This window comes from Brachyistius frenatus, unplaced genomic scaffold, assembly GCF_029030835.1.
Source record: "Brachyistius frenatus isolate BFR_SWC_R1_liver_20210118 unplaced genomic scaffold, ASM2903083v1 Contig_14, whole genome shotgun sequence".
NCBI lineage: Eukaryota > Metazoa > Chordata > Actinopteri > Embiotocidae > Brachyistius > Brachyistius frenatus.
Window position 1 is genome coordinate 3,945,001 of NW_027210613.1, and position 127,500 is coordinate 4,072,500.

The 127,500-nt window shown below is 39.6% G+C and overlaps 4 protein-coding genes across 4 annotated transcripts; 3 read left to right on the plus strand and 1 right to left on the minus strand.

Moving 5' to 3' along the window:
• The first annotated feature begins 28,722 nt into the window (after positions 1 to 28,722).
• LOC138617866 (lysophosphatidylcholine acyltransferase 1) lies at positions 28,723 to 56,041 on the plus strand. Its single transcript, XM_069693193.1, has 14 exons — positions 28,723 to 29,034; positions 39,499 to 39,638; positions 41,853 to 42,067; positions 44,177 to 44,289; positions 44,732 to 44,792; positions 45,211 to 45,269; positions 46,674 to 46,708; positions 47,211 to 47,265; positions 47,404 to 47,486; positions 48,575 to 48,700; positions 50,038 to 50,191; positions 50,620 to 50,718; positions 51,239 to 51,380; positions 51,589 to 56,041. The coding sequence occupies exons 1-14, from the start codon at positions 28,897 to 28,899 to the stop codon at positions 51,819 to 51,821; spliced, it is 1,653 nt and encodes a 550-aa protein (XP_069549294.1). The 5' UTR covers positions 28,723 to 28,896; the 3' UTR covers positions 51,822 to 56,041.
• A 3,355-nt stretch (positions 56,042 to 59,396) lies between these two features.
• Positions 59,397 to 79,848, plus strand: slc6a3 (solute carrier family 6 member 3). The gene is made up of 16 exons (XM_069693194.1): positions 59,397 to 59,708; positions 60,535 to 60,636; positions 61,134 to 61,344; positions 62,479 to 62,610; positions 64,504 to 64,720; positions 69,292 to 69,430; positions 69,828 to 69,962; positions 71,783 to 71,886; positions 72,605 to 72,729; positions 73,348 to 73,460; positions 73,720 to 73,848; positions 74,077 to 74,176; positions 75,797 to 75,897; positions 77,158 to 77,325; positions 77,466 to 77,537; positions 77,737 to 79,848. The coding sequence occupies exons 2-16, from the start codon at positions 60,580 to 60,582 to the stop codon at positions 77,758 to 77,760; spliced, it is 1,827 nt and encodes a 608-aa protein (XP_069549295.1). The 5' UTR covers positions 59,397 to 59,708; positions 60,535 to 60,579; the 3' UTR covers positions 77,761 to 79,848.
• A 3,429-nt stretch (positions 79,849 to 83,277) lies between these two features.
• On the plus strand, positions 83,278 to 104,647 carry LOC138617881 (doublecortin domain-containing protein 2-like). The gene is made up of 9 exons (XM_069693220.1): positions 83,278 to 83,845; positions 84,644 to 84,698; positions 87,995 to 88,071; positions 88,365 to 88,499; positions 88,928 to 89,077; positions 90,004 to 90,058; positions 90,380 to 90,563; positions 102,487 to 102,557; positions 103,187 to 104,647. The coding sequence occupies exons 1-9, from the start codon at positions 83,559 to 83,561 to the stop codon at positions 104,006 to 104,008; spliced, it is 1,836 nt and encodes a 611-aa protein (XP_069549321.1). The 5' UTR covers positions 83,278 to 83,558; the 3' UTR covers positions 104,009 to 104,647.
• A 2,119-nt stretch (positions 104,648 to 106,766) lies between these two features.
• On the minus strand, positions 106,767 to 113,720 carry nrsn1 (neurensin 1). The gene is made up of 6 exons (XM_069693195.1): positions 113,617 to 113,720; positions 110,779 to 110,894; positions 110,502 to 110,594; positions 110,289 to 110,407; positions 109,514 to 109,701; positions 106,767 to 109,384 (listed from the first exon to the last, which is right to left on the minus strand). Exons 2-6 carry the CDS (start codon positions 110,875 to 110,877, stop codon positions 109,281 to 109,283), a joined length of 603 nt encoding a protein of 200 aa, XP_069549296.1. The 5' UTR covers positions 110,878 to 110,894; positions 113,617 to 113,720; the 3' UTR covers positions 106,767 to 109,280.
• Positions 113,721 to 127,500: the final 13,780 nt, after the last annotated feature.

The window sequence follows — 127,500 nt, forward strand, 5'->3', positions numbered from 1 at the left end:
TCCATTGTTTCCGTACGGGTATAAGTACAAGTAGCCTAATGTGTCTGTTGTTTGAGATTTCTGGCTCTCAGCGCTCATCACTTCCCAGAAGATGGGTGATCAAAGATAAAGACAACAGGATGCCAAAGACATATCACAGGGAATGTGAGGATTTGCATCTGCACTCCTCATAAAAGCAGAAGCTTTTACAATGGAGCTCCAATGGGCCTGCAAGCGTGTGTGTGTGTGTGTGTGTGTGTGTGTGTGTGTGTGTGTGTGTGTGTGTGTGTGTGTGTGTGTGTGTGTGTGTGTGTGTGTGTGTGTGTGTGTGTGTGTGTCTGTCTGTCTGTACAATGGATTTCCACCTCGGTCTCATGTTATATTCTGCAGTGTGAGAAACACCTGTGGGAACCTCAGCAACAGAAAAGGCAATATCAACAATTTCACACAAAGGACCAAATAACAGAATTATGCTTTCAGAAATCTCTCTGCTGGATTGAAACAAATGCATATGCACAATCCCACATGAGTGCACATACACAAACTTGCACAAACACACAGTAAGATACAGGCACAGGCACATGTGCAATCACACAGCACGGAAGGGATTACAATATTTCCCCCCTCAGCCAGATTAGACAAGATCAAATTATTTCCCTTCTGTGATGCCAGCATTCTGCTGTCTAATGCCGGCTTTTCAAACAACACAAGGTTTATTGTGGGCAGCGCATAATGCACCACATTTCCAATTCCTGTCAAATGCGGTGTGACAGAATACAGTAGCTCTTCTCGCATTCAGCAGGAGGAGGCCCACGCAGGCCACTTACACTGGCTGCAGCTAAGCTGTTTATGTCCCCCATTCAGCAGTTACACAGGCCGGCGAGTGTAAACACAACAGTATCTTTTTAATTGTGCTGTTTCAAGCCTCGCTTCTCTGTCGAATTAGAGAGCAGACCACTCTCTGTCTCTCCCATAGTCTAGCAGATTAGGGGCCTCGCTGTAAGAAAATGCCGGGGTGGCTCAGTTTGGGTTGTCACCGAATCAGCTTAAACTTCCCTCAGCGAGCATGGCGGAGAGCGATAACAACCGCACGCTTGTTTGCGGTGCAGAGATGCTGCGGCAGGGGTGGCTGGGTGAAGGCATGTGTGTGGATGCGTTCGTATGTCCGGCACACTTTTCTGCTTGTTGTCCCCTTATTTGTTAGAAAGCCGGCGATAAGGAGAGACACAATGCAAAAGAGACTGAGATACACAGGTACTTATGTGTTCACCTGTGTATGCATGAGTGTGTGGTTGACTGAGACTGAGATGTTCTTGGAGTAGGACATGAATGACAACAGTCAGCATACACAGGATAACATCTAGGATGAAGTTGTTTTCATGAAATATGTCTATCGTAGATTGTTCAGTTTTTGAATTTGATTGCATTTAAATTTAATTATATATATCAGTTAACTAAACTTAACAGTTTTTCTTTCCTGTCAGAATTTATACAGCACATGTCCCTCTATTAGCTGACTTCAAGCACAGTTCTGAATAAGCCAAACTTTAAATCTGCTCTTTGATTGTTTATAATTTACTGAAGTAAGGTGGTGTCAGTATTGAGTGGTAACGTGGGTCTACAGCAATCATGTACATGCAACACCAACTTCAAAAATGGGAAAAACTTTTTTTTAACTTTAAACCTGCAATACATTTTTGGAGTTAAAACTTAATTGTGCCTTAAACGAAGACTCCTGACCATAACCAAGTGATGCCATAGTAACCATGGCATGATCTTAGTTGATGTTATACGTAGATCTACATTAACCTTAACTAGGAGGGGTATAAGGTCAGAAAATGTTTTAGTTTGACACTTAAGCATCATCCTGTTGATAGTAGCATCAGATTAAAAAAATGCTTATGTGTCAGTCTGAAAGGCACTGAATAACGTAAAGCAAATAACTGGTACAAAATAACAGGACTACATTTCAGTTATGTTCAAAGGGAAAAAGGAGGTGGGTCAGGGGCAGTTTGAAGCATAGATGTTTAACTGACAGGCCTCCCTGTTCACAAAGACCACCCAGACATGTTACTTGACATCTTTGTTAATTTTGATAAAATTTCAAAAGTTTTCTTAGAATAAAAATCTGTTCTCTTCATTACACATTTAAACAAGATACATTTTCTTTCTGTATCTCCATCTTAACCATTAAAAATGTGGTTGCGATGCATTTTTTATTGCACCATATGGTTTTGTAGAATGATCAGCTAGAGTTAAATTGGTTAGGACGTGTAGGTTTAAAAAATTTAAATGTTGTCTTTAGAAGACAGAGGCAGGGATGTAACCCTGGTGGTTGAAATGAGGTCTTTACACTGAAGGAATTTACCTTTTCTGTACTTAAGAGCAGTAGAGGAGAGACAATGGTTTTATTTTATTTTATTTTTGACACTTATACTTTCACGTCAGGGAACCTATCAACTGGCACAAAGTGAGTACGTGGTTCCAGTGAGGTTTGTGCGAAGGAAGGCAAAAGGGTCAGTTCAGATTGTTTTCAAGTGTAAGACCTTAACAAGTACAGTAATAAAAACACGGGTATGCATGCTTGAATACATAACTTTTGAATATATCGGTGTCTGAATGACCCGCTAACTTGCTGCATGCTTTAATTTTAGATACCATTCATGTATTCCCTCGCCTTGGCTCTGGAGTGGCTGGATTGAGAGCAGGGTATGACTGCGAGTCAGATCTGACCGAAGTCTGACCTTGGTCTAAAATACAATCAACACTAAACTCTGTTCTATCACTCCTGGTTCTTCACATGCAGCAATATATATTCATGAACTTAAACTGTCATACAGGAGAACCTAAAGGAGTAAATGTTTTGATAGATGTTGATCTGACATTTAAAAAGAAACTGAGGGAAGACAATCTAGATGTATGTCTCTTTTGGAAAACTAACTTTCAGTGAGTGCATGTTTTGTCGTGCTTGTAGCATGGTTCTTTAATCCAAAGAGAAATATTGACTATTGGTAAGATTTACAAAGTTAGCTTTTTGTTTGCATATTAGCCACTTCGACGATCCACATGACTTTCCCTGTAGTGCCACCATCTGGTCAAAATATCAATCTGGCAAATACTTTAATATATGACCAAATACTTGCAAAACAAATAGCATTACTGTCTTTAGCTTGGCTTTAGCCTTAACAGCCTTAGCAAAGAGTATCAAGCTAACAGGTTAAATGTGGCCTAGTGGAAAATACAATGTTCACACTAAAGCCAGTAGATGACACTGTGCCCTCTCAGGCCGAAGTATCGGCTTGTTTTAGCGATTACTATGTGCTCAGGCACCTTTAGTTTGCCTAATACTGTAATTCTTGATAAATAATATATTTGAAAAGTCCACATCAATTTAACGCAACCCTCATATTCTGAGACCAGTCAATATAAAGAACCTTGAATATAGTCTGTGCTCTGTGGAATATACTCTTAAATTGCACCCAGCTCCACAAAGATATTAAGAATTTGACATTATACCAGCAAAACATCCGCTCGTTGGTAATGTTGATCCATGCATTGTTAACGATGGCATTGACACTGTTGAACCAATAAGTACAGCCTCAGTGTGGCTGGCGTTGCTGTAGTTCCGGGTTTCAAAACTATGTTTGAAACTACACTGCAAATACTTATTTATTTTAGGAAAAGGAAATGTCTTCACCCATGATGAATGGGATCACATGTTCTGTATTGCACAAGGCGTGTTACTCAAAAGAACGTGTTGAATTGTATCTATGTTGTGAAAAGTTTTCCAGCTTTCTTTACGAGGCTATTCGTTCTATTTAATATCATCTGGTTTAAGAAGAAGTTGGTGTATGAAGAGCAAAAAATGTGTGTGGTTCTCACCTGTGTAGATATTTCATTGCCTTGATTGTTGAATGTCACGGATATGCTGTCAGTTAGGAAAGGTCTTTTAAAATACATATATTCAGCAGAAAATTGAATTTTTATTAATAATTTCAAAGGCAAAGAAATAAAAAATCAGATTTCAGGAGCACTGAGGTGATGCCTATTAATCCCCCTTCTATCCGACAGCAGCGTTGGAAAAGGTAGAATTGTGAAATGACAAGCCCCTAAAAAAAGTGAATGAGCACACTTGAACGATTTCAACTACAGCTCCCCTCAACCATGCCTGTGGTTTTGAAAAGGAGGCGAATATGGTGAATTCTGTCTGTAGACTGACGCAAAACCAAGTGGACAGGCAGGTAATAGGAGGGTGAAGCGGGGAGAGAGAGACAGGCATGGAGCAATCATGAAAATGAATGCAAATGGAGGCGAGGGCAGCCATGGGAGGTCCCGGAGCATGGAGAAGGATGTACTTAAAAAAGATCTGTTCAAAGAGCACAGGGCCTGACCTTTACTAGATTCAAATGAATGGATTTAAAATACCAGACATCTTGGAATACGTATACAACACACACTTTGTCATTTCAAAGATATAAAGAAATATCAGATTTCTGAAAATAAAGCTTGTTCAGAGGGAGCTGAAGCCTGACCCCTTCGGTGTAGTCATAAAGCAGGTAACACATTTAATTTCCAATAAAACCCAACATTGAATTAGACTGGCTTTTATAACAGCAGAATTCTGTGAACCAGAATATGTTAATTGTATTGGAATAACTGCTATCAGTGGACACACAAATTTGCAATGCTGTATTGACAGTGCTGACCTTTGAGAGATGAGGCCAAAATCATACCACATTAGCATACCATATTATACCAAGCATTCAGAACCACATATTGCGCGAGTCGTCTGGACGAATTTTGCTGTGTCGCTCTCTGGAATAGCCAGATAAAAATAACTCAAACTTTCATACTACCGCTTCCCATTTTTTTTCAGCATATATTTATTGCAGAATTTCATCACATTCCCTTCATTTTCAGGCCGTTTTCTTTGCTTCCACCTTTCTATCCATCTTTGCTTTCTTTTTTTTTCTCTCTCTTTACATCCCTGTCTTCTTCCATAACCGCTGCTTCTCCCATATCCTCTTCTCGCCATCATCCCATCGTTGATTTCCCTTATTCTTTCACTTGGCTCTCTCCCTTCTATGCCTCCCCCATCCCCTCCCTACTTTTCCCCCTTCCACACAGAGTAGGGTAGCAGCTTTTCTGCTTAGTCGTCCCAGATTGACAAGTACCTTAAAAAAACCCTGTCAGTTTAAAAACATGACGTCCCGTGACCTTCCCGGCATCCCGCAACCATGCCGGGTAAATGAATGGAAATATACATCAAAACTGTGAGTGTGTCTATGTATGTGCATGGGTGGGTTGTTTTTCCTCAACATACAAATGAAGAAAAAAAATTATGAATATATATGACCCACTAGTGAGGAGGCTACAATACAGCATTAAAAATTACTGCTTTCTATTTGTTGAATTTTTTTATATTGCTATTATATGGATTTCATTCAGCGTTCCTGTTATTGTACCACCGGAGTGTGTGCTACTGTAGACATCTTGAGTTTGAGCTCATGTCACGTGCACAAAGGGAGGGTGTTTCACTTCCACTTCTAATACCTTTTTGATGTGAAATGAACTTTATTACACTTACACAGCTAGAATGTTAAAGAATGTATTTTACCTTTCCATCCTCCATGCAGCAATGGAGAAGAAGCTGTAAGGCAACATTGTGTGTGGTTGATTACAGTTCTTTAGAGTTTAGTGACTTTCCCGATAACTTTGAAGATAGGGATGGTAGGGGCTCCTGATGAAGCATTGGCAAACATGCATATATAATTCCTCGGTCTCCTCCTCTCACTTATTTGCCCTCTTTCCCTGCACCACAGGCTCTGGCCGACCTGCAGCTTTGAACATCTCAGCTTGTGGTTCCAGATTAATAAAACAGGGAATTAATGAATTTTGGATGAAATCTTCACAGCTGGGGGCCGGTTGTGCCTCATTAAGGCCTGTATTATTGATCAGATTGAAAACCTTCAGTTCCTCTGGAACCAAACTGTTATAACCTGGCACCCAGCTCCCCCTCCTCCATAAAGAATGCTGATTGCACAGAGGTAAAGAATTGATAGCTAATTGAGCATATTTTCAGAAAAATCATCATCATGGCTTGACACTAAAACAAATGTATTTAATATGCATGGTGCCTATCACGCATTGTTAGCCTGGTAATATTGTGGAAAAAAATGAAGAAAGGTTTGATCAAATCAAAAAGGCCTTTACTGTGGGGCCTGTAACCCTCCTGATACTGCTGAGGGAAGAGAGGAAAAATGTTGCAGGGAGAGGGTATATATGTCGCAAGATTTCAAAATTTCTAAGCACTTGAAGAATGCAGGATATGCTTATAAAACTAATATAATCTAAACTTGACATGTAAATGATAAAACTAGGTTTTTGCATTCTTATCTGGAACATCACACAGGATACTGCTACTTTTCAAGGCAGTCAGCTGTAATAAAATAAGGTGACAGTGACAGTTTTCCAGAGAAGTTCCAAAAAGAATCATCCCAATCAGACAAATCTGAAATTTACCCTCCTCTAAGTTCTATTTTAATTAGTTATAAAACGAATCTAACACAGCTGAGTTAAAAACTCACATAAGTACTGGATTCTTGCACTTTGTGCCAATATGGTCCTCTGGTTTTGTGTGACATCTATCTGTACGTCGTTGCATCATGTGGTTCCATTTTGTTGTTTTCTCTTTGGTGACCATATTTTGTTCTGCCAAGCAGCTTGCCATGAAAAATTAAATGGATGCTAAGTGACTAATGCACTTTCTCAGTTGTGTGTTGAGACAATAAAAAATTAACAATAGAAATAATTAATTTTGATTGGTGCCTACAGTACTAAAAAACTTATGTTGTGCCCTTATGAGTAATTCATATCTCATGCAAATTCTCCTCTTCACTTACATGCAAAATAATGTCACTTCCATGTTATATAAATTCTGAAAGACTTTTAACTTATGTTTCAGCATGTTGTGATTACAATATGCCCCTGTGCACTTCACCCTGGCTTTGAAATTTTATTTGTTTTTATTTTGAACTTCCACCCAGTCATCTAATATGCATTTAACCAGAGGTAAACATGCATCCTAAGCAAGATTTCATTTTGTAGCTATTAATTCTTACCTTTCTCCCTGGCATAGTTCATTGTCACACTATTGTAAACATCTCTCCTTTTGTTTTGCTGTCGACTTTTTGGCATATCGCTACCAGCACTGCATGCCTTAGATTTAACTGTCATTTAGCCTAATGCGGCATCCAGTTCCTCTTGTTTACATGATGTTAGCCTGACTACTTCCACTGTGGTTATGTTAGTTTGTCTGTTTTCTAAAGTGATTCAACAAATAGATCCGATGTTACCGGAATACCTACGATACAAGTGTGAGTTTGCATCTTTGCAAGAATAACAGGGTCCCCAAGTATCTCATCTCAAAAGTTAGGACTTTGTTATTAAAGTTGACTGAAGGGTAATGTGGTCACTATCGGAACTGTGGAATCTTCTTTCACTACCGGGTATAACACGGGAGCCAGATGGGATTTTGTGTATTTATTCGTTTTAATTATTGTCAATGTGGACACTGAGGTAGTCCCCAAGTTATTGTGCAGTATTTCAAGTACTTTAAGTTTGTTGGATTTTTTTTTTTTTTTTTTTGCAGTGTATACCACAGTTTCTAGGAGTTTTACCCATGTGCCATGAACTAAATGGTCTGCAGAGCAGTTACAAAAATTAAACTGCAAACATTTTATTTTTGCCTTAACTAAAACAATGATTGACACATCAAATAACATATATAAATAATGACAAACAAATACTTGTTGAAATAATACATGACTTACTGTTACGTTAGTAACTCCTGTACCATATCTAAATATTAGACAGGTAGGCATAAAAGAAAATATAAAGAACACAGTGAAACATACAGCAAAAACATGTAATTACAGCACAATTACATACATTTCCCTTCAGTCCCTGCCTCCACCCAAGTAACACTCACATATACAAGTAAAGTTCTCCCCACAAAAAATAGGGAGTAAGCTCTCTCTCACACACACACACACACACACACACACACACACACACACACACACACACACACACACACACACACACACACACACACACACAGATTCCTCCCTGCCCCTGATGATCCCCTTGTTATCCCCGTATGGCATCTTGCTGAATGAGTGAATCCATCCTGACAACAAATGGGATATAAGACAAAGAATATGTTTCCCTTCACTCTCCCTGTATTACTAATAGATAGACTGTTGGGTTGCATAGCATAAATACTTTAACCACGTCGCCTCCATTTGTAACTGCGTGGTCCAAACAGATTCAAACAGGAACATATGAAATATAAATTGCCATTTTATAATAGCCTTTTGTGTGTGTGTGTGTGTGTGTGTGTGTGTGTGTGTGTGTGTGTGTGTGTGTGTGTGTGTGTGTGTGTGTGTGTGTGTGTGTGTGTGTGTGTGTGTGTGTGTGTGTGTGTGTGAGTTGTGTGCACGGTAGTCATGTTCTGCTGGGACTCTACAGCCCTTGTAGACAAAGTAAATTGAGGAGGAAAAGAGAGTGAGCTTTTCTGTGGGGATTTGATTTGCGATGGCAGGCAGCTGTAGCAGGTCAGTACAGGGAAATAACAGCATTTTTTTCCCCCAATTACCCCCAAAACATATAAGAAGCAATTAAAACACATGCACTCCAAAGTTGCTGGGAGGAATGCAGTTATTTTATCTGCAGTATCAAAAGTATAAATTATAGAGATAAAGGTGCATTTTAAAAAGTAGCATATCAATATGAATGTAGTAAAATTAAAGGTTAATTAAATGCCTTTACCTTAAGCTAATGTGATGAGTGTCGGCGTAATGGAAAGAGCAAACCATACAAATAGTCAAATAATTTCATAGCACTGTGGCGATGTTCAGTTTTTGTTGAGTGTGTCAGAGAGGAGTGATTCAAAATCTGCGGTTGTTTTCGAGATTATAGTTATTCATGTCTTATATTCCAATATGATTGACAAGTTAATCTGCATATTGTCAGAAAACAGGTCAAAGGTTGACAAAGCTGACAGATGAGTATCAAATACAAGACTGAAGGAAAGAGGGATTCCAGAGAGAAAAGCACGCTGCCCAAAGGTGGAAAGTGCTGGTTGCTTACCACAAGAGAAAACCTAGTTAGCTGAGCAAATGCACAGAGCATGTAGACCAGAAGCAACATGGTTTCTTGGAGCTTGTACTACACTCCTGTTGGACATCATGTCAACCCAGGGCTGATCCATCACACACACACACACACACACACACACACACACACACACACACACACACACACACACACACACACACACACACACACACACATACTCTAGCTGTGAAACTCCGACCGCAGATCTGTCATTGTAAAGGCTGTAGAACATCTTGTCTGTCTAACACACACACTACAGCTAAAATGCTGTACTACATCTTAAATCACAGGTCCATCATTGTACTGGCTGAAGAACATCAAGTCTGTCTTGTTACAGACCTAAGACTGCAAATTGAGGCAATCATGGCTTCATGGATTTTACACTTACATACACACTAAGGAAATTTCACTTTGGCTTGATTGTATTGACGTATTTTATTTCACACTCCATTACACAGTAAGTTAATTACCAGAACATAAAAAGCTCAATATACTGTACACATGCTGTGAGCCTCCTAAACACCTCACCAGCTGTTTTCAGACGAGCATTTTTAAAAGATAAACTGACCAAAAGTACCTTGGTCTTCCAATGTATAGAAATACAAAAAGATACTATCTGCTAGAATATTAAAATATGCATGGATGCTAACACGGGAGCATCTGCAAGGTATAGGGATAGCTTTCTGAAAATTAAATTGTACTTGCATTTTTGCTCAGAATGCAGCCCTGTTGGCTCACTCTCTGTTTACTTCAGACCACGGCAATGTTTACTTCATTGGTGTGGCGCAAAGCTACACCAATGAACACTTAAGTAGCACCCATATAAAGTTCCTCAAAGCTACGGGTCAACCCTGTGGCATGACTTAATTCATGTGATGGTCAAAAAACAAATAAAGCTAATATTTTGCTTGAAAACACATAGCATACAAAAATTAAAGAAATGTACTGCCTGTACTTTAACTAATCCATACATGAGCTCTTTCACTGTCGCAAACATAATCAAGCATGCTTTGATTGATTTCATGAGCTGGTATGGATACAACTGGGGCATAATACTCCGTCATAAAAATGAGACTTGAAGTCTGAAGATCTTGGCCCTGTCCGTCGCGACATTTAAAGTAAAAGGAAAAGCTATGTCATTCGGAACGAGTGCTACACTTAACATTACACTTTTTTTTCCAAGTGCCTCTTCTTTCTTTTGCGAATTGCATCCAGGTGGAGGATTAGCACCACGGACTCTCTCAGCATGCTGGTGTTTTTGGCATACTGCATTTCATATATCATCTATTGGGAGATACTAAATGGTATGATAGTATGTGGAATGGAACACAGTGTGTCTCGTGAAATCCATTGTAATTTTTGTGTATGCAAGCTGGTAACTGCTAATGGTCCTCTGCAAAGGAGCAAGCTACAAACATCAAGCCCTTAAATGGATATTTGATAGCCAAAATAATGTTGTTGTGGAAGTATCAGTGGAGATGAGAACAATTAGTTAATTTTTTTTTTAAATGCTGTTTTCATAGGTAGCTATTAAGAGAATCAAACTGACGCAAAGCTTTGGTTCAAGTGTCAAAGTCAGATATATTGTACACTATTCTGCTCAGTGTGTTTGCACTGACTGAATTGCTCATAAATTGTCTCAAAATTAAATTATTATTATCGTTGCGTTTTTATTGTTCCTGAAGATACAGAGTTGATAGTGCTTTGCTCTGCCTATGTTGTTTCAGAGAGTAAGTGAATTCCTTTCCCGTCTCATCACTTTCCTTTGCTGATAACTTGCAAATTCTGTCTCTGATTTCTACTCAGTTCTGTCTTGTTTTTCTTTCCGCAGATTGCCTTTTATCCATAACACTGTTTAATTAATTAATTTACAACAACAAATAGTCATACAGTTCCTCTCAGCTCTCCACAAACTTACAGGTGGAACAAACTTGAACTTGATGCATTTACAAAGCCTCTTTGGGGAGGAAATACTCAATTCAAGAGGAGAAAACTGAACTGCAGCTCAAAGAATTTGGGTCTCTGGACGTGATTATTTTTGAAAAGTGACAGAACAGAGGGAGAGAAGAAAGGAAAGCAAGAGGACTGGGTGAAGAGACAAGGAGACGGGATAAAAGAGAAAGTTAAACAGAGATGAAGTATGCCAAATATTGAAGGAGGAGTATTAAAGCCTGAAATACTGAGAGATTCAGAAGGAGAGAGTGCCTGTCCATACCACTTATCCAAGTTCAGATACTGGCAACCTTTGATTTTGAGATAATCTTCTTATCCTCTGCTTTGTGATAAGTGAACACTGGGTCTATCTGGATTGACTTGCTGTTGCTCTCTGTCTGTCTGCCTGATTGCCTTGTCTGACACACGCACACGCACACACGCATGCACACACACACACACGCATGCGCGCACACACACACGTACGCAAACACACATACATACATACAGAAACACACACAGACACATACACATTAACACACATACACACACACGCAAGTTTGCACATCTATCCTTGTTAGGACATTGCATTACCGTCCATTCATTGTGGACAGCCTAACACAAGCACAAACCCAAAACAAAATCATACATGCACGCATATCCCTGTACAAGTTTTTGTTACCTACGTGGGACCTTTTCCAGTATAAACAATGCCGTTCTTGCCGAGACCTGTAGCCCTCATGAGGATCAAATCCAGGTTCTCATGAGGCAAAACCTTATTTCTGACGTTCTTGTTAAGGTTAGCGGTAAGGTGTGACTTTAGGTTAGGTTAAGGTTGTCGTAATACATAAAAGGGTTAGGGTTAGGTTGTCCTCAATGAATGGAAGTCAGCCCAATGTCCTAACAAGGATAGCTATGCAAATATGTAAAGTAAAGTTTAACCAAATGCAAATGCACAGATACATACACATATTACATACACTATCCCGGCCATTACAACCAGGTCAGACACACACACACACACACAGTCTGAGGGTGTGCTCGAGCGTCCAGGGGATGGATGGCATCACATTTAAACACTCAACAGACCAACTGGCTGTCTTAATATATCTCAGACTCTTTCTCTCCGTCCTACAGCTGCTGTGAGAGATAGACAGATACTGCAGATGTTTCTGCTAATGGATCAAAAGACAAATGGGGCTTTAAAAGGGATAGCTGCTTCACAGGAGTGTGTCCTAGGGAGATAATTATATGACATATTCTTTCTCTGGCGATTTTATCATATGACATTTTTATTAGCTCCGTTGAAAATATATTCTGCAGCTGCAGGGGTGCAATGTATCACGTTGTGTGCCACATGTTTTACGATATTTTCCATACCATGTCATCATGAACAGTTACAACAGATGGCAACAGTTTTACATTGGTACTTGTACATGTTCATTAGTTTACACTCATGGTTTGGTAAATTTGATCATTTGAATACCTGCTGTTTATTACTGTTTCAACCTTATTTCAAACCAAAGTGTGTAATACACCCATCAGTCTACTAGAGGATACTGTTTTAGTGTCATGTTATGCCTCACCTATGCATGCAAAGTAAGGTTCCTTGGGTTTAGGCACCAAAAACCATGTGGTTAGGTTTCAGAAAAGATCGTAGTTTAAGTTTGATTTGACACAGTTGTAGTTTGATTAGGTTTCTGTACTAAAATGTCTTGGTTAGGATTAGGAAACAAATCACTAGCATCATTTGGGTTAAACTACGTAATAGTACGTTACTTACGTCCCAAATGTTACTTAAAGTAAGATATGTAGTGCATTTTTTTTAAAGTAACTAATTCATGTTACTTAAAAAGCTTTATTGCAGACCTGAATGCAACTCGTCTGTTAGAAATTGATCCATCCAACCACCCCCAACACCTCTTCACTTTATCACGCTTTGTACTTTGTTATATGTCCTCTGTCACATTACCTCCTTTTGACATCCTGTGTCATATGTGTGTTTTCACGCAAATCGTGACTCTGACACACTGGTATCCTCTAGTGGATGGAAGGGTGTATTATATGCTTTTTTTTTTTTTAATTTACTGACTATTTCAGAAAATATAACTATTTGAATGTCATTCAAAGAGTGTTGAACATGTATGTGTGAATCAGCCCCAATTATGTGATTAAAACAAATTTGGATTCTCATATTTGGACATTTAAATGATGAAAAATGATTTAAATGCTGTAAAAAGATCTTATCTAATCTAAAGATGAATTGATATGATTTAAATAATGTAATTAGGCAATTCAAGGAATAAAATCTTCTTTAAAGTAAAAGTTAGACATTTTGGTGTATTTTCCATTCACTTTATTGGTGAAAGTTTGTTGAGAGGATAGATTAAATAGCAAAGCAAAAAGAAAGAAACCGCCTGGTTCTGTCCAAAGGTGACACGATCTGCCTACCAGCAACATTAAAGCTCACTAATGAACACACTCTGTTTAGTTTGTTTAATTCACACAAAAAAACAAGTGTAAAGACAATTAATTACCATTCAATGCAACTCTATGTTTGGCCAGACTGCAAACACATGCAGGGCAAGGCCTGGAAAAGGTCATGTCCGTCACTGATTGAGTGAGTAACTGAGGGAAGTTGTACAATTGTTCAGCCAAATCCCATAACATCCTGTATTCATTTTCAAATTAAACGCCCTCTAGTGTTTCAAACATAGTACTGCAGGTTTTTACTTCTACTCTTGTTATTACATTCACTGAGAGATGGAAAAAAATATATCTCTTTCTCTTATCCTTCTATTTGATTTTATTAAATATGCATTTTAGCGAAAGATGCATTTTGAAAAAACAGCTTTGGACAAATAATCAGAGAACTGAAATTTACATCTGGTTGTTGAAGGAAATGTATTCTGTTTGAAAAAATCAGGAGCTTTTCTATTTTTAAACTGAGAGTGAGAGAAAAGAGAGAGCGAGAACTAAACCATTAGTCAATTGTTATTAATGACTCGCCCGTATGCATGTGCTGGACAATTAACCATTCACAGGTGAATGTAACCGATAGGCGCCTTGCTTTCTCTGCAGCAAATCGAATGAACTTTGATAACATCAATGGCATTCATCTTTTTTTTCTGCACTCATTCATTCTCGTCTTTTTTTTTGTATTATTATTATTGTATTGTCCACTGGATGCAGTTGTCCCTGTGGTTATCAAACTATCACCAAAATTTGCTTGCCCATTTACCAAGGCGGAAAGAGGGAAGGAGCGCGGACTAGAGGGAGAGAGGGAATAGCCTAATTACTTTAGCCTGTTCCACTGTCAGGTCATTAATAAAAACCTAGTTATCTTCCAGTGACGCCCAGCCAGGAGTCTCCCTCAGCTATATCTTTTCCTTATCTACTATAAAAATATTTGGGAATTTTTCCTCTGAAAATAATTCAAGATTTTTGTCTTGGCTGGATATTAAGAAAAGGAAAAAAAAAAAAAAAAAAAAAGCATGGCCTGTGCAGGAGATATTCATGGCATAATGGAAAAGTCCCACTAAGTGTGTGTGCTTGTGTTCGTATGATTCCATGTGGATGTCTACATGCACGTGTGTGTTCCAGGTGGATAAATGTGGTAGAATTACTCTGGCCTTGGCTTCATAAGCATTGATGGATCTGGGCAACCTGCACATGCAGATAAGGACTGTGGAAAAATCACTGGCGCTGTTATTTTTTACTTCTTGGCCAATGTATATTTAAAAGGAATACACAGTATATGTTGTAGGTTACATATGCATTACTTATTCCTTTGGCCACATACATCAATGACAAGCAAGGAAAAATGAATAGTCAATAATAGCATGGCGGGGTTGTCCCGCACAGTCCAGCCGCGCATATTTTACACCCGGTTTTATCAAATAGAAATAGTAATGTGATATGGAGTTCATTTCCTGTGGTGTAACCTCTCTGGCCTGCTCGCACAGCAGTCTGGTAGATAGAAAACAGAGCGCAGAGTTTGTAAATCAGCCTGAGTACATGAGACAACACTGTTTTTTACCTGCTATCATCTGTCTAGCTACAAGCCTGAAACTAAATTCACTTTTTTTTTTCCCCCCTCCACAACCAGCAGTATCAAATACAGCAAGCTGCTCAATGTACTTGCAAGAGTGAGGGAGGTAGTTGCCTCAGTGTGGTTATTCATGCTTTTTATGCTCGCAGTTTGCCTTTTAGTTTGTTTTAATAAAGTGAGATTGTGCTAGTACAGCTGTCTGGCTTGAGCTTCCAAACCCTGTTCTTCAGGTATCATATTTAAACAGAGAATGTGCATGTGTTGAGTGCGTATGATGTTCCTAAGCTTTCAGATACAACCCCTAATACCCAGCCATTATCTTCATCTCTCCCCTCTGATGACAGATCATTTCCAACTGCTTTGAAACAGTAGCACCCTCAGCTGCGTACAGGTCTCTGATCACACAAGAGCTGTACTCAGTGGGAAACTGGATAACTGGATGTGGATTATGAAAGATGCTGTTCACTCCAAATGTCCCACGTCTCACTGCATAACTGCACTCAGCAGAAGAGGGAAGAGGAGAGCAGAGTTCAAACAAAGTGTCAGGAGAAAACATGGCCAGATGTCCCCTGGGTGAAGAGAATGAAAACTTACATTCAGGTTACTCAAAGTCATTTAGCGGTTTATATGTACAATCTTTCAAGTCCTCCAAACTGTAAAAACAAATAAGTCCTTTGTACCTACCCTCTAAACTTTGGCTTGGTTAAGGCACAAAAATATAACCAGTTAATGGAAAACTTGACTATCAGTTTGAATTTGGACAGAAACTACGCGTTGTTTAAAGAGTCAGTGGAAATTGACCTATTGTGTCGGTTCAGTAGGAGGATTTGTGGCATTTATGACATGCAACCTTTTTCAACTGATTAATGTTTTCACATTTCACACACTGTGTTTTTTGGATTCTTGGATTTTGGGGATTTTTTAAAATTTTTATAGCCACATTTGCTGTCTTCGGGAACTGTCGACCATAATCTATAACCATTTTCTTACTTTTGTTTTGTTCGTTGAACTACGGATGCGTGGATGGATAGTTTATAATGACCAACCCACTTCTTGCAACTGTTGCTCAGACATATCTTAAACATTGTATATTTGCCATGACAAAGACAAGTCACCTTGCATAAATAACATACGTGTTATTTGAAAAATTGTCAACAGTACTGTAAAATACTGTGATTTGTTCATAATCTTTTTATTTTACGCAAAAAGATATTAAACCAGAGACAACACCTCCAACTCTGTCTGCCAACACTCTTCCATCTCTGTCAAAAACTCTAAACGTTTTTAGCATGATGAAAGAACACATTTTATAAATAATAATACTATATGCTCTTTGTTTATCTCAGATGGTCGTGTAAATGAAGTCAACATCGCAGCTGGCACACTGAGTTTAATTCAATCACACTGCTTTCATCTAATATCGCCCACCACACGCACACACACATACATGTAACCTACCCCCTATGATTCAGGGTCAGCCATGCCCATCTCCTCTGCTCTGCATTTAGGACTCATGAATAAGTAATGACATCTCTCATCACCTCAGAGCGCTGACAGTCAGGCAAGAGCTTTCATCTGCTCCAGCCCATGTTCAATGTTAATGTTTTTCTTCCTTCTTGATCATGTGACAGACAAGCAGCTGACCCGAAACCACCACAAACAGTGGCACTCTGTAAGTGCATGACAATGAGGAAATGGAAATATTTAGCTCGATTATTTGATTTTGATTTCAAGTCTTACTTAGGCAGATTCAGTTGTAAATATGCAAACCTTTTCAAACCAAAGTACTGAAATGTGGGATGAATTTCAAAAATATCCTCCAACAAAAATTGAATTTGTTGTATTATGTATAAAGCTTAATTTAGTTTGAAATTATGTTTAGTTTGGGATCTTTATTAAAGCATGTTTCGGCCACAAACCAGAGTTTCACACAAAAGAGTGAAAAGAGGGTCAACAAACACAAATTCAAGGCCACAAAAGAATGAGGTAGAGTAGCTCTATGGGTGCAAAAAAGAAGAAAAGAAAACAGATACAGCTATTTCAATAAAAAAAAAAAAAAAAAAAAATGCAGCAACGCATTCATTTCATGACTATTTTGACACAGTTAATACAGTATGCAGACCCATCAAAACATCATCAGTATACAATAGCTGATTCTAGACAGGATAATCAAACAGCTTTTATTAATTAGGATTAGATAGTGTACCTCTCACTTAAACAGTAGTCGTAGCACTGTCCAGTTTGTCCTTTTAGGCCTGCCTGTAATGTTTTTAATGTTCCTTTTTCTTTTAATTCAGAATTTAGATTATTTATACCAAAACAGGTCTTCCTTTATCAAACCAGAAAATTATCGGGGGGTGCTCTGTCACAGCTGAGTCTTGTGTTAAGTTTCCACATTTTCCAACATCGTCCTCAATCACTGCAGCTCCAACTTATTTGCAGAAATGAATATAAATGTTGTACTTCTTTGTCAAGATGGTACCACAAAGCTTTCACAATTGTCATTCTTTTCTTCAGAGGAAGTGTTGCATTTCACAGCTACAGAGGGTTCTTTGTTATAAACGGACTGTACAAATGTAGAACTTTTCGGAAAAGCCATTTTAAACAGACAGAAGTAATGCATACACCAACACTCCATCCGTCTTGTTGTGAAGTTTACGGCTCCCGTAAGTTTTTGTGTTAAAAAATGTGTTTAAAAAAAACATATTAATCACCTAAATTAATCTCAGGATCTAACTGAGGTGATAAAACCCATTCTTCCCCATAATACAAAGCACTTTACACCCATTGTTGTCTTTCTTGCATTTGCCTGGCAGATTGCTGTGTTTCTTGCTGCATTACCACCACCTGTAGATCAGTGGAATAGTGTCCAGACTTTAGCAAGAATGCATATTAAGTCCATTGACATGCACACAAGAACAGATAAAACAGGGGCCAACATTGCCCTATTGGATACTAGTGCTCAAAAACTCCACTGCGTACCTTTTACCTTTAGTTAAGGTTAGTCAGTGTGACTGCATCACATCTCAATATTTCCCCAACTTATCTCCTAGTGAACCTACTTCTAAACTTGTTCTTAAGAGAAGATATTGTGGGTGTTGCTCCTACAGGTCTGTAGATTTATCTTAAATAATGTTATAGCGGTGATGTATTTTATTGTGGAACAATAAATTGTGATTTTGACTCCAGTACATCTTCTTCAGTGATGGAGTTGTCTTAAAGATGAGAGTAAGGCTCATATCAAACCCGCTTCCATCCATTACCCGTCCTCTCTCCCTCTCTTTCTCCTCTTCTTTCATCAGTGCTGAATAGGTTGCCTGATGCCCCCCCTCCCCTTCCCACAGCCTTACTTTTGCATATTCATTTCATGTTAAATTGATGGATTAAGTTATCCCTGGCTCAAAATCAATCGTGGCTTGCTATTCCTTATTCTTTTACGCTGGACCACAATCCCAGAGAGACAGGGAGAGAGAGAATGCGCGGAGACACTGATAAGGCTCAGTCCCATTATATGTCATTTTAAACAAAGAAGCAAAGCAGCCTGTGGAGACTCCCTATCAGCTATTAAACAGAGACATAGCATGCAGCCTGAGATTGATGATTAGCATTTTCTCTTGGTAGAATAAAGATGCTGGCCTGGACCAGCGATAACAAGAGACAGTACAAAGAAATGCTTTGCTTTTTCTCCCCTCTATTCCGCATTTTCTTTTAGTATTTTTTTCTCTCTCTGTTCTTGGCTCCATAAAAATAAATAATAATTTATTTTTCTTCCATTCTTCATCTCTCTTTTCCTCCCTTTTTTTTTTTTTTTATCTTCCTCCTCCATCACCTTCTAAACTCCCTTCCGTCTTTCCCCCTCTCTTTACAGAGGCAAATAAATGCATGGGCTGTGTTGCTGTCCTTTTGTCTTGCATCCTTGTGTAATCTGTAAGGAGTGGACAACATGGAATCCCTTATGTCACAGTCGGAGACTTGTAAATCCTGGCCAGATACAAGGCAGAATGACACAGAATGAAAGCGGGGTAAAAGGGGGGATTTAAGGAAGAGTTTGATAGGAGCATGTAAGGCCATTGTTTTCTTTGCTGCAAGACCAATGTCAACCATTGTGCCCAGACAGTTTTAACAGCATGTAAAGGCTGCAAGACAGCTGGATTTTAGATGTGCAGAAAGGATGTATGTGCCTGATAATCTGCCAGCTGTTGTTACTGTATTCAACCACAGTGGAAAATTGCTGTTACCCTTCTGAACTACATAAATCCTCTCAAACTTTGTATTTCTATTTTCTTTGACAAAATACTTATAAGTTTCTCAATTATAATATTTTCTCTCTTTTTGCATTATTGCAAGTTATTGAACATGTCAACCAAAGTCAGTCCAATGCACACTGACCTTTAACTGTGCACTTACCCTTTTACAGTGTTTTTCTTTGCTGTCATTCATGTAATTATTAGATGTATTTTTTTCATTACATTAATGCATGGAATGCACTGTTTGGGCTATGATTAATTGTTCTGATTTCACAATCAAAATCGCAGTGTTGGAAAATATATATTTCCAACACTGCGACATGAAAGAAAATAGCAATTCAGGGTCTCAAGTTAGTCTTTTCTTTCCCTCCTGGATTTAACTGTCTAACAAGTAGCTGTTGCTTATTATGTGAACAAAAGATTGGAAAGGTTGGTGTTGATGTTTTGCCAATAATATAGGTTAGGTAAGTGTGGTATGGCTTTAATGTTTACCTACTATTCACCTCTGCTTATGTCTATTGTGTCCCTCCATTTATTTATGATTTTGTATATTTTTTTGACTCAATTAATCCACAAAGTTGTGTGACGTTTGAATGACTTTTAAAAAAAAATAATTTATCACCATCAAATGGTGACTCCATAACAGCTACATTTGTTTTTTGAGCTATATCAAAATGTCTTTTCAATGCAATTCATGTCCAGTTCATATTCTTGACTTTTTATATTTTCTAATTTTCAAAGTCCTACAACATATTTAATCACATTTAATCTTCATGCTTGTTCTCATCACATTGTATTCGATTTAAAATACTTCCCAGTACATTTTAAATTATCAGATTTTTTTCCCCTCTTTATCCACTGTATTTTTTTCTTGTTACTGCAACTTGTGCAAATCTGGAAAGTCAAAATAAGAGCATGGTCAGCATTCTGTCAATGTGGCACTGCAGTTCTGAGGGAATCAAGAGTTCCCATGGTTCTTTGATGGTGCAACATTCTGCTTATGGTATATACGTAGTACCGTATGTTGCTGTCACTTAAAGTTGATCTTTTCTTGCTCTTAAGTCAAAGGAAATGCTTGTAATAAAATTGACATTCTACAGTCTATAATGAGTTAAACCAAACTTTCAGTTAGAATAGTTCCTTGTGATTCTGCAGAAAGCAGACAGAGCTTTTTTTAATTGTGAAAGTGCAACACCTTTACCTTTGACCAAAGCACCGGTCATACCAGTGTTTGTCACTTTACAACTGCAATATTTTCATTGCTGTACTAGAATTCACATTTTAATCCATGAATACCCAAAATACATGCACATATTCAACACGAACATGCATAACACACAAACACACCTGGCACTCATGCAGAGACGCACAAAAACAGAATCATCCACGAATGCATGTGTATATTTGTGCAGAGTATACACAAATACTGTACATGTAGTATTAACAAACACAGACATACAGTACAGTAGAGGCTTATACACAGATGTAAATGTTCGCTGATGTAGATGTGGTCCTCCCAGTGGTCTTTCCAAGTGGTCAAAGAACATCACTAGAGCTCCTCCATTTGCTCACAGGAAGTACTGCAACACAAAATTCTGCATCACATATTCCAATTTATAGCAGCTGACATCACATTCATAAATATGTATCTACATTTTTTGAGACATATAAATGTATATAATTTAAATAATATTTTGGTAGTAATTTTATTATTATGTTTAATGACACAAACACGCCTTCACCATGTCAAGAAAAGTTCACAATCATAAATTTGTTCCACCTATATAGTGTTTTCCCAGGTTTGAGGATTAAAACTGGAACATTGACAAGCATAATCTTTAACTTTTAAATTGTCACCACCAAGGAGAAGATGAGGGAAGGACCAAGGGAAACAGACAGGGAAAGCCCAATCGGAGGAGAGAGCGTGAAATCAAAATTCCATTGCTTTGATACCTTTGTCATCACCATAGATGGTCAATTAGACTAAACATGATCCCTCTCACAGAATCAAGCATGGCAAGAGAGTCTGAGAGAGAGGAAGAAAGAGAAAATAAGGACACATTTGTTGCAGTGTTGGCAGATGTGGAGACAGGGAAGGACATTTCTCCCAAAGGAAAAAATTAAAAAAAAATGACCAAGAACATTTGACACGAGAGATATGACATCACTCTTTCACTATTCTGTCGGCAAATTTGTCTACCCAAGATCCCCACGCTTCTTCCATTCCCACATTCTCTGAGCACTTGTACCTATCAAAGTAGAGTAATTTTGTTTTTGTCTAATCTTTTCAACCTGCTTGTCAAGACCAGAATTAACAATCTGTTTCTCTCTCTCCGCTCACTTGTCTCCTTGACTTTCGTTTTGTCTAATGATATAATGTTTGGTCTGGTCCTTTATTGTTTCACATATTTGAGTCAAAACTCCCTCTTGAGAGGCTGATTATTTCACACATGTTGCTGCTCTTGAATGAAAAGCGATGTACTATATATACAAATGATAATAATGTTATATTACTGCTGAGAGTCCAGTGTACAGTGTAGAAGGATATACTGTTGTGAACATTTACCTTTATTTCTGATAGTGTACAGTTAATAAAAGAGGTTTTACAAGAATCCTGGCACTCCCTTGGTAATCATACTTCTGTGGTATGGTATTGCATGTGTTAGACAAGGCTCAGTAACTTCCTGGAGTCTCTGTTTACTGTGGCCATCTGTCAACCTCACAGTGATGTTGAGAAATAATTTATCTTTACTCCACACAATATGTCATTTTTGTCATATATCACTTCTATTCTTTTATGGATCAAACAAACAATATGCACAATGTTAACTAGTCAGTATTTTGTTGCTTTTACTGGTGCTTTTTTTTTTTTTTTTACTCACCCACATGAGAGTGGCTGTATCTGTTTTCTCATGTAACTTTCAGACAGAAAGTGGAAAAACATATTTCTAAAAATGTCAAAATATTCTTCTAAATCTGTTATGTGATGCTTCTTATTCACAGGCCATGATTTATACAATGACTTTGTGGACATAAACCTGCATTTTATCATTTAAAATCCCCTACCACATCTTGCACCAAAACATGAAACATGCCATGAAACGCAGTCAACTTTCCCTCCTCAGCTCAGAGGGTTCAGCTTATGAGAAACCAAAATGAATATTTGGCAAAAAAAAAAAAAAATTACAGGACATATAAGAAGGACAAATTTCAAAGCAAATTCGATGTTAAGGTGTGGACCACTGAACCCACGGATGTGCCTTTTGGTGAGTATCACTTAAAACAAATTATATACATAATGGATTATTCCTACTGAATTATGTAGCATAACACCTGTCACACTGTGATGCTGGCAGTGTTTTATTATACTTCAGAAACCAGAGTGACAGTTTTTCTTAATTAGAGTATCATGACAGTCTCACAAGCAAATAGAAATAGAGAAAATAATGATCACAGTTTTGCCATCTAAAGCAAAGCCTTGGAATTTCACATGCATCTCACTCTTTTGCACAGACACACTGACACAGGTCACCAGTGTCCTGTCTTATCATGGTTTTAGCACGGAGGCAGACTGGTGGTTTCTGTCACCTAACACTCGACCCCTGTTGATAGCACAATAAGGTATGTGAATGCAGTGTGTGTGTTTGTGTGTGCAAGGGCAGCAGTTTATCTGTTTCCTCTTCCTGTTTTCTATCATCCAGTCGCATTCCAAAGCCATGACCTCCCATTTCATTCCCCAACAGGCCTGCGTCTCTATTTATTGTCCCTCCTCTGTTTATTCAGCGCCCGTTTACTTTCTTTCAAGAGGCCTGAGAACACCACTGAATGTGGAGCTTACAAGGAGACGATCAAAGTGTGCTGAAAATCCAAAATTCTCAGCCATTCAGTCTCTCAGCGCTCACACTGGGCATGGCCAGCTGTCTCTCAAGGTCAAAGGTCATCTCTCGAATATTCCAGCAACATTTATCTATGAGCGTTGAAGATGTGTCAGACTCGCACTCAGAGAGATCTTTTGAGTGAAAATGTCTTTATCAAACATTGCCCTTAAGAGTGGGCACTCCTCACCACTTACCGATTCTTCTAAAAGAAAATACAAACACACTCCTGTGTAATCCCTCTTTACACCTCCTTTTGTTTTTGCCTGTGTAAAATTACAGTTGTACAGGTGTCCAGCCAGCAAAGCAACGCTGACAGACAGGCATGCAAGAGGACAGCCAAGCACTTGTGTTCGCCACAAAGATCTTTCTTGTCTTACAACTGGCTGTCCTGCCCAACATGTGGCTTTGGTTACAAAACCCGCTCTTCTAGCAGAAGCTCCCCTTCATCTCTGCTAGGAACACAGAGGACGATGGAAGGTGCTTTCCAAGATGAGAGGCAAAAGTGGCTTCCTTTTTCAAAGGGCCGTGGATGTACATGGCTCATGGATTCCTGTGTTAGCTGTGAGATAGCACAGCACCTGGAGAGGCCAGACAGGAAGAAAGGACAAGAGAGGAGGGGAGAGAGATGAGGGGGGGAGGGGAACAGAGAGAAGCCTCTTAGATGCGATGCCAGAGAAGGAACCGGCAGCTCTCTCAGATTTCAAATGTCCGTTGTGTGAAATTGTGGTTTCAAACGTTACCAATCGGACTGCCTTCCTACCATCCTGCACCCATCATCAGCACATCATGAAATGTGTAGATTAGTGCTTTCACAAAAGCCTGCCGCAGAGATGACTGTTTTGAATTCCTTGCTTACCTGTAGGCTTTCCACAAAATCCCCTCTCTGGAAGAAACCTACAGCATTATACTTTTTGTTTGAGCTCTTTTTTAAATCTCCTTTTCTTTTGGTGCCAAATGTAAAACAAAACAAAAAAATGCACTTGTTTATATCACAGGCAAAGACAAATGAAACAAAGGAGAAAGTCTTTGTTCTAGAAGCTTGGGATAGGGGTAAAACAAAGGGCCTTTGGTGATTGACACATCCAGAGAGTCCCCTGCCAATCTTAGGCACAATCCATTTCCTCCAGCCAAAGTGTTCTCTTTGTGTGTTGAATATGTTTTGGAACATGCCGGCCATTGATTGACATGGGCGCAAGGGCTGGTAAAACATTTCTGTGGTGTGAAGCAAACAACGGTCCGTCTGTCACTCGGCCTCAGATGTTTGGCCTGGGGGGGTATTTTGATATAATAGTGGTACAAAAATCTGGACTCTTGTTCTCATTCTCTCTCCTGTGTTTCCCTTTCACTCATTCTTGCCGCTTTCAAATTATCATTGTCATTTGTATTTTTGCCCTTCAATTATCTTTTAACTTTCAATCTGGTGTTCTGACTGTGTGCGCTGATCTATTGTTTGTCCTCTTATACTTTGACATATTTAGTCTTCAAATTATCATAGACAATTTCTATGAGCTAGATTTGGTCAAATGTGGGAAGATACTTTAGTTTTAGATCTGGGTTGTAAAGATGGAGGTGGTAATCGCAACTAAAATGCTGGCTACCACTCGGATACGTCAGAAGTGGAAGTAAATTATCCTCAGACTCTATTACAGACACTATTTGGGAGAAAAAGAAATAAACGTAGGCCACATTTAATGATGATTACAAAGTGATATTGACAAAAAAATAGATTGATAATCGTCCCGTTGTAGGTTTTACAGCTTATACCTTCCACGTGGTTTTGGAGTGAACCCTTTGCACGATGATAGTGACATATTTATACATGTTTAGGATGTTGAAATGTCCCTTTTTTCCATTCAAACAGTTGGAAGGCATAGTACCAACAACCAGTGCGAGTCACCACCTTGCACCTTTCTGTTTCGAAATGAAAACAATAGAAAAAATGCTGTATATATAAAATGTCCTGATAGTTGTGTATTTCCAAAATGTCATATGGATTGATTCAACAGCAGCATTACAATTTTAATCAGTGGTGTAGAACCAGGTGTTAAAACGCATGCAGCAGCCCTCCAGGCCATAAGAAATTGGACAAGGCACCAGGAAATTGTCTCTCCTCTAGAAACAAGTGTTTTGTGATTGTTTACCCCATGTCTTTAAATTGCATTTCTTCCTTTTTAATTTAAGCACCTCAGCTATGGAATTGAAGGAGGTGAAGAGAGAGGGAAAGGGGTTGTTGGAGAAATGGGGGAAACCTTTTCCACAATATTTTTCCCCTCCTTTTTCTATCTCTCCATCCTCTCCAGCATTAACCCTGTCTGATGTGATTCCTGTCAAATGCAAATGTCACAACCTGATATGGTCAGCCCACAGGGCACTTTGGCTACATGCTAGTCCACACCCAAATTAAAATATGAAGTTGAACTGTGCGTGTTTGTGTTATGTGCCTGCTGTATAACGTGCTGCATGCTTGTGCACGTGTGCATATTTGACTGGCTGTCCTTGACATACATGTAATTTCAAAAACTGTAAGCAAAAAAACATGATTGCTATGAGAACAAGGAGAAATCAAGTGTCATAAATATAGTATCAGCCTCCAACATACAGCACCATTTCCCACACTGAGTACCTATGAGCAGTTTAATCAATACGTTTGCAAACGGGGAACTTTAAAAACTGCTGTGCAAACAATTCAGCTTGTAAGCAATAAAGTTCAACACAGTGGTAAAGGTAAATCCTCCTTTTTGGTTTTGTTATTGCACATTCCATTTGTTTTAGCTTCTCTTAAAAAAAAAACAACCCACACATTTCTTCAAATAAATGAAAATGATAACTTTCCTTTGGGACAACCAGGATTTTGTGGTCTCCCCCAAATTGATTCGTTAAAGGCTTTCTTCTGAAACAAAAGTGTTTTATATTCTCGAGTTTGTTTTATATGCCCTGTTAAAGTCACATGTTTATTCTCTCTTACCTCATTAATGGCCCGTTACACCACCTGCTCTGGTCTAAAAGGGAGTCTCATAATGATAACCAGGTTTCTACTGAAACTACGGCCCCATTCCACCCAGGGAGTTGGATGTTGTTGCTGGCACGTATGCATGGAATTTAATGACTTTTTGAATCTTTTTAGGTGAATATTGCTCTATAATATCTTCATGAACGGTGTTTCTATCAATACTTTGTATATGTTATGGATGGATACCCCTGCATTATGTGCCATAAAATAATACGTTTATTCCAAAGCACATACAGGTCCTCTCTGGTTGCGTCTGTGTGTCAATATGTTGTGAATCATTATTTCTATGGCTTGAAAAGTCTGCAGATGTTTTTTGTTGTTGTTGTTGTTGTTATTTCCAGGTGGAGACTTTCAATTTAGTTTAATCTTTTGATTTAAAAGTAAGAACAAAAGGATTGGTTATTATGCATCAACCTATTAGTTTCTATCTCTTTATGATGAAAAGAAGTGGGTGAACATGTACAGTAAAGTGTATGGGCCAAAACAGCTGGCTCTGGATCTGTGTGTATTAGTGTATATGCAAGTGCCTGTACAGACATATTATTGAATGGATGTGATGTTCTACTATTTATTCTGAATTAATGTAGCTCTAAAAGTAATGTAAAGTTTTTGCCACTAGAGGGAAGTATATATTCAGTTATGAACACCAGTTACAAGGCTAAATGAAAGTGTTAACACGTATCAGGTCTCTGCATGAGATGGGAACTAAATGCTGAAAGGCTCAATGCACTTTATTATATTAAATGCGAATTTACTCAAACACACACACACACACACGCGCGCGCAGATGTGCACACACGCCCACAAGCATGCTGATGATAGTTACAGCTGTTGTGCGCCATACAATACATTTTCACTCAGCCCTCCAATAATAAACAGCATTTCTTATGACTCCCACTCTTCTGCTGCATGAAGGACTGGACACCAATTGTAGTTCGCTAATAATAAGTATAACCTTTCCTTTGTTCTAAGCAAAGCTGGCACTGCATCTTTATTATAGCCACAAGGATCCTCTTGTATGGATGGATGGATGGATAAATAGATAGACACATTGATACATAGATTCTAATACTTGCATAGACGCAGGCACACTTCTGATGTTCCATCGTAGACCCATCCAGACACACATTTGAATGTGATTGAAGACACATCATCAGCTAAAACGAAAAAGTATTGATAAACAATAAATCTGATCAATAAATGGAATAAAGTAATTATTAAACAAAGTACCACGCTACACCATTTCCAGCTGGCCACTGACTATGTGCAGGTCTCTTTGCATGTATTGTGTGTTTGTGCTCTAATAATGTGCTTTTATTAAAATTCAGTTGAGACTTTTACAGTTTGACCCCACCTCTCTCTCTCCCACACACACACGCACGCACGCACGCACACACACACACACACACTGACCACACTGGAAGTGTAGCTTTGTGCTCGAGCCATATGGTCCAATCATATTTGCAGCTCCTTAAGAGAAACTGGTTATAATAACATCCTCTGTCCTTGCTGTATGTCAGAAATGAAAGGCTAAGTTAATTACACTTTATTGCAGCAACACATAATATTTCAAAAAGTCTGCAATTATCTTTTCTGTTGCGGTACAGCTGACCTATATTCTTGCATAACTTCCCTCATAATTATGTGCAACAATGTGGGGTACTTCAATTACACAATAAAAGAAATGAACAAATCTCTCAGTATTTATTGGGAATACAAATTATATTGGGAATACATATTCCATTTTAATTATTATTAGTGTCTGGTGCCCAGTCAGACTATGGGACAAACATAGCCTCAAACTAACACACGTTTCATATAACACAACACGGCAAATACAAAATGTATCCGTTTAGTTTACAGACCAGTTGGGAGTTCAATTTTGACTTAAGCAATTGGAGAAGTTGTGGTTCACCTCACACCATTGCCGGTCAACATATGTAAAAACATGTGCGTTACAAACACGTTTAGAGCCGTTTCGTTTATGTAACCCCGTCTTATAAACAACTACTGCTCCACGACGTCCGTCCGTCCGTGCCCGCGGCTCACGCAATAGCTGAAAGTATGATATGTACGATATTTGGGGTAGTTTTGAAGGCGGCATCGCATCGTGCCGGAGGGGACGACGACGCCAACGATTACGGGCACGGGAAAGATGGTCGTGCGCATGCGCTCTGCCGGAGGAGCGGAATAGTGTTGTAGCATCCAGAGCTAACCGGAGTGTCCGGGGAGCAACAACACGGCGTGAAGGAGGCGAGCTGCGACCAGACCGACATCAGACGACTCCAGATATCCCCAGATAATCCTCGAGGCTCACCATTATCCCCTCCACGCTGTCCCAAGAAAGGACGATAACCCTCCCGCTGCACCGCCACCTCAACGAGCCGCCGTCCGAGTCGGAGAAGGGAAACTGCGTGAGGAGCCTCCTCCTCCTCCTCTCCTCCTCCTCCTCCTCCTCTCCTCCTCCTCCAGTGGAATCACTTTTTTCTTGTTTTTCTTTCCTCCCCCTCCCCCTCCTCCTCCTCCTCCCCACCACCACCACCTTGTTTAAAAAAAAAAAAAAAAAAAAATCTTCCAAGAATACAGCTGCAAACCTCTCGACCGACATTTCCTCGGAGGATGAGGTTACCGAGTAACAGACAATGTGCGACGGAAGGAGACGAGAAGAAGAAGAAGAAGAAGAAGATGGACCGAGCGCCTCCGTTCAGGAACCCTTTCGTGCACGTCTTGAAATTCAGCCCTCTGGAAAAGGCAAAGGTAAATGCTCCAGTCTCTCACGTTACAGGTCGTTTTATTTATTTTGTTATTATTATTATTATTATTTTGTTTTTTATTTGAGCAGCTCGTGGGACACAAACACCTTTGCGTCGTTTCACCGGGAAGGTCTTCCCGATCCCAGCTGAGCTAGTGGAAGCTAGTCGGCTAACACGAGCTGCATACATGTTGCTTTTCCTCTGCTGAGTTACTGCCTCCTTATAACAGGGAAAACAACAACAACAACAACAGGGACTTTAAGCTGCAGCTGCAAATGTGTATCTTGCGCTTAAGAGTACGAGTCCGTCTGGACGTCTGCGGATTCTGCTGAACAAACCCTCCCCCCAAAAAAAAAAAAAAAAAAAAAAAAAATGAAGTACAGTTATTTGAGCATGGCCGCCTGTCCGAGAGGGGCCTAGCTTGTTGCTCCCCAACTGTTACCATGGCTATTAGAAGCGAGCGTGTGTTTCTGTTGGAGGGGGGAGGGGGGGGGGTGACAAGATGTCATGATGTCATGTTCACCGGGTAAACATTAACATTACACGTGCCATTTATTTTAAAGACGGTGCCGTTTTCTAGCTTCCCTTGTATTTTTTCTCCGGTTTTGTTGGTTGTCACGGTGCCGAACCAGCAACCGACACGTGTGGAGGAAGGTGGAGGAGAAGGTGGAGGAGAAGGGGACGGGGAACTGACAGTCATGCCTTTTTTTTTTTTTTCATCTGTAATATATCTTCCCCCCCCCCCCTCCCCGCCACACTCCCCCCTGCTTATAAAACTCACATTATTTTTTATTTTGTGTTGCCAGCCTCGTTTCAGATGGAGAAATCGCCTGATTAGTTTTTACAGTCTTGCAGAGTACATCCCAGCTCTCCGTTGTTGATAATTAGATTTGGTGCTTCCAGGGTTCTCTGCTGAAGGTTGTTAATTGCAGCCTACTTCAAGCTTGCAGCCGCTGGTCCTTTTTTTAGTTGTTCAGCCTCATTGTTTCAAACTGTGAAACGGCATCATCGAGGTGCCGCTTGCGCAGACATTTAAAGAGTGATTCATGTTGCACCTGTGACAGTTAGGATTGGGTCCTCTGTTCAAAGTGTTGCAACATGTTCTGTTATAACTATAATTATCATCTATATATAACTATATATATATATATATATAGTTGATGGAAACCTCACCTCATCATGCATGTGGTTGAGTATTGGATTGTCTTGTTCTTTAAAACTAGGACTGCCTATTAATTTAGAGGCACGTGGGCCCTTTGTAGTTCACCTCATATGATATCCTAAAATAGCTTATAGTCAGATAAGTGTGTGTGTGTGTGTGTGTGTGTGTGTGTGTGTGCTCTGAGCCATGAGTTAGCATTAATCAGTAACAGTGTAGCTTGTTCATTTGTTTGTATATTAACTGCAAAAATTAAGTTTGGATTAAGAATGGTACATTCTGTATAGTATCAGTGAGGAATCAGGACACCGCTGTGAACAGAGCTCCGTCGAATGGGAAAGCCAAAGTTTTATGAATGGCGCTGCCCTGCAGCAGGTTTCTTGTTACAAATAAGCAGAGTGACCTAGGGAGGTTCACGCGCACACACACACACACACACACACACCTACACACCTCTTTCCTCCTGGCTCTTTTCACTGATACTGAAGGATAAAGTTAGAATGTGAGATGGACCAAAGCCAAGGAAACAGGACGACTTTCTGGTTTCTCTAACACAACAAACTCAGTTTCTTTATCTGAACCATTCAGGAGATCTGCTGCCGTGATGCTGTTTCACTGTACTTTGTGATTATGTGCACTTTAAATTTGTAGAATGATGTTCGAGCTTAACAACTGGGCTATTGATAAATGGCTGGATGTTACACACACACACACACACACACACACACACACACACACACACACACACACACACACACACACACACACGTTACAACCTACAGAGAATTTACTCGTCACGCTCTCGGCAACATATTTTTGTTTTGTTTACATGTACATGAGTTTTAGCTTTCCATTAAAGAAATAAGAGACGCTCGGCTCTTAAAGCTGATGTCTTGTACGCATTAAGTGCAGAACCAGAAGTGGGTCATGAAATGATGGAAATGAATTTCCTCATTGTGACTGAGAACAACTGTTTTCGACTTGTTGCACTGATTTTGCTTTCACATCTTAAGCAACATGAGGAAGACCCAGTCTGAATGTAAACAATGAAGATGAGAACAAAAAAAAGTGAAAGTTGTGTTTTTAAGCTGACTGATGAACCAACAGGGTGTTTCGGGTTCAGAGAGAAAAGGGACTGCAGGTATGTTCCTGTTGTCCGTTTTAAAAAAGGAGATCGTTGTTGTTGGGTTTTTTTTTGCATCGTCACAGTCATGAAACCCATACATTGAGGGTTTCTTTTGTGTTCCATTGGTTTGCCATAGATGGACAAGATTGTCTAAAATATGTATTTTGTTAAGTAAATCATGTCTTACGAGATTATATTTGTGAAAGCATCTATTGTCCCCACACGTAGGGGTAACAGATTGTAATCGGGGCAGATGAGTTTTGTTGGATTATCCCAGCCCACGCTTGCCATGAGACCATAAAGCTGTAGCTTGTACATGCATGCTAAAGGCCCGAGAGCTAAGACCATGCAGTTGACAACAACTCAATTTCACTTGTGTGCTGAATCGTTCAGTTTGTTTTTATGAAAAGGAGGGCAGCTGTAAAGGAGGCTTACGGAATAAGGTGCATGTTTCGGACTCGTAGCAACATTGGTCAACTGCCCCGAGTCTTGACTCGACTGTAGAGGCTTGCAGGAACTCGTTAGTAGGCTGTACTGTAATTCAGTAGCCTGACCCTTCAATCCACATAAAGCTATTCATGCAGTTTTTTGTCACCTTGATGAGCGAACTAATTGATGTAGCGAGGTAGATCAATTAATTAGCCCTGATGTGTCAACATATTGCAGTGTTTTTGTGAGAGATTTCGGTCTATCAGCCAATATTGCAGACCTAAAATAGCCTGATATCCTAAAAGTAATTTCGGTGTCAGAGGGCAAGCTGCTAATGTAAATGACCAGCTCAGCTTTGACAAGCATGATCTACAGTCCTGCGTGAGTTATTGGATAAATCCATCAAAGACCTAAATCTGTTGTGATGTTGCCAAAGCAGCAATGAATCCGTAGCTTATTCCCACACTATACGCCGTAGGTCAGTGTTTCTTTGGATCGGCGTCAAAAGTGGGCATCCGACGTTTTCCTCACGGGAGAAGTCGTACACATTCATCAGACAGAGTTTGTTTGCTCCAATTAAGACCGCAGGTTGAAATGATTCAGTCGAGCCAAACGTCAATAGCCAAACATAAAGTGTTGCTTGACACTGAGCCCTTTGGGTGTGATTACAGTAAAGCCTAGAAGGCCTCCTTTATACATTTGTCTTTTTCTGTTTGTTTTTTTTCTGCAGGGCTTTACACCTAAAATTATTTTTAGTGACTGGTGCCCCTAAATGGAAAAAAAAATGAGGGGCGCAGACGATAATATATGAGCAGTATTCGTTTTTTTAAGGAATAACATAAAGGTGTATTTTTTTTTTCTTAAACAGTAAACTTTTAACATTAAACATGCAGTCTGTTTAAGAAGCAGCGGAAAAACGGACATAACTAGAAGAAGTTTGAAATATGTACCTGGGATAAAACAAACAGGAATGCATTGCTTCATTAATGCACCCCTTTTCTTACAGCAAGTAGTTAGAATTATTTTTGGGAATTTGAAATGAAGAATTTATCCTTTTATCCAACCCGAATCCAGTGTTGAATTTGATTAATGAACCTTATCAATGTTTACTGTACTAAAGTGACAATTAATAAAAACTCAAATCTGTGCAGCCCAACTGGCGTCCGCAATCGGTGACTACAACCCAGAAACAGAAAGAAAACAGGAGGCTCATTCTGGGGCTGGTGATACGGACCAAAAGTAACATCCCAATATATGTTTTGTCTGATTGGTGATATACGACATACATCTCGACATTTCCTGTGAAGTGGGTCGAATATTCATTTGCAAGTCAAAGCTACACGTGAAATGTCACAAAACCTTTTTATTAACCCAGAGTGATGAAAATAAAACGCAAACGCAGGGTTTCCTTATTGATTGAAAATATACTGCTGCAAAACATGTAAATGAAAACTGATATGAAGTAAATAGCCTCTAGTAAAAGTTTTCAACACCAAACAGACCGTCAGGTGCTGCAGGAAGTGCATCGGCTCATTTCTGGTTTTAAAGCAAAGCCGTGTCATTTCTCTCTCAGCCCAGTGAATCTGCTCCATTCTTCATCACTGCGGTTTATTACCTGCTGTGAATGTGAACGTGCGTTAGTTCTGCTCACAGCAGGTCAGATCTGTCAGCGACTTTAGCTCATTCGGTTAGCGGTGGCTTCTCTTCCTCTCGCTGTCCGGCTCTCTGCTGCTCAGTGTGTCTTGTGTTCAGTTCTTCTGCCCCCCCCCCACCCCGGGGGGAGGAACAATCCAACATGCAACGAATGGAGTTTGTTTGCTGCGATGAAGGCGAGTCTCAGTGAATTGGAAGCACGACGCCGCATCATAAAAAAACAAACAAAACGAAAACAAACGATCATTACCTTCTACAGCTCTCTGCCAAAATGTATTAGCATTTCCCAGCATGCCTCAGTTCTTCCTTTATAACTTTTGAGAGCAAAGCAACTAAATGCATTAGTAGAAATGATATTTACTTTTGATGAGACATGCAGTTTGGGAACATTTCAATGAAGACAAATAATGATACATAAAATGGGCTCTGAATCAAAACCACAAGTGTAAGAGGTAAGAACAAATAACGAAACCTATTGCACTCCTTATCTTCTCTCCTACAGTAACGAGGTCAGTGCTACGTTTGGTCAAACGGCCCTACGAGCTGCACCTCACACCAACAGTAAAACTTGATGTAAACAATGTTGTCTCTTTCCATATATCGGGAAAAGAAATATCAATATATAGTCAAAACCCAGTTTGTCGCCCGGCCTCGGCTCACGCATTTCTATGCCACCAAATAAAAAGGTTACAGTTCAAGCTTTGTCATTTGATTTGTATTTATTTATTTTGGACAGCTTCCTCTTTCAGTGTTGATTTAATCAAGGCAGGTCAACGAACCGCGAACGTAAGCAGAGTTTGTGACTCACTGCATTGTGTTTCTGTCACGGTAAATAACATGTACGCTTACAAATGTCCGAACATGGTTGACAGAGCGCCTCCATACCAGGCCACAGGTTTTGAAAAGCATTTGCTGATGAAGTAATCTCGGTTTGACAGCATGTACAGAACAAGATACGCTTGTGGGCCTACTTTGAGGTTAATGCGCTATGTAATGGTTACAGCTGGTATTTATAGTCACAAGCAAATAGTCTACTATTCTCGCCTTTTCTGCTTATTCGGGGTAAAAAAAAGAAAAGAAAAAAAAGGCAGACTGGTTTCAACCTGCAGGAGTTTTCATAAGGGCTGAGTTTCTAGGTGACTGCAACTCTTGGTTTGCATTTTGTTAGAGATGCCTACAACCTGCACCTTCACCGCCGAGTTCTGCTGTTTTAGACTAGACCAGGCCTGGCCAACCCGCGGCTCCCGAGCCGCGTGCGGCTCTTTGCCTGGTTTCATGCGGCTCTTTTACGTTCATATCAACATTTGTGTTTGTGTTTTTTTTTTTTTTTTTTGTGCGTGTTCGCTTCGCTTGAGTTCAATGTGGTATTTTCGTCAAACGCGCATGAGGTGAAATTCCGCAAAGCAGGAGGGGCAAACCCATTCGAGTAAACAATTAGTGTCAATTTCGCTCTCAAAATGGCAGGGAAAAAATGCACAGCTAAACGAAAATATGAAGATGAACACAGGACGTTTTTAACAGAGTGGGAAAGTTTATATTTTTTTGTTGAACGTAATGGCGAGCCATTCTGCCTGATATGTCAGACGTCATTAGCGCATTTCAAAGCTTCAAATCTTCAGCGCCACTTCAGCTCACTCCATGCTAACATCGATAAGGAATTTCCAAAAGGTACTGAATTTCGCAAGCACAAGTTGGGACACTTTGAAAAGTCAGGCAGAAAAGCAGGTACAGTTTTTCCAAAAAATTACGAAGCACTCAGAGACTGTCACGCTTGCATCGTATCAACTGGCTTGGAACATTGCACGGGCTAAAAAGCCATACAATGAAGGGGAGTTCGTTGAACACAGAATATCGGACATTAACACGGCTGTTGAATCACAGTTGCACTCTGACCTTCAAGCATGTGAGTATTTTAGTGTCGCATTGGATGAGAGTTGTGACATCCAAGACAAGCCTCAGCTGGCAATATTTGCACGGTCTGTGTCAAAAGATTGTGTGATCAAAGAAGAACTCCTTGATGTTGTGCCATTAAAAGACAGAACCCGTGGCATAGATGTGAAAGAAACAATGATGGCTGCATTTGCGAAAGCAAATCTGCCCATACCGAAGCTAACTGCAATAGCCACGGATGGAGCGCCGGCCGTGATCGGATCTGTGAACGGACTTGTGGGGCTGTGCAAAGCTGACCAAACATTTCCCAAGTTTTGGAATTTCCACTGCATCATCCACAGGGAGCAACTCGTGTCTAAATCATTGAATTTAGACAACGTCATGAAGCCTGTGATGGAAATCGTCAACTACATCCGCACACATGCGCTTAACCACAGGCAATTGAAGAATCTCGTCGCTGAGCTGGACCAAGGACTTCCAGGTGACCTGCCGCTGCACTGCACTGTGAGGTGGCCGTCAAAAAGCAAGGTGCTCGCTCGCTTCTTTGAGCTTTTGGATGCCGTGAAACTGTTCATGGAAGAGAAGGACAAGGACTATCCCGAGCTCTCGGACGTCGAATGGATTATGGATCTGGCCTTTTTGGTCGACACGCTGTGTCACTTGGACAGACTGAACCTGACCCTGCAGGGTAAGTTAAAAATGTTGCCTGACCTGGTGCAAAGTGTGTTTGCGTTTGCCAACAAACTGAAGCTGTTCAAGGCGCATATACAAAAGGGAGATTTAACGCATTTTCCCACTCTGCTAAAAGCCAGCGGGCAAGTCACCAGCGCCGCCCTGAATAAGCAAAGAGCCAGATATGCAACACTGGTTGAAAACCTGCACGAAAGCTTTGTCATCCGGTTCCGTGATCTACAACTGAAAAGGCCACAGATTACTACGTTCCTCGTCGACCCATTTAATGCGGAGACGGACTGTTTGAAAGCCCCGCTAGTCACAGATGAGGCCGCGGCTGAGTTGGAGATGATCGATCTTTGTGAGGAGGACCAACTGAAACCTGCTTTAAGGGAAGGGACCATTGAGTTCTGGAAAAGTGTGCCAATGGAAAAATACCCCAATGTCAAACGGGCTGCGCTTAAGATACTGTCAATGTTCTGGTCAACGTACGTCTGCGAGTCTGTGTTTTCTACCCTGAAACACGTGAAATCAAAGCATCGATCTGTTCTGACTGACACCCGTGTGAAAGAATTGCTTCGAGTGGCAACAACAGAATACAAGCCAGATTTGAAGAGGATTGTTCAAGGCAAGGAATGCCAGAAGTCGCACTAAGCAACATGCATAGTAAGTGAAAAACGCTATTGTAAATTATTATGTTTTTGTTTGTGGACTTTGTTGAACTGAGAGTTTGTGTGTGTGAGACAGTGCACACAATGTTCATTGTTGAAAATGACTGGCCTGTGGTCTTAGTACTGTAGGAGTCCATTTCTGTCATTATCATGTTGGTGTGTGACATGATAATGTCACACAATAAATTTGGCTGAGCAGAGGTGTGTGTGTGAGGAAGGGATGGGGTGATGTTCATGTGTGCCCGTGTGTATGATGTGGCTCTTTGCGGTAACACAGTAAAAAAATGTGGCTCTTAGTCTCTGACTGGTTGGCCACCCCTGGACTAGACTGTGGTTCTAATACCAAGAAGCCCCATTTCATTTTTGTCTACATTGTCGGCCTTGCGCTGGCAGCTACAGCATAATTTCCAATTTGCATCATTCCACGTGAATTTAGTTTTGTTTCTCCGCTGACTTTGAAGACTGCGATCAGTCTTTTTGCCCGAGTTTAAAGACGCATTTTTGTACAATGGTGAAATTCACTCCTAAACGACCTTTGCTTATGCAATATTGCCTTTAGTTTAATTCAAAGTGACATTCATGCATTCTCGCTCTTTGGGTCTGAATTAATCTTTTAACAAATGCATTATACAGAGGGGTCTGAAACATTCCTGCAAGGCTCCTTTTTTTTATCGTTGGAAAAAAAAATACTGGCAGTTTAAAATGTTTTTTTGCTTCATTTTTGCAAAACTGTATACTTTATGTTTGTATCAAAAGAGAGCTTATATATGGTAGACATGCATGATTAATGAATCTTAGGTGAATCTCAGGGAAATAAACCGTGTGGAGGACAACGAGAAGAGAAAACAACCAATTCACGTTTAATGTCATTTTGCACCTCCTGCACTCCAAACCAATCAAAACATGTAATGGATATAATAGAGTCATGATTGGATCAAGGTTCATTCTCTGACCAGGGATATGTTTCGAGGAAAGACTAAATGTGTAAAATGTGTCCAGGATTTCACTGAGTTGTTTTGCGATTGTTGCGATCAAAAATGCTTGATTTTGCTGTCGATTTTCTGAAAAATTACAATTTAATTTCCTGAGTTTTAAGTGAGTTTTTTGCAGAAATTTGCGGGAAGTAGACACGCTTTTTTTTTTTTTTTTTTTTTTAAAGCACCACCTGATAAAGGAATTAATATGTAATCACTTCCTTTGATAATAATCATGCAGCCCATCAGAAATATTTCGGTTCTAACCTTCTTTTTTTTTTTTTTCTTTCTACTTATTTATTGAACTTTCTAATATAAAAACAACGACCACATCAGCTGTAAAAAATAAGAGCTTTAGAAGGTGTGTAATTATTGTTAATTTAACACATAGGCCGACTGTATCCACAAAAACAAAGTGCAGTCTCTTAAAATGTGTTTAATTTGTTTGTTTTTTTAAGCATACAGCATTATGTAATCACTTCCATTGATAATAAGCATTTAATTAGAACACGTTATTGTGAAGGCCACATTTTCTGCAAATACGTCCCATTTTGTTCTGCTTGTTCTGTTTGCCTCTGGTGCCCACAGTTTGTTTTGGGTAACGAGACGAGGCGCAGCTTTGCCGATTGCAACGGGAACGAGGAATTATTTTTGTAAATATAGCGAAGAGACGTACTTCATGACGTAACACTTTCACCACAGCTTCTGCTCGACAACCCTGTTTGCGGAGAAAACCGCGTGAATTGATCAAATCGCAAGCTCCCGCAAATATTGCCGACTGCGCTCGAATTTCCTGGAGCGACTGGTTAGTTGAAGAATGACCGCTCCCCGAAAGTCTTCAACGTGCGTTCGGTGCTTGTTGTTTGTCAATAGTTTAAATAGATTTGGCTCAAATGCTGTCAGACAATAAACTCTCTTCAGATGAGGTAGTCCAAATAGACTTCATGTTCCGCAGTAGTGGTTGTTATCAAGGCAAATATTGAAAACAAAGATAAGGCACCGCTATCAGAGAGTCATAAAAAGCTGCAGAGTAAATAGCCGCCGTTGCTACCGAACAGGGAGGCGGCAGGATTGTCAGAACCTTTTTGAAAATCAGGAACACGTGATAGAATATGATCATGTTTCTGGCTGTAGAAAGCACACGTGGACAGCATGCACTCCGACTCATTTACGTTGTCTACTTTAGCACGCCGTGCTCCTCCAGGAGCTTTCGTTGGCAGCTGCTGCCCTTCCCATGTATATAGGTCAAGTACAGCAGGGAAAACGTACAGCTCAGCTTCAGCACACGCAGCACGTTTTACCAAATGCACCGTTTATTATTATTATTTTTTTCTCACACATCAGTTGCTAATAGTTCTTTGCTGTTGTTAAGATGGAGGCTTTGTTGTTTCCTGAAGTCATTTCCTTTCTTTGTGGTCAAGTTTTCTTCTTCCATACCAACAAAAAAGTGCTAACCTCTGTCTTTTTGTAAACTTTTGGTCAATTTAAACATCGGTGACTTCACCCCGAAGGCTTCACTTCGTAAAGCATTCCTTGAAAAGCGCATTAAAAAAAAGTCGTAGAGTTAGTGTCAATGGCAGCTTTCGTTTTATTTGCTGAACGCACCTGATAAAGAGAAATGGAACAGAGAAAATGACAACTTCCCCTGTGGAAAATAAGATAAATGATGCCTGTGTATTTGCAGGCATTGTAATGGCCCTGAACATTTAAATCGGTAGATAAACTGGTTCATTGTGGAGGAATTCCTGCCCAGTCTGAAGTCAAACTCAGTTTGTAACTCTACCCAGATGACTGTCAAAACATTTGTACCGAGTAGGGTCTGTTTTTGTTGTTGTTGTTGTTGTTTTTAACCCTGTTTTTTTTTTTTGGTTCTCTCTCTCTCTCTCTCTTTCAGATTGCATTAATGACAGTTACACTATTCCCCATCCGTCTACTCATGGCTGCTTTCATGATGCTGCTGGCTTGGCCTTTTGCCTTCCTTGCCTCAATAGGGCGCTCCGAGACCACCGTTGAACCCCAGTGCCTCTGGAGAAGGTGAGTGCTTTGTTACGCATATGTGGGGGTGGTGGTGGGGCGGGGGGGGGGGGGTTTAAACAAATTCTGCATTTCAGGAAGCACAGGCAAGGTATTTATTCTCGGAATTACTTGTGCAGTGTTGCACCTGTGGCTGTAACACTGCAACTATGTCAGAGGAGCAGAAGTGTGTAACATGTTACAGCATGCTTGGGCGGTATCTATTTTTACTTGCCTTAATACCGTCTCAAAGTTTGATGGTGAAAAACGATATATGGCAACATAAACTCATTATTGCCACACATGTTTGACATTGTTGTAGCCTACAGTGCTGTCTAAAAACATCTCTGCATGAGTCTTTGCATGATTTAATGCTTTTGGCTAATATTTTGTTATTGCACATTATTATTATTAGTATTATTATTATGATTATCACTATTATTATTATTGTTGTTGTTGTTAAAAACAGATGACGGGTTAAACTGACCTAACCGCCAGTCATTTCTACCTCCAAATTATTCTTCTGTTGGCTACAGTCGCTTTTGTAATCATTTCATTATTTCTTACCAAGAAAGACATAATTCAAACTTAATAACTGCAATTAGCTAACTTTCTTGCTGACAGGCATTCCCAAATATGCAATACCCAGTGCATGTAGTGAAAACAATTATAGGTTAATGGGAGGGACCCACTCTTATGGTCAGGAATATATCATGTTCAGTCAGGGATTCTTGAGGTACTTTAGGTGAATAAGAGAAAAATAGGGCTCTAGATATAATTTGAAAAAATAATAATAATCAAGTGTGAGCCAACCAAAAATCTTTGATGGAATTCTTTATTTATGCTTCTTGTATATCACTTTAGCAGAAGTACATCTATATAATGTTCTTGTAGCAAATTGTACACACACCTTTGTTCGTGTTGGTTGGCTCACCTGCATCATTTGATCCCAGATATTCCCAATCCGGGAGGCCCGTATCCCAACTCATCTTACAATCAATACAGTTTGGCTCCCTGCTTCTTCTTCTTCTTCTTCTTCTTCTGGCGGTTTCCTCTATCATCACTGTTTTCTGTCCTCTTAGAAAAATATGCTTGAAGCCTTTCTATTGACAAGAATGTCATATTTTGGGGGATTTCTAAGAACCGCAGCTTAATACGGTGATACGGCCGAAGCCTAACTTCCAGTTTTAGGTAAAACAACAAAACAAACGAAAAGACAGTGTGACTTAGTTTCCTATGACATTTAATTCGGAGTCATTCTCGAGGTGTGATGGTTCAGCTGTTCAACCCTCTGGTTCTTTTTCCCCTGTTTGTGTCGTGGTCTGTTCAAGAAACTCCCACAGAAGCTTCAGGTCTCCTCTTACTTTACACTTGTTTAAAACAAAAAAAAGTTAAAAAAAAAATACAACTGGAACAGTTAATGAATATGTAGGTGAATGATGTCAGGTTGTTTTTACAGGAGACTCATTGATAGACAATGCTTGTACCTTAAACGTGTGAGTAGGTTCATGGGAGAGGTGAAGTAAAGATCAAGTAGGTAAGAAAAAAGACAAGGAAGTGAAATCCAGACACAGGTGGGTAGCAACCAAGATAGTGATATGAATCGGAATAGTTTAGGTTACCTGCTTACAGTATGATTAATTGAATTTCCTTTTTTTTTTAACTGCATTTCACAGTTTGCAGTAACACTCTACTAATACAGCACCCGTGTTGATTTTAAAACTCGCATATAAAAGGGCTGTTTGTCAAAAATAATTTGTTCTTGCTGCTTATTTACTTCTTAATGACACTTTTATGAAAGACAAGATCCTAGCAAGTCTTCTGAATGAAGAGAGGTTTTGGACTCTTTAAGTTGTGACATCTCACCAGTCATGCGAGGGAAGAAACAATGCGCCCCGACAGGTTGGGCAAGGCAGGGTGAGGCATAACACACTCAGAGGAGCAGACTACACTCATGGCAGATTCTACACACGGTGTCTCTCAGGGTGTCGGTGTTATTTCATAGTGTCATGGTGTTGTTTCCCCCTCTCGTCACGACTCACTCGTTCATACTATTAACCTAGTTTTAATCTTCTGTGTCGCTCATGATGTTGTATATACGGATATATGCATCCGTACATCTGTCATGTAATCCAGTGCTGTGGATGTTGTTGATTATTGATGCTGCTGCTTTAACAAAGTGTGTTATATCACGCACAGTGTGTGTTGTTGTCTCACATATAGTCTTGTTTTCAGACTGGTGGACATAATTCTGAAAATCCTCATGCGGGTCATGTGGTTTGCGGGAGGTTTCCATTGGATGACTGTGAAAGGGCGAAGGGCTTTGCCAACAGAAGCACCCATCCTCACCCTGGCACCCCACTCTTCATACTTTGATGCCATCCCAGTCACAATGACAATGTGCTCAATTGTCATGAAGGCTGAGAGCAAGGATATACCTCTCTGGGGCAGTAAGTAAACCGCACATTGGATTGTCTGTGACTGTTACCTTAAGAACAGGGGAATTCAAGTTGCAAAAATGGAAATCCTACCTCAACCTGACTGTTTCTGCATTTCTATTTTTCAACCTGCATCTTAAAATCAGGACCTACCAGCCTCAACATGAGAAGTCAGGGGAGTCCTGACGGTGCAACCCCCTTCCTGCTGATTAGCGATCGCTTTAATTCTATTCACTGCCACTGATGGACCCCACTGAGCAGAGGCACCATCCAGATAGCTGTGCAGCGTTTCTGTCTGTGCACAACTTAAAGTTCAGTGCAGTGGTCAGGTAGGCCTCGTTCAGTTGCGTTCAGCACACGCGCTACTGCAACAGCAGCCGATCCTGTTAAGTAGCTTGCAAGTTCAGTTACTTCTCTGCTTGCCAGTTGAGGCATTGGTTCTTATTTTGCTGCCAGCAGGAGATACACTAAAGGTCTGTGTGTGTTATTTTAGCCTTCCTTTCTCCTCCTCCCACTAAGTCAGTAATTAGTCACATTGTTACCTCCAGGCTGAGGGAGGGTTTGCCAAGTTAAAGCAGCTTTATTCGTTGGCCCTGCAGCAGTGAAACCATATTTATGCATATTTGCTCGATGGCCAATTGTCAGCGTCAACAACATGCAGTCAGCTGAGATCATGTTTTGTCGTAAAGTACGGTATAAACAAATAAATAGATGTTACAAATTCATGATTCATTTATTGTATAGCTGTATCCTGGTGTTTCTGTTGACTCTACGTTGGAATATCCCAAAATGTTCAATGAAGCTGCACAAATGAGTCGTTCAGCCAAGCACATCAATGCACGTGGAATCCAGAATAGGCATTAAGACCTGATCAGCCACAGTGACGTGTGCAGTGTCTCTCAGGGTACCAGCTCGAGCCCTAATCCCTTCCTGTCAGCCGACAGCTCGCAGTTAGAATCAATTTCTTCTTCTAACGACCTCACCCTCTTCTTCTTTCTTCATCTTAAACGTCTGCCTCTGCCTTTTCAGCTTTTTGTCTCAGGGCCACCACAAACATTTATTTTGCAGAGTTTGCATTAGAATGTACAAGAAAATGCTTCTGACATCTTTACAACCCCTGCAAATCTTTGACCCCGTCTGTGTCTAGTCTCAGTTTCCGTATCATGTCCTTGTTCGTTTGTAGGTGTGCTATGCTGAGCAAATGTCTCCTGCAAGTGACACTTTGGATTTTAAGCGAGTTCTTCCTGTCATTATGCAACAACGTTGCTGTTGCGTAACTTTTAGTTTGATTGCTGTAAAGGGACGTCTTAGTCTGTACAATCAAGTGGCCATAGGAAGTGAGATAGGAAGTTGTAGTGTCACTACGCTGAGGAACCTTTTGAAAGGTTATGCGTTGTTTGCGTGACAAATACGCACAATGTCAAAATAGTCACAGGTGCTTGATGCAGTGAACTGCGTCTGTTCCTGTTTGGATTTACACCGGTTACAACTCCTGACACACATTATTGTAAAACAGTAACATTAATACAGTCATATCGTTTTGATATTTTCAGTGCCACTGCTCAGCTTCACAATGTAGATCAAACAGCGAAGCACAGTTGGCTGATATTGATTATTGTGGCTTTAGTCTGTTGATGCTTGGCCTTGCTGTAGAGATTCCTCCTTATCTTAATCAATCCAGCTAGCAGCTGGATCTTCACGAGATCTTTGCTTTTTGCAATGTCATTTGAAATGCTTACAATTACCCCCACGGGTCTTCAAAACCCTGACTGGATTGTTTCTAACGTAGCTGGAAATTCCTCATTCCTGGCCTGTAATCAGAGAGGAAAGCCAGACTTGTGAGATGCTCGTTGCACGAGTTAGATACGTATGCAACTCGAGCTTTGTTTAGAAACACTGTTAGGGCATTGGCTGACGCAAAGAGGTGCTTTGATCTCTCCCTTGTTGAGTCTTTCTTAGCTTGTGCAGTAAAGTGTTTGTGCTACTGAATGTGTGATTGTTTTATAGTTAGGATCATGAACGTTATTGAAGAAACAAGTTGTTGTTGTTGTTTGAGGCAACTGTTTCTGTATTATTATTTTTTTATATTATCTCCATCTTCTCTTTGCCTTTTGCTTCCAGCTTTGATTAAGTACATCAGGCCCGTGTTTGTGTCACGGTCAGACCAGGACTCCAGAAAGAAGACTGTGGAGGAGATCAAACGCAGAGCCCACTCTGGAGGGGAATGGCCTCAGGTAAGTGGACGAAATATAGAAGTCACACATACAAATGCAGCTACCAAATTCATCCAAAAGAGCAACACTTTTCAACACCAGCAGACTTAAGTTGACTTTTTTTTTATTTTTTTTTACAACACATTTGCCAAACACAGGATTGAAATCTATCAACAAACATCTCAACTGATTTACTGACTGCAAGGCAGCTTTTGGAACATTTCCTGTTGACATATTTGTAAATTTGATGTACTGACAAATTATTATTCCAAAATATGAAATACAGTCATACAGCATCTTACTTTGGGTATAACTTGGGTTTTCAACATTAACGGCAGTTTTTAATTCCAAAACTAGATATAACTGCATATTCCTGAAAATGAATATTCACGACAAAAATGTTATTGGTAAAATCCAGGACTGCAGAATCCACTACTGACTCATTTCCTTCCCTTCCCTACAGATCATGATTTTTCCAGAGGGAACGTGCACCAATAGATCCTGCCTCATCACCTTTAAGCCAGGTAGCTATACTCCTGTTATTTTTTTTCAGCTTTCTTTTCTTTATGCTCTTTTGAAGTTATGGCGTCAGCTGTTTAACCATCGCTTTCCCTCATACTTCACAGCATGTAGTGTATTTTTTTTTTTTATTCATGTCAAAGTTTTTGAATATGATGTAAAAGTTAAAACCTAAATTTAAACTGGTCTTTTCCAAATAACACATTTTTAATGTCACTAAGACCTTTGATATACAAAAAAACAATTGGGTATGAAATGAGGTTGTGTAATTTTTAGCTGTCAATAAAATGTCATTATTGAGTGCAGATTGTATAAATGTGTTTTTACTGTCCTAATTTGTGGGATCTTGTTTCAGCACAATTTATTGTTCATACAGATTTGTGAAGTTGAACTAAATCTGCGTTGTGTGTTTTACTCTTGTAGGGGCCTTCATCCCAGCTGTGCCAGTGCAGCCTGTAGTGATTCGTTACCCAAATAAACTGGTAAGCTAGTTTAAGGATATGTAGCAACACAAATTAATGGCAGAATGACGTGCTGAAAAATCTCCCATGTTTTTGCCATTCAAAATTGGAAGAGTTGCCCCTTCTGTTCATCTGCACTCGGCAAACAGTGGAGCAATGTGGTCCTCGTGCTATAAAGCCACGAGCAAGTGATTGTGATTATCGATTACTATGCTGACTGAGTTGGGTTTGGCTGGTGTTACTCTACGAGATATATCGCCACACTTATTAGTGAATAAGAAAAACACACATCAACATTTCACGAGCTTTTTTTTGTGTGTTATAGTTAATGACACACCCCGAACAGGTTACAAGCAATATGACTCAAATGTATTTCTTAATCTGCCTCGTGTAAATACAGGTTATCTGGCCATGAGTCGTTCCAGGATTAACTCGTGCGTCTCCTGCTTTTTTGCAGCAGCCTGATTTTAGATATGTCAACATAAGCTTTCCAGTTTAAAGAAAGTGTTACTCTACGAGATATATCGCCACACTTATTAGTGAATAAGAAAAACACACATCAACATTTCACGAGCTTTTTTTTGTGTGTTATAGTTAATGACACACCCCGAACAGGTTACAAGCAATATGACTCAAATGTATTTCTTAATCTGCCTCGTGTAAATACAGGTTATCTGGCCATGAGTCGTTCCAGGATTAACTCGTGCGTCTCCTGCTTTTTGCAGCAGCCTGATTTTAGATATGTCAACATAAGCTTTCCAGTTTAAAGAAAGTGTTACTCTACGAGATATATCGCCACACTTATTAGTGAATAAGAAAAACACACATCAACATTTCACGAGCTTTTTTTTGTGTGTTATAGTTAATGACACACCCCGAACAGGTTACAAGCAATATGACTCAAATGTATTTCTTAATCTGCCTCGTGTAAATACAGGTTATCTGGCCATGAGTCGTTCCAGGATTAACTCGTGCGTCTCCTGCTTTTTTGCAGCAGCCTGATTTTAGATATGTCAACATAAGCTTTCCAGTTTAAAGAATAACAGTTAGCACACTTTTTTTTTTTTTTCTTTTTACGAATCCTAAGCACTTGGCCATATCAACCCAGAGCTAATGTATGTCAAATATATTTAAAAACATGCCAAATCTGGGATAAAAGCTTTGTTGTTGGCTGAAGAATCTGGTTATCCAAACTGCGTGGAAACCAATGTTTAAACTAGTCTGACTGTAGAGTGATGAATACAAACTAATTTCCTGCGCCGACCTGATTACGCAATCATATTTTTTTGCATGCAAATAAGCTGCACTCTTATTTTAGTGGAACAGTTAGTCTGAAAATGCATCCCAAAATATTTGAACTTGTTTTTATATCTCTCTGTATCATGATATCACTGCTTTTATGTGTTTTGTTTTTTTTTTTTACAGGACACAATCACGTGGACGTGGCAAGGGCCAGGAGCGTAAGTACATCAATTCAAAAATGTAATAGTTGTTATTGTTATATGGTGGTGTTAATATTAAGATACAGTAGGAAATGTATATGCATTCTGTGTCAGCAGAAAGTCAAACAATAGATAAATAAAATATAAACAAACCTGACTTGGGTTCAAATACATAAAATACACAAAATGATTTATCTCTTGTAATATCACACATTTCTACTAAGACAGTGTGTTTTATTTTTTCAATTGTGTCCTCGGCAGTATAACTTTACCAGTACCAAATAAGAACTATACGTACATGCCATAATGATTAATTGATTATATAAAATATAATAGTAATTATTATTTATATTTTAAAAAGTTTCTTGTCACTAGGGGGTATTAATACATGTAAACAAAATGTAAATAAAGTGGATTTTGTTCTGTCAAAACTGTTTCTCTATTAAGACTCTTTGTGTCAGTATTGTTTTGTTTGTTTTTGTTTGTTTATTGTTGTTGATAATGACTTTATATTATCCAGATTTGAAATCTTGTGGCTGACACTCTGCCAGTTACACAATGAATTTGTGATAGAGGTAAGGGTGAACGTATCTCCTCCATGTTTTTGAACTTGTTGTTTGAATAATATGTCCATATATAAAAATTAAAAAAAATCAAATCACCTGTAGTGTCTGTGATTTGGCCCGTTGATACCATTTGCTCTCTCTCCACAGTTCCTTCCTATTTACACTCCCTCAGAGGAGGAGAAAAGGAATCCTGCTCTCTTTGCTATCAATGTGAGACGTGTCATGGCAAAGTAAGTGAAATGTCTTCACGTTCAAACCACGAAGTTGTGATACCTCATTTATTTTGTTTGTTAACTTTTGTTTTTCTTGGCAGTTAGAAGGTACAACGAGCTCTGGTTCGGTTCATCATTCAGACAGTTCATTAGCTCTTTCATTTAGGGAAGGAAGCAAAGGAAACTATATTTGTACTATTGAACAGAGAGCCAGATGCAGCTGTGGTTTTAACACAGTTCCATCACTGAATGGCTTTGGTTTTAAAGTGGGCTGAACTGTTCTAGAACTGCAACGATTAGTCAATAGATTGATTAACTAATCAACAAAAAAATGTATCAACAACTATTTTGACAATCGATCATGCTGAGTAATGTTTTGAGGAAAAAAAACGCTCCGATTTTCTGATTGCAGTTTCTTAAATGTGAATAGTTTGTGGTTCCGTCAGTCGTCCGTGACGATAAACTAAATATCTTTTGGTTGTGGACAGGATATTTTGGGCTGCACCTTCAGCTTTGGGAAACACTAGTAGACATTTTTTTTTTTTTACTAGTATCTGAAATTCTAAAGAGAAAACAGCAGATCCAATAATTGATTAAGTAATTGTCAGATCATTATTTGCTGCCCAAGCAAGTCATAAAGTCAAATACGGGTGGCAAAGTTTTTCCTTCATCCACAACTGCTTTTACGGTTTCATTGTGATCTAATCAGAACATATTAAATATACACGTTGTCATGGCCTTGTTTGTTTCCTTTTGTAGGCATAATAATTATGTGTCCGCTCATAGTTGAATGAGAAACATCATTCCAGTTGTGTACCGCCCGCTGTTGCTGTCTACTATATGTAAAGTCTGATTCAGTGCTTATGTTGTGCAGGTTGTACTGACTTCCTGTGTTTTCATAAACTCTTTCATTATGTGCTTCCCCACTTTGGGCCGAGGATGAGAAACTCGAGTTGTACAGGTCGCCAATAACCTAGTATGCACGTTGTTCTCAACATGGAAGTACCGGCATCGGCGACTACAGTGGCCTCACGAATCGTATGCAAAGTTGTATTGATTTGCACACACTAATGTCCCCATCATTGTCTGCTCTGTGTTGTGCTCAGAGCCCTGGGCGTACCCATCACAGACTATTCATTTGAAGACTGCCAGCTGGCGATGGCAGAAGGCCAGCTCAAACTGCCAGTCGACACCTGTCTGCTGGAGTTTGCCAAGCTCGTCAGGAGGCTGGGGTGAGTCGCTTCAACTCGCCAATGCATCAGTCTATGATCACCAAGTCAACCGCACAAGGGTGAGACAGGGCAAGGGTTCAGCCTCTGTCAGCGGCATCTCGGGCTTGGCTGTGAGGTCCAGTAACTGCAACCAGTCGTGTGTACAAATCAGAAGGCGGGGTCAATGCACTGGTGACACGCGCTCGGTCGGGTGCCTGCTTAGGTCGGACTCGGGGGTGCGGCTTCCCTGTGAAACTCTGTCCAGCAGCTGGTGAGAAGCAACTGGCAGCACCGTGTGCATCAGGGGAGGTGTATAATAGCCTCCTCCTTCCTTAGCCAACGACGGTGGAAAGGCAGACAATGTGGGGGGTTGATGGGAAGCCGAGAAGGAAAAATAGAAGTAAATGAGATGAGAAAATACAGCAAATACAATAATACAATCTAAAGTTACAAAGTTGTACCTCATTGAGATCCATGTCACAGTGGAGAGTCATCATATCGTAGGCCAGCGTGTTATCTAACCCCAAGCACTCACTGCAAAGTTGGACTGGATCTTCAGAGGATTTGTGTAGTTTAAAAACTAATTGAGAAGTATGCGAATTAGTGTGGTTTTTTTTTAGTTTTTTTTTACATCCCGATTCCTTCATTGAGGCTGTGCAGCAGCTCTGTGAGTGGGGCGGTGGCTCCCTCGGCCTCGGCGGCCTCCGCAGCCTCGTTATCCCGGGCCAGCTCACACAGGACGCGTGCTGCTACACGCTGGATGTTCTCCATGGGAGAATACAACAGCTGCACACAGACCGACTGACTGACTGACTGCTTAAAAAAAACAAAAAAAAACACCACATGATCTCAAATGTAACAAGCAGAGCCTGATGGCACAATAAACGGTTCACAATCATGTCTGGATTATTTTTCAAGCTACCTGCGTACATGTTTTTTGATATCCATTTTTCCTGTTCAATCCAGAGAAAGACCAGACAATCAAATCTCTAAACATTTTTAGACAAATTAACACAGTTGACAATCCTCAACATTTTCTGGGTCGCTTTTTGAGATTTAAGTAGATTGCATGTGTCGTCAGGAGACCGAACGCCAAGACGAGAAGTCTCACCTCAAATAGTGGAATGGCGTCTGATGACTGCTCTGTTGTCGGCATCTCTGGCCAGGATGTTAAGTGCTCCTGTGTAATTTCAAGCAATCAATTAAAAGTAATCTCTTTCTGCTCTTCTGTAAAAAAAATAAAAATAAAAAAAAATTGTTATTTTTTTTATTTATCATGGGACTTCTGAATTCCCTTGCTCACATTGTTCATATTAGGATGTGAATTAACATAAAGTTTCCTCCCCTTGTGCTCTCAGGCTGAAACCCCGGAACATTGAGAAGGTTCTGCAGGAGTATGGGAACAGAGCCAGGAAGCTGGAGGGACAGAAGCTGGACTTGGAGGACTTTGCTCAGTTCCTCGATGTGCCAGTTTCAGATATGCTGCGAGACATGTTTGCTCTTTTTGATGAGGTAAAATCTCTCGAGACTTTCCAGTCAACTGCACCTGCTACTACTCGGTTTGTGTGTCTTTTGTGTCACGCTGATTCAAATACAAAACTGCAATAAAATGACGTACCGACAATACGTAACTGGAGATGTGATGCATCTTTGCTATAGTTTAGGGCACGATTTGAAGCAGTCATTTCAGAAATGAGTCTATAAAATTGAATTAAAGCCAGATGCTTTTTTGGAAACTTATCACAGCACCTTGCTTTTCAATGAGGGGATATATTTGCAGGATAGTACACAAACAAGCAATAAAGGCTTTATTGCAGCAGTGTGTTTGTGACCGAAACAAAAATCACCCGTAGGTACCTCTGAAATATGGAAGTCCTGCTCACATGCTCTTTCTTCATCTTTCTCTGTGTTCTCTGTTTGTTTTTGTTTTTTTTCCCCAGCATGAAGATAACAGCATGGATATTAGAGAATATGTGATAGCCTTATCTGTCGTATGCAGACCTGCCAAAACTCTGGAAACGATGAAATTGGCCTTCAAGGTATGCTCCGTTTCAGGTTGTATGCTTATCCTGCCACCGGGCGGAACAGAGTTCTCTTGTGTTTGTTTCGATGTCATCAGCATGCCATTTTTTTTTTTACATTATAATGGCACATACTGTAGGTTCTTTTAGTTTTTGCAAGTGGAGTAATGAAATTATTGTTCCGTTAGTACATAGCACACAGACACGTTTACACTGTATTTTCTGCACACTCGTGCTCAGATCTGCCTTTCATATTATTAGATGACTGGTGCATTCAGGGTGTTATCATTGCAACTGATCAGTTGTTGTGGCTGCATGAAAACCCAAATGGCTTAGTTTGTGTCATTGTGGTGTTTTTAACTGCTTTATATATTTTTGAATTGAGGAAGCTGTGCGACCTCTTTGGCCTGCAGGCTCGCGAACGCCTTGAGCACCGGCTCCTGATCTGCAAACACTGTCAGAGCGTCACTGCATGGTACCGGTGACTGCAAAGCTAAATAGATGATGTCTGCATGTCCTCGCACTTTATCTTCGCCAGATGTTTGAGGCAGAGGAGGATGGTGCCATCACAGAGCGGGAGTTGGCAGTTGTTCTGAAGACGGCTTTAGGAGTTGCTCACCTCGGCGTGTCACGACTGTTTACCGCCATCGACGCTGAAGACACAGGGAAGATCACAATTGGTAAGATGCCCAATGAAATAGCGATTGAAATATTTCTTGAGTTTTTCTTCTCTCGGTTATCGAAGTGCCATTTTTTTTTTTTTTTTTCCTTTTCTGGCTTTTTCCAAACCTCTCACGAACAACCAAGCCACTTCATTTCACAGTGCAGTCTGCAGCCTCTATTTAATCTTGCCTTTTTCTCTGGCACCCCCCTGTGGTCTGTCCACAGACAAGTTCCGAAGCTTTGTGGAGCAGCACCCAGACTTTGCCGAGGACTACCTTCACACAGAAAAAGCAGGCCTTCACAGTGGTCCCTGCCACGGTCACCAAACGCAGTCCAGCCTGTCTACCCCGAACCTGCAAGGCACTGCCACCAGCAAAGCGGCTAACGGCATCTGTCCCGACTTTGGCCCCAGCGACCACGATGGCACAAAAGATGGACTCCTCAAGAAACACAACTAAAACGGTTTCAAAATGTGGCGGGAGAAAACAAACGCCTCTCCTGGTGAGAGGGTGTTGTGTAAGGGCCAGAGAGTAGTTGGTTACTTCTTAGTAACGTGTGTAAACAGTAAGGGACTACATTTCAGTAACCACAACAACACAAATTTAAGAAGTTTACCTTGCCCTTTTTTTTTTTCTTTTTTTTTTGTATAACTAATATTGTGTCCATGGAATTTAAGAAGTTATTTTCAGCTTGTCAACAGTTTATTTTGTGATAAATTATTATTTGTTTTTTTCCTTTTTTCATAGCAAGAATCGTCAAAATGCCAAACAACGGCCGTTTCAGAAACAATGCTTAAATACTTGAAGGGCAAGCTCTTTTTAGGATTCCCGGGGCTCAGATGTTTTGTTTCATTTCTTCTCTTCTTTTCTTTTCTTTTCCCTCCAACATGATACAGACTGCGCATGTTTTTAAAACAAGGGAAGCAAGACAAAACCAAGTCTGGCCTGGACATTGAAGTGAACTAATTTTACATGAAATCAGTGTTTGATTCTCATTTATATGTCACTTTTTTTTTTTTTTTTTTTTTTTTTTTTTTTTTTTTCATTTCCTCTCTTTAATGGTAACTGCCTTTTTGAATTGAAAGTGCAGAATGCATGGGCTCATGTTATTTTGAGCAGTACTGAGGAATATATATGGAAAGAGGGAAGACCTGATGGTACCGGTGACAATTGTTTGACTACTTGGAGCTTTTAACTTCACTAGCCACATTTGAGGTGAACTCAGGTCTCTGCTAGTTGATGGTCATAACTGCTATGAGCCTGTGTGTGTGTGTGTGTGTGTGTGTGTGTATATATATACAATGATGTATTTGATTTAGCTCAGGGTTCAGTGACAAAAATGAAAAATTTAACTCGTATGATGTCATCATTTTTGGCGCTCGGTGGGTTACGTGCATGTAAACTTTGTTTTTCTTTTTCTTTTTCTTCTATGACATCAGTACTCTTTTGTCCAGTCATCCCTCATTCACATAAACCTTGCATTGTTATTTCTCTCAAATTCATTTTTATTCGAAATTTCACAACGTGGACCAAAAATTCATTGGACGACTTAATGCCACCTCGTGTTTGTACTGTCCCTGTGAGCGAGCGGTGTAATGGCTTCAAGGGAAAACTTCACAGTATGTGATCACTGAAAGCACATTCAGTCAGGCGGTGATGTTAGAGGCACGGTTGTACTACGTCCCTTACTGCATTACACTGTTAAAAAAAAAAAAAAACAACAACTTCTTAATCATTCCTGCCCTTTTCACAGCGTACGACTCCTCAGTCTGTTTACTTTGAAGGACGCATTTGGCCCCGGAGTCGCCTGTAAACGTGTCCTTCGTGTTTCTGATCTGCATGAACGAAAATGTGTGCCGTTATTATTCGCCAAGGCATGCTTCAAAGTCCCTTTGCATCTAATCAATCGCATTTGAGGGATCGCTTGAGGGTCTTCGATTGGGAAAAGTGTCCGCCTGCGGTATTATTTATACCTTTGTTGTGAAGTTTTTTTGTGAGTGGTGGTCAAATTGGCTCAAACGTATTTATCACTGACTGTGGTTTAATTTGAAAGTTCTCGGTACACTGGCATGCGGCCTGCGGCCGCAAAAAGGAATTCACGATCAGAGGTGGAGTGGGCCTCTGCTGTCAAATTTGAATTAAAAATGAAAGGATATTGAGGATTTACAGTTTTATCTCAAATCAAGACAAATGGTGGAGAGGATTTGTCTTTTAACTTTTCGATTTTAGGCTGCTCGTACTGTCATATCGGAAAGAACGTTCACGGTTTCGAGATTCTCCCCGACTTTAGTTCTTTTTCGTCTGATTTTAATTCAGGAAATATGATCTGGAACCGCAATCGTCAGTCACTGTCCCGCGTACTTCTATTTCTAGATAACACAATGACGCTCGCTTCAATCATTTGCCAGCAACAGCTTGGTTATTTTTTTCTTCTTCTCTTTCTCTCTCTGGAAACACACAAAGTAACATGAAACTCACAAAACCAAGGTGGTGTTACTGCTGCGGTCAAACTTTTCAGTGCTTTACATCGTGTTTTATAGACTAACTCATTGTTAAAGGGAATACGTCTCCTCAGCAGATGGAAGGATACACGACCTGTTTCTAGTCCGACTTTTTTTTCTTTACCGCTATCGCACAAGGATTTACAACTTGTTTTTGTTTTGTTTTTAACTTTTATTTCTGTAAAGTCCTCGCATTCCCATCTCATCCATGACAATGTATACTGTATATGTATCCCCATTATGGCTTTCAGTGAAGCTATATTTCACATCTATTAAGCCTTCTCAAGATGTATGCTTTTGAAGAGTTCTGATATGTATTTTGAATATTCCAAATGCAGGACATTCTGTGAATTTTTGATATACGTATATGAATGATTTTTATTTTCACTGCCATGACAAAGATCTGTGATCTTCTCTCCTCTGCAGATTGTATTGATGGTGAAAAATGAGCCACATGTTTTTCTTTTCCTTTTGTATAATACTGCAGTTGTTTTGTGCTGTATTCCTCCTACACAGTGTAAAGTTTTATTGTTATATTATTACTATTATCGCTGAGTTGACTGCTTAGAAACAAAATGCAGATTTCATATGGAAACCGATAGCCTTGAATCTATATAATTTTTATGCTAAAAAAAAAAAAAAAAAGAGAATGTATAGACAATCTTGTCACAATCAGAAGCTACTCAAAGCGCTGATCTCCAGTGGACATTTTCCTAAGAAATGATGGTTTTCAAATGTACGCTTTTTATCCCCGTTTGAACCTTCTCACCATTTTTTTTTTGTTTCCTTTCTTTCTTTTTTTTTGTGATGTTTTAGACGTGCAGGTTGAACTGAGCAAAGTGTGAGTGTGTAAGTGTGTCAGGCCTTGAGGTTAAACGCTGCCACATGACAGGCCGCATCACACAAACACTCCAGACTGCACACACACACACACAAACAAACTCGCATTTGATATATTATATCACAATCTATTAGCATTTTCCCCTGACTACTTTTTTCCCCTGAAATTTAATGTATTTGTGCTTGCACTTTCAAATGTATTTTTTTTTTTTTAAAGAAATTTCACATTGCTCGAGAGTATATGTTTTTTTTAGGCTATAGTATTACAGCTCAATTTTGTTACCAAGAATAGTTTTTGCGTTCATATATTTTCTACAGTAATGGGACCACAGAGGAAATTAGGGATCACACAAAGAAAGCTGTTCCTTGCCCCCCCTCCCCACACACATTATTTTTGGTTGGTTTAAACACTTTTTAAACCTACTTTTCTGTTTTGTCTCAGGATATGGAAATTTTGTAGCTTGAAAATAAATTAGTACAATTATAGGACTTGGCATCAACGTAAAGATTTGAATGAGTTAAACCTGTTTGCACCGTGAAATGGATAAGTATTAGATGTACTCCTTTAGTGATGTGATTATACACCATGTGGTTAATTATACAATTCACTTTGTGTGTATGAGGGGAAACGACAATGTTTTTTGTACATAAACTGGGAATCACAAACTGAAAATTGATATTTGAAAACACCGACCCAGAATGAAACGTACTGAGCCACAGTAACCCCTCATGCACTTTTGTTTTAAACGGAAAACTTCATTGGAAGGTCTAAATGTTATTATACTTCATCAGCAAATTAAATATGTACTTTTATATATCTTCAGTTTTTACAGTCAGAATATTTCTGCAGTGGGGCTGTATGAAAATACTGGGTCCATCTCTTTTCGCTCTTGTTTCACTTCCCTTTGCTTCAAATACCTCCGTAGAGGTGAACCTATTTTTTTTTTTTTTCTACTTGGTATCAATCTGAGAAAACTATAAACCTGCAAGAGAAACTTGTATTTATGCTACTGCTGCCTGCTTACAACAGTTTGTCCAGCAGTGAGCCTAAGACGAAAGACTTGTGTACTCTTCCAGGGCGATATTGTCTTTCTGATGGCTTACTGTGCGTGGACCAAAAAACTGAACTGTTTTTTTGTTTGTTTGTTTGTTTTTGTTTGTTTTTTTCTCTGTAGCTTTACTTCCTGTCTTTTTCTATACTAAACAGGTTTTATTTTATTAATGCATTTTGATGAAGAGTCATTACTGCAAGCTACTTTGAATTTGTTCAGGACTGCTATGATGATATAACTTGTTAATGTGACTCTTGGATGGAATTAAAGAAGAAACATTAACGCACAGCTGTGTCACTGTCACGATGGGAAATGGTGAAGTGTGTGTTGTAGTGTGTGTTGTAGTGTGTGTGTGTGTGTGTGTGTGTGTGTGTGTGTGTGTGTGTGTGTGTGTGTGTGTGAAATGAGGGTGTGGAATGCAAGAAAACATTTGCAAATGTAGATTTTTTTTTTTTTTCAAAATAATGAACATACTAGACTGACATTGATGGCCAATAGAACATACATGACCATACGCATTTTGCATATTCATACTTTATATCACAAATGCAGTGATTGCAGTGATTTTTTTTTTGTGTGATTTTTTTTTACTGCTTACAACAAAGTTAATTTTGCATTCTTAGTTTTGAATTGGAAAACAAAAGGTCTTAAGGAGAAAAGTGTAATTGTGGTATCAGTTTAGTAGTTCCAGTCTCACTGAATCCTCCAAATATGCCTTACTGCAAGCAGGGCAACATTTTAAAAAATTAAAAAAATAATATGTCCTCAACTGCCAGATTAATGTATAAATGTCTCCCCCTTGAGGTAACATGGAGAAGGTACAGTCATTTTAAACTTACCTCAAGCTGTTCTGCGTCCCATTAAATGTATTGTATTACGATTTGTAATATATTGAGCTTTATTGTAAATGAGATGCATAATGAGAGCTGCTACGAAGACCCTGGAAACGGGCCTCTAGACTATCGATACATTTTAAATGAAGTGTCTGTATTATGTATGTGGCTCTACAAAAACGGAGTTTTTTTTTTTTTTTTTACATTGATTGAAGGATTTGCACTGGCTGAGTGGCAGTTTTAAGCTCTAACTGAATATGAAGTACATCCAACCCTCTCATCCCAATTATACAAATATCAGCGTAACTCGCTCAGCTTAAGAACAAACCGTTATACACGCTAAACATCAGTGCGTTAGCTATGTCATAATGAACACGTTGCCATGCTTAAAGACATTTAGTTCAAATGTGTCTGAGCTGTTGTATCTCAAGGTTTAGTAATATCCCCTCGTGGTTAGCGGGGGCCTTAGCTGCTCCCTTTCTTGGTATGTAACTGGGAACAAAGTGCCTGTGGCATTTTCTCAGTGAATAATTCGAGTGAACACTTACTAATTAAATGTTTTCTTTTAACCAACAACTACTCCCTTCTTGCAGACCTCATTCGACACGACATCGGTTGTTACCGAATGAGACTTTGTCGAGAGTCCCCGCTGCGTTCCTCAGCAGGTGAAATGGTAGTCTGTGTTTTGGGGGGGGGGGGGCAAAGCTCTAATTGTTTGAAATCGGTGCTCATGGCTGAATAGATCAAGAATTTGTCCTAATTCCTCTTTTGTGCGACTTTTCTTTCCTCCTGCAGGAGTAAGCAGACGTTGCTCAGACGAAGCAAGACGGGTGGAAGAGAAGCTTGTGGTTCCCACTCTCTCTCTCTCTCTCTCTCTCTGTATGTTTCAGATCCAGATGCAAGAGCGTCAACAAAGCGGAACAAAACCCGTTAGAATGGAAAATACATGTTCAGGTCAAGGCAGGACGTTTGTTGTTGTTAGCTCGTGGAACTAAATGCTTTTTTTTTTTTTCAGGACAGGTTGGGCTGGAAGGAAAGGCTTTAGTTCGCATCACTTTGATCATCTTTGCTTTTTGTTTTTCCCTTTTATTTCCTCTCTCTGCTACCCTTCTCCTTTCCCTCTTCCTTCCCTCGCTCAGCCATCTTCTGTTCCCGATCCTTCCCCCTCCGCCTCCTCGTGGTCTCGGTCCCTTCTCCTCTGTGGGCCGCAGCTGTTTATGTATGAAAACAAGCCACTCGATTACGTCCAACTCGTCGTTGTCCAAGCAAACATCGGAGACCTCATAATTCCGGCACGACTTGCATCGACCCAACAATTTCTGATATGAGGCCCGGGGCTCGGTGAATGATTGCACTTTAGAGGTGTGCATTGTGGTGGCGGCAGAGGATGGGATTAGTGGCCAATTGATCACCGTGATTGGCGTGCAAACAACAAGCTGTCATTCTGGACGCGCGGGTCATAAATCTGTCCGTGGGGAGCGGGCTGATTGTGTTATTTGGCGCCCTGCTCTTATTTTGCTTGAGTTTGAAATGGGAGAGGTCTGGGTGTCATGACGGATTGTGTTTAGGCTGTTGGACATTACAGGTAATGAGATTTCTGCTTTAACTGTGTTGCAGGTGGGTCATTAGGGTCTTTTATGGGTGGAGCCAGGACAGAAGAAGAGGAAAGGGCAGCTGGTTTCATGGTGACCGGCAAGGAGGGGATTTGATGTCGCCTACGGAAAAACAAGATAGACGAGAATTACAGTCCCTTAAAATGTATTTTCTTAATCCGTGTCATACTATGAGCAACTGTGTCCTGCATGAACACAGAATGACCTGCCAAAGCTCAGGGTTGTTGTTGTTGTTGTTTTTTAATTCAGAGATTTCCATGTTTGGGTTTTTGGCGGTTATTTTGGGTGGGGGCTCAGTTGGAAAAAATGTACGTCGCTTAATCCCACGAACCAATCGATCAGCAACGTTTAAATCAAAATTAGACAGTTGTTGGGCTGTTTGCTTATGTTGCCAAGTTCATGTCAATCAAATATAAGAAACCACACCCACAGAGTTCTGCATCTGATTTTTATTTTACTGTGATGATGATGATGATACTGAGGGGTGTTTCATTTTTTTAAATTATTTTTTATAGAGAACTGTTAACTTTGATTGTGGCTTCTTTGGTCAAAACAATTCAATGTTATCAAGAAACACTTAAGGTGTTAAGTCAAGCTTCCAGGAGCTTTAAATAACTTGTTTTTTTCCATCTTTTCGCTCACTTACCGATGAAGACTCCTTTGATTACTGAATTTGCACCAGATTGCTGCCAACACCGCTACCGCTAAGATAAGCCACTTCAACATCAAGCCTATGGACAGAGTTAACCACAACTACATTCATTTATCATCCACAGAGAAACTGTCGAATGAAAGCAGAAATAGGCTCTCCACTGAAGTCAGCTTAATACGTTTAGACAGTCATTATCAGTGTCATACAATTTTGCTTATGGATTTGGGACTCAAAACAAAAATTACAAAGGGAAAAACGAAAAATACATGTGTGAACATGTTGAAATATCTTTGTTGTTGTTGTTTTTATCCCATAGACTTTAAACGGTATCCAGAAAAATGCTTAAATCAGGTGCGAAAAAATGCAATGACATGTGAGAGAGGAGGAGGAGGAGGAGGAACGGATGAAGCTTGGGTGAGTAGGGAGGGAGGAGAGTGACGGTGATGGGAGGGTGGGGGGGTGGGGGGGGGGGGTTGTTGATTGTTTCTCATATTTCAAGAGTGGTCCCGCAGACAGATCTCCATACAAGAGACCACAGGGTGCTCTGGTCTCTGTGAGTCTGTCACCAGCGCCAAGGAGGGAGGGCTTTCTACAACTCATCATAGATTGCCAGTTCCTCTCATCTTTTTTCTGTCTTTATCCTCATCTCCTGTCTCACTGTGACTATCAGTCTTTTTTCTTCCTGTTTTTTTGCTCAACATCTCGGCTTTTAATCCGGGTCCGAATCTAATTTATCAGCGAATGTCTGCGTAAATATGATCAGCATCAGTTTACAGCGCACTGAAGAACATCAGCATTGGAATTAAATACTCCAAAGTGACAACTTGAGAAGCTTTGACCTGCCATTTTTCAAAGGTGAGTTTGTTTCTTTTTCTTTGTTTTATTTTTGAAGAGAATTTTGTTTCAAATGTAACCTCTTTTAAATTTGGGAAAATGTTTTAGCAATTCAATGGGAAAGGTTTAAATATAAAATGACATGATCTTTACAAAAGCAGATTCCATTTTTGAGAACCTACTGGAAAAAAAAAATCAAAAAAAAAGAAAACATTAAAACAACGAACAGCTCTGGGCCCTTTTATTGGTACTTTTAGTGATACAAATATGTTCACTTTAACACCTCTAAACTGAATTAAATCTGACGTACAACATGTCGTGGGGGTTAGACAGGGTGCGTATGTGCTGGGCCAAATCTGTAAGCAAAATGGCGATCAACAAGTGTAAAATGAAATGAGCACGCAGTGATGAGCTTGTAGAGATGCTCCCCCATCTCCTCTCGTTACCCGGATCCCATCACTTCTTGTTGCTTTTCTCCACTCTCCTCTTACTCAGTATGTGTTTCATCAAACAACTCAAAAGCTGGAAGTACATTTGTGTACCCATAATCATCGTGTATTCGCCCTGCAGGCTGTTGAACATGCAGAACAAATCTTTGCCATTTTTCTAAAAACTATATTTTTTTTTTTCATATTACACCTTAAGTGTTGAAAAGGTTTTCATTTTCAGCTTTTTATTGTTACATTTTTGTTCAAATGTTGTTATGAGTCCCCCTGAAGGCTTTGTGTATTTGCAGCAATAAACCTCATTTCTCATTTCCCTTACTATGTTTGCTGTCTCTCACTCTGCACCAAATGCTCGTCACCTTCTTTCCTCTGCTACAACTGCCGGCATTTCTCTCTCAAAGGCTGCGCACCGTTTCACGCTGACAGAGAGAGTCCCTGTCGCCGTGATGTCCTCAGTCGTGGCCCCAGAAAAACCCGCTTCCAACACGACGGGTCCCAAAGAGGTCAGTACAGACCTGAGACGCATGTGGTGGTTCACGTTGATTCACTGCGTTGTGCAAATTTCTCCATTTCTTTTCTACTGAATTTGTCTTGACTTTGTGGGGGAACATTTACAATGTTTTGAACTGAACCGTGCGGTACCGAGGACCTGACGAAAAGCTCTGCTTGGTGCACGGAGTAAAGCCGATGGGTGCCGTCCGCCATGTGTGGGAAGTAAAAGAATAATACAAAAAATGAGGGTCAAACTGTCATTAAATCGCATGCGTTCAGTGTATTTATATGATGTGTTTGTGGTTCTATTACATCAAAATTGTATAGTGATGATGCATAATGAGCATTAAAGCGTGATGAAAATACGTCTGAACTGATGTTTTACAAATAGTTTGATATTCAGGCACAAGTAACTTTTCTAACACTAGTTGGAAAAACATGTTCTTTCTGTTTGAAACTTCTGATCCAACATTGTATTTGACTGATTGTAAACCTGATGACCCCTCAGGTCGAGCTGGTCCTTGTAAAGGAGCAGAACGGGGTCCAGTTCACCTCGACTACCTTGGTGGCTCCAACTCAGACTCAGACTAACCCCAGCGGGGAGGAGGAGAGGGAGACATGGGGAAAGAAAATCGACTTTCTCCTGTCTGTGATCGGATTCGCTGTGGACCTGGCGAATGTTTGGAGATTCCCTTACCTCTGCTACAAGAACGGAGGAGGTGAGATGGACTGAAAGAGAAAGGGGGGGGGGGAGCTGTTTTAAGGTTTCACTAATCCGCTACACTGAAAGAGAAAGAGGATAAATATTGTTATTGTGTTTGAAGGGAAAAAAAACAAAACAGGGAGAAAAAAAACTTCAAGGAGAGAAGAAGGGGAAATTTATTTTAACGCCACACTGGTATACCATACGATTTCCCGTGCACGTATGGCTGCGGGTGCACGCAGTATTTTACGCTTGTGTGCAGGTGTGTTTGTTTACGTGTGTCTTTCAAATCCTTGTGTACGATGGGCGCCGTTTTTTTTTTTTCTTTCTTTTTCAACCCTTTACAGAGATCAAAATAGGGGGAAAAACACCACAGCTGCTCCGAATAGATTAGCTCTAACAATCAGTGTCACTAATTACGGCTGTTTAACATAGAGCTCTCATTATGTTTAAGAGCTGTAAATGATACCGTGGCTGGAAATGAAAGGACACTATAGCCATGGTCAAGGCTGACACTCGGCTCTGGGGACACTATATTTGCAAATATCCAGCCTGTGTGTAGGGAAATATTGCAAGGTTTCGTTTGAGGCAATTGGCACAATTTTTTTTTTTTTTTTTTCTTTCGCACAGGAAAATATGAGTTCCCTCATTTTCCTCAACATTTTGTTTTTATTAAACAATAAGAAACAGTCCACTAAAACGCAACTATGTTTTTGAGTTATACTAATAATAATAATACTCTTACATCCCCTGTGCTGTAGCTGTACCACATACCACCATAAACATTTGTAATATACAGTATAAAGGATCTCCCTCAACCTGGCAATTTCATGGAGGCAGTTTAACATAGAGCAGTGAAGTAATTAAATTAATATTAAAGTTATCCCTCTGCTTTGGAGTCGCTTCTCAGTGGTCTCTTGGCATCAAACATATATGACAATTTCCATGTGAGTAAGAAACCAATCAAATATTTAGATTATTAGGTATATATTCTATCAAATGACACATTTTGCATAACGAGGCTCAAAACATTTTCAATAAAATGTCTGGCTTGAAACTGCAGATCAAACAAATATCTCCGAGGAGCCGTATATGCTGTATGCGTGCTCAGCATTCAAAATCTCACTTTCTCTTGTCTGCGTCGATGTAGGTGCATTCCTGGTGCCATACCTGTTCTTCATGGTGATAGCCGGCATGCCTCTGTTCTACATGGAGCTGGCTCTGGGACAGTACAACAGAGAGGGGGCTGCAGGGGTGTGGAAGATATGCCCCATATTCAAAGGTAGGAAAGGGCATGTTGTAGGAAACCGTAGGGGATGATGTGTTCCAGGTGTATTCATGATGGCTCAGTTCCATTGAGTGTCCCGGTAAATCACGACAGTGAACCAGCATGCACAGAAGCAGGACCTGCCCTCAGTGAAATGCATCCGTCAATAATACAGCTGTGCTCCCCCAACTGTAACGAGTTACACTGTCTTCTGTGGAAAAAAAAAGAAGTTTTGTACAGCATATCCAGAAGTGCGGACAGGCTCATGCCCACACACACGCCAACACTGGAGGCTGCATACACATGCAAATGTGCTTCTTTTTTTTTTTTTTTTTTTTTCACACACTTGCATGTTTTAACAGGAGCCCTTGCACGTGTATAATAAATCTGTCCGTCACGGTGTGACTTGCCTTTTTTTCTTTCTTTTTTTTCTTTTCCCCTGTATGTCCATCTGCCCACATGGCTGTCTGTTTGATAACATACCCCCTCTAATATGTACATGTCTTTCTGTCTGCTAGTCTGCCCACATGCCAGTCTCTTTTGTCTGCTTGTCTCTGTTTTTGAGCAGCGACAGGCATTGTTTGCCCCCCCCCCCCTCCCACCCTACCCCACCATGAACGTCAGGTTCTGTTGGCACTCAGATGGAAAGCAAATGGAAATTGGGCTTTTAGACTCTTGTCCTGATTGTCCAAATCCTTCTGTCAGACGGTGGCAGGTAACACCGGCTGACACTCTTTTAGGGTACTTTTCAACACATCATTAAGCAAAGCGCAGTTCCGGAGAAGGCTACCCAAACGCACACTAATGGAGAAACAAACATTACGACCAATTCGCGTTTCTGTTCAAAGTCATAGGTTGAAAATATAATGACACACTTCAACTCTTTCTTGCTTTTTATACACTTTACAAGTCGTGATTGTTGTGCAGTCAAACGTCTCTTTCTTTTCACTGTATAATCCTGCTCTGTTTTTTTTTTTTGCTGATTTTCTTTAATCATTTAAAAAAAAAAGTTGGAGTGTCACTTAAATCCTCATTTAACTCTGAATTTAAAGATGTACCCGAGCTACCAGCAGACCATCTGTTGCTTTGCAGCATGAAGCCGTGGCACCGTCTTGTGTGAAACCGTGTCCTCGTCGGTCTGAAGACGGCCCACAGTGGGTGCGTGTCGCTCCATGTGTTTCGGCATGTGCGTGTGCCTCCTGCGTGTGAACATGTGCCGTCTGTCAGGGACCACACTGAGTACGTTGACGTTCTAATCACACGCTTCAATCGCTCTCTGTCTCTCAGCAGGAGGAGAACAGTAATTATTCAAATACACGCACGCATGCCCGTATTGACAGTAATTGTTCCGATCAACAAGCTGGTTTCCTCTCAGGATCGATGCATTTGGAGAAAAGGACCGAGAAAGGGAGACGGGGAGCGAGATGGAGCGACAGCGTGGCCGCATGTGGTGCTAATAAGAGACATCACTCCCTAGACAAATATCACATCCGCGTTACAAAGAAATCAATAAGGCACGGTCGCGGTCATGCTTCTTAACAAAGGTTAACAATTAAATTCAGCCTTAGAAGACTGGACATTGTTTCTGATTTGCAGAAAGGGTAGATGAGTTGATAATTATGGCATGAAGAGGACATTTGTTTTTAAAGTTGTTGTTGTTGTTGTTTTTTACTTGGTAATTCAGGAACAACATAGAATAGCTAAGGCACTGGTAGAGATCCCACAAGATCCCCTTTCTGTATTTTAGGTGCAAATGTAGGCAGTGAGCTCAGCCAATCTCCATTCTCTCTTTCTCTGTATGTCCACACTTTAATTTAATTTCTATAGAATTAAACTACAAGATTATATATATACACATACAGTATTATATATAATGTATAATATTGATCATTTGTGTTCCCCTAACAGGTGTAGGCTTTACAGTGATCCTCATTTCCCTCTATGTTGGCTTCTACTATAATGTCATCATCTCCTGGGCGCTGTTCTACCTTTTCTCCTCGTTCACCCGCGAGCTGCCATGGGTCCACTGCAACAACACCTGGAACAGCCCGAACTGCTCAGACTGGGCTGACAACAGCTCAGTTACTGACATTTACAAAGCCACGCCTGCTCAGGAGTACTTTGAGTAAGTTGGCCTCCTCTTCAGCTCTAAAGCTGTGTTCAGACTACAATCAAATCAGTTTTTTGTTTTTTTTTCTCAAATCAGACCTTTAGGAAAGACACTCTTATTTGCAAGTGAGCAGATCGGATTTGGAGTGTGAAGACATCAACCTGTCAGCATGGGTTGCTGTGGTAACGATGTACGTGTAGCTACGCTGGTGACATGGCTTTCCAACACGGAAGCTTCTGGCACAAGAGTGGCGGAAGACAGTTTCCCTGCGTTCCCAATGGCATACTACTTCTTTTCACTATTAGTATTTACTGCAGCTACCCTTAGAAAGTATGTACTGTTGCATGTAGTATGTTTACAATTGGGACATACTACTTCATCATAAAAATGCGCCTTGAACTTTGAGCCGCTTGGTCATATCTGTCGCGATCTGTAGCACGACATTTGAAGTAAAAGGAAAAAGGATGCAATTTGGAACAAGTACGCTTCCTTGTAATGCCTCTTTTTCTTCTTCTTCTCCTTTGTCCTTTTGCGGGCGGAGAATTAGTGCCACCAACTCTCTCTGCAGCTAAGTCAATTTTACGTATCTTCCACTACGCAGAGGATTGTGGGTTTGAACAGCCACAGTAGCATGCTGACCTGCATACTGCAAAATACAAGCGTATGCAGTAGGACATCCTGGTACTTTTGGCTCACTACATTTAACGTGAAGACAGGTTTATGGCAGCTTCTGTCTGTGGCCTATTGTTAAAAATACGTTCTGAGCTTCAAGCAGAGCGTCCGGACTGAGACAAATCTGTAAAAATCCGATTGGAATCGCATTTCAAACCTCCTCCAAATGACGTTGGATTGGTTTGGATTCGGATTGCAAAAATTACATTTCATGTGTTTGGTTTTTTTTGCTGTTCATAAAATCAATCTGGATATGACGAAAAATCGGATTTGGGCTGACAATCTGAACAAGGCCAAAGGAGTCCAAAGTTGAAAACTTTTAGGTGCAGCAATGGAGAGGGTCATGTTGGCACATGTCCATTGCAGGTAGTGCACAAGGAAATAAGTTTGGTGCAATGCAGTAATCCAATGATTCTCTCTAGCCTAGATTCACTAATGAATTTCTGTTTATCAATATATTTTTTTAAAATAATATAATATTCAGAACTCAACATCAGTTTTTTTTTTTTCTTCTTAAGAATAAACCAAGCATTTGGCTGTATTTAGCTGATGTTGTCTCCCTCTCTGTGATGCTGACCAGGTGTCTCCTATTCCAACAAGTGAGGGGTGTTCTGTTGTGACAGTGCAGGCACTTCATCCATGTTTGTCGCAATGGCAGTGTGCTATTTACACAGAACCACCTGCAGCCAATGTGACCACATCTGATGGTCGTCGGCTGATCTTATTTAGTCTTATTTGCTGAGCTCCCTCTGAAATTATCTGAATCAAGGCGTCAACAGTCTTTCAGGTGAAACATATAATTCAACTTCATAAGATGCTATAGAAAAGTACACCTTGAAATCTGATTCCTTTTATAGCCTATGCAGTTTTCCTGTCTTGGCAACCTGTCTCTATCTTTGAGATGTTATAACTATACTGTACGATTTTGCAACAGATATACAAACCCCCTTTGTGTAGCATCTTTCTGCTTTCCTGGGTTCTGAAATGTGCCTTTGTCAGTGAGAAACCTCAGGTACTCGGCTTTCACAAAAAGGCATTGGTTGTTGAGCCAATTTTACGATCGATATCAAGATCCTGGCGTATACCTCAACTACCGTTGTGAGTAACGATGTTGTTGTGCAGCATGCCCTCTGTGTGGCCATCGTCATTTGCTAGAATTTAGCCATATGAATCCTGAGTGCGCCATTTAGTTGTAGATGTTATACTGAGAGTGTTCAATCCAAAATGTATATTAAACTGTAAATAGTCTCTGACCTGACTCGACTGGTAAACTGAGATAAGTTGTGTGCATGTGTGTGGGGGTAGCTGTGGACAGTTTGTTTATATGGTGGAAACTCACGTTATAGTTACACTAAGGCTGCTGAGGGTAAGAGGGTGTGTGGTTAAAAAGTTTGATGTGATCTATCCTCATGAGCGTTTCCTAAAAACCTACATGATTGTGCACTATATGTTATTACAACTGTTGTAAATATGGGGGTAATCGGTGCAAAGCAAAGACTAAGGATAGATCAGTGAATAAATCATCAAAGGAGTTAAAAGTATGAATCTGAAATAGACATAAGATAGAAGGATTCGTCTTGCTCCATACTTGTACTGGTCAGTCATTGATGTTAGATTTAAGTGCACAACAAAGAAATTAAAACAATGGAATATAATGGATTGCAAAGTCAATGACGGTCAAGATTTATTGAGCGCTTTATTAAACCTGGTACACGTTGATCAAGAAAGGACAACCCGGTGTGCAAGCTCAGGATTTTTATAGCCTTCAGAGACGCCTGTTTTTGGCTTTCCTTCCTGATGTTACAACTTGCTAAACTATGCTCTCGTGTTAAATCTCAACTCATCTCCAGCTAGAACCGGTATTTGCAGCCCTGGCACCTAAACTTCTTCAGATTTCCAGGTTTCATCCAAAAAAAGGAGTTATTTTTCCTTTCCAAGCACTCCTGTGATAACTTCAACCAAACATTCACGCTGAAAATTCTTGCGAAATACAGATTTTCCGGCAACCATGTTCCATTTGTACAAACAACAGAATTTACCACTATTAGGAAACAGATGGGCCTGTTTGAGTTTCCTGTCCTCTTCATTACTTGGGTTTTAATGATCACAGGTCAAAGGTGACTTACATAACAGAGTTTCTGTTTTTGGATGGAACACTCTCTCTATAACACATCTAGAATCGGTCCATTCAGTTAAATTGCAACTCAGCAAGACTCCTCTAGGATGTGGTTTTGTGATAACTGTATTTTTTACGTATGCCCCAGTCCGACAGGTCATGTGTACTTCCATGCAAGTGTATACCTAGGTAAACAAATACCTAGGATATTCTTCTGGTTTAATCAACATTGAAATTATAGATTTGATAAGTTTTTTTGTCATCATAGGTGTCGACCCTTGTAGTTTACTTGTAGGAACACTTTCTATGGGTGGTGTAGGTCTTTTGTATTGATGGACCAGTATCGGTCCCCTTTGCAAGTATGAAGTATATATGATCAAAAAGTTTCTGTTGCGCACTAATTCAGCATTCACATGGAGCAGGGGAAAGTGATCATTTCAGTGAGTAAGTATTCCAGCTTACGTCAATTGATCAACAGCACATTTGCTACATTTGTTTTTGTGATCAATGGTGTGTGCATATTTGTGATTCCACCATGGATCAAAAACTTGAGCAGAGAACGCAAATCTTTTTTCTTTTTTTTTTTTTTAATATTTGGGGAACAGAAAGAAGTGTCAGGGAGCCAAATCCGAAGAGTTATATTGTGTTGTTGCCAGCAAAAAAAACTTGACCGTCTGCATGCTATGAGCAGGTGCATTGTCAGGTTTGAGAACCCAGTTACAATCATGCCACAGTTCAGCTCATTTGTGCAAAATGTTGTCCATCGGACACCTCAGATTGTACAGCAGTAGAACTCTGTGTTGACAGTCTGACCCCGGGGAATGAATTCAATGTCGCAAATGTGACCTGGTTGCGCTCCTGCCCTGACACACTTTCTTCAGTCTTTGACAGTGATATTCTGTCACCCCCTTAAAACATTTCCCCCGGTTCATTGCTTCTCTGCCATAGGCTTTCTGAAGTATTTCTAGCATCTCAATTGCAAATTTTGTGAGTTAGACACCAAATTTAGTGTGCGCTCTGTTCAAGTCCATGGTAAAATCGCAAATGCGCACATGCCAGTGGTTCAAAAAAATGCATGTAACACTGAAAAAGTGACGTAACTTGTAAGACTTACTCATAAAAGTTATTGCTTCAGTGTCTGAGCTTTTTGATTGCACTTCATATGTACTATGAACCTTTTATTATAGCACACAGTGATGGCAAAACAACTGGTACCCAAAGGCTTATATCGGACAATATCAGAAATCTCTTTGACTGCAGGCCACACGTGGTCAAAGAGCGAACCTTGAACTCTAATGCACATTATACTGTACCTCAGATATGTTTGTGTTGTGCATAGTATCCCTTGTCCTGGAGAGCAACATTTTAAACACAGTGTATGCATGCAGGTCTTCCTAATTTTCATATCTACCATCGTAATTTTCTTTCCAAATTTGTTTCAAAGTATAATTAAATCCCATTTGGAGGATCAGAAGGAGATTTGGACAGAGGTCTTTCTTTACCTTTAATCTCATCAATTCCTTTTGGTTCCTTTTTAGTGGTGAGAAAAGCATGAACCTTTGTTGAAAAGGATACCATATGCATTGTGGGCAGTAACTGTATCTCTGGCACTTGTCTTAAAGCATCTCAGAAATTGGCTACAATGTTAACCTCAGTGTTTCAACAACAGGAAATGTTATGGTGACAACTTTTTAGGCTAGAATTCTGTGTGAATTGATCACAATATTCTTGAACTAATCCCTTCACTTTAGGCCTTAGGAGTGGCCACATTTCTCACTTGTACGTTCTCTTTCCTTAGACGTGGAGTGCTCCATATTCAGGACAGTAATGGTATTGATGACCTGGGACGTCCCCGCTGGCAGTTGACTTCCTGTCTAGCCGTGGTGATTGTTCTGCTCTACTTCAGTCTCTGGAAGGGAGTCAAGACCTCTGGCAAGGTGGCACATAACACAGTAGCCATGTTTGTTAATGTTTAAAACCAAAACTCTGCTATAATTCCCTACCCAATATTCATCAAGTGAGTCGTCAATCACTTTAATCTTTGTATAAACTTGCCTGATAATGAAACGCAGCACCAGTAGCAGTAGTTGGGTTTAAAGTCCTTGAAATATCTCTCTAACTTGCGTGTGTGTAAATATCTGTGTGTGTGTGTCCTCCTTTCCTCTCTTGGTATTCGGGTTGTGTGTGTATCTATATGTGTGTGTGTGTGTGTGTGTGTGTGTGTGTGTGTGTGTGTGTGTGTGTGTGTGTGTGTGTGTGTGTGTGTGTGTGTGTGTGTGTGTGTGTGTGTGTGTGTGTGTGTGTGTGTGTATATATCTTGTGTGACTCTTTCAGGTTGTGTGGATCACAGCCACCATGCCCTACGTGGTCTTGACTGTGCTGCTGCTCCGCGGAGTCACTCTGCCCGGAGCCATCGATGGCATTAAGGCCTACCTCTCTGTGGACTTCCTGAGACTCTGTGATGCCAAGGTGAGTGCCAACAGAGGAGGGGGGGCACAAGTGAAGTGAGAGTGGTTGGGGTCCAGAAGAAGAAGGTGTATCACTGGGCTGAAAGGCTCTTTTAAAGTAATGCTTTGACATTTTTTGTTTACTTTCTTCATCGAACATTATCACTTTACATGTAAAGAAACCTTAAAATGTTATTTGGTAACATGTTTGGTTGGATATATCATGCTTATGATAGACCGAAGACTTGGCAATAGTAAATTATAACATTGCATTGACACCTGTGCACATTACATAATAGACAGCCGCAGAGAGCAAGTATATAGGTTAACATTGGAGCCTTTTGAAATTGCCAACAGAGACAAATCAGTATTTACAGTATGTTTTGTGTGATTTGTCATCGTAAACACTTGAGAATTGCATTATTAAATCGGCTGTTACAATGGGAGATCGCTTCTGCATTCACTCAAGTATTTTAGAATTGCAGTCTTCAGTGAAACCATTTGTGTAGTTGTGGTGATGGCTTTGCTAAGATAAGGAAAACCCCAACAATAGTGAGTGTAGAACAAATATAGGATCAAAATGGATAAATGGAAAAACAGAAGAGATTAAAATGAGTTAAAATGAAATTAAATAGACAAAATTGAAGGGAAGGGAGGGCAGGGACAAGGATGAGTAAATAACTTTTTGGCAGCAGACTCTAGTGCTGCAATTCTCCATATATAATGGCAAGTGTACCTTTTTAATTTTTTTAATTTTAATCTTCAATGTTGAATCACAAAAGCCTGAATCGGGAATCATTCCTGCGAATTTGCGCGCATCACATTAGAGAGATGTTACTTGCCAGTCTCTGCTTGTGGTATGCTGTAGACCAGAGGTGTCAAACATACGGCCCGCGGGCCGGATCCGGCCCGCCAGGGGGTCCAGCTCGGCCCGCCGGATGACTTTGCTAAGTGTGAAAATTACAGAAAGACATACATTGCATTTCTATGAGAATATGAAGGTTTATGAGTACAAACGTTTTGTAATTGTTTTTTTTAATCGATCCAGTAATTGCTTCAGAAACAGCGTAAATGCGACGTCTGCTCCGGAGAGAGAAGCTGCTGCTCGCTTTGTGACCCGTTAAATCTGCAGAGGAGAGCCCAGGCAGATAAACAGTGGGCTGATGTCTGAGTTTTTGCTCTTTATGTTTCTAGTTTATTGTAGAAAGCCCTTTAAAATAGGGTTTATCATCCAAAAACCTTCAATGATTTAAACATAGAGAAATGTTGTCGTTGTGTATGCGTTATTATGCTATGGTTTTACTGGTCTGGCCCACTTGAGATGAAAGTGGGCAGTATGTGGCCCCTTAACTAAAGTGAGTTTGACACCCCTGCTGTAGACCAATTTGGGAAAAAATATTGCACACAACATTGGTTTTTAATCTTAATGTAAATAAGCATTTACTTGAGAGATAAAAAAGAAAAGGGAGAAAATTGTTTGTGTAACCTGTTTATAATATTGTCCTAGATTGTGAAACTTGCTATCACAAAGTACGATATCTTATTTACCTTAATAATAGGTGTTAAGAGGCTCAATAAGTAAGCGGGACCAAAGCACTCAGTTATGGAGAATCATAGAGCAAGAAAGAGAGAGATCGAGAGATGCATGGGAGCAATTGGAGAATTAGATTAGATAGATGCATGGAGCAGTAATTTGCAAAATTACCCCCCGTATTCACAAGCGTCTTTCATCTACTGCTGTTGAATGAGTTTCCTGCAATTATCTCTAATAATGGCTTTTTTCCTCTCCTGTGCCTTTTGTTTGCCGCTTCACACAAGTGTGCTTGTTCTGTCGCTCCCCAGGTCTGGATTGAGGCAGCGACACAGATCTGTTTCTCGCTGGGTGTGGGGTTTGGTGTGCTAATTGCCTTTTCCAGCTACAACAAATTCAGCAACAACTGTTACAGGTAAAGACACACGGGAGGGAGAGGCAGGTGGGGATTCACAGTGGCGGGCAGAGGATGGGAAGTTGCTTTCGCAAAACACGCACGCAACATAAGCAGGTGAATTACAATAACCTTTGAAGCTCCTTGAAACCCGCTATGTCTTTGACACCATGCTGTGCTGCAGACAGCCGTAACACCAATCAAAACTGTCGCACTCTTTGAAAATCATCAGGAGGCTTTTATCTCCTCTTTTGCCTTTTTCAATGTTTCTGATAACTCAAACATGACACAGTCCACCTCGAGGATTTGTCCTTGAACACTGCGCGACACGCGTGAGCTCACTTTTCTCGAGTGCACTTTAAGGAAGGTCCTGTCTGGTTTTGTCATTTAACACTTATTTGTTCATTTCTCTGCTTGTGTTTTTACAATTGGTAAAAGGTTAGGCTACTTCCCAAGAAACCACAGAGCGATAACTCACCAGCGTGTCACACAAGATATTAACAACTTGACAGAACAATCCATAAAATCAATCCAGCTTCTCTTAACTATTCTGCCTCCCAGACTCATTGCAGCAGGCAAGCTAATAGGAAAATGCCCTTGACCCATTCCTGATAAACTATTTAATTGATCTGGTCAATCATGCAGATAACTATTTCTCTGACTAATTAACTGTTGCATTTTTTTTTTAACATTCTTGTTGTGGACTTTTGTTTTCCCCAACCTTATTTTATTGATCCAGAGACGCCATCATTACCAGCTCCATCAACTCTTTAACCAGTTTCTTCTCCGGGTTTGTGGTCTTCTCCTTCCTTGGCTACATGTCCCACAAGCACAACGTGGCTCTGGACAAAGTGGCCAGAGATGGTATGGTATTAAATGGAGCTACATTTTTTAGCTATGTTAGTTAGTTATGTTGTGTGAAATTAGAGAGTGGAAGATAGGCTGACATTAATTTGGTAAAGCAAGTTTTTTGTAAAGCAAGTTTTTTGTTTATTTTTTTTTCTACTCTTCAACCACCGTGTCATGAATGCCGCTTTTATGTCCTCAATGGTAAATGCTTTATGCACTACTGTGTGTGTGAGATGTGCTGCTGTTCACTTGAACGTGCTTATAATAATAACTTTATTTATATAGCGCCTTTAAAAACAGAGTTTACAAAGTGCTCTACAGAGAAGCAAAGCATAGTCATACATAATGTCAATACCGGTAAACATTTAAAAAAAAAAAACAGGAGGCAAAAAAGACCATCCCATGAAGGGTAATGAATACGACAAAACCAAACAAATAACCAAAACGAGCAAATGGAATAGAAAACAAACAATAAATAACTGAATGAAATAAACAAACAAAAACAGGGGAACAAAAGAACTGCATAAAAGGACATAAAAGGACGACATCATTTAAAAGCAATTCCATAAAAATGGGTTTTAAGAAGTGATTTAAAAGAAGTCAATGATTCTGCTTGAACCTTGTGTTCTGTAGGTGCTGGGTTGGTGTTTGTCATTTACCCAGAAGCCATTGCTACATTGCCTGGGTCATCCGTGTGGGCAGTTATCTTCTTCATCATGCTGCTGACACTGGGCATTGACAGTGCTGTGAGTATGCACCAGCACACACTCACGTTTACGCCTCTTAGTTCATGTGCTGTGTCAAGAGTCATTGTGATGTCATATCTGTGTGTTATATCTATATACATGGTGAAGAAAATTCCTTTCGGATCTTCATTTGGATATAAAATCTAAAACAAAAAAGTCAGTACGGGCCGCAGTTATCCAAACAGAATGAGACAGCTGCTGTGACAGCTTGACACTTTGACTTTGTCTTCCCCTCTAACTCTTGTGTTTTGTGTTGCAGATGGGTGGGATGGAGTCGGTGATCACGGGGCTAATTGATGAATTCAAATTCCTCCACAAACACAGAGAGCTCTTCACCCTCTTCATTGTCGTTTCCACTTTTCTCATTTCCCTCTTCTGTGTTACAAATGTAAGTTCCACACTGGGGAGTCTGTTTCATGGCATGTTGCTCTTGTTTGAGAACTGATTAATATTAATTTTTGAGCTGTGGTTTAACTGTTGGAACTTCATACATGCAAACATAATTTCTACAAACTAATGTCATTTAGTTGATTTTTTTTTTTCTGTCAGATCTGACTGCAACATGATTAATAAAACTTGTATTCATATTTGTTTTCCCTCTCTTTCTTCTCTCTAGGGAGGAATGTATGTGTTCACTTTGCTGGACCACTTTGCGGCTGGAACATCAATTCTCTTTGGAGTGCTTATTGAAGCTATCGGTATTGCATGGTTCTATGGTGAGAGAGATGGACAGACGGATGGGCAGCGGGGGAAAACAGACGACTTTAATTTTTTTTCATGGCCAGCAAAGCTGATGCTTTATTAGAGGGTTTGATGAGAAATCTGTTATAGATGTTGTGTGCCTGAATGCAGCATAGTTCCATTAGATATAAGAATACTGCAGGTAAAAAAAAAAAAAGTATATTCCTAAGAAATGGTTTTCAGCTTCTTCAGTTCCTGACAGAGTCTCTGTGCTTGTATTGTTGAAGCACGAGGATACACTATAGCCATGGTGCTCATAAGATGAACAAATGGACACAATTTTTACCTCTGCCGGTGTTACCTCTGTGTTCACTGAGCAGCAGTGAGGCAACTCAAAGAAAATTGCAACCGGGGAACAGGCAATTCCCATTTGTCATGGGCAGGAGTCAGCTGTCTAATAGCTAGATTGCAGATTGTTGTGGGTGGAGGCGACCGAGTCAATTTATCTCCAGATGACCAGATTCTCATGACACTCCTTTTGACATAGTTTTGCCATAAACGTGAGGTTAAATTCTTCGAACATTCCATATCACTATGGTTTATTTCTAAATACGATAAGAGAGTTTTCATGCATTGTCTCGGGTGATTTTTATTACACTTTTCTGGCACTCTACAGGCACAACACGGAAGAAATATTTTATTTGGAAAGGTGTAAATAACTTCTTTATAAGATGCATTGCTTAATAAAACTTCCAAATTCAGCCCTTAGTGTGCTGTTTAGTGACCTCTTATGGTTCTGTAAATAATTACAATACTAATCGATATCTATTGGTATACTGGACCCGCTGCTTTGTGGTCGATGTTTGCATGCATTTTCACCTACAGTACTACCAACTAAAAACAAGACTTTTCATAGAGTGTGAAATCCTGACCCCCATTTTGAAACACCAGCAGGCATAAAGTATTAGGAAAACAATCTAAAGGTCAGGCAGAACGATTCACCTGAACTTCTGTATTAAGTTTCTTGCCTCATGTCAACTGGACCTGACTGAAGAGGTGCAGAAAGGACTAAATACTAACCAGGCCTCAGGCAGTGGGGTCAACATATTGCCCCACTTTAGGGGGTCCTGACCTTGGCAAGCCAGATAAATCAAGCCTAAGGCTTCAGTGGGCCTTTTTCTCCATCCTCATAACTGCTAATGGGAACCCTTGACCCGTGGCTACTTTGGTCTTTCGTTCTACTGTCCACTGCATGAGTACCTTTAGCTGTGCTGAATACCTGGTCGTCAGTCTGGATATATTCCTCTGCAGCGAGAGATGCCTTCCAGGCAGAAAGGCACAAAAACACGCACAGCTCGGGGTAGAAGATAAGGAATATCGTGACAATGCAGAAATGGTGTAGCAGCTGGTGTTGAGGATTTCTGCATTGGAAACTTTTGATTTTAAAGTACGCATGGGGAACAAAAAAATAAAAACTGGATCATGGAGTTCCTACCAAGTAGGAGGAAGAGAGTTTATGACCCAAACATGCTCTGTATCGTAATACACAGGAGGGGTTGTACATGTGGCCGTTTTAGTACGTTTTTAACCACGCTATTATATAGTATATATACATGTGTATATATATATATACATAGTATTTCTGTGTGCTTAAGGAGTGGACCGTTTCAGTGATGACATCGAGGAGATGATTGGCCAGCGACCAGGCAGGTACTGGAGGCTGTGCTGGAAGTTTGTCAGCCCCTGCTTCCTCCTGGTGAGTCGAACAAACACTAACACAAACCAGACAGGTAATAACTATGAAGAATACGTTAGATTGAGGTGAGACTGTGAGTTCAACCTCATTAATTAAACACGTTGCAATGACAAGGCCGACCAAAAACCTTTTCAGGAAAAAAAAGACAATCATAGTGTCATCTAATATTCCCTTCAAGAGCCAGATGCACTTGCACCTTTGTAAAGAAAGTGCAGAAAACTTCTCTGCAGAAGAAACACGAGCAGATTGATGTTCCAGTATAAATCTTTCATGTTTTAATCTTTTTATTTGTAATCTTTTTCACATTCGTGTGCTGCTGCATGTCCCGCTCTGTGTGTGTGTGAATGTATCTGTGTTGTGCACCTGCCTACGTAGGCACATATTACTCTCTCGATAACAACAATCATATAAAATAACAGTAAAATACTGTGCCATTGTCGTAAGACTAGGTTCTTGTTGGTCAACTGTGCAATAATTTTCAGCGGCATCAAGATAGCAATGCACCATTAATGCGCCTTACCAAACCTCATTTTAAGACCAAAACTCCTTGTAAAGTACATTTGCTGTTTAAAGTATGTGGAAGAATGACAGCTGCGTCAGTGTAAAACCAGCAAAGACTTTAGTTGTGCTCGGCGCCACTTTGCGCCAAGTGTAACGAAGAGTGGCAGATGTTTTTTGTTTTTCTTCCACCATCCTCCGTCTTATTCTCAATGACATTTCTGATCAACTGGTTGTACGCAGTACACCCACATAACTATGATTTTGGAACAAAAGGAGACACGTCATTAGGAATCTGTAGATCGACTACTAAATTTCATTTTAGAGCTGGTACTGTAACAACATACGGAATTTTAACTTTTATAGCATTTCATCCAGGATGCATAAAAATAAATCACTCATTGTCCACAAAAGACAGAATCAAGAAACCGTCCTGAATCTCTGATGGTAAGAAACCTTCCTTTGATTCTCAGATTTGCCGGTGGGTCTTTTTTTTTTTTTTTTTTTTTTAATGTTTATTTCTGCAAGCATCTTTCCTTGCATGGCTACAAGATGTGATTCACTTAGTCGCAGGAATGAATGACCGATTGGGCGCATGGCTTGGCATCCAGCACCCCCTTAATTTCTTCCTATGCAGGTCATTTTAATGGCTCAACGACCAATGCTAACCTCCTGTATCTTCAACGGCCACCTAATGAAATTGCTCTCAAGAGTATATCCATTGAACTGTCAAGTATTTTGTTTACACATCTTCTCCTTTAGTTCATGGTTGTGGTGAGCTTCGCCACGTTCAACCCTCCCAGCTATGGCTCCTACACATTTCCTCCGTGGGCTAACATGGTGGGCTGGTGTCTGGCCATGTCCTCGATGGCCATGGTGCCTCTCTATGCCATCTACAAACTCTGCTCACTGCCCGGAAAGTTTTGCGATGTAAGTATGTGCTATGTCTTCTTGGCGGAAATAAGTCGTATAACTGTTAATCTTTCATCTTGATGGAGCCCTTTCATTAAAGATTAAATACCGTGTTCTGCTCGAGCAGGCACTCTAATTTGCTCCTCTGTCTTCAACAGAGACTGGCTTATGCCATCACCCCGGAGACAGAGCATCATCTGGTAGACAACGGGGAGGTTCGGCAGTTCACTGTAAGTCTTGACTTGATCATACTTTATTGTAATCACACATATCCAGCAGCAGCAGCAGCAGCATTCTGCAGGTTTTATATAAATATACACTTTGTATTTCTCTGATTTGCTGTTACAGTTTATTCTAAGCAGAATCATCAGTACAATAGCACAGTGCTATGTTTTATTTCAATGGAATTCAACTTTTTCTTTTCCACAGCTGCACCACTGGTTGGTGGTCTGAGAGAGAGAGAGAGAGAGAGAGAGAGAGAGAGAGAGAGAGACAGAGAGAGAGAGACAGACAGACAGACAGAGAGACAGACAGAATGACAGTATGGACACTGGGTGGATGAACGCATGCACAGCAAAGGTCTGAAGAGCTAAGAAGAGGAGAGCCATTGAAATTGATCACAGTGATAATGGTGGTGGGTGGAGTTTAAAAGTGCCAACAAAAAAAATAAATAAAAACAAACATAGAAGTTGTAGTGTTCTTTCAATTTGACAGTGGATGTGTGAAGCTGTGCATTGGCCCTCTCCACCTTTTAATGAACACCGGTGAATGGGATTCAATCAAACAGTTTGTGTGGTGTTCAGCCCGCTACTTCCATGAATGCAAAAGTCCCTGAATGCATACCATGTTAGTTTTGGTGTAGCCAGTGCTTTTTCATTTATTTATGTTGTTTTAATTTCATTTTTGTTTCGCTTATAATCTAAAACTGTTAGAGACTTTTACTTTGGATTTTTATTATTGTCATATTCTTATTGTGGATCAAAACTCTTCAAGTATTTAGCTGTCAGAAATTAAACGAAAGAATAGCACAGGTTTTACTGAATCCCAGTCCATATGATGTTTTGTAATTGTTTATTTACTGGTTCGTTTTAAAGACTGTTAACAATAGTATAACGCTGTCAGCTATTCCTGCAAAATACATTTGTTTACATCCAAATACTTTACAAGCAGTGCTTTGCTTTAGTTGCTAACGTAATTTGATAAAGCTAAAACGACGTCCAAGTAAACAAGAGCTTTCTCACAGAGCTGGCTGTATAACACCAAAAGTTACAGATCAGTAAAACTGATTGAAAATAAATCAACTCCTTGCATGTTTTGCACATGGGACACGTAATCATTGTATGACACATGTTTTCCACATGTTGCAACATACGGTAACTTTGGGAAAATATAAAGTTTTCACATGGGACTCTACATGGGCTTCACACATTACATCATGTTTCACATGTGCACAGTCACGTGTATGTGGTCACATATGAACACGAGTTTTTGCAAATGTGAAATTCATGTTTTTTTTTTCTGTAAGTGATGTCCTTTCTTTCAGTTACATTGAATGGACCCAACAGTTGGGCAGTGTTAGCAATTGTTGGTTTATTGTAACACTCATCCATTGTGTTTTACAGTAATAATCACAGTGGTGACTTGATTCCCACAACATAATAAAACTGAAACTGTCTTTTTTAGCAGCTGCCCTGGAGTCCTATCGGTTTAACAAGTACACAAACACTCTTAACTCATTTTCAAAGAGTGAAAACATCCTCAACCACACTGCTGATTTAATCAACCAAAGAATACTATGAGCTCAGAAATTCAGATATCGCTTCCTCAAACGAGAACATATTGCCAAGGGATGTTCTTTCTTTTAATCAGTAGACCACTTGATTGTTAATTTACTTTCAGATCATTCTTTCTTCCCCACTAGTCACAAATTAGTGCAACCGCGCTAAATTTATTGTTTGTGGGTGTTTATTTTTCACCCCACAAAGTTTCAGGTTGTGATTTGGAAACTATGACTGTCACGTTTTTTCTCCTCACAGAAGGCATGAAGCTTTAATTTTTACCGTTTACACAATCTTATTCACTATTTAAGACTGTTTTAAAAAGCTCCTTTTTATTGAACTGCAAATAAATAGTGTGTAATGTAATTAATGAAGTCATTTAAGTTACATATCTGTGTACGTAAATGTAATGTAGAGGGCCTTGTATTGTATTGTACTGTATGATATTGAGTAACAAGACCAACAACTATATATATAGATATATATTAGCCTTAAGGATCTTGATGAGAATTACATTGAAAATCCATGTAACTTTTTTTTCTCAAACTTTTTCTGTTAATCAGAAACCATGAAACCCTTTTTTTCCAAATAGGGTCAGCAATGACTTGTTTTCACCCCTTATGGTATATGTAACACACAAGGGTTGATTATGTCCCAAATTGTATGCCTGTGCTGCTGTTCTGTGCCTTGTGGTGTTTCTGACTGTATAATTTTGTTTTGTACTGTCAAATAAAGTATAATTAAAATTATAATTAAAAATGATTACATTTAAATTGTCTTTGTTTGTCCCTTAAAAAAGTAATATTTCTCTGTATTACTTTCTATCAAAGGTTGCAGTGGTTTTGTAAAAGGTAAGACTGATTTATATTCATATTTGTAATTAAATGCTAATCAACAAAGGTATTATTTGAATATTAAATTACATTAATTAATTGTATTACTGTAATAAACCAGTCACTTCAGTAGGTTCTCCTCAGCAGCTCTAGAAGGATCTTTTTCCTGCATGGCAGGGTTCCTCTTTAACTCTTTTGTGCCTTAAATGAACAAAGATTATTGATCCATCATAATGTTGGGTTCAGTATTCCACAGTGAGACATGTTCAATCAGCCTTCAGACAGAAATATCAATAAACAAGTGATGTTGTCTGTCCAAACACAGACAAGTAAAATAGGGAAACAAACACCGCTCTCATGCAGTGAAGAGTTCTGATAACTGAGCTTTTTCATGATTGTCAGCACGACCTGGAATCAGCAGTGTTCATTACGGTAAGAACAGTGTCAAACACACTCTCAGATACAAGCACACACACACACACACACACACACACACACACACACACACACACACACACACACACACACACACACACACACACACACACACACACACACACACACACAGAGGACTCGATATCCACAGCAGACGACATGTGGGGATGATTACCGTCTAAAATACATAGAGATTTATTGACATGTTCTAATCAGTGGATGGTCTGATCATTGAATGGTGTTCCTCTCAGTCACAGGGTTTTTAAACGTAAATATTCACTTTCTAATTTCTTTGTTAAATCTGTATTCCATAACAATTACCTGTTCAACAGCTCTCTAGCATACTGTAGTTTTTATAGAAGAGAGTACACAAACGGAAAGCAGTACATTAGCATTATGCTGCATTAATTGAGAACAAATATTGTTGTAACAGCAGAGAGATTAGTGAATATTGCCAAACCTGTTGATTCCCCTCATACCATCATGGGTCTGTTATTTGGTGTTATTTTTATGATATGAAACAGGCTCCTTAGTGTTTCTAAATCTGTGTGTTTCCACCTTGCCTCCATTTGTTGACACTGATAACGAGCAATGACAGATGTTAGCTGTGTGGATTTTCCAAATGTTGTCAAATGGGGCAATTGCGAAGCAATTTTGGCCATGCAAGTACAAGGTTTAAGAGGTGCCATTATCACATCCAATAAACAACAGCAATTATATATAATTTCATGTCTTGCCACTGATGTTGAGACTGAAAAGATATACACAAGGAGAGGTGGAAGGACATGGAATTTGTCTTGTTTCAAGGTGGGCAGCACAATACAGTATGTGATTTGGGCTTTGACTTGACATTGTATTAAACTGCATGCACACACTCAAAAACCTGCCAGAGGATTTTGCTTAAACCTTTTTGGCTCTCCAGGAGTTAAAATGAATTAGTAGGTGAGTGATATTGTGCTGAGGGGGTAGGTTTGTACACCAAAAGCCAAAGCATGTCATTAAAGAGAGGAAGGAGTTATTACATTTAATTTCAGCACCAGGAAACTAGATTTGGCCCGAGGAATGGGATATTTGAATTTTATAGCAAACACATTAATGTAGATGGCCCTATGCTCTAGATTGTGCAGTTCTAAGTTTCACACTATTATAGCTTCTTTGGTTATAAGAATAATGCATTAAATACTGCTGGTTCTCAGGCAACACTTGTGTGTAAACAGTGATTATGCAGTGGTCAAGTATAACTTCACAGCTTCAACAATGGCAAGCAACTTTTTCACTGCAGAAAACTACCCCCTCAAGTGTGTGTCTTCAGAAGTGACCTGTTATTTGGTGTACACTTCCCTCTACTGGTAAAAGAAAGGCACTGCATAAGACTGGATGTACAACATCGTTGTAGATGATCAGACATGTTCCTACAGCTCAAACAGTGCGCATCTTTTGGTTTTTCTATTCCAGAAAAGCCAATTGAGAATTTATCACTATCCTGAGAAGCTCAATTACAGAAGTGAACTGTGAACAAAATAACTTACTTCATAGCCTTGCTCCTCTGGGATGTTTAAACACATTGTGCAAACGTAACAATTTAAAACACAAGAAAACTAAACAAAAAAAAAAATAATAATAAAAAAAATACATCCAAATTGCCAGAGGGACATGCAGTCCATTAGTGTAAAAGAGTTTGTTCCACTTGCCATAATTTGATGTTCATTCACCCATGTAGGTTTATTGGCTCAAGAGTGCCCTCTCTTGATAGATAAATTGCAATGTATGTGTATATGCTGTATATCTACCATGTGCTTGTTCTTAATCCACACAGTAAAGGGTACTATGTCACCATGGTGGTACTTGACTGTAAGCGGGTGCAGCTGGAAACTCTTACTGCTGGGTTACAAAACAACCCGATATGTATTAGGATGTAACTTGTGCATTACATATTAGGCCACATACTTTAAAAAACGAAATATTATGTTCGAGCCTATTGTGTCCTTGACTGTCCTGCATCCTCCACGCAATAGACCCCATATAGAGCAATAATCCTGCAGTGATTGCTGCTGATGATGAACGAGGTCAGGACAACAAGAAGGTGAAGGAGGAGGGGAAGAAGTAAGAAGAGGTTTGATGATGATTAACCCTCTGGTACCATAATATTGGGTTCCGTTTCTGTCAAAAATATGTCAGCAGAACCTTAAAATTCAGAGAAATTAAACCGTAGACTGTGCCACAACTGTGAACGAACCAACAAACAAACAAGCAAAATCGGATATAAAACTTCATCCAATGGGGAAATATGTTCACATATGCTCAGGGATTTGTATTAAAAATAACAAATTAAGCAGGTGTTTATGACTTCTGGCTTCTGATAGCCTCCACAGAAAACACTAGACAGAAAAAGAGCATATAGAGTTCAGATGTCCCTGTTGTTGCAGAACAATTATAGTTCACAAAACAAACATGTTGTTTGTCCTACTTTCAGGATGTCACCGGCAAAGGCAGGTTTCCACCTGGTCTCTTGATGCCCAATTAACTTTGTCGCTTGGTTGTTGGAGAGTTTCGTCCCGTGTAACTGTTACACATTGCTCTTAATTTCCTTTTCTGTCATCACACATCTTTGTGCACGTGCACAGTGAGATTGTGCTTTTTATGAAATATTTTTCATTCATTTTTGTTTTTCATCCCGTTAATGAATAACTACCTGGTGATTACGGTGTGAGGTGCCGCGTAATTGGCGAGATAACAGCGGCTTGTTCCCATAGATACATCCCAACAGATGAGCTCCCTTGATACCCAGCCTGCAGAGTGGGGGAACTACACACACCCATTTGGCTATTACCATCACCTGCGGCGTAGCAGTGCACACGCGTTGGCGGTTGCACTGTTTCCTTTGTAGCGGATATAGATCCTGCAAAACATTATGGGTAGTTGGCGTTCATAACGCTGGGACGCTTTTGTGCATGTGGTCACGTTTTTAATCAGTAACCTCCTCCTGTACTATGGGTAGTCTTTTGCCCTTGAACTGCTGATCGACGAACTGCGTGCCGTATTGTGTTGTTCCACTCAGCCTTTAACATTTGGCCTGAATGGACCAGCTCTAATGACATTATAATGGCCTATACGCCTTTCTGGGGCAATTGGGGTCAACCTGTTGTACGGTCACTATAACAAACGTATCTCTCCGTCGCGCGCCAGCTCGGTTTTACGCGTAAAGATGAGCTCGGAGAAGCCAAACTTTCTGTCGCAGCCCGTGGTGAAAAACCTTTTCATGTTCCGAAACGGTGACCCGTACTACGAGGCTCGTCGGATAGTGATAAACCAGAAGAGGGTGTGCACTTTTGAGACTTTGCTGAGAGAGGTGACCGGCGGTATACAAGCCCCGTTTGGAGCGGTGAGAAACATCTACACACCGAGAGGAGGTCACAAAGTGGACTGCTTGGAGAGTCTGCAGAGTGGGGAGCAGTACGTCGCTGCCGGGAAGGAGAGATTCAAAAAGCTAGAGTAAGAACAAACTCACGTGTGGTCAGGCAATACATATCTGATATCACAATGAGCGTAAGAGAATGTTTACATATCCGTAAATACCGTTGTTTTACATCCAACTGTTGATTAGCAGATTTATCTTAAATCGTTGCCTTGCAGGAGGCCATGCTTGTAATTCATAGTGGTGACTGTAAGTAATTAAAATCTCTTTTGAAATATACTGACTTGGTTTCACAGCCAATGTGGCCAACCTGCTGTTGTCTATTTATATAGCCTATATAAAATTAGGCACTAAACATGCGACCTGTTAACTGAGAAATGGTCTTGAAGTTAATGTGACTCAACAGTTTTACGAACGGTGCTGAGTCCCAGCATGAGGAAAATGGGATCAGTACTGTAGAGGTGCTTTGCCCTGGCCTAAAAATAAACACATAATCAGATTTGTGTTTCCACTTTTTAATTGAATGTGAGAGTGTGGTGAGTGATGCAGTTGAGTTGGAAAGTGAAATCTGTTTACCGTCCCCATGTTGCTGTATGTTTACAGTAAATATCCAGGGGATGATGTGGGTACCTTCTGCTGCACAGCATCATCCTATTGTCCTTCTCACAGCATACCACATTGTTGCTTCAATACTCGGAGGAATTGGGTGGAAAATCAGTGCTGTTGCAAGAGATGAAAAATGCACAAATAATTCACCATCTAAATGTTTTCTTACAATAAATACATTTGCATATTTTTGGTACAATAATAAGTTGTGCATTACAGTAGAATGTATGATTAACTCCGGCTTACTTCACTTTATGCTTTGTTTGCAGTTACCTACAGATTGGCTCCAGAAAGAAGAGGATGATGCAGACTCTTCCAATACAGGTAAGGCAAAAGTGTTGCTGACGTAAGCAAGTGTCCTGTCAGAGAGTCAATAATGTGTTAAGTTAGTAGGGAAAGGCAAGTTTCTGTTGAATGTGGTAAAACATTTAGGCTCAAATCTTAATGTGACTGTGGGGTGCAGCACAGCAAACGGTTTGTGAATCCATCCAATTCAAACAAGCGGCCATGCTGTTAGAAAGAATTCATAATGATCACCACTGCACTATAGATTACACATTTAACATTGTTGATAATCCAGACAGTCGAGGGGTGCAGCCTCACACATACTCTTGTTAGTGAAGGCTGTCAGCTTCCACTCTCACTTTGGTAATACAGTGAGAAGTCCAGCTACTCTTGCCTGATTTAAGTGGGATTGTACCGTGCTGTCAGTAGTCGTAGGAGCCTGACACAAATGCAGTCGGCCTTCTAAATCATTACCTCTTTAATGAAAACATGGCAGCCACAGTGAAAGTCCTAACTCTGCATTTTTTAAACGTAAAATAATCTCTTTGATTTAGGAACCATGTTGCAATGTGTATTTAAATTGCTTTTGTTTTCATGCATTACTTTAGCTTTATTTTAAGACATTAATGAAACCTTTCACTGGCTCTGTTTTTGAGGTAGGACTTCAACCACAACACTCGTCCTTCATCCAAGTTTTCAACGTTTGAAACGGCCACTAAATACACAATACATGATGATTTGGGAACACCCACAGTGTAAAGATTTTATAAAGAACTTTTAAGCAAGGTGTAATGTTTAGTATTCCTCCTGTGTTGTTCTCTGTGAAGAAACACTTTGTTGTTGTCTCAGTGGCCATGCATTATTGATTTATGGATCATAATCATCCCTCCTTTCTATGCATCTTTAATCACCAGGTATGAAGTCACAGCCAAAGCAAGAACAGCTTAAAGTCAGGCAGCTCACTGGCTCATGTATTTTGAAAGTCAACTGCAGGTCCTCTTTCCACATGAAGAGAACCTGCAATTTGTTTAATGGTCAAATTTAACACGTGTAATAGTACCCAATACACCAAACCTTAATAACTTAATCTACATTGTTATGGGGGCAATATGTCAAAAAACAACAACAAAAACTTTGACATGCTAATTGTAATCAGAGAAAATAATAGGGTGCTCCGGTCTTTTGCCAGCGTACACTGATACTCTTTGTGTTCGACTTTTGCCTCATGAATGATAGCAAGAACTGTTGTCATCACAGATAACCTTAAGGGCCTGTTGTTGCTGCTGTTGCTGCATGTCGAGCATTTAAAGAGCCAATTTAGTTTACAAGAACACCCCCCCCACACACACACACACACACAAACACACACTTAACCTGCCTGATTGGCTCAAGTAATGCTGAGAACTCTTCACGGGCTGGATGGTTTCTAAGTTAATTTGTTGTCCTTATTGATTTTTGGAGCATTACAGGATGAACTAATGTAGAGTTAAGGTTACTGCTTTAAATGTACAATTCTAACTGCGGTTTGTTTTGAACACAGCTCTGGATCCTCCTTCTAAAAACAGTCCTTGCCATAAATATGCTCTTATATTTTCCTTTCTTCTTGAAATATGCTTTTTCTGTTGCTCTATGTTTGATTGGATGCATTTGAGACTACCCACTGGAAGCAGCGCTCAGACCTGCTGCTTTGAATAAACAGTAATGTTAGTTTGTTTAATTGAGATGAATTTTGCTCATAGTGATTTCTAGCACCAGTTAAGACGCAGCACCCTGTTGTACAAAAAAGTCATAAATTCTGACTTGATTTAACTGCATGTGGCATGTGCACACTCTAGATGGACTCGAGAGGGCGTGAGATGTAGTGAAGAGTATAAGCTGCTTTTAAAAGTACACGGTGTTTCCCTTCACTTGCTCGTTGCCAAGTGGAATGTGTATAAGCACACTAAAACAAGCCGGAGGGGACTTTTTGCTTGCTGTACAATGAAAGATAAGGTGCTAATAAAAAAATAACTGCCAATAGGAAAAACAAAACGTGTGCGTCTGATCGCTCCGTAGAGACTGATTCATACTAATTTGCCTTGCTTGTTTCTGTTTGTTCCTGGCGTGGATTGGTTACTAGCCAGGTGGGTAGTGTCTGTCTCTGTGGTTTTGTAGTACACTATGTTGTCATAACTATATGTATTCATAACATTCAAACCACTGACATGTGAAGCATACATTCTAATTAAAAAAAAAACGAGCCATATATCCTGCCTTCAAGAGGATTATAATGTTCAATAGTTATTCTGTCTGATTGAGAGAAGTGCAAATTTATTTTAATGGTGATTTTGGAGACTGTCCTGTTGAACTGCACAGGGTTTTACTGAAAAGTGTTCCTAATATTTTGTCAACTCAGTTCATTCAAATAGAAGGGACAAAATAACACTTTGTAGTATTTAATGTGATGTGTATGTGTACTGGCCTGCTATACCTCGAAACATGTCCCACTCTTTGTTTTTGAAATCATTCTTTTGTCTTTTTTTTTTTTTACTTGTACTTCTGTCCCTCGCACCCCCTTTGCCAGGTTGCACTCATAGACCCCAGAAGACTGTCAATACACCTCCTCCCTTATCTCGTTCTCTCATAGGACCCAAATCACAGTGGGTTACAGGTGTTATGGGACACGACCTGCAGAGCTCTGAGACTTTAAAGGATCACAGAGGGCTCTTTCTTTTGCTGTCACAGAGATCAGAGACAGATTCTTTTAACGTGTACAAAAGGCGTTTTTCTTTCGGGGTAGAAGCTTTTGATGTCACGCAATCTTTGTTTTGAGCCTTGGTTTGCTGAAAACAGTACTAAAGATAAGAGATATTTTTTAAAGGTATGAAATATTGCCTACAATATGCACTTAATGCTCCCTCAAAACTGTTGCTCCCCGTGGTTCTGGTTCTCCAAGCAGCTCTGGGTCTTCAGGTTGTACTTTATGATCCCTGCTGACTGTCCTGCATGGACAGCTACATTTAGGCTCCAGAGTTAACTTAAATGTTGCCCGTGCCAACTGGATTAAACTGTGGCGTTAGAGTTGGTCCCTAAAGCAAAACTCCCTAAAGTTCATAAAGCTCTGTTGTTCTGAGCCTCCAGCTGTCCTCAGATCCCATGTGGATGCGCTGATCTGCTAACAAGCTTTCAGAAGAGTCCTGCATTTCCTGTTATCACAATACAGAAATGAGACTCCAATTTTTACATCTGCTTCGACCTTCATAACCCAGAACAGATTATTTCAAAGGATGTTACTGAATGTTTGACATATGTACTTGCCGATTTTTTTTTGACTGTATCTTATCCCCCTTTTTCAGGCCAAACTGCCACCACTTAATAGGATCATGGTGTCAGCTCGATTCCTGAAACCCATCAAAGAGCCTTGCACAATATTGTAAGCTCAATTTTCTCTTGTTTCACACTCACATCTTTCATTGTTTTGTCACACCGAATGATTTTGTCTGCTGAGTTTTCAAATTCATTTGCAAATATGTCTTAATTCATCTCTGCATTTGTGTATGATACTATATACAAGTCAGCGTCAACCCTGGTTTTGATTTTTTTTTACACGTGGAAGATAATGTCAAGGATTCCCGAACTCAGAGGAATTTGCATACTTGGCAAGGGAATCAAGTCTTTGTCAATGTTTACTTCAACCAAGTGTGTTTTCTTCTTTTCTTTACTCAGTGTGGTAGCCAATGGTGACGTGTTAAACCCTGCAATGAGGCTGCTGATCCACCAGAGGATGCTGGCCCAGTTCGACAGAATACTAGAAATGATCACAGAGAAGATGGGTTTGAGAGTCCTGGGTGGAGTGCGATGGTATCACTTTTGTTTTAAATGCACATATAGACTGTATTTGTTTCCACACTTTTTGATATGAACTCTGTCTATATTTATTAACTTCAGACTTACACCACATGTTCTTCCATTACACTGTAGCAGATGATCTCGTTTTTTTTTTTTTTTTTTTTTTTTTTTTTTATACTTTAATGCATAAACTTGCATGGATTTAACACAAATGCATTAATTATTCCTCAACAAATGTGTTTTTGAATATATTTTCTCTTGTTTATTGGTAAAAAAAACAACAACAAAAAAACGGTGTGCCTAATGCTTCCAATTAGCTCAGTAATGATTATATGGTGATTAGGAGAGCATTCAACAACTTAAGTGTGTCTTGTTCTGATGTAGTGGTGTGAATACATGATGGAAACCACGACGCTTCTGAGTTTCTTTGTGTGTTCTAGTCTCTTCACCTATGCAGGCCTCCAGGTGACGGATGGGAATCAGCTGGAGAGCGGTCAGCTTTATGTGGCTGTGGGAAGAGAAAGGTTTAAGAAGCTTCCCTACAGTGACTTACTCTTCAACAAACTCAGAGGGACAAGGAGGGTCAAAGGGTAAGCCCTGCACTTTGGAAACTATACTAACATGTTGTGTGAGGGTTGACAACTTGATTGAAAATTCAGACTTTCATTTATCACTGACACATCTGCAGTTTTGATTATGTTGCTGTTATTGAAATATAAAAAAAAAAAAAACAATTTAAGTCACTTTCAGAACAGAATGGATGTATTTTTGGATTGTATTCAGAAAGGCATTGCAAAGAGGTTGTCCTACTTTTTGCCCTCTGCCATACAACTCTACAACATGCAAAATAATGTCATTATCAGCTACCTTTGAAAATTCTTTTATTTCTTATTTGCACTCATATCAATCCTACAATAGAGATATGAAAAAAACAAAAGTGCACAAACAGAGAATTTGGAAATGTTGCTTCTAAGTATATTCTACATTAAAAAAAAGAAGCAGTATAGTTTGTGCGCACGTATTCATATAAAACCTTTAACATCTATTTATGTATTCATTTTAGCAGGGACAGCATTAAATCATACACAGTATTAGTATCAGTCAGTCCTATAAGTCCTTCCTAAAGAGTTGTGTGGAAAGTTAAAAATGGAACACTATGGCTTCAAGGGATGCTTCTTGGAGACCGTTCAGTTTGTGTTTGTATGTGCAGTGTGACAACTAATCACTCCTTCAGGGCTAGTATTTTTTTTTTTTAAGTCTCGTGGAAGCTACATCCCCCGGTTCCTTGGTTTTGTTCTGTCCTTTTTAAAAAAATATTATATTTTCTATTAGTTTCACTATGAACTGATCTGATTTACCAAAATGGTATAGCGCAACAATTTTTGTTTGAATAATTATATCTATAAAGGGTTTTAAAAGTTGTCGTAATTAGTGGCTTATATCTGGTGCCCATGTTGATGAATCAGTGTTCAAATTAAGTAAGTACAATTATTTTTTTGGTCCGTTTTATTTGCAGAATGAAAGCTTACTCACTACCGCCCATCTACAGATTCTCAAAGCAAAGTGAAAATGTAAGAATTGCATGCCCCTTTTGCATTCATTATTTAGATGATATTTTACAATCCCACAGTTGGAGACAGGAAATTAAATTTGTGAGTAAATCGTTTGTCCAACATCCTTTAACTTCCACAATCGTTGGTGTAAATATACCATGTAAAACTCATGTCAAAATTCCAGTCTAAGAGCTTTAGATCAACAGATGCAATTTATTGGGAAGATGTCTCAGAATATTATGTACAATCTGTTTTCTGTTTCCATGCATACATCTTTATTGTTGGTCTTTAGTTTCACAAGTTTCTTACTGACAAAAATTTGACTTCCACTACCTGCAGAGTAAGTCTATGCTTCAGTGCAGTGATAGTGGAGATGGAGAGTCCAAGGCCTGTCCTCCAAGCCACAGCAGCAACAACAGGGAACACCTGTCTTCCATTGTAAGGGAGATCTCTCAGGCCAGACTGCTCTCCCTCACGACGAGGAGGAGTGGACAAAGCTTGACTCTCGGCACATCGGACAACGGTAATACAAACAATCAATAAATCAGTTTGAAAAAGAGTGAAATGTAGTTACACCTGCTGATATAATGGTGGCTTTACAGTTACAGTATGGGTGCAGCTTTGGAGGTCAGCAGTACCATATTCAGTCTGATGACAGGTTGCTTAAGGATATTTGAGAAATTAGTCAAACATTAGGGTGAGTTGTGGCTGCAACAATTACCTCCTGTAATTCAATTCTTTATCATCAGTAGTCTCTGTAATCAGTATTTATTTTATACACTTGCAATATCCTAAAGTAATTACAACCCTGCCTCTTCATGTCTGCATATCATTTCATGTTTCTCAAAGAGGGCTTATGTACTGTTGACATGATGAGGTATAGGATGTAATGTGTAGTATTTGCCATCCTCTGCAACCTGCTCCACTTTTAAATGCCCACATAGTGGCACTGTTGCTCTGCAAAGGATACACCATGAAATATTGAAAGCAGGTCTAGCATGATGACACTTACCATTATTGCAAGAAACACATTACGTCATCTTCTGGGCTTGTGATCAGTATATTATTATGTCCTCCAGAAACTTTGCCTCAGTTGTTCCTTTTGTCCCCAATGGTGCCATTCTTCTCAACATTTAGAGGTTGTTTTTTTCCCACTCAGGACCTCAACAGCTGTTTTTCATTATTGTGTTAAGAAAATTAAAAAAAAAAGTTGTCTACTTTATTTATTGTATTTTACATTAAAAGTAATATAGATTTTTCTGCAGACTGCTGCTGGCCTTATTGCGACTTTTTCTCTGGTATGAACCACATGACGTCATCTTGTGACTCCTGATAGATGCTGCCTGTTTTCTCCTCTGGCAGGAGAGTTGACAGTAGAAGCCCAAAGAAGCGTGGAGAATGTGTGTCTGTGGTTGAGGGGATCTGGCATTTGGCAGCAAAAGACAGGATTGAAGAACACGCGTGTGTGCGTATTTGTTTGTGTCTGTGCGCGCATGTACACATTTGCATCCTGTAATGTCACCCTCTAAATCACCTGCATCACATTGGGTGGCATGTTATATTCCAGGCACAGAAAACCATGCTGCATTATTGGTCCCCTTGGGTGACATTGACCAAAAATTAAATTAACAGACAGACAGCTCGGAAAACTAAACGAGGCACGAGAGAAGATTGTTTGAATGGCTTTGAGAGCATTTCACGTTCTTATGCCCTCTTCCCTGTCTGACCTATAAAATCTTGTCCAAATGCTGTCATGTTAACAAGACACACAATTTTACGTATTTGTTTTGTTACAGAGCGGGACATCTGCATGTAATGTAGTCTCTGTATTGCAGTTAGTCTGTCTCTGTCCATGGTGCTGAATTGTCTTAATGTTAGATATGGTAGTTTACAAAGGGCATTTGTACTATTTTTGTTCATTGCCTTTCCCAAAACAAATCAATGCAAAAATTGTATTTTTATATTTGGCTTGTGAAAAGTAAACATAAGCTGTCATAGCTACCCATCGGCTGCTCAAAAATAAATGAGTTTTGTAGCCATTAGCATTTCTCGACCAGCTGAGTTGAGCATTGTGATGATATTTAGATCCTCAGTTGGAGGACAGTTTTCCTATTCCCTTTGTATGCTGACTCACAATAGCACAGAGGTGTTTTTGGTGTTCTTTTCCTCCGGAGGGAAATCCTGCCCCGGCTGGGTATGAGGTAAACACATCCAACTCTGGTGCCAAAAGGAACACAGCCAAAAAGTTGTCTGACTGGCAGAGGCTGTGGAAAGAACACAGCATGAAACCCACACTTCAGACCTCAGATGCGCTGGAACATTGGAACAAAAACAAAAGATTATTATGAAGGTGTCATGTCATTATAAATGTATTGGTGAGAGAGGAAAAAGGGAGAAAGAGAGAGAGATGTTCAGACTGAAAGGCACTGAGACAGGCAAGCAGAGGATAGAGAGAGAAGAAAAAAGACAAACGATGACCCCGTAACTTGAGATTCTCCCTCTGTTCTGTCCTGGCTGTGTTTTGACAGGAACGTTAGTTTTTGTGTGTATGTCCATGTGTGTGTGTGTCGCTACGCCAGTCCCCATTATTCACTGTCTATCAGCTGCTGGGAGCCAGACTGAGGATAACTCCAGCAGTTTCTGTCTGGTGTATTGTAGAGCCTCAAACTTTGCTGCTTCATTAGAGTGAACACAGCGGTGAGTGACAGCAAAGACATGGGGGAGGAGGTGCGACAAGTCATGCAGCAAAGGTCACAGAATGAATTTGAACTCACTATAACAAAGACATTTGGCTTAAAAGACTTAACCAACAAGGCACACTCCCTGACTTGTGCTTCACCCAACATAGTTCTATGTTGCGGAAGCTCTTTTAAGTTAAATTATTGGTCCAATCCGATCTGTGTTAGCCTCTGCTTTTAAAACCACATTCATGTTCTGTTTGTACAGAAGCAATAAGCAGTTGTTGCTGACCTCAAAATAGAAATAGGATGTTTATCACTGTTCTCTTTCCTAAAGGGCCTTTGTGACCAATTCAATTAATGGCGCCCTTGACAAGAGAGGAGAGAAGCAGTAAAAGCAGCAGGAGTGAGAAAAGGGAGAAGAATAAAGGAGAACGAGAAAAATATGTGTTTGGATAGGTGATGGAAATAGGAGGAGGGGAGATAAAAGAGAAGGTTAAAGAGGTGGGAATAAAAGGTTGAGATGGTGGAGGCAGAAGAACATTATGAGGAAGGAGAAGGGAAGAAAGAGGAATACAAGTGGACTCAAATAGTGAATATGACGAGTGGCCTGAGATGATGGAGCATTAGCACTGGGTGGAAAGAAAAAAAAGCGCAGAGATTTTGAAGGGCAGGGGGATGGGTGGGGTTTGGATAATTGCCTTTCATTTGGATAATCTCTCCATTTAGAGTCATCAAAGCAGATTTTTACTTGCCTGTGCCCACTGCTGCTACTCTGAAAATCAACAAAAGAGCCTAGTGCTTGAAGAAGGAAGGACTGACAGAAAGGTATGCACAAGAGGAGAGAGAGAGGAAAGGCAAAGATAGAAAAAGGGGAGTCTATTGATTATCTGAATCTTTACATGTCCTGTACATGCCCCTCTCGTATACTATATAAAACCAGAGGTGGGTAGTGACAAGTTATATTTATTCTATGCCATCAAGTATTTTATGGAGTAAGTGTAATGCAGCATATTGTTAACGTATGTCCCATACACTGTATATAAATGTGGACGTAGTTTCCGGGTTCTAAAAGTGAGGCTGATTCAGCGCTCTGTTGGATTGAGACCTGGTGACTATTTGATTCCAGTGGACTCATTGTTATGTTCAAGAAACCATTCAGAGATGTTCTTCTGCATAGTTTTGTATGTAACGAGTGGTTATTTGAGTCACTGTTGCCTTTCTAATAGTTTGAGCCAGTGTGGCCCTTCTCGTCACACCTCTGTCATCAACAAGCCATTTTTTACCAAGAGAAGCATCACCTTTCTATATAAACCATAGAGACGGTTGTGCGTGAAAATCCCAGAGACCATTAGTTTATGAAATACTTAAACTTGCCTGTCTATCACCAACAACCATGCCATGTCCAAAGTCACTTAAACTACCATTTTTCCTTATTTTTTTATGCTTTGTTTGACCTCCAGTAGACGTTCTTGACCGCGAATACATGCCTAAATACATCGAGCTTCTGCCGCATGATTGGCTGATTAGATATTTTATTCTGTGGGCACTTGAAAAGGTGCACATAATGGGGTGAGCAGTTGGTGGTATTTTCCCATACTATGGCAAATCTTTTGGAAACGGTGGATTGCTTGCATCCTAAAACCAATCAATATGGGAAAAAAAAAAAACGACTGCTCCAGGATCTCTACTCTCTGTAACATTTTGCAGTAAATTTTACAACAGCAATGCACTGGTCCACTTCCAGAGCAGCCTCAGTACTTCAATACATTTCTCCATGTCTTTTGTTTTACATATAGACGTTTAAAGATGGTGAGTTCCAAATATCCCAGATAAGTCTGTCAGTGCTTGTGTTGAAACCTCAAGGGCATCCACTTTACACAAAACCTCATGTTCTGAATAGCCGCCTGCCTCCTTTTCATGTACTAGGCTCCATTTTTGAATGGAGCAGGAGCCAGTTCAATTTATGTTACATGAAGGATGCACATTCTTGAAGGGACTTTCATTTAAAGTCAGTTTCAAAAAAATCTAAATTAAAACATTCTTTGTATTATTTGCAGGTTGAATGTGAGAGAAATAAAGATTCGTGCGTGTGCGTGTGCGCGCGCGCGTGCGTGTGTGCGTGTGTGTGTGCGTGCGTGTGTGTGTGTGTGTGTGTGTGTGTTTATCCGTACCTTTGCATTCGGCCAAGCCGACAAGCCAGATCAGCCCTTCTGCCTCTGGTGTCATAAAATGTGATGCTGCCTTGGGGAATTAGCCCTGTTAGCATATGTATCTATAATGCCTGTCAGAGTGAAATAGGGTTCCAAACAGCATTGGGAGGCAGGAGACATGTACACAAAGAGAGGCTGTGTGTCTTAAATCGTGTGCCCGTGTCAAAAAAAAAAAAAAAAAAAAAGAGGCTAAGCAGCGAAGGATGAGAGATGGCAACTCTTAAAGAACTTTTTTTTTTTTTTCCCTTGCAAAGTTCGCAGAAAGTGTAGTTTGTGAGCACTACGTTTAAAGTATTTACGTGTGTATTACAGTATGTGCATGCCGGTTTTTATGTGCATTTGTGCACACGCTCGTATGTCATATTTCAGAAACACGGCCATCCTTGTCTATCCCTCGTTCATTCTCCCCTTGCTTTCATCTCCCTCTTTTCACTACAGCAGGAAAAAAAAAGGTTCTTCATGACCCTTTGATGCAGGATTACTGGATTAAAGAGCAGGGTAGCTGTACTAATCTGTCACATTAATCTGTTAACAAGTGTTTCAGCTGTGACATACAACACTACTGGCTGAGACATACAAAATATAGGGTTAGGGTAATGTGTGACACTTTCAATGACACAAATATTCTTCACGTCTGTCACTTCTAATCTAGTCTGTTTTGCGTGTTTTAAAATCTTTTTTTTTTTTGACGTTGAGCTCAGTAGACGCACATCTGAGTAGTTGTGATAGGAGCATCAGCCTGTGTGCGGTTTGTATCAGCCCCAGACACTGAAACAGCTTTGACATACAACCTAAATGGCAAGGGTAAATAACTGACATTTGTGGATATCTGAAGTTTACATCATGTGTTAGTGTTGGGCTTAGGAAGTTGCTGTGTCCATTGCTGTCAGTTATAATGCAGTCAAACATACATGTTCAAATGTTATGCATTTCTATCTTTAGCCAGTTTTAGTCCAAATAATGTAAATTAGATAGACTGTTCTCCGAAAACGAATAAATCGTATAAGTATTGCCAATCTGGTGTTCCAGAGAAGTGAGGCAGTTCAGATGACGTCTACATAATGTAAGTCATAATATGATTTGGGTGGATGGTTGGAAACGTTAGCAGACTTGGGTTCAGCTGAGACCGTTTTTTTAAACCCACATATACTGTTGCCATGACGATTAAGGTTGTATAACTTTAAGGAAATACAGTAGAAACTATAATGCACAACCCAAACTGTTATCTTTCTCTTATCCTAACCAAGTGGATTTTGGGCCTAAACCTAACCTGGGGCGCTAATTAAATATGGGAGTAGTCTGCGGGTCTGAAAAGAGAAGCCGATGCCGAAGTGCCTTCAAGTGCAATACCACTGAGGGCTGCTGGGGGCTATCTACAAAAACACCCTGAAGTGATTAGTGCTCTGCCAGTCACTCTGAAAATAATTCCATAATTCATTAGATATTGGGCCTCAAAGCCTTAATTGATTGACATGCCTTGGATGCGGTCAGTTTTGGAGATAGATGAGCACAAATAGTATCCTTGCTCCTCCCCTGCTCGTCCATATGTGGTCACTTCTTGCTCCAAAAACCCAAGGTGCCGACAACCAGAGTTCCAGACTTGAGCCTTAAAAACAGCAGTTCACAATCCGATGGGTGACGTCACGGTGGGTTGCCACTTGGAAACACTCCTGTTGGTCGCATATGAGGCGAGGAACAAACAACCTCTGGTCTTGTTGAATTTCAAGACTAAATATAACATGAAAGCGTTTTACAAAAGATGTGAATCACTCACTTTCAGCACAATGCAGAATTGTGATGGTCAATGAGTAATGTTTTAATCATTAAATACCCAACAATATTCAGTGACTTAAGAACATTTTTATATAAGATAGTTGCAGTTTAGGGCATGCTGTCATGTTTATTTATTTGGTGCTGAGAAGAAAAAAAGTCTGATTTTAATATCTGCTTATATTGCATTGATTAGACCTAAGCTATTCAGATTAAAACTTTCAAATAATGAAGATACTGGGAGGTAAGATTTCCGGCAACTGTGAGACAAGTGAGCGAGAACAAGCTCTATGAATTATTTAAAAATGTAACAGAAGCCATGACCTTTATAAATATTACTCTGCCTGTCTGACTGCAACATTGTTAAGCAGAGCTTTTCCTTTGATTTAATGTCAAAGCTATCTAAGCGGAGGGCTGCACACAGTAGATATGAGGAATTTTCTCTATTGAAAAAGTTCACTCCAGATAAAGTGCTTGGTATCTATTTATTCAGATGCAATTGTGAAAAAAAAAAAAACCTTAATGTAAAGGATATAGAACAGTAATACTTTACATAATAAATGTCATAGTGGAGATGGCCTGCACATTCAGAATAAAAAGATCAGTGTATCTGTTTTTAGTGCATTCAAGATGTATCGGGAAAAAAATATATGCCATAACCTTTCAAGGGATACTCCAGTGATTTGCATTCCCGTAGAGCTGTGGGACTCAGAAGAGACATTGCATTTAAAAAAAATATAGGTCAAAATTGTTGCAACAGAGGCCAAGATATTTTGACGTTTAGGTCCCAGTGTGGGTCAAACTCCAAAACAGTTGGGTCCTACAATTCTCATAATTCAAATAGCATGTCTTTGAGAAAAAGCTTTTTCCACAGCTACAGAGGGGATTTTAAAATGTACTTCACAGTTAGCCTAAAGGAGTACTCCTAATGACAAGTGAACTGAATCTGGTGTTGTTGGTGTTTGTGCCCCTTTAATGGAATTTATGAGGTCATATTTCAGTCACAAATTTAGTATTTACAAATCCTTACAAACATCAAATTGTGTTTATATTACATTACAGAATAAAAGAGCAAGGGGATTTTATCAACCCTATACATCTAATAATTCTCTGTATGCCATATGCTGTATGATCTTCCGCCTTATAAACCTGTAAATTACATGAACATATACTGTATGTATGCATGAGAGTGATACAAAGTGTCTAGTCATCAGCTTTTAATGTTTTATACTGAGCAGCCGGATTGTTTTTCTGTGTCACATCACTATAAACTCAACACCAACTGGGTGTCTCTCGCGGTAGCTGGCCACATGCAGTTATTAAATGTTTTAACAGGACCCTGGTCAGTGACTGGAGTACACTTGCTGAGTGGCAACATTTCATAATTGCAATTCAGAGTCACTGCCCATGTTGTTTTATACCCTGCTATAACTCAAGCATTTGCTGAGTGGGTTAATTCCAGTGGCTGTAAATGAGCAATGTACTGTACTGTATGGTGCTATACAAGAAGTGATGTGTGGAGTTATTTAGGCACATTAAGTAGTATTTCAAGATCTGAGAGTTCATGTAATCCAGTACAGTAGTGATTAGCAAACGGTGGTCTGCGAGACGTCACCTGATGGTCGACAATAGTCTGGCTGACCGGCCTTACAAGTGCTTGTCATTTCTTGTCTTTTTTATTTATTTTTTTATTTTTATTTTTTACAAACAACAGTTGTAGATAACATTAAAATGATGGAAAAATTTGCTTTTAATCATTTAAATATTTCAGAAATAAAGTTGGTTGCCCAGCTCACCGCCAACATAGTACAATGCTAATGTTGGCTTGAAACTTTCCAATTCTGATTCGTCAGTCACAGATCTTTTGCAAGCAGAATGAGTGAAATTTTGAAATGACTACAAAGTCCAAAAGAGCAAACCGTCAGACACATCAGTCAAAAACCATGTGGAAACCTAAGTGGTTAGCGTTATAAAAAAAACTAAACCTTAGATATAGTAATAAAAAAAAAAAACCTCATCCTAGTTTTAAGTCCATGACTTACACTATCAAGCCACCCCTCTTGTCTCCTTAGGCAGACTGCGGCAGCCTTTGGTACTTCTTCTCTTTACCTTTGTCGAGTGATGTTTGTCACATGACTTCCATCACGTGACATCCTCTTCTCATGTCTAGACGACTTTAGTAAACGGCCATGCGTATTATACGACTCACGTTGATAGCTTCAGATTAACCTTTTAATGTAGAAGATGAGTTAGAGTTAGTATTTTAGTCACCAAGTGGTGCTTTTTCTGGCAAGAGATGGAGTTGTATTCTTTGATTTTGAAAAAGCCTTATGCTGTTATTATTTCTTCTTACTGAGGCTATTGCATGGTTAAATTGGTGAATTTTATGTTATGTAGAAAAGTTGTTGAGATCTGCAGTGGGAAGTTGTGCTTTGGAAATTTGGTTTAGTACATAATGGTACAATAGTTTGGTTCAACATCTGCAGTAGAACTATTGCACTGAAAGTAGAATGGGCGTGTGGAGGTCATGTCGACAATTGGTCTGTGCTCCGGTTTATGAGCATACAATACTGTGCAAAGCGGAGCTGTGCTATGATTTAAAATTACAACCTCTGCCATTTTGGTAATGCTTTCTGAGAAGTTCCTTTGATGGTAGAGAGTCTGCTCCTGTGAAGCTACACAGCAACATAGACCATTGACTTCACAGCATTTCCAAGAACACATCTTTCCAGTATGCTTGGAAAGCAGACACCGGCCTGTCAGGGATTATTATGCCTGAGTGTCTCGTGATGAATATCAGCAACAAAGAGGATGTAATAAAACATGTGTATCCTATTAGGCTTGAGAGGCTTGATTTTGTTCACTATTTCTTTCCTTTCTAAGGAATCCATTGGAAAAACTAAAACAAATCAAAAGAGGTAAAGGGCATTTGTTCCTATTATATTCCATTTTAGTTGTTCTGATTTATTTTTTTGATTTCCATCACTCCTTTTAAATTACAAACTCACAATAACTTGTCAACGCAAGGCAAGTTTCATACCACTGAGAACATTTACTGATCCTAGAAATCTGAGTAAATTATTTGCAGCATTGCGATTTCACAAAAGCACACATACATCCTCTATGAAACTATTTGTGGTTCCATTTGCAGTGAAAAAAAAAATTCTTCCCCTGGCCTATTACAGATGTCCTGCAGAGTCAAGAGCTTGATTGCGCTGAATGGCTTTAACTCAAGAGGGCTTCCTGGAGGAGTGGAGAAGCTTTTAAACATCATCTAACAACATTAGAGTGTAGCTCTTTTATTCTTTTCAGCAAAAAGAAAAGGTTTGTTCACATGTCCAACTCCCCGCAAAGCTTAAAACCATTGCTATAACTTCTGCAAGAGAAAATTGCAGCAATCCCTTACATAAGTAAAAAGATACACCTGTTAGTGTACCTTACGCCGGAACATGAAATACAAAAAAGATCTACTATGGTGGGTATTTGACAATGTTGTTCTGGTTCTGGGTTGATCTGAGCAAAAATGTTGCAGCAGTAAGGCAGAATAATGTATTGGTGTATAAACAAAGATGAAGTTGAAGAGTGGGAGATTATCCATCCAGGCTATCACTTCATCTTCAGTTGTGTTTTATTACATTTCTCCAGAACAACAGTCATTTATTACTTTACCTTCCAAGATGATGGCAGAAAGAGCCATTTATATGAGTAATTATACCCACTTACAGTTGCATCCTTGTTTTACCTCATACTGATGGATGAGATGGAGCTTTAATGCTGAAACATGGGTGTGCTCTGTCTGTGTTTGTGCCAGTAGTGTGAGAAGGAGTATGTGTGTGTTAGCCTGATTATGAAAAAAAAAGTCAAGACACACATTTTGCACACACACACAAAACTGTCCAAACATTTGCACTGCCAGAACCCAAATCTACTGGATTTAATGAAGAGCAAGAAGAGGAGATTCTAAATATTGTATTAAATTTGATTTAGCATTTTCACGAGCTGCTGCCTCATCCTCAAATCACGTTAAAATGTTTAGAGTCGAAGCAGCTCATCCACTGCTTACTGCTTACACTCAATCGTCCGGCCCTCACTGTTAATGAATGCGGGTGATTTCCATAAAATATTCTTAAAGAGGTCCGTTATTATTACCATAACGTTTCATCTCCCACCATGGCTAAACTTCAATCAGTTTTGCATTTGAAATGCATTAAATGTCTCCATAAACTCTTCTAATCTCTACCCGAGTCATTTTTCTTCTTTAACTGGTATGTGTAGAAAGGGAAACTGATATTAAAGGCTTTAATTACACTGTTGTGTTTTTTTCCTCACTCTTGCTGCTTATTTCTGATTGGAAATTTCAGTCTCATCCAGTGTTTCAAAACAAGTGTGTAATTATGTTGTTTATCAGAGCGTATAGTTGTATTCCTCTTATGATGTTTAGGGTTAATTACTCCAAGGCCTTTGATGCATATGCTCGCATGGAAACGGAAAAAAGCCCCATATTTATTTTGCACTCCAACAAACCTGCTTTGCTGAGCTGATTGCTTCAATAGAAATGAGTGTAGCTGGTATTGAGCTGCACTATGATGTCTTCATTTAAGTGCCGGGACGGTGCAGTTGTTTACACACTGAATGATGACAGATGTTTCCTCTGCGGGCATCTGAAAGACATGTTCTTACAGATGGATACTAATCTTGAGGACAATTATTAGGGGTCAAGTGGTCGAGTGTTTTTCTTGTATTTTTGTGCCACCAATCTGGTAGTTTTAAGTTTGTCGTGCACATTGTGCCTCAGGCAGAATAATCTTTGCACTGGCGGTGTGAATCTCTAATGGAACTGTGTACTTCCTAAAAGGTCTAGGTAGAACAGAGTCTACCTTACCTGTCGTGATGATTGGGATGATTACTGCAGTGGTGATAATAACAATGATGAGGAAGATGTTAGTGATCCAGTTTGACATTTAGATCACTGAATGAGCGTGTAAAGTGTTTACTGGCTCTCTGGCACACGATCATTGTCTGGGGGAAGTTGTTTACTTCCATGAACAGTCTCGGGCGGTGTTCCTCTTCACCACCAGGTGTCCCTCTTGTGCTGTGTTTGTCCAAGCCTGACTGCACAGCTGCTGGATGAAAGCTGGATCATTTCAACAAGTCTCTCACTGGAGGATGAATAAAAGCTCCCTTATTTATAGGACAGATTTTATGGATTTCTGAATTGAATTAATTTGCTATGACTGGGAAATTTAGGTTTCAGGATTTTGAATAGCTGAGCAGTGAGCACATAAAGGAACACTTAAGCTGAAAAATCACATGACAAAAAAAAAGAAAAAAGGGGTGAGCTTTCACACAGCAGAAGTGACGTAATATTCATCTGGGTGACACAAATTAATTGTATTTGCAATATATATATGTTTTGCGACAATATATTTTGCATTGTGAAGCCTTAAAACTGAATTCCACTTGCCACTATTGACATTCATTTTTCTTTTGTCTGATTTTGCCCCAAAAAGTCAAGTCTACTTCCACCAGTGTGAGATAGAGTCATTTTATTGGATTTGCACCAAGATACCAGCACCTTTACTGTATATTATACTGAGCCCAAAAAGCCCATTCAGGACATAATATCACAAATGAGGATGGGATGCGGGGTTTTCTATATGTCATAATATCACATCGAAATTTGCTTTAACATTTTTTTTTTTAAAGAATCAGACACCTTTCCGTGAAATCAGTCGCACTTACTGTCTGACTTATTTGCTCAGTTAAAATACCTTTCTGTCCCCAGATGAGCTGGAATCAAAGGCTGATGATGGAAACGCTAATGGCAAAAAAAAACAGGACCAGCTGGCTGAAGAGGTATAAACATTAAAAAAAAAAAGACATCATTGAATAGAGATGTAGGTGTACGTTCAGTTTAATGAGTCGCAATGTTGTGGGTTCATTCTTTGTTGCATGTGATTCTTTTTCTTTTTCTACCAGATAAATATTATATATGTATATATATATATATATACACACAGATTATATTTATATTCATTGACTGTGTTATTTCATGAATTCTTTCAGACAGAGCTCATATAAATGACACCCAGGTGTGATGTGAACAATTAGTTTGATTAGCCAATTAATTCTATACAATTGCAGAACTATGCAATTATGTATTTAGCTTGTAATTACACATTCATTAATACCTATTATTTGAAAAGTAGCTGTATAGCCCTGGGGCATTTGGAGGCTCAAATGCCTGTTGTTTCTACACTACTTGTTGCTTATTGATTTTCATGCCTTAAAAAGGGTCTTAGGAAAAAGTACAGCCCCTCTTGATTTGTACATGCTGATGCCTCACTAGCACCAACAGCACTGCCGCTCTCTTTCAGAAAAGTGTTTTTCACAGACCGAACTTTTGTAAACAATCCAATTATTCTGTGTGCCTGTTCAACTATTTAGAGCTATAATGTCTCTGTGGTATTGGTCCTGCATTGCAGAAACTTGACACTGGAGATGCAAAAGCCACAGAGGAGAACAAAGGCCAACAGGCCGGAGAGAAAGAGGCGGTTGCTTCTGAAAACACCACAGAAGAAGATGCTTCCACAAGCAAAGAAGACAAAAAGGAAAACCAGGGGACAAACAGTGAAACAGAGGGAGAAGGGCAGAAGGAAACCGATGAGCAAAATGATGGAAAAGAAGGAGAAGCAACTGCAGCAAATGAGGTGAAGGAGGCGGAGGTACAAGAAGAAGTGAAGAGGGAGGTCACAGAGGACAGTAAGGAGGAGGTTAAGAGTGAGGAGCAGGGATCTAGCAGCACTAACAGTGATAAGACGCAAGACAGTAAAGAGAGAGAGGATGGAAACCATACACCTATTGAGGGTGAAAAGAAGCCCGACAAAAATATTGAAGAAGAGAAGCGAGATAAAGGCAGTGGTAAGGGGGAGAAGAGCAGTATGGAGCACATTAATGATGTAGACACGGGGGAGGGACAGAAAAAGACGGAGAACGGCAACGAACCAGGGAAGATCCAGTCAGATAACGAGACAAAAGAGAACGATAACAGTCGAAGTAGCAGTAGCAACAGTAACCAGGATGAAGATGTGAGCAGAACAAAAGGGGGAGCAACCAAAGATTCGCATGAAGAAGAGAACAGGGTGAATGGAGAGGTCAGTGGAGAAGACGATGAGGGGGAAAGTGAAGCAGAGCTGGATGTGGAGGAGGAAAACTCAGCTAGTAGCAAAGATGCCACAACAAATGGAGAGAAAGGAGAGGAGGATGATAAAGAGAACAGCGACAAAAGCAGACAAGAGAATGATTAGTAAGGAAAGAGAAAATGAGCAATGTGGAAAATAGTACAATCTAAAAGTAATTACAGTGGCAGAGAAAATTCACAGAAAGTTAAAAAGTAGTTCACTGCAATCACAGATACTGTTCTAGATGGTCTCATAGAAGCTGCACTTAAAAGAAGCAACTTTACAGTGCTGAGCAAGTAAGTAATATTTTGAATGGCGGGCAGCTGAATAATACAAAAATGTCATCAAAACATTACACATAACTATCATCGTTGAAACAGAAACTAAATAAACTCTATTGAAATATATCCTTATTTTACATTAGGACCTATTGATACCTGTTGGGTTGCTATACTGTTTGTGAGCACTGTAGTGAGTGATGCTGGGAAATTAAAATACACTTATGCATTAAATGTTTGAGTCCAAACTCTATATTTATTTTTAACATGCTTGCAGCTTGTTTTTAAAGATGGTTTTGTATGGTACGTCTGTGTATTTTCCAAAGCAAAATTAACTTTTTAAGTGAGTATAATACAGTATCCTATGTGTATCACTGTATGTGTCTGAATCATAAGATAAATTATATCATGAATATAGTTTGAAAGTCTTATTTTTTCAGTCTTTATTTTTTTCCATATCATAATTCTTCATTATATTGTTGATATGTCAAACATATATTTGTTTATTTATATGTATCTGCTACCAGAAAATAAAAACAAAAAAATACAGTAGGCAGTTTTCTTCCTGTTTCTAACTTTGTCACTTCAATATGGAATAACTAACCTAATTTAGCAAAAACAAATCCAAATCAAAAATGTTTGAACTGTGATAATACCTTTTGTGGCAATGGAATTTGTGAATTTTTTAGCGAGTGTTAAGTTAAACTTCGCTTTTACATTGGTAATATTCGTGCAACAGGTACATTTAGACATCGAATCAAAATCTTGCAATCATCCTCAGAGCCTTAGTTTGAAACTGGTCCCTTGTCTTGAGCTGCTTCAGTCCTGGTAGAGAGAAAACTGACTTTCTGTCTTGGAAAGACAGTCTCCTCACTTCCATTTAGCCATTTGGCTTCACTGTGTTACCCTGAAACAAGATTGATTAAAGCCACTACAAACTGCCTCCCACAGACAGGAAACCATAATGTGAACAGTGATCTAATTCAGTGTCTATGATGGCCTCACTGCCCTCTCATCCCTGCAACTGTTCAAATTGGGATTCAGACAGTCAGTGTGTTGGTGAGTCACCATCCCGCGAGAGATGGAGAACATGGGTGAGGAAGAGAGGAGAGAGCAAAGAGCAAAAGACACAGAGAAAAGCAGGGGAGGCAGGGGCGGGAACGTTTGAGTCATGAGGCCTGACTGGTTGAGGTGATGATCCTCAAGATACTATTTCTGGAGTCACCATCAATTCTGTCTTATGTGCTCTCAGTGTGTGTGTGTGTGTGTGTGTGTGTGTGTGTGTGTGTGTGTGTGTGTGTGTGTGTGTGTGTGTGTGTGTGTGCGTGTGTGTGTGCGTGTGTGTGTGTGTGTGTGTGTGTGTGTGTGTGTGTGTGTGTGTGTGTGTGTGTGTGTGTGTGTGTGTGTGTGTGTGTGTGTGTGTGTGTGCGTGTGTGTGTGTGCACGCGTGCAAGTGGCCATGTTAATAAAGTATTGAATAGGACACTCACGTGATTGATTATAAGAGCCTCTACACGGTGTAAAGTTTGTAGCCTTCCTTTAATTACTTTAATCCTATAATTATTGAAATAACAAATTATTATTACATAATTATGTATCCTTTCTCTGTTCTTCACCATTAAAGGAATACACCGTACCTTTAAGAATAAAATCACCTTGGTCAAAGTAGATATATATAGTATATGAAACTAACCAGTCATCTATAGGTTCTTAAGAATTTAAGTGGATATAAAAAAAAAAATCAATTATTAGGTTAATTCAAAACAGCAAGGCAGTGAGTTTAAAATAAAACAGCAGGGAGGATTAAAGAGATGAACGTTTGGCCTGTCCGACAACTAAAAAACAGGTTGTCTGTCCGTCTGCCCTGTTCTCTTGGACAGGATATCTCAAGAGCCCCTTCAGGGAATTTCTTTAAACTTGGCAAAAACATTTATTTGATACCTACGGTGAACGGTATAGATTTTAGGGGGAAAAGATCAAAGGCAAGGTCACAGGGGCCCATTTCATCACATTTACTTGAACGTGATAGCTCAGGAAGGCCTGGATGGTATTTCTTCAAATGCTGCATAATCCTTCACTTGGCCTGAAGGATGAACTGATTAGAGTTTGGTGGTCAATAGTCAAAGTTTAAGATCACTGTGACTTTACATTCGCTTTATCTGTCTGTTCCGCAATATCTGAAGAGCACCTTGAGGTTACTTTTTCTAACTTGCCAAAGGCATTCACTTTGTACCAACAATTAACTAAATTTTCCCACTGTGGGATAATAAAGTCTTATTTTATCTTAAGATTTTGGTGGTCCAAGGTCAATGTCACCTTACAATGACCCACTGTTATGAATGTGATATTTTGAAGAACGACAGGATGGACTTTTCAAATTTGCTCAGCAATGAACTGTTCAGTTTTTGAAGGTGACCTCACGCCGTTCCCATTCTTTTGAGCACGATACCTCACAAACGCCTTGAGGGACCTTCAACTTTGACACAAATGTTTACTTGGACACAAGGATGACGTGCAGATTCTAGTAATCAAAGGTGAAAGGTCATGGACAATGTGACACAAATGACGTTTTTTAAGACGTCCAATAAGATTTTGGTCGTCAAAGGTCAAGCTCACTGTGAGTTTAATATCTATTTGGGTTTGGACAGAAATGCATGTAAACTACAACTTGATTGTTTAGTGAGTATGTTGTGACTTAGATACATACAATTTTCACACATTTTTGAGCTGCGGATATGTCAATTTTATTGTGTTCATTGAAAAATAGACATACTGTTTATAGACGTTGATATATATATTAGTTCTTTATCCACTCCAGTCTCCAATAAGTACAGTATACTTCTTCTTTTTTTTTTCATTTACTGGGATAATCCACAGTTACATCAGGAGACATTTAAAGTTAGTCAGAGCAGAAAAATATCCATTGTGGATTTGAGATTGTAATGCAGCATGGAACATATTATTACAAATCAGCACATATCTAGATCACTTACTAAAGTTCAGGGGGCATTGGAGGGTTTGTCCATAACTTGTTTTCTTTGCTATTTGTCCTGTGGTGCAGGTTTGCTGTTCAATGGTTCAGTAAGTTCTCTGAAAATTTCTTATTTGTTAGTATATTATTTTTCATGGTTACAGAATAGCTATAATTTGGTGTTGTATCTGATAGCAATTGTGTTAAAATGACACATATTTTTTTAAAGTAAAAGTAGAAAGACAGAAGAGTGGAGGTAATGGGAATGATATCAAAAGGTCAACTTACATGAACCTACTGTATGTAGCCAGCATAGCAAATTCAACATTTTTTTTACAGTGAATATCCTGCAATGTTGCTGCATCCATGTGTGTAAGAGCCATAGTTTGGAATGACTTGCAGCGTTGATGCACAGTAGGAGGCTCGTAGCTTGATGGCAATTGGACAGTAACTACCACCTTAACTTTGTTCTAACCAAGTACAGTAAAAAGAAATGTTTCATTTTACAGTATACCTTGAATTTTTCACAATGAATCTAAAAGATAAACCAAAAGAAACAGTAACAAAAACGAACATAAGATTTTATAATACATGTAGTGTTTTAAAAAGCAGCAAAACATGACCATTAATAGCTTATTGTGCTTGTAAGTTACAGTTACAGTAAGTGTGAATGCCAAACCTGTAAAAAAAACAAAACAAAAAAACGTCTTAAAGTAACATCTGTTTCAGTGCAAATACAGTACACAATCTGTGAAAAAAGCTTTGATGATTTTCTAAGTTCAATAATATTACACATCGTGTGTTCGGCTAACTGCAACATATCCTATCTAAGTTTTGTATGTGAGAGCAGGATGGCAGTTATTGTATCTAAAGAATCTTTGAATCATGACAGACCAGCATCAGTACTGTCTAATATGATGCTGCTGATATCTCGTTGGAGAGCAAGAGAGCGTTCTCTCGTCATCGCTCAGTTATGTAACCTGTCACGTTGTTTGTCTCTCTTGATGCGCCCTTGTTCTGTCTTTGATTTTCACAAGTAGCACCAACTCATGCCAGGCAGCTAACGACATTTGGATTCAACATGTTGCAAAATATGCATGCTGTGATGGATACTTGTGTGTCTGCGTGCTTGCATTTGTCAAAGGGAGAAAAAGGAAGCAAATGAAGGGAGAATGTGGTGAAGGAAGTCTTAAGTGTCAAAATGTAACAAATTAGATAGGAGGTATTATGAATGCCTCAGCTGTCCTACCTAGAAAGTAATCTGACAGACTACACTGTTCTGCATGTTCTGTTTGGTTCAATGTACCTTTCATCAGTCTGTCTGGTCTCGTCTATTGATCCTGTCTGAAGATTTACTGAAGGAAACCAGATCGGAAGCCTAATAAGACAGAAGATAATGTCAGTGGGAAATCTGCCCGAAGGTCTGTTTGGATCTGTGTTTGTGTCTAATCTGTCCTGACACCTCTAGAAGCCTATCTGTTAAGACTTTAGGGTCATTGTCACATGTAAACTGTAAAACGCTACTGAACTACTATTCATATTGTGATTCGCAGATGTCATTGTCGTCTTTGGATGAACAGTTGAACAGAACATATGTACATGCTTAAAAAGTACATATTCTTTACACAGAAACACTCGTGCTCTGATGTTCACTGGGCAGAAGATTATGACTGTTGTGTTCAGTGCTACTTTTGATAATTTCTGCGAATAGGGGCCAGTCACCAATAACACCACAGCTCTCCAGCAGTGACATCCTCTTTTACAACATGTTAATCTTCTTGACAGAAAAAAGCTCTGTGGAAACTATGATGCCGTTGTTCACTGGCTGTGTTTGACTATTTGTTACCGTGGTTTGTTTTTTCGGGGTGAGACTGCCTGTGTGCTTGTGAGTTTCATGACAACACAAACTTTGTTCATCTATATTAACTCCTTTCAAATCAAGTTTTAATATCAAACAAAGCAAATTAAGATGAGGAACCAATGCTATCAGTCATGTAAGCTGACCTTTAAAAAGAGAAACTTCACACATAGATAGACACACACACACACACACACACACACACACACACACACACACACTCACACACAAAGTCTGCACACCAATCAATCCTCATACACACTTCACTTTATGCTTCCATCTGGACATCAATCAGGTCTCTGACTTTGGGGTCACTGGCTGGATGTTCTGGACTTTGGACAGTGTGACTGGCACCGTTCCCTCTCCGGGAGTTGGTGCTCTCATTATTGGGGAACCTGCGACATAATGAGTACAAAATAATACTAATCAAGAACCTGTCACTCTCTATTTACAGCTTAAACACTTAATATTTGAACTTTACTTCATTATTTGTCATAGCGGGAAAGTAGAGAATGCAACATTACCAACTGTTGCGTGCAGATCTGCCAGCCTCTCCTTAAACTTCCGCTGCAGATACTTTTCTTCTTTGGAGTAGCTTTTGGCAAAGGCAGACAGCAGGAGACCCACAGCCATGGAGGTTCCTCCCACACAGAACAGCACAGCACCTGTCAGCTTACAAACGTCCAGTGCACGGTTGAAACTGACAGCGTGGCTGTTCAAAAGCAAGACAATGAAACATTAATTCATTTAGTCATCTGATACAAAATGTGTTGTTTTTCCCAATTTTTTACTCGCATTTTCAGATGTCCTGTTGTTCAACAAACACATAATTAAATAGGATTTGTTTTTCTTTTTTTGGTTCTTTTTTTTATTTTTTATTTGTCACACAATATTTGTTCAAGTTTATTTGAAAACAGCAGCTCTAATTCAGTGTGTGATTTATACTGGTTACATCTATACAGTATTTATAATATAGAATACTGTTTTACTGTCTCAATTAATGCAAATAAAGTCCAGATTACAACTGTTAAAGTTAAATGTATAGTGTAGCTTTGTAAGAATAATAAACACATCCTCATACCAAACAACAAAATATCTGTTTCCATTTACTCCAAAAATGATATGTATGGGTGTTTTTAGCCCCCTTTATAGAATCAACACATTCTCATACTTCCCCATTTTCATAAAACAACAACAGTACATGACCTACGAGGAGGACGGTTTAAAATAATTAATGAATAATTAATTTAAGATATTACATTGATTACTTCCCGTTAGTGTGTTGCACTGTTCTTTTACCTGTCAACAAAGAGGAGATCATCTTCACCAAATGCTTCAATCCTAACTGGAGTTGCATAACCCACCAGAACAACAATGAGGCCCGCAAACAAGATCAGAGTGCCGAACGCGAGACAGACCTGGAGAGACAGAAGTCAGAGCTTAATGCGAGGTGCTTCATCCGCATACGATTATTTAAATGACAGCAACGTTGTTTTGTTTGAAAAAGCTTACCTTCCAAAGTAAAGAGCTCCACCTGCTAGGCGATCTCTGAATCTGAAAATCTTCATCACGTTCCCAGATAGAAGCTGTGCACTCCTCATAAAACTGAACAAGGGATTCAAAAGATATCTTTTTTTTTACAATTTAAATACAGAAAAAAAAATCGCCCACAAGACATGAAGATCTAGTAATTATTTGATCAGGCTTATGACTTTTGTGAAATGAGAATCATGGATATTTGTAGGATAATATCCTGCACTTCTTTATGTGCGTGTGTCTGCACTCTCACCTGGTGTAGGTAGGAGCGGACTCCATACTTCTGGTAGTTTCCGCCGGCTTGAGCTTGCTCGCCATAATCTGACCCACAGATCTCTGAGCAAGAAGTCATCCTTCACATCTGTCTACCTGTGAACACACACATGCATGAATGCATAACTGCACATCTCATTCAAAACAACACACCCACACAGTTTGAGGACAAATTCTCTCTAGCTGTTCCCCATGCATAAACATGTACACACACACACACAAACACACATGCAGTACATTCATACACACAAGCATGTACCCTCACACACACTGCCACAAAATGATGTAACAGTGTACCGAAGGCATAGATGCCTCAGTGCATTGAGATTAATGATGCGTTCTCCTTGTCTGTTTTTATGAAATAAGGCGTGACATATGACTTTTTAGATTCAATATTTTTTTCAGCTGAATACAGAGTGCTGACATGTACAGAATGACCTCCTTTTCATAATATGCTTCATGATGAAACATAAAATCTTTTTTTTTTTTTGTGCTGCGCATTGCAAACAAAGCAATATATTTAGTGAGTTGGAGTTTGCAAGCTTTGTAAATTAAAGAAATACTTCTTTGGTTTAACAGACAGATAACGTATAGTATTGTAAATTTTAAACTCAGAACAAAGATAACAACAGATAAAGGAATATACCTCATAATACAGATGTTTATATCAAAATTTTATGTGGTAGGTTCTGTTTGGTAATGACGTGTTTCCCATACTTTTGTTTTGTCACTATATAAGTAGATACCTATTATATCATCATAAAAAAAATGTCATAAAAAGACAAAACAGCACCTGCTCTGGGAAATGCCATTTCACACACATTAGTTCCCTCATGGTTTGGTCTCCAAAGGCAATACACAGCTCAGTGCCTCTGAACGAACAAGCCATGTTTGAAGTTTTTTTTTATCAGTTTGCACTAAATCTTAACTGCTGTCTCTGCTGCACCACAATAAAGTCAGACTGGGGAGCTAAAGTGGTGGTGAAATATTGATCCCACTGTTGGTACTGTATCTTGTAAATGCTCACAGACATTTCAAAAAAAGAAGTCACGATGCAAATCCCAGCAATGCGTTAGTTCAGAGTGTATTATGGTTCCAAGGCAATGCTGTGTGCTTTTATGACACACAGGGCAAAAGAACTGCACTTGAAACACAACAAGTGGCTTAAAAATAGGTGTTCTGCTTCATCAGGAGAAGTATGTAAATCAAGCAGCTCTAATGGATGATGCAATGTTAAGTAAAGTAGCAATATCCACACACCTCTTCTATCAGGCTTGCACCTGGTTGCACTTTCTGGTAAACCAGTTAGGTGATTGTTTTTCCACAGTTATGTGTCTGCTGTGGGAGGAGAGACACTCCAATCTACCACTATCTTTGTTATCTGAACATCGTTGTACACAGAGTATATGGGAGATGCCAGGGCCACAGAGCAAGAGTGCGATGAGTGAAATACAGCATTACGATGAGGCACACTGTTCCCTGGCGCCCCGTGTTAATCAAATCATGCCTAATTTGTATCTGCTGAGGACTCTCATGCACAACTGTGTCTGTCCAGATGCGGCAAAATCATGCTGTACCAACATCTGCAAATATGCAAGAAAATATCCATCATCCAGACAAATACAATCAAAACATGAGATTCTTGATTTTGAGCTGCAGTTCCTTTACAAGTCATAGTGACTGCATGATGGTCTAATTTCTTTCAATTCACACCCTTGCCTGAATGTGTAACTACAATATGTATTTTATAGGAAAATGGACATTTTTCATCCTCAATGTTAATGCAGAGGAGCAACATTTGGGACAATTAACTTCAGTTCTTGTAAAATGTAATCAGTGTCCTTGACCATATAGGTGTTTGACAACAGTCAAGCATACAGAAACATACAAAACCGGCAACAATGTCATCTAATTGACTAAACATCAAAACTGGAATGCTGTGGATAAACTAGAATAATAAATTAAAAATAAAACTGTGACAGTGGTCAGATGAGTTTAACAACTGACAAATATGATTCTGATTTTCAATCAGTCCTGTTATTGACACTTTGTCCACAACACGCGAGACAACTAAAATAAGCCTGCCAATTAAACTAAATGTCTGCCTGTCTTGACGAAAAACAGATAGCTTATGAGAAATACAATCTGAAGACATTGATAAGATTAAAATCGAGCTGTGAATGTCCACATCGTGTTGTAACCCCAACATGAACCGCTGAAGCTTGAGCTGGCCGTGGTGCTAAACGCCATTATTCCCATCCAGTCCCTCAAGCCCAGCAGGAAAACACACAGACGTAATCTGTGACGCCAGTCTGAAAACAGACCTCATCCATTCCTCCTCCCAACCCCCCCGTGAGACGCAAACAGACACACAACACGTTTTTCACTTCAACTTAGAAACGCGGACTTTGCGTCAAAGAAGTTTGAGTAAATTCGATTTTAATCATCCAAAAAAGGAGTAAGTTTGAAAAATAAATGACCTCTGCAGATACAGTTATACGTTTTAAAGTTTTATTTGATTGGATTAGGACCAATGCCTGGAACGCTCATAAATGAAGACATAGTCGAATTTGTAGACAGCACTCAATTTCAAGAAAGCATTTGTTCGACATTATTCTCCAAATGGAAGCTGCTTCCAGATGTGCAAGATGATGGGCTCTTGTGCACGGATGACACCACTGAATGAGTCACCGCAGGAAATATGAATTCCCGTTATGCTATTTCCAAAAGCCACAATCCAACTCTGCTGCTGTAACATTATCGATACACAGTGTTTACAACTAATAATAATAAAAAAAAAATTTAAATCGCAATTTACCTGTCATTACCAGCTTGGAGAGTAATCACTCGCTGCTCTTCCCTCAGCCGGGTCCCATCACTCTACAGTCACCTCTCTCGCTCCCTCGCTCTCTTTCCATGGATGATTCAGATTTTCACGCTGCATACTGCGCATGCGTCCTATCCATGACAACATATGATTCAGTGGCGAATATAAATAACCAGGCAGAAAGGTTGGGACGACTAGCAGAGAATGACATTCATGAATGAACGAATGGATGAAAGACATAGTTGGCAGAAAGACAAGCAGATCGATAGATAGATAGGTAGATAGGTAGATAGGTAGATAGATAGATAGATAGATAGATAGATAGATAGATAGATAGATAGATAGATAGATAGATAGATAGATAGATAGATAGATAGATAGATAGATAGATAGATAGATAGATAGATAGATAGATAGATAGATAGATAGATGGATGGATGGATGGATGGATGGACGGACGGACGGACGGATTGGGTATTAACTGGGACATGTTACCATAGGAAGAGAGGGTTGTTTCTCATAGGTGATGGCAAAAACAATGTCACTGGAAAAATATTAAGGGACAGCTCCATAGAATTTGGTCTCTGTCAAATAAATAGTTTACCAAATATTTACGATAATCTTCACATTTGTACACATTTTAGAAGACATTAATATTAATGACGCAGTCACTTCCCCAAAAAGTAACACAGCGCGCAAAGCCTGGCTCAGTGGGATGTCCTGGAGCACCAGTCACAGAAACAAAATGACAAACCAGTGAACAAAGTCACAGAAGAAACTGGAACAAATGCATCTGAGTCATGAATCGAAATCCTCAGCAGGTGCACAATGATGCAAAACACACACACACACACACACACACACACACACACACACACACACACACACACACACACACACACACACACACACACACACACACACACACACACACACACACACACCGTTGTCCAGAATTCCAGGCACATTCCCCGACAGTCTATTTTTAGCTCCGTCAATGACGTATACAATTGAAGGAGGTGTTAGTCACCATCTCAGCGCTGCTCTTAAAGAAGGTACGACCTAAAGAGACGTCACGACTCCGATATGAAATCCCTGCTCAATAAAGAAGGTGAATGAGTTTCCTGTTCAGTGAGTCATTGTCACAATTTATTGATTGCGAGTCATACAACACTTCAAAATTATACAACTTTTGACTTTTCAGCTCTCTAAGTTTTGCTGCAGATCAAGCTGCCTGGCATGAGGTGATCGTCTTGCATGCTCTGCTGTAGTAATAGAAAATAATACGGGAACTTTAACACCACATGTTATTAAACATCATATTCACAAGCAACAACAGCTCAAATGAATGTTTCCACTTATAGGCAAAAGCAATCAGCAATTTTCTGTTTTAAATGGCTGTTCAGAGAGGTGCAGTATTAGCAGATTATGGATCAACATAAGAGTATTTTAAGAGGCATAAAAGGTCTGGACAAATCTGTCTTTACCTGGTCAAAAGGCAGAGTTTCAGTATGCAGTGAAAGGACAGTCAGTCCGTGAAAACTATATTCAGAAAGCCAACACACTTATTGTTGTAAGTTCTCTGTGTTTATACTGAGGTGTGTTAAAAAAAAAAACACAAAAAAACCCAGCAGGTGACTGGGTCAGATGATGATTGTGAGAGGCATGTTTGTGTGTGTGGCAGTGGAGGTTGTGCTGGAGGAAGCACAAGTATGAGAGAAGGTTATTGCAGATATCACTATGACAATGACTTTGGGGATATTTCTAAGATGAAGAGATGCTATCATGTCTCAAAGGAGAGGTCATTTTCCACCGTGCTTCAAATGAGCATTTCGTTTTACCTACAGGAAAACAGGTGAAGCAACAACATTGTGTGTCTTTGTACTGTGAAGTTAACAATATATAAATGACTAAATCTTACATATGTTTGTGTATATCAGATACATGTGACAATTTGCAGACATGGGTCTGTCATGGTAAAAACATTTTTTGTTAAGGTTTCAATGGAAAAATGTACTTTCTCTGAGTACATGTTCAAGGCCCATATTTTATAGGAGACCAGTGCCATAGGTGAGCATTAAATAGCAATGCATCTCACCTTTATTTCCAATTAAAGGAGTGACTCATACAAATTTTGGTCCTACCTCTGTACCACATACAGATGAAGATACAGGAAGGACTGGGGACCCATCCAAAGTGTACACCAGCCTTTTGCCTTATGGATGTTGTCATAGGCCGTAATAGGAAATTGTGCATTATAAAAATAAACAAATTAACAGTGCAGATTTTTTGTCTTTCATATCCTTCATTTCATACCAGTGTAAATCAGAACAAGCCTCTTTCACACAAGAGTCTTTAACATCTTTGAAAGCCCTTGTGTGCCATTGTTTCTTAAGTGTCTCTGTGTATTTACAGATAGCCCAGACTTCCTCTCACAGCATTCACTCACACACATATAAGGTGTCCAACAATTCAGCCTCACTATATCGCTTACTTAGGCATGCCAACAATTTACATAAACTCACAATGAAGACACAGACATTACACACTTACTCTGTACTACATGTGACATACAGTGCATCCGGAAAGTATTCACAGCGCTTCACTTTTTCACATTTTGTTATGTTACAGCCTTATACCAAAATGGATTAAATTCATTTTTTCCCTCAAAATTCTACACACAATACCCCATAATGATAACGTAAAAAATGTTTTTTTGAATTTTTTGCAAATCAATTAAAAATTTAAAAATTAATAATCACATGTATATAAGTATTCACAGCCTTTGCCATGACACTCAAAATTGAGCTCAGGTGCATCTTGTTTCCACTGATCATCCTTGAGATGTTTCTGCAACTTGATTGGAGTCCACCTGTGGTAAATTCAGTTGATTGGACATGATTTGGAAAGACACACACCGTCTATATAAGGTCCCACAGTTGACAGTGCATGTCAGAGCACAAACCAAACCATGAAGTCCAAAGAATTGTCTGTAGACCTCCGAGACAGGATTGTATCGAGGCACAGATCTGGGGAAGGGTACAGAAAAATGTCTGCAGCATTGAAGGTCCCAATGAGCACAGTGGCCTCCATCATCCGTAAATGGAAGAAGTTTGAAACCACCAGGACTCTTCCTAGAGTTGGCCGACTGGCCAAACTGAGCGACCGGGGGGGAAGGGCCATAGTCAGGTGACCAAGAACCCGATGGTCACTCTGATAGAGCTCCAGCGTTGTTCTGTGAAGAGAGGAGAACCTTCCAGAAGGACAACCATCTCTGCAGCACTCCACCAAGCAGGCCTGTATGGTAGAGTGGCCAGACGGAAGCCACTCCTCAGTAAAAGGAACATGACAGCCCACCTGGAGTTTACTAAAAGGCACCTGAAGGACTCTCAGACCAGAAGAAACTAAATTCTCTGGTCTGATGAAACAAAGATTGAACTCTTTGGCCTGAATGCCAAGCGTCATGTCTGGAGGAAACCAGGCACCGCTCATCACTTGGCCAATACCATCCCTACAGTGAAGCATGGTGGTGGCAGCATCATCCTGTGGGGATGTTTTTCAGTGGCAGGAACTGGGAGACTAGTCAGGATGGAGGGAAAGATGAATGCAGCAATGTACAGAGACATCCTTGATGAAAACCTGCTCCAGAGCGCTCTGGACCTCAGACTGGAGCGAAGGTTCATCTTCCAACAGGACAACGACCCGAAGCACACAGCCAAGATAACAAAGGAGTGGCTTCAGGACAACGCTGTGAATGTCCTTGAGTGGCCCAGCCAGAGCCCAGACTTGAATCCGATTGAACATCTCTGGTGAGATCTGAAAATGGCTGTGCACCGACGCTCCCCATCCAACCTGATGGAGCTTGAGAGGTCCTGCAAAGAAGAATGGGAGAAACTGCCCAAAAAGTAGGTGTGCCACGCTTGTAGCATCATACTCAAAAAGACTTGAGGCTGTAATTGCTGCCAAAGGTGCTTCATCAAAGTATTGAGCAAAGGCTCAATACTTATGTACGAGTTATATTTTTGTTCTTTGAAACAAAAAATGCAAACAAACTTTTTTCACTGTCATTTTGAGGTATTGTATGTAGAATTTTGTGGAAAAAAATGAATTTAATCAATTTTGAAATAAGGTTGTAAAATAACAAAATGTGGAAAAAGTGAAGTGGTATGAATATTTTCCGGATGCACTGTAGGTGTCTCACTGGCGCTTTAGTTCACATCTTTCAGTGAGACCTTTTCAATTTACATTAATAGATCCTTCTTTTCTTAATGTATCCACATTTTGTAGCCAATTGTAAACACACCACAATGAAATGTATGTTTGATACAGGTCTAATTAGTGTAAACGGTTTTCTACATTGCGCTACTGAATATTTGAATTTTGAATATAACTTGCAAGCAACTCTTTTCAAATGGATTAAGGGCATGAGTGTAAATTAACTCAAGCAGTAGTGGCTGTGAAAATTACCCTAAAACCAGAGAAAATCATGGACCTTTATAGTCCTAATTTTAGGATAAATTGGATGAAATAAGAAGCTGAAACCCCTTGCTTCGGTGAGTTCATGAATCTTTATCATTGGTTCGCAAAATGATCTGTGCAACCATCACAAAATTATTTGCACCTGGGCTTTATTTCGCAGCATACTAATGTACTTTTATTTGGAGAAAATGTTCTGTTATCTCTCTCTCTCTCTCTCTCTCTCTCTCTCTCTCTCTCTCTCTCTGTGTCTCTCTGACACTCAGTGAGCAAGCCGAGCATCTCTGAGCAGAGAGGCAGTTTCTATGGCGACGTGTAAAGGTCACCTTCAGGAAGTTCTCTGTGAGCGTGTGCAGAATGCCAGTCGGATAATCAGGCTTCCTGTAATGACTGATAACAGACCACAGCTCATTAGAGGAAAAGACAGTGATGGGGGGGAGGGCTGGGGGGAGGTGGAGGGGGGGTGCGCCGGGTGGGATCAGGATGGATTATTAGTCATAGCAGAAAGAAACAACAGAACATTTATACTAATGGTACGCGCACACTTACACACTGTGTGTCTCTGTTTTGTGAATGTATTTGGCTGAGAGGCTGTTCAGCGATGTTAAATATGCAACACAATTCATGTGGAAGATGATGCAATGCTCACTTTTTGCATGTGCAAAGATCAGGTAGATGATGATGCTGTAGACAAATAAATAAATCCTTTCAGCTGGTAACATTAGGGAAATAAATTTCTGATCAAAATTTTCAAAGACCCTCTTTGCTTCATTGCAATCCATATGCACCTTTTTTCCCTAGCTTCTCCATGATTCATAGAAAAATACATTTCTTTCTCTATTGGGTGGATTTTAGCTGCCTGACAGTGTGGATGTATCGTTGTTGTAAAAAACGACTTTCAGTAGAAATGAGTAAAAATGCAGGTGAATGCACAGCAGTGAGGTTTTGAAAAGTCTCAAGGACATACATGTATCTGTACAGCCCAATGTTAACTATACAGACATTGTTCTTTACTTTGTGTTTTCTGAAAGTGTTGCTTGTGAAGAATTACATAATTGTAAATGTTGGGAACAATAAATTCTCTCAACAAAGAAACTTATTGTGCTTTCATTGGTGAAAATTATATGTTGTTATGCTCATGTTTAATACTAATTTCTAGTATTAGAATTAGTATTATTACTAAATTGCCTATAAATTGTTAAAAATAGACGGTACACATTCCAAAAACAGCAGCATGCATTTTAAATACATTTTAACAACCAGTTAAAATGTATTGATCCCGGGAGTGTTAGCCATGATGACGCACCCTCAAGTCCACTGCTGAGCCTCCAGGATGATGGAATAAACTACCCAGTTGTTCCACCATCAAAAGCTGTCATGCATATTTTGATTTACCCCAACAAAAGTAAAACAATGAGAGGATCATATCGAGTTATAGTACCTGGATTTCCCTGAGAAGATGCAAACAGAACATTTTTCTGTGTCATTACAGTCAGGCTTCATGGAGAGGCCCTGGCTCGTTTACGTTAGTATATTAGAAGTCTTTGTTGTAAACTCTCTGTGGGAGTGGGACAAACTCTGGGAAAATATGTCTATCAGCTGGAACTAAACCAGAAGACCCATGCAACTACGGAAGGGGACCGGTTTTTCCTGGTGATTTTATTAAGGTGAGACGTCATCACGAGTTTATGTTGCTTCAGGAGGACGCAGTTTCTCAAAGTTGAAACAACATGACAACCTAAATGGACTGGCAACGATTTCCAAAGAACATGGACTGGCACAGGATGGACAGAGAGGATACTGTTGCCACCGTGGCTGAATAAAGGCCAGCTGTGTTCACTTCTGAAAGGTAAGTCAAGCTTTATTTGCTTTTAAACGCTGTTTAAGTTGCTGAATCTGCTGATGATATAACGTGCTTGCTCATTTTATGCGTGTGTGTTTTAGGCATATGAGAAAGTGGTGTGTATTATTTAATTTGAGGAGGTAAAACACTATTTTGGACAAGCTGTTGTGACTTTGCTGTAGATATTATGAAACCATGTTATTGGAGTAATTGTGGAGAAATGTGTTACTTGTACAATGAAAAGCCTATATATTGCGTCATGCAGACTTTAATATTGTTCGCTGTCTGTGCTCCCTGGCGTTGCACTAAATTATTCAGAAGCTTATTTGTTTGGCACATTGGCGTTTGTGGGTTGTTGCTGTTGTGGTCATTGCAAATAGAGACGCAGTATATTTGTTGTTTACCCAAAGAGCCAGAAGTGCACGCGGCCGTCCCGGTGTGCTTGTTGTTGGCACGTCACCGAGACAGAAACAAGAGGGCGTCACTCTCACGTAGGGCAATGCTACCTGGCTGCCTGGCAGGACTCTGTGACCCACATTAGCAGCAGTGCTGTAGCTGTATTAAAAACAACAACAAAAAAAGAGACATTTCTTCCATGCAAGGTGTGACAGCTGATTACAAAGGCAGTAATAATATGAATAAACATAATCTACATCAGTTTTACTGCAGCCTGAGAAGGTGTAATCTGCAGAACCTTAAAACTGAATATATGTTTTGTCCTGAGGTCTTTCAGAGTACTTCTTCCGATCTAACAGTGTTATCTGCCGCCACCCTGAACATATTCAGAGCGATGACAAATTAAAGGTAAAGCCTGAGTGCTTGACCCCTACAGTGAGGGGATGTAGTGGCTGTGTTATGCTGTGGGGGCATTTTGCCAGCATGGTTTAGTTCCATTTTTCCTCTTTAAGAAAATGATCACTTAAAATCAATACCAAGTTGGTCTGAGTGATCACCTTTATCCCATGATGGTACATTTCTATCCCGATGGGAGTAGTCTCTTCCAGGATGACGTTGCCCCCAATCCATAGTGCATAAGGTGTCACTGAATGGTTTGAGTAGGCAAATTATGTAAATCATATGTTATGGCATTTGGAGTTATCAGATGTTGACCCAGTTGAACACCCACAGGAGGTTTTGGATTGCCATGTTGGACAGACTGTACACAAAACACCAGGCGAAGGAGCATCTTAACGACGGGTGATGTGCATCCCTCCAGAGATCCATAGACTTGTATCAACATCAAGGTGCATTGAAGCTGTTCTGGCAGCATGTGGTGGTCATCTGTCTGTGTTTTCAGACAGTACAGCTTCATTGTTATTTAAGTGCTATGTCAAGCTTGTAATCAGTCATTTAAAAAAAAAAAAAAAAAAAAGAAGAAATGTTGGCCAACGGCTATTTTTAGAAGTAAGTGGACATGTTTCCTGTAAGTGTGGTTTTTTTTTTGTTCTTTCTTTCATGCTCAGCTTCATCAATGATTTAATCGCTTGAATGCATGATTACCTACAGACCCGTTTGTGACTCACTAAAACAGCACCCCCTGATTTATGAACTTGTTGCAAGTAAAAAAAACAAAAAACAATCATTATCTTTGGCCTCTACCTCAAATTCTGTCCATCAAAGCCCAAAAGAATTATAATAAAAGCATGATCTTAAAAGGCAAGGCAAGTATATTTATAGAGCACCATTCAGACACAAAGCAATTTAAAGTGCTTTAGAGAGGCATAGAAATACATTAAGAATAAGATATTAAGAGGTAATTGCATTTAGAAGACAATAAAAAACGAGGCAGTTTGAAGTCCAAGACTTTGGAATTGAGGTTACACATTTAATTTACTGGAAAGCCACAGCAAACAATAATGCTTTAAGCCCTGATTTAAACGAGCTGACGGTGTCAGCAGACCTCAGGTGTTCAGGAAGCTTGTTCCACGGGTGGGGAGCAAACTAAAAGCTGCTTCACCGTGCTTGGTTTAGATTCCGGGAACATTTAAGTAAACCTGTCCCAGACGACCGCAGGGGTCTGGACGCTTCGTAACGTCCAAGTAAATCAGAGACGTATTTAGGCCCAAGACCATTTAGTGATTAATGGATGTGTGTGTAATAGCATTTTAAATCTATCCTCTGACACACAGGAAGCCAGTGCAGTGATTTAAGGACTGATGTAAAGTGCTCCACTTTCTTGGTGTTGGTGAGAAGTCTGGCAGCAGCATTTTGGGTATTCCTTTCTGTTCCCAGAGACAGAACTAAACACGAAGAAGCAGCGTTCAGTTTTTATGCTCCACATATTACATTACATTACATTTCATTTAGCTGACGCTTTTATCCAAAGCGACTTACATTTCCTGCATTTTACTTCTGTATTTTATTTCTTAAACTGCACTGCAACTTTTATTCTATTTTTAGCTTGTTTAATGTTTTAATTACAGTTTTTTTTTTAATGTTTCGATCGATGTTCTTAATTGTTTTTAAAGCTGCTTTTCCTTTGCCTGATGTTTTGATGCTTTTAATGACTTTATGTGAAGCACTTTGCCTTGTTGTTGAAATGTGCTATACAAATAAACTTGCCCTGCCTTGCCTTGCCTAAACTGCAGCTGTCTGGTAGATTTTATTTTTATTTTTCACTAAGACCTGTGAAGACACCATGACAATGGCCTAGCATGCTGAAAATAAACACATGACCATACTGTGTTTTGTTTACAATTTGTTTATTTGTGTGATGTTTTGGAGGTAGTAGCAGGCTGATTTTGTCATTACATTTGTGTGTAAGTTGAAATTTAGGTCAAAGTTCATAGCTACAGCAAGATTTCTGTCTCAATATGTAGATTTTAGTGTCATGGACTCCAGATAAGCACAGATTTTTACTCTTTCATCTTTGGGGCTAAAAGCAATTATTTAAGTTTTTCTGTGTTTAGTTGTAGGTTATCAAAGTTTACGTGTGTGCCGTCGGAAGGCAAGCTACAGCCACACTAGAGGAATTTATTATTATATGTCTATTTTACTGCATGATTTTGCATATAGAGAAATCATTAAATTAGTCTATACTTCTGAAACTGTGTTTCAGAAGGGATTTTCATTCTACACTGCAGCAGTTCATAACGGGTAAACTGGAGGAGAAAATATACTTTCTCTCGTGCTGAGTTGTCAAAGGCTAATTATCCATGGAGGAAGAACTGACATAATAATGTGATAATACTGTATTTGTACAGATGGAGTTGGATCATTGTTTAAAGAGGAGCTTGAATTATAAATAAACAGATTATTTGCGCCATTATTCCTCAAATTCATCTTTGTTAGCCCTTACTGTATCCTAAAGGTGCAGATTATTTACAGCAACATTTATTTATTTCGTTTACATTACATTTCGCTGACGCTTTTATCCAAAGCGACTTACAACACACCGATGATACACCATCGGGAGCAATTTTTTTTTTAGGGTTTAGTGTCTTGCTCAAGGACACTCAGGCATGTGGACAGGAGGAACTGGGATCTAACCACCAACCTTCCGATTAGTGGGCAACCCACTCTATCAACTGAGCTACAGCCTCCCTTTCTTGCCTGTATTTCTTACAAGTAATTTATTTATTTCCTTTATTCAATTCCCAATTATTCATCTTTTGTACCGTTTGTACCTTTGTAGTTTTGTTTCCACTTTACCTGAAAGTATTTTATCAAATATTGATTCATACAATACCGTGGATTACTGTAAAGGGTTACTAAAGTATTTGATCAAATATTGATTCATACAATACTGTTGATTACTGTAAAGGGTTACTAAAGTATTATATTTTTTCCCCAAAAACATTTATTTCATGATCCAGTATGTTGCAGTGCTATCAGTCTTAAAGATCCAAATATTGTGCAGGTATTAATAATATATTCAAACATTTGTACTGTATTTCTGTCCTAGTTATTCACAACCAAGAAACAATTCATGATCCATTCAGTACTGCTCTATTGTTGAAGTCAAAACTTGCATAGTAAGGGAAATATTTTGCAAATTATATAGCTACAACACTTTCAGTGTGATGGTTTGGACTTCATATCAAAAGTTAAACCATCACGAATCCAGTGCATTATATTCCTTGAAGTCATCGCCCAAATAATCAAGTCAAATCCATTGTCAGTGGGAGAACTCTAAACTATGCTTTAAATGTTACCGTATTCAGTTTATTACGATCACAAAATGTTTGATAATGCATCAAATAGGCACAATGTGTTCAAGTCACTTTTATTTATAAAGCTCAACACCATAAATCACAAATTTGGCTCAAAGGGCTTTAACAATCTGTGCAGCAGACAACATCCTCTGTCCATTAAGAAAAACTCCCCATGGTGACAGCGGTGTTGCTATAATGGAGATTAACTGATAAATCATTTAAGCAGCTCAAGACATCATTTGCTATTAATGCACCACTGCAAACACTTTTACCTGCTTACAAGGCTGCCATCTACTGGACTCTATGGGAACTGCACTCACAGTGACGACATGGAATTAGTTTAGCCATATCAGCATTTCATACAGTTTGTCATGTATTTGTCGCAAATTTTTGAGATGGGAATTTAGATTTATTCTATTATGTGCACTATTTTCCACATATTAAGTTAGATGTAGTGTTAATACATATAATAACTTGAAAATAATATTACAGTAGTTTGTGTCTGTGCAGCTCTCATACCTCATGAAAAATTTTGTGTAAGACATTTTTCACTTAATATCAGTTAAGAGAGTAACTGGAGCTTTTTCCAACAAGGCGAGACTTATGCCGTAGCTGTTTGAAATGTTCTAATTTAGCCTACTTCTTTCCTTTTACATGATACTGGGAGTGAAAGGCGCAGAAGAAATTAAAGTTTAAAGTGTGCATCTAATATAGAATCTATAGTTTTAAGATTTCTAACACTAAAACAAGTAATTTTTCAGGTTTTGTTGTGCAATTTCTCAAATTACACCAAAGGTTTGACAAATTTTCTGCTTCTAAGTGCAAATTATTTTAGTTGTCTTGCATTAGCCCTCCCCACCTTTCTTATATTTTATGATAAATGAGAGGAAGGGACACCAGATCTATCCATCTCAGGAACCTTAGCCGTGGTGTTGTTGTCCATTTGTCATCTTATTGATTCCCCTGTCATTCTGTCATACCGGAGCTCGAAGCTCGGACTTTCCACTTGGACTTGGACCACGCTGTATTTCATAAACCACTGACTGGAGGGGGCACAAAAGAGTTGCTCTGATGGAAGCGATCTTTCTCTGTGGGACAAAGCTGTCAAAGTTATAGCTGTACACACATTAAACTGTGGCAACATTTATACACTCTAAAAGAATGGGGGTGAAGAGATATGAATAAAAGCACTATTGTATGATTTGGAAAACGGAACATAAAGAGGTCAGATTTGGTGAAATGAATTGGTTAAGATTCATCATTAGCTTTGCCAAATGTATTAGAATATTGGAGACATCGTACCAACGAATATACTGGTATGGCACAATCAGGCTGAGTAGTTTGAGCAAACTGATACAGATAATTATTTACTTATTGTGAATGGTAACTTTGCAATCCTTTTCGTAGACTTTAAAAAAAACCTTCACACCGCAGATGTATTGTTGCATCCTCTTTTGCACTAGATGCAAGAGACACATTGACATCGCGCCGTGTGCCCACCTTCGTGCCAACCTGTCATATCGACAGACATTTTCAATTTAGGATATTTCATTTTAAAGCCTATATATTATTGTGCTTCCCTCGAAGAGATAAATCATACGCAAACCCTCTTATAATGTTCATGTCAAGGGGCATACCCATGTGCAAGAGTACTCAGCCATATGAACTCTTGATGTGAATTAAAACTATGTTAGAACTTGTTTGGCTGTGTGCAGTATCTCTTTTTAGTCTAATTATTTCCACTAATGGGAAGTCTGACAGGAAGTAAATGCCTTTGCTTCAAGACGGTGTCAGGTATTCATCATACATCGTACATAATTAATGGGAAGTGATTTGTTTAAGCTTTGTTTTACCCACCGGCCCTGCCACACACATACACAGTTACACAGATGCATCTCAAGGGCTACAGCCTCGTGTCCCTACAGTTATCCTCAGCTACCCCCTATATTTTAATTGTACCGTTTCAAACATTTGTACTGAGTGGTCATCATTCACCGGTCTATCAGGGGTGATGTATGGGTCTGAGCTGTAATAGTCTCTGCTTTGCTCTCCAGGCACAACATCACTTATAGGAGACACACCTAATAGCAATTAATCATGCTGGATCACACCCCACAGAGTCTGTCTCACACACCGCTCCCTATTGTGCTTTTCAAGCCATTTAGGTGAGCATTGCCAAAAAAAAGTAAATGTTAGACAAACTGCTATCGAATTTAGGTTAGGAGAGGTTCCCAGAGGGCAGGGCTGATATGCAGCACTTTTGATGAAATAGTTGGCTTGAGGTAAAAAGTTGGATGTTAAGATTCAGATTAAAGGGGGCAGGAATCAATAAACAGTGGCAAGAAAAAGTGAGTTTAGAATTTCTGAATTAAATTAACATTAAAATGTCGTATACTCCGATACTTAGAACTTCATCTAAATTACAATTATACAAAAAACACCATCTATTTAAACAAATAGCACACAAATCATTGTTTTAGTCTTGTCCATTTTCAATGCCTTATTCAAACATTCACAGAAGGTTGGAAAATATATAAGTCATAAAATATAATAGGAGTTCTCAAAGTAGGAGTCCTGTCTGGAGGGGTGGATTAGAGTAATGAATAAATGTTTTTTTTCTATTCACAAATACTTATGAAAAAAAGATTTTAGAAGACGAACAGTTGACTCGCGTAAAGCTGTAAAGGTTTATAAGTAATCTCAGAGAGCTTAAGTTTTCCACAATTAGGGAAACTGTCGAAAAATGGAAATCATTTTGTACCCCAAATTTCCCTAGAAGTGAGTGGCCAACAAAAATGACAGAAGAATGACAAAAGAGAATGTTTGAGGTAAAAAAGAAGCCCAGACTCACAAATACAGGCTTAAAGGATGCATTAGACCCGGTTAAGATCTCTTTTTACGAGTCTGCCATGTGCAGCTCATGGGACATGGTCTACGGTGTCCATGGCAATTAAGTCTTACCGGTCTCACTTTATGTTTCCCTTTATGTTTTCCGCCAGCGCTGTAAAGTTTTAACGGCTGTGTTCAATAAAGATGGGAAATATTGCGATTGTTTGGGCGTTATTACCTTAAGCAAATTGTGTTAATCAATACATGTGACTTAATCGAACATCAGAATGCGGACAACCAGTTAATTCCAGTAGGTTATACACCTTTTCTTTCTTGATATATTGAAGACTTTGATGATTACTGTACGCGGGGCCGAGCACAGCCACGCTCTTCACCCACCCCTTTGATGGTATTAGAGTAAACTGTAGACCCTCGAATGCATAACACACTTTCCCCACTTACGTTTGTTCCTTTTTTTTTTGTAGTTGTGTTTTTAGTGAAGAGTGCAAGTTGTTGAACCTGAAATGAACCGGCTACATGTAACACTGCACCTGCCTCACAGTTGGTGGGGTG

Coding starts and splice junctions, on each gene's coding strand:
- slc6a3 (XM_069693194.1), top strand. CDS start 60,580: ATGTCCTCAGTCGTGGCCCCAGAAAAACCCGCTTCCAACACGACGGGT. Junction 69,431..69,827: donor GAGTCAAGACCTCTGGCAAG/GTGGCACATAAC, acceptor TGACTCTTTCAG/GTTGTGTGGATCACAGCCAC. Junction 69,963..71,782: donor TGAGACTCTGTGATGCCAAG/GTGAGTGCCAAC, acceptor GTCGCTCCCCAG/GTCTGGATTGAGGCAGCGAC.
- nrsn1 (XM_069693195.1), bottom strand. CDS start 110,877: ATGACTTCTTGCTCAGAGATCTGTGGGTCAGATTATGGCGAGCAAGCT. Junction 110,408..110,501: donor GGAGCTCTTTACTTTGGAAG/GTAAGCTTTTTC, acceptor CTGTCTCTCCAG/GTCTGTCTCGCGTTCGGCAC. Junction 109,385..109,513: donor AGATCTGCACGCAACAGTTG/GTAATGTTGCAT, acceptor ATTATGTCGCAG/GTTCCCCAATAATGAGAGCA.
- LOC138617866 (XM_069693193.1), top strand. CDS start 28,897: ATGAGGTTACCGAGTAACAGACAATGTGCGACGGAAGGAGACGAGAAG. Junction 29,035..39,498: donor GCCCTCTGGAAAAGGCAAAG/GTAAATGCTCCA, acceptor TCTCTCTTTCAG/ATTGCATTAATGACAGTTAC. Junction 50,719..51,238: donor CGATGAAATTGGCCTTCAAG/GTATGCTCCGTT, acceptor TATCTTCGCCAG/ATGTTTGAGGCAGAGGAGGA.
- LOC138617881 (XM_069693220.1), top strand. CDS start 83,559: ATGAGCTCGGAGAAGCCAAACTTTCTGTCGCAGCCCGTGGTGAAAAAC. Junction 88,500..88,927: donor GTCCTGGGTGGAGTGCGATG/GTATCACTTTTG, acceptor TGTGTGTTCTAG/TCTCTTCACCTATGCAGGCC. Junction 90,564..102,486: donor TCTCGGCACATCGGACAACG/GTAATACAAACA, acceptor TTCTGTCCCCAG/ATGAGCTGGAATCAAAGGCT.